The 116,015-nt window shown below is 37.2% G+C and overlaps 5 protein-coding genes across 10 annotated transcripts; 2 read left to right on the forward strand and 3 right to left on the reverse strand.

The window, feature by feature from the left end:
* Positions 1 to 12,708: 12,708 nt before the first annotated feature.
* On the forward strand, positions 12,709 to 40,581 carry nedd9 (neural precursor cell expressed, developmentally down-regulated 9). 3 transcript variants are annotated; one of them, XM_084130972.1, is made up of 7 exons: positions 12,709 to 12,848; positions 26,776 to 27,168; positions 34,183 to 34,281; positions 34,359 to 34,505; positions 36,511 to 37,602; positions 38,781 to 38,870; positions 39,624 to 40,581. In XM_084130972.1, the coding sequence occupies exons 2-7, from the start codon at positions 26,782 to 26,784 to the stop codon at positions 40,155 to 40,157; spliced, it is 2,349 nt and encodes a 782-aa protein (XP_083987098.1). In that variant the 5' UTR covers positions 12,709 to 12,848; positions 26,776 to 26,781; the 3' UTR covers positions 40,158 to 40,581. The 3 variants fall into 3 exon arrangements, with proteins under 3 accessions (XP_083987098.1, XP_083987099.1, XP_083987097.1); XM_084130973.1 differs by lacking the exon at positions 12,709 to 12,848 and adding an exon at positions 14,258 to 14,345; XM_084130971.1 differs by lacking the exon at positions 12,709 to 12,848 and adding an exon at positions 15,196 to 15,400.
* A 6,755-nt stretch (positions 40,582 to 47,336) lies between these two features.
* On the reverse strand, positions 47,337 to 52,083 carry smim13 (small integral membrane protein 13). The gene is made up of 3 exons (XM_084131324.1): positions 51,896 to 52,083; positions 51,094 to 51,178; positions 47,337 to 48,857 (listed from the first exon to the last, which is right to left on the reverse strand). The coding sequence occupies exons 2-3, from the start codon at positions 51,167 to 51,169 to the stop codon at positions 48,667 to 48,669; spliced, it is 267 nt and encodes an 88-aa protein (XP_083987450.1). The 5' UTR covers positions 51,170 to 51,178; positions 51,896 to 52,083; the 3' UTR covers positions 47,337 to 48,666.
* Positions 52,084 to 52,711: 628 nt separating this feature from the next.
* On the reverse strand, positions 52,712 to 83,402 carry LOC311093813 (uncharacterized protein). Its single transcript, XM_084131407.1, has 17 exons — positions 83,120 to 83,402; positions 82,168 to 82,259; positions 81,292 to 81,860; positions 81,037 to 81,132; positions 80,220 to 80,453; positions 79,990 to 80,128; positions 78,040 to 78,075; positions 77,342 to 77,887; positions 75,952 to 76,086; positions 75,653 to 75,844; positions 61,616 to 61,702; positions 60,922 to 61,457; positions 57,541 to 57,630; positions 55,919 to 56,152; positions 55,695 to 55,827; positions 53,577 to 53,603; positions 52,712 to 53,421 (listed from the first exon to the last, which is right to left on the reverse strand). The coding sequence occupies exons 2-17, from the start codon at positions 82,238 to 82,240 to the stop codon at positions 52,874 to 52,876; spliced, it is 3,675 nt and encodes a 1,224-aa protein (XP_083987533.1). The 5' UTR covers positions 82,241 to 82,259; positions 83,120 to 83,402; the 3' UTR covers positions 52,712 to 52,873.
* Positions 83,403 to 88,215: 4,813 nt separating this feature from the next.
* On the reverse strand, positions 88,216 to 95,656 carry zc3h12ab (zinc finger CCCH-type containing 12Ab). Its single transcript, XM_084131979.1, has 6 exons — positions 95,504 to 95,656; positions 94,150 to 94,706; positions 92,321 to 92,460; positions 90,653 to 90,887; positions 90,444 to 90,544; positions 88,216 to 90,165 (listed from the first exon to the last, which is right to left on the reverse strand). The coding sequence occupies exons 2-6, from the start codon at positions 94,668 to 94,670 to the stop codon at positions 89,255 to 89,257; spliced, it is 1,908 nt and encodes a 635-aa protein (XP_083988105.1). The 5' UTR covers positions 94,671 to 94,706; positions 95,504 to 95,656; the 3' UTR covers positions 88,216 to 89,254.
* A 6,069-nt stretch (positions 95,657 to 101,725) lies between these two features.
* LOC311093430 (U7 snRNA-associated Sm-like protein LSm10) lies at positions 101,726 to 115,518 on the forward strand. 4 transcript variants are annotated; one of them, XM_084130806.1, is made up of 12 exons: positions 101,726 to 101,968; positions 102,672 to 102,701; positions 103,071 to 103,225; positions 104,070 to 104,237; positions 104,625 to 104,705; positions 104,900 to 105,003; positions 105,183 to 105,311; positions 106,233 to 106,302; positions 106,484 to 106,635; positions 106,888 to 106,948; positions 109,230 to 109,387; positions 114,916 to 115,518. In XM_084130806.1, exons 1-11 carry the CDS (start codon positions 101,857 to 101,859, stop codon positions 109,347 to 109,349), a joined length of 1,182 nt encoding a protein of 393 aa, XP_083986932.1. In that variant the 5' UTR covers positions 101,726 to 101,856; the 3' UTR covers positions 109,350 to 109,387; positions 114,916 to 115,518. The 4 variants fall into 4 exon arrangements, with proteins under 4 accessions (XP_083986932.1, XP_083986934.1, XP_083986933.1 ...); XM_084130808.1 differs by lacking the exons at positions 101,726 to 101,968; positions 102,672 to 102,701; positions 103,071 to 103,225; ... (5 more) ...; positions 106,484 to 106,635; positions 106,888 to 106,948 and having other exon boundaries at positions 109,248 to 109,387; XM_084130807.1 differs by lacking the exons at positions 101,726 to 101,968; positions 102,672 to 102,701; positions 103,071 to 103,225; ... (6 more) ...; positions 106,888 to 106,948; positions 109,230 to 109,387 and adding an exon at positions 111,487 to 111,596.
* The last annotated feature ends 497 nt before the right edge of the window (positions 115,519 to 116,015 follow it).

A 116,015-nucleotide genomic window follows, 5' to 3' on the forward strand; every position in this document is an offset into this window, starting at 1 on the left:
ATAATGGAATTAGTTCTGCTCTGTCTTTCTAAATCTTGGTTGTGCGAGCGTTACATGGGAAACTGTTGTGATTCAAACAATCTGTCCCATGACACGTTTCAAAAGGCAGACTTGCTTTGTTTGAAGACTCCAGGTGCTGATACATCCATCTGTGAGTGACCTAATTCTGAGCCCTCAAAAGAGGCAGCAATCATAAAAGCACACATTTGAACTTGTGTGTAGGTGTATATGTATGCATCTATGGGCTTGACATTAACACCCATTTGTTGAATTTTATATATAAAATAAAGGTATCTGAAATAGTAAACAAAGTGCAATAGTGTTGTCAAAAATATCGATTTTTCAATACATACTGAAATATCTGAAACGCTTCCTTCCAATAATCATTTTCCGCAGAATCGATACAGGATACCAGCTGTTCTTTCTCTCTCTCTCATCTCTCCGACCCGCCTCCACTCACTCACTCGTTTCATTTCCTCCGGATGAATATTGTTGGTGTTGCAGGGTTTGAATTTCAGCGTGGGATTTTTCTCATTCCCCCAGAGTTTGTGCTCTCACCCAACTAAATTGAGTTCTTTTTCGCTGATTATTGCACTTAAACAGTCAATTCCACACAAAATAATGTCAAAATGACAAGTATTCAGTTGAGAAAGAAAACGCATGTGTGCAACACTATAATGGATTAGTGCGTCAGGTCTTAAAGTGACAGCAGCCATACCTGTTGCCAATATTAAATATAACATTAAAAATATCTATGTGGCAGTTTTTCCCCATGGTATCGATGTCAAAATTGTGGCTAGTTAAAATGCTAAATGGCTAGTAACTTTGGAAAAACACCAGCCACAGTGGCTGGAGAGCAAAAAAGTTTAGAGAGAGAGAAAGAGAGAGATCTGTGTGTGTATATGACTGTATACAGGTATGTATGTGACTGTAAATACTGTTTCCCTGTGGTGGAGTCCCAGGCTGAGGTGAGACTGAAGACAGCAGAGACTTATTTGACACCCCTGACCTGTTTAGATGACCTCTCAGTCTGTCTGGACTCTCTCCAGCGTTACATAACGAGAATATTTCATTCCCAGACAGCTCTATTGTGCCGTTCTTCCCTGCAAATGATGTCAAGACTACAACAGACAACACAGCCGAAAACACTATAAACAAACAGGGCTGGAATTCACGACGAGCCACAGCACTACATTACATCCAATTGAAGTTTTCCCTCGAGACCAAATATGGATGAGCGTCTGTATCTCCCCCTCGGCAGACGTGAATGAACAATGAAATGCAGTTTTATAAATCCACAGCATTCCTCAGAGGGTTTCCATCTGCTGCAGGCGAGCAAAATACAGACACAAGCCTCTATTGATGTGAGATGTAGGCTACTATTTCGGTTTGGGGGTTATAGTGGAATACACAAATGGCATAATAATATCTGCATACTGACTGGGAAACTGGGTGTCCTTGCAGGCAGGTGAAGAGGGCACTGTAGCACAGAAGCTCAAACAAGCCGCAAGCAGAGAGCATTCTGGGAGTTTGTATTTGTGTGTCTATAGTGGGTAGATGTGGCTCAGATCCCACTGCAGATTTCCAGGCGTCTGTTCTGCTTTTGTCTGAGCTGTGCTGATGGAAAACTCTTCAGCAAGAAATGATGACTGCGAAGTCACTTTGTAGAAGCAAAAAAAAAAACGTGTTTCATTTCCTTAATTTGACATTTCGCTTAATTTAGATAATTATAAAGTTAAATGAAGTAAAACAATGTCATCTGTATATTTTATTTGGCTAATTAAAAGCTAATGAAAACAACAGAAATGAATTAGATTTTATCACTGACTTCAACAAATCAATTCAGTACCAACACCATGTCCTAACCATAATGCAACAAGTTCCCCATGTCAGTTACGATGTCTGTCCTCAACGTCTATTGACTTGTGTAGCTTAAGGTCATTACTGTCAAATTATGCAACGCCTACAGTAAGTAGCCTAAGAGACTGTCAGACCAACATGTAAAAACAAGAATTCAGCTTTTGCATGTTTTTAGGGCGTATTTATCTGACATTATTACAAGATGATAAATACTTGCTACTAAGTGTCTTAAACAAAACTCGTGACTATCTTTCAAAGATTTGCTGCCACTAAAGCTGGGAAACTGGCCTTGTAAACAAGACTTCCAGATTGCATAAACCCAGTCAACTCAAATCAAATAAATTCACTTTACATTCCCTAAACCTATGCATAACCTGAATTCTGAACAAAATTTCTATTCAATGACTGTAAAAAAAAAAAAAAAAAAAAAAAAAAAAAAGGTGCTGCTTAAATTTTTTTAAGTACAATCAACTTGGATGTTTAAGTCATTTCAACTTAAATTACATTAAACTGACTTTTAAAAAAAAAAGTTGAATTGTGTATAACATAAAAAAGTTGAAAATTGCTTAACTTATTTTGATGGGTAATGTAATGTAAAAACAAATGTTGTCACAACGTATTGATCATATAATTTGTACAGTGTGTGAACGTTACCATAACGAGATGGTTGGAGAGATGGAGATACTAGTCATCAAGCAACTCAGCATCACACCCCACATTCTTAGAAAAAAAAATTCTATATTGAACCCTATTGTAACAGTGAGGCAGAGACGAAGCGGAGAGAGAATCCACATGTAAGCACTAATTTAAAAACAATATAAACACAGGTAATCCAGGGCAAACAAAGAAACTCAGGATAGGAGCATGGTACAGCAAACAACGACTGACAAACCACAAGGGCAATTCATACACAGGCAAACAAGGTAACAAGGGGGTGTGGTTGATTGTCATGGGAACACAGGAGGGTAACCAAGGGAACTAACAAGACACACCTGGAGAGACTAATCAACATGAAAAACTACAAAGAACTACAAAACATGGCACAAGATAGGAAACAACACAAAAGTCCTCACACAATACGGGAACAGGCTGAGATTGTGACACCTATTGGGTTCTTGAATCAATTTTAAAGGGGTCATCAGATGCAAATTTCACTTTTATATGGTGTTTGCATTTAAATGTGTCTTTGCAGTGTGTGGACACAACCACCATACAATGGAAAAAATCCACTCACTCCTTTTTTTATCCTCAAAAAGCTAAAACATTAACAAAAAATTAAGCCGTTTGGATTTTCTGACCAATATGTCATATTGCTGATGCTCCGCCCATGACCACTAATGGACTGTCCCGTATTAGCATATTTCCGCCCCTCAGCCATTTGTATGATGTCCACCAAGGCATCACTTTACGTGTCTTGTGTCGACCCGCCCCATGGAAGAGTGGGGTGGGGTGAGCAGTTGCTCATTATCATTTAAAGAGACATGCACCGAAACGGGTCGCTGTGAACAGAGCTGTTTTTGAGGAGGTAAAAAGAGTGTTGTTTTACACAACCATTGAGGAAATTTAACCAAAGTATGTTGCAAATTTTACATGAAGACCCTAAAGAATCATACCAACTTGTGGAAAATGGGCATCCCATGACCCCTTTAAAGAACCATTATGCCAAAAATAAGTTATATATAGATATATTATTTCATAAAACTATCATGTTTAACAGGTTATTTCATTTTTTTTTCTAGTGATAAAAGTATGCTTATGAGTTGTTTAATTCATGAAATATCATTTTAATTAAAATAAAATTAATTAATTAAAACTAAATCCATAAAATCCATAAAAGAACCCCTAAAGGGTTCAAGCGCCTGACAGAACCCTTTAAGGTTCTACTTGGAAAAAAAATACAAAGTTTCAATTTTTAACATAGCTACAAAAATTTCTCAAGCGTATAGAAACCAGAAACAAAGCAATGGCCAATTAGAACATATCGATGTTTATTATACACTTATTTGGAGTGGGATTCAACACAATGAGATTTCACTGTGGGTCGGGACTGTGCATTCAAAAAAAGAAGCCAAACAACTGGCAAAATGTTACATTATCACCGATAGGATACGCTATACACGTACATACCCAGATAGTACTGTACATACTATCTGTACTATTGTCGCTGCAGCCGTATTGTTAAAACAGACATGGAAATCAGAATATCTGGCTTTGGCACAGTGTTCTAATGTGGTGATAATGGCACAAGTGTTAATGAAAAAGAAACAGATGGGGAATTATTCCACTGCCAAACCAAAGTCATGCACACATACTATGAATATGTTTCCCTACTGGCCAGATACATTCAATAAAACAGGATTTGGATGAAAAAAGGCAGATCTGAATTCCAGAGATGATGATTTTTTCAGCTGCGGAAAGGTTTCATATAGTTCTGCTCTCCTTTTGGAAACGCTAAGACAGCTGAGTTATGTTTCAGACCGAATCTTGTCTAGGGATTTGTTTTTGTACTTATTTTTAAATGTGGATCTCTAGAAATGAATGAATGGTTGTTGGGACAGCGTCATAACTGTCGTGAGTGAGAAATAATGGATGATTTTACTGTTCCACTGTTGAATGGAGGGATGGAAGGAGAGGGTTTGTAGGGTTTTTTACAAGTCTGGAGAGCAGGTCAGGATTGATTTGTTTGCTCAGATGGTCCAAGACAATTGATCAGCAGGTGTGACAGGTCACAATTATACCTACTTCAATTCAAAACATCAGCACTTTTGAATTCTATGTTGTTAAAGGTTTTAGTTCACCCAAAATTCCAAAAAAGTCGATAGTTCGCTCAACGTTGTGTTGTTCCAAACACACATGGCTTACTAGAACGCTCCAGGCACTCTCCCTGGAGCAAGACAATGTGTCCAAAATGATTAAAATCAACCATGAAAGTATGGTCAAGTCTATATGACTCAAGTGCTGTATTCAGGGTTTTCTGAATTCACATAATTGTAAAGAACAGAATGAACATTTCAAGTGTAAGTAAAAAAAATAGCTAGTTCAGTAACTTTTGACCTTGTGAGGACTATTTTTTTTTTTTTTTTTTTTGGTCCTCATAAGGAAAACAGCTTATACGTCATACGAAAAAAAAAGAAAAAAAAAGAAAATATTAAAATAAAGTTTTCTGTAATAGGTAGGTTTAGGGTTAGGGGACAGAATATTCAGTTTGTATAAATATCATAATGTCTATGGAAAGTCCCCATAAAACATGGAAACCCAATGTGTGTCTGACCCAAGACTGAACTACTCTGAACTCTGACATGTACGAGGGTCTTTAGTTTATCTCAGCTCAATCAATAATGGTCAGCCTCTTTGATGCACAACTAAAATGTGGCTCCAAATCATAAAAAAAAAAAAAAAAACTGCAGGCCTTTTAACCTGCCAGTAAACAACCACCTAGCAACCACTAAGAAAAACTTGGCAACTGCATAGCAACACCCTGACAACCACTCATAATACCCCAGCGCGAGGACCACTTTTGAATGGTCAGTACAACATTTTCTAAATAAATCCAAAATATACATTTTTAAAAATGGAAATATATATATATATATAGAATAGGCTATAAACAATAACCATTTTTATATAAAATAAAAATACTAAATTTGATCATGCTGTTGGCTCGATTTCATGACATCAAAGCCAATCAAGGTGATGCAGTTATTTATTTTTTGCTTTGTTTGAATACCTGAAACACTTGCTTGATTGTTTATATCATCACAAATTATAAGCTATATTATCACTCAGCTATAATCTGCTAAATTAAGACATTGACATCATGATTTTCTATAAAGCTCCTTTGAAACAGCTCGCCAACACATCACTTAAACACACACTTTCCATTCAAAACTGATTCTCAAAGCTCTCACTAGCTCTTTTTGCTCATTTCTAAACATCACCTCTTTTCTTTTATGCATGTCTGCTCGGGCATTTCACAGGACATTGTGTTGCTGCTTTCGATGGGATTTTACTTTGTGTTGATGCCATTTTGAACATCCAGTACCCCAAAAAAGAGGTTATATTTTCAACCATGTACACAGCTGGTGCAAAAGAGTCAAAAGTAGGTCAGTGAACAAGCCACAGCACAACCCGCCACAGCATTGTGTGCTTGTCTTCAGGTAATCTAGCAGACTAAGGAAAGAAAGGGTATTTTCAGTGGTAAGGAACGGTTTTGTGATGGTGTAAATAGCACTAATTCAGTAAGTATTTAATTACATGGAGGGCTTGATTCAGTACCTTTAGTGTGTGTGTGTGTGTGTGTGTGTGTGTGAGCGTGCTGTAAATTCCCTGTTTTATGCAGTGTACATGCTGTTCATTCTAACACACACTCTGAAATACCCATAATGCATTGCTGTCTTTCGTCAAAAGCCCCCAAAGTACACCACAACCAGATGGCGCAAAAGCTCAATGGATCCTCTCCATGAATAACTAGACCAAAACCACACATCTCCATCCCAAGCCTGCCATCTCTGTTCTAGACATCTCCCTCAGGAATCCTCAGCTCTGTCCAGACATTCTGCTCACAGACAATTCGAATGGGAAAAACAGAAGAGACACCAAGCAGAACTGGAAATCGATGCGTTTGGTTTCTATTAAAGGGGTCCAATCCAACATATCACATTTTCCTTGATGTTTTGTGATGGATTAACTGCACTTTGAAACCATACAGACACTTTCACAACTTCCTCCCCGGTTTAGAAAATCATCTATTTAAAACAAACTGCAAAAGTGACTCATTCTAACCTTTGCAACACATTTACAATGGCACCAACTTGTTCTAGAAAGTCAACTTGCCCAATCACAGTGAAAAAAGGAGAAACCAGGATAGATCCTATTCCTAAAGACCAAAATAACTGCATGCCAATTAAGATTAATAAGTAAAAGGTTGACAAACATTGTGTGGGTGATGCCTGTTACTCTGAATAGCCATCGGATGGATGGATGGATGGATGGATGGATGGATGGATGGATGGATGGATGGATGGATGGATGGATGGATGGATGGATGGATGGATGGATGGATGGATGGATGGATGGATGGATGGATGGATGGATGGATGGATGGATGGATGGATGGATGGATGGATGGATGGATGGATGGATGGATGGATGGATGGATGGAATGACATATTTTAAGTAAATACCAGAATGCGATCTATCTGAGTTCAGGTGGAATCTGCATAGTTCAAAGGGCGAAATGTGATAAACACTTTTAAAGCATAAGAAAATACCAGAAATTATTTAATAAATGACAATGCAAAAGGTGGAAGGATGTATAGAACATTTTGAATGACATACATTGCAATTCTATGGAAATCTGCCCAGTTTTCTGCTGAGTACCATGGGCACAGATTACTTTTCTCTTTTTTTTTAACAAAGTACAGTATCTGAATGCAAAACTCTTCTAACTTGATGCATTAGTCTGACAGGGCCAGTTTTCAGGGTGCTGTACAAACATGGTGTTTTTGCACTGATTTCACTTTGGGGCAGAGGAACAAAGTGACAAGTACCAGCACGAATGAAATAGAAAGAGATCGAATTCGGCTCAGTGCTCATTGTAGAAGAGAGGTTTAGTGATGAAAGAAAGTATAAAGAGCAGAGCAAAAAAAGGCGTGTGTGTGCTGTATTCCAGACATGTAGGGTGTCTCGCACTGGAAATGGAACTGTCAACACCCCACCACGCATCATCACTCACATCACACACACACACACACACAAGCTCTCTCCCTATCCCTCTCTGTTTCACATACACAAACACGCGCACACACACACACACACACTGTTGTCCTCATTGCCACGCCATTAAACTTCCAGAAAAAAAATTGGGACAGAGAGGGGGATTTGTGGTGTTGTTTCAAAACGAATCTAATTCTCCTCTCAAATTATTGATTGTAAGAATTGTTTGACAATTGTAAGATCTTTAACACTTATGTCACGATTATTCATCAATATGCAGAAAGTTATCTCAAGGTTACCAGGAAATAGTGTTTGCAACCCATTGTACCTCCATAATGTGATGTTTTATTTTAATAAAGGATATATTCAACAAGACAAAATAGAGCGGGACATGATTCTGTCCATTGGGAATTGGTTGGATTGTGAAAAGTGGGCAGGTGGTTGTAGTGGAGCGGCTGGAACATAAGAGGGATTGGTGACATCAGCTGAAAATTCAATTTGTAATGTTGATAAAATAATTTAATTAGGATCAATTTTGATTTCATGTCAACTCCAAAGCTTTTGTCTGATATTTGAATTCTACAGCATTTGATCCAAATTCTACAGCATTTGATCCAGTTAGGTCTGAGAGAAACACAATCAATTGTTAATTGCGAAGAGGTTTAGAAATTGGGGTCAAATCAAACCAGCAGTAACAAACAACGACAGACATTCATGTGCTGCGAGATACAACAGAGATCTCTTGACACACAAATGTACAGGAAGTTGGTGATATACGCACAGGAAGAGGTTGATGACCATATTCATCCTTTTAGCATTCAACTTTATCACCCTATCAACATCACTCAGCCTTTCACGTGACAGAAAGCAAGACAAAAGCAAGGAGATTTATTTGAAGAACATGGTCCTCCATTGAAAACCAGATTCAGAAAGACCAAGTTTGTCCACCAGTAAATTATGATGATGAACAGCATGGCTTTGGCAGTCCATCTAGACCAGCATAAACCAGCCTGGACCAGTGACGAAAGGCTGGTCTAAACTAGTCTTTTCTATAGGTTAAACACGTAAACATTACATTTAGTGCTTGGGTTAGGTGACATGACATGCTCAAACAGTGTCCTGCAGTGTGACATGCAAATTATTTTTTTTTAAAAACTAATTTGGGAAAAACAAAAAAACAAATGTATGACATCATGTAATATTGGTACTGTTTACAATGCAGTTATCACACTCAACAAACTACACAAAAAGCTTAATGGTGATTAAAAATGATGAAATGGTCAGAACATTTAATAATATATTATATACTTTGCCTTATGCATTTATATACATTTTAACCTAAAATCTGTAGAGTTTTAACAGTTTGCAATATATATTTAATAAAAAAAATGGAGCTGTGTATATTAAATACTGTATAAAGAATGCATTTTCATAATCAGCAATCCAATTAAAACAACCAAAGCCTTTTCTTTCGAAAGAGAGAAGCAAATGATCCATTCATCAGTGAAATTCAAAAAAACAACGGATGTTCTACGCACTGCAGGATGTCCTACAAGTCCACATGGGACTAATCTAAAGGTACGATCTTCAAAGACGACACACTGATCTGTTGGCGGGGGTCTTACCCTGGTGTTTTTGCTGAGGTGATAACTTATGAAAAAAGCCCCTCCACCCCCAAACAGTAAAGGTTTCGTAGCTCTTTATTTTGTTCCCTTGGCCTTCACATGCCCTGGATTCAACACAATGCTCCGTAGCTACAGGGTCAGCAAAGGTCAGCGTGATTATAAAGGACCTGGAGAGACATACAGAGAGAGAATGAGAGGGGTTGTCAAGACTTTGCTGATGCCACAGGAAGCTCTACTGATTACTTGTGTTGATGGATTGGATGGGCGGTTCCTTCACAGTATCCTGAAGGACCTGGGCTGCGAACACAATGCTTTCAGGTTCAATCTCAAGTAGGAAATTTACTGAGAACCAAGTTAAATCACCATTGTGCCCTTGACCACAGCAGTTAGCCTAGATTTGCTCCTGAGAGACCGTCCCCAAATGAAAATTTAAGGGTTCAGGTGCTGCTCTTTTACTGTTTAGGACACATAATTGAGTTTTCTATTATGTTTTATTGAAGTATCAACTGTCTCAGATGTTTCTCCTAAAATCTTTAAGAAGTTCGGTGTGATTTTCACTCATTTCACAAATAATTACAAAGAAAAAGCAAGCATAACACCAAATTAATTGGGAAATTTTAAAGCAGAAAGGCTGAAATAGCATTCTCTTGTAAAACATACTACAATAATGTTTATTTTATTGACAACTTTTTAAAAAAATAGTTTTTTTTACAGTGAATTGGAATAAATGACACAATTGTTGATATACGCTACATAACATTAAAATGAATGTGGATCATATCATTTGACCTTAGTGTGACCAGAATTTGATTAGAAATGTTTAAACTCATTACTTAAAATCAAAAAGCACAGTGTAAGACATTGCTAAGATCTCTTCTGAAACTCCTGAGGAGACACATGTGATATTTCTGGGAATCTTTTTCTGAGTAAGTAAGAGACTTAAAGTGCCCCTATTATGCTTTTTAAGATATTACCTTTCATGCAGTGTGTAACTGTTTGTGAATGTAAAAGGTCTGCAAAGTTTCAAAGATCAAAGTGCAAATAAATGGAATTTTTGTCTCTCAAAAGAAAGAACCAATTCTGAACTGCCTGAAATGAGTCGTCGCTTATTCCAGTCTTACTTTCTGCGCGAACCTGTAATAAATTTGCATAATGCCAGCCTATAGTCTTAATTGGCTGCCTGTGAACAACATCTAATTTGCCCCGCCCTCAAACACTGTAGTTTGTCGGCATGTTCATGTTGTCGCATGTCGAGAAGAGGCTGTTTTCAGCGCTGCGAAAGCAAATCTTAAGGATGAGGACTCGGGCGGGAATTTTCTGTTCGTATCACTGTGTATCAAGTGCTGAGGAAGATTCGGAGCTGAAATTCAGGTAATGGGTGTTTTGTCTGCACACTGTGAGCAGTCAACCAATCAGAACAGGCTGTTCCATCTGACCAATCAGAGCAGAGTAGCTCTCGGAAAGGAGGAGTTTAGAGAGACCGAATCCTTAATCGAACCGCTTTGGACACTATGAGAAAAGAGGTGATGCTGCAATGTATATTATGATAAAATGAATTCATTTTTGACCTTTAATGCATGTAAACTTAGACCTCAAAACAAAATAAGGAACCTTTAAAATAGCATAATAGGGGCACTTTAAGCAAAAGTTGGCATTTATTTTTCACTCAATCTCATTGTTGTCTTAGAAGAGATCTCTTTTGTCATTTTTCTTCCCCAAAGTTAGTGCACTATTTGGTATTGCATGAAATACTTTCACATTTCATCCAAACGTCCTGCCTATAATACAAAGACACACACAGTACATGTCAAAGAGGGCCATGCTTCAACGCTGCTGTGCACCAGTTCACAGACAAACTCCTCATGGTAAAGGATATTTGCTACACACTTGGTGGCCTCAAGAGTCAAACAGAATGATCCCATTATGCTAAACCATATTGTGAGTTTTTATTGTGGAGCTCAGCTGTTAAACACAAAAATAGTTTGAGCATCGCCCACCATCAATGGCCCGCAACCAACGAAAACCTTCAGTACAACCACAAATCTCTTGGCCTTGGAAGCCATCGTTATGGCAACAGTTCAGAGTTAGCTGAAACTAATAACTTCAGTCTTCACTAAAACTGCAAACTAACGACTTTTAGTTATACAATCCCACTGAAAGAGCTTTCTGGCTGAGAGCAGACTGTTGATTTAGTCATGTAAATTTCTATGACAACAACCAAGGGACTGTTCCTAAAACAACTGAGGTAAAGCTCTCGACAAAACCAATACAAAGAAATATGCAACAATTTTATATTTTCTAACAAATGTGAGTGGAAAAGCTCATGTTTCTTTCTCTTTACCACCAGTTTTTAAGGTAAAGATTTTAGTAATTATTCAAATTATTTTGGTTAATGAAATTTTACGGTAAAAATCTGGCAACTAGTTGTTGTTGTTTTTTTACCATTTTTCTTTTTACAGTACATGATATTTGATTTGTTGAATTCTTTGAATAAGTGGTTTGTTCAAATCACTAACCTATTTATGAGCAACAGTTATAGTGACACTTGTCTTCCATAACTAATTAACCGGGGGGAAAAAAACTTGAAGTAATTAAATAAATTCTCTGTGGTGTTCTGCAGTCTTGGTAGTGAGAAAAATGAGGAAGTCATTTTAAAGGATGTTTGTGAAGGAAACAGGTGCACAAAAACACAATCTCGCATTGCGTGTCACAGAGATCTCCTTCTAACTGAGTCCCAGCTGCCACTAATGTATGACAAACACTTGTTTTGAGATCTATGATTGTAGATATGATTGTGGTCCTGGAACAAAGAGCGGGGCTCTGAGTCAGGAACTACTCATGAGACCTGAAGAAATGACAGAGAGGCTACTATGCTACTCTTGCTATTTATGCAGAATATAATATGCATAGTGTGCACAGTTGGCTTTGCAAATGCTCTGTATGCACTGAATATCACATTTGTCAAAATGTGCAATAAACAATCGTATATATTTCAACAATGCAACAGTTACAGAATCTACCACAAGGGGCTAGAAGGACTATGCTAACCAACCAAACGTCTTGGGAAAACCTGAATGATCTACTACTACATTTGCAAAATATGTACTGCATCTCAAAATGCAATGGAAGTAATATCATCTGCATGCAAATTTAGCTTCAAATCTTGTATTTAACTTTTTTTTTTTCACTTTTTCTATCCAATATGATAACGCAACTCAACAAATTAAACATGCAACAGGAGGTCATGTGACAAAACTGTAATGCATATCATTCCACAAAATAGGTTCTGTTTCACAACATTTCACCAAATAAATGTTGAAACTGAAGTTGAAACAAAATCTTAACTAATCTTAAATCTTATAAGACATCTGTTTCACTGTGAGACTTTGTATTTGTAGTAAAGCTTCAGTAGAGTTCAGTCTCATGTTTTGCATGATTTTCAAGCCATGCAATCTTGACTGCATGCATTGCTTTTAAGCATGTTCATGCATATGCAGCAAGCCTTAAACTGACATAAACAGGCAGTCACACCCCGGCCTACTGCTAGATCAGGCCATCCAGGGCGTTTCCTCTCACCTCTTTAACATCATCCTTCATTTCACTGTCAAGACAGCTCTCTGAAACACACTGACTGATGCTCAACTACTGGTGAGTGCATTACTAAACATTATCGTTTTCATTTTTGGATTATTTTATATACTTAGTTTCAGAGCATCTTCTTTACAGCTTGTAACAGCATATTTCATAAGGGAAAAGGGACATTTTAAATTCTGAAATGGTGCTACATGAAGCCTTTCAGTAAATCCCCTTTTAACCTATAGGCCTATTTTTGCAATCTTTCTCTGTAGTTTAAGATTTTAATGAAAGAAAAATATGTATATCTTAGTTATATACGTTATATCTTATAATGTATACTAGTGACATATCATCTGACTTATGAGCAAGCAAACAAGCGAAACTGTTCCTGATTCATGAACCAACATCGATGCACATTTCATGACAGGAAACCACAATAAATGATAAACAAGTTTGTATTCAACTCTTAATTCGTGTGGCAAATGTCATGACAAAATAAAAAGCAGTAACAAGAAAACAAAATGTTCTTGTGTGAGAATTTGGACAATCCAGTCGAAACAGAAAGGTAATCTGGAACACAGCTTGCCATGTTAGTATTTAGAATTCAAGAAGGATTGAGGAAAAAATAAACCAAAGCCTTCTTTCATCAATCCCAACCACATTTTAACCATTGCCTTGAAGCTTATGTAAGACTAGTCTCATTATTCTAGTGCCTGTGGTCATGGCGGTACAGTCACCGCTCTTGTAATGACTGCCTACATTGATGCAGAAAAAGGATGACTTAAAGGCACATTGAAGTACGTTGACGTAATTTCCACTGAAGCAGGAAAACAGGGCGGGACATATCGAACAGCTCCTCCCCTTTTTTAAATAGCCAATAGAGTTTTGTTTATGTCACAGCTCAGCCAGAGCCGTTGAGCTCGGTAAAGCCGCAGCTTCCTCCTAATCTCTAACCGTTTCTCCTCCAAATGTCCTCCATATCGCTTTAAAATAAAAATTCAAATGGGTCCGATTCGTTTTCTGGTCTGCGGTGGCTCGATCATATGATCCACTCTGCGCAATCGTATCTCTGGAACGGAGCTACGGTGGGTCACATGACACTAACATGAAACCAGACTTCATTCACCCCAATGGAAAGCATATTTGAATCGTTCTGTATCCCCTAGTTCACTATGTGCCATTCACCATGTAGAAAATAGTAAATGTGTGAACAAATGACCAATTTCAGCCGCAGCTTCAGCGTCTATTTATAATGTAGGGACAGGGCTCTTCAGATAGAGAGCATTTGATTGGACAGAAAATCTGATGATTTTTGGATCCAAAATCATTGATCCATATTGGCAGAAGTAAGAGACTGTAAGTTTTGAATGCTTATGTCTTCTAAATGTGAATTTTGTCATTGTTTTGGAGCACACTAGCTTATAACAGTAAGGCTAACATATTCATATTAAAAGCCAAAAAAACTTCCATTTTGATTTCAGGGGGACTTTAAAAGTTCGACAAATAATCCAGTTTAAACTGTTTGACATCAAGGACTAAAAAAAATCTTGATCAAAATCCCACAATAAGGTAAGCTCAAGCAACAAACTTGTATAGTTCAGTTCAAGCTATTTATCACGACTGCCATGTACAATCCAAATCAAATCAATCAGCAGGGTTCTTACAATTACGGAAAACCTGGAAATACCAGGAAATTAAAGTTTGTTTTAATAAAAGTTATATATAAGATTTCCATGGCTGAAAAAATACAATTAATATAATCTTTTTTTTTTAAGCATCTAAAATCTTTATAATTTTCTATTATAAATTGCCAATACCTTTTCTAAGTATGCTCATTTGTATTTCATCAATATTTAATTGTCTATTTCATATTTCATATGTCTATGAAATATGTCTATTCCATATTTAATATCATATCATATTTCATATTAGGATTGTTAAAAAGAGATTGCATTAAGAGCAATCTCTTTTTAACAATCCTAATCCAGCAATCACAAACGACCTGAAAAGGCATGGGAATTAATTGGTCTAATGTGAACCTTGATTCAAGACTGGGATCTGCAGAAAAATCACTTGTCATGTCATGTGGCTCAAAATTAGTAGCAGAAGTGTTGTATAACAGTTGTCGGTCAAAGTTTCCTGTCATCATTCAGTATACCTATTTTGTCCTTAATATCTAGTACAGTGAGTCATACATACTACAATCAGGGAAGTGCGTTATGTTGTTTCCTGGGAAATGTCTCCTCCTTTTATGGCGTATAGAAGTTTTCACTATCCGAATTCCGCAGAGTCTAGTCCGCTGACTGCAGTGACATCACGATTACACGAGGGGAGCGTCCCCTCAATCGCTGACCAATGAGCGTACGTTATGCAAATGACTCGCGCAGGTTCTCTGAGTAGTATGCGCGCACTCCTCCCGCGAGCGCTCAGAGTAACTACAGACCCTCGATCCCACAGCACACTTACCGTTATCAGTGTAATCCTGAGATACACAGTAAAAACGAGCAAAATGCGCTTCTAGACTAATTTAAACGATAAAAGAAGAGTTTCTTCTGACCTGAACTCGGATTTTGTTTCTTACTGGAGTTACTGTAGAGCGGAGGACGCGCAAGATGAAGTACAAAGTAAGTGACTCTCCATTCATGCGCGCTATTTCCGTAAACTATATCAGAACATCTGCTTACTATGGTAAAATATGTAGCATTTACATGTAGTCTATCTACATCACACGTAAAGGGATTCCTGTGACTTTTTAAAATGAAAGAGCAACTGTTCTTGAACTGTAGATAGATAGATAGATAGATAGATAGATAGATAGATAGATAGATAGCTAGATAGATAGATAGATAGATAGATAGATAGATAGATAGATAGATAGATAGATAGATAGATAGATAGATAGATTACACAATATACAAAGGCATGAATTGCACATTGTACAGTTTTTGGGCATGTATTATTATTATTATGTGAATGTTCATCATTCAGAGGACAATCTGAGTATATTCAGTGGAGGATGGTCTTAAAGCATCCTTCCTTTTTAGAACCAATGATATTTCACTAGTTAAATACTCCTTAACTTGACAACCCGCTGGCTCCAGCTCTGAACAGCAGTAATTTGTGTGTGTAACCAACCATGCATTTATTGGATGGCTGGTATGATCCAAAAGCAAAGTGCAAATCACATCATTTATTACAACCATGACACAAAAGCACTCTTTGAGCTCTATTGTAGCGAGGCTTGTAATAAATGATGTGATTTACACTCTGCATTTTCAACTCGAGTTACTCTGAGCCACTTGAGGATATATGGGGCCATTCATTAGCCTGGTCTCCAGCCCCTTTTCCAATTTGAGCCTCACTGTGATTGTGTAATGTGATGTCTTAAAGCAAACAGCATGCATTTTGTTCAGAGTAACAGGGTTGCTGTTATAAGTGTTCCTGGTGGAGACTGAAAATAAAACCACTCCAGGATTTTATGTGCATGTCCATGTTTGATTTGTGCTTAGATTGTCCATTACACTGCCAGGACTGTTTATTCTGAGGGTTTGTTTTATAGACTTCATTTAAAAATGATGAATAGACTCATCAATGAACTCTTTATCTAAATATCATTATTAGTTTATTCACAGTTTACAGTATTTTGATTATTATTATCTAGCAAAGGAATTGTTCATCTAGAAATTAAGTTAAAACATTTTTTTTATATCGTCCATCTTGAGTTAGTGAGTTGAACTCAAGAACTGGATCAGTACAGTGTATGAACAGCTTATCCAGAGCTATTTTGTGAATTAGATCAACTAAATAATTAAAAAATATTTGACTCCAAAGAATATTTCATTCACAAATAGTCTCTTCTCTCCTGAACATGCCATGAGAGCTAGGGTGTATGTCAAGATCTTTTGTAAATAACGACTTGGCTTTGCGTGACGAACATGTATTGTATGGCTTCAGAACACTTGGAATATATTGCAGGATTCTTATCAACCACTTTTATGATACTTTTATGGTGCTTATTTCGTAATTTTAGAGCTCGACAGCCCCAGACGACCTCATTCACTTTCAAAAGACTGGACAAGATTTTTAAACAAATTCACCTTTTGTGTAAAAGCTGTCATCCTTTCAAAAGGTTTCCCAGCTGATTTTTGGGGCACTCAGAAATATGGCTAAACTTTGGCCAAATCTGGACTTTCAATCCAAGTGCACACAGCGTGGGGGCAGCTTTTCATTCAAGAGAAACTTGGCTCTTGTGTGCAATTCCCTCCCCATTTGCATAGTCTTTGAGGCTTTCAGTCCTTTGGGAAGATTTGCTTCCTACTTTGGTAGGAGGATTGAGCAGCTCTTCCTGAATGGAATGCTTTTGTCTGCTTCACACTATCTGGGGAATGTGGAGTACTTGGCAAGTCACGGACTGTTAGCGCATATCAGACTGTTTGAATTCCTCTACAGTATAACAATGAGCATCGCTTGCAGTCTCTCTCAAATGTACTTTAAGCTCATAGATATGTTTAATGACATAATTAGGCATCAGCTCAGCTATATAGATTTCATTTGTCAGATATACTGTATATATATGGATGGTACCATTTAATAGTTTGGTGTTGGTTTATGATTTTTTTCAGTTTTTTAAAGAAGTTTCTTCTGCTCACCAAGGCAGCACTTAATTGATCAAAAATACAGTAAAAACAGTAATATTGAGAAATATTATTACAATTTAAAATAACAGTTTTCTATTTGAATATATTAAAAATGTAATTTATTCCTGTGATCAAAGCTGAATTTTCAGCATCATTACTCCAGTCTTCAGTGTCACATGATCCTTCAGAAATCATTCTAATATGATGATTTGATGCTCAAGAAACATTTATTATTATTAATCAATGTTGAAAACAGTTTGCTTTATCATTTTTTTTTTTTGAATTTGATACATTATTTTACAGATTTTTTTAATTGAAGTTCAAAAGAACAGTTTGAAATAGAAAACTTTTAACATTCAAATGTCTAATAATTATTTATATTCATTCAAAAATCTTACTGACATTAATAAAATGTTATAATGTTTTATTATAATTATTAATTTATTATAATATTTTACAATACATGTTTGTATTTGTATATATATTAGTATTTTTAATATATATTTCCCCCATGCAAACATAATGTCATAATAAAATAGAAAAGCATTAATCTTAAAGTCTTAATTCATTTATTCCTTTTGATTTTGAGATGACCTGAACTCTTCCTTTTGCGAGGTTCATCCCGTAACTTCAGAGGAAGTTGCATCAAAACAGATCCGATTTCCTTTAATCCTCTGTTGACACAGAGAGATCCTTTGTTTGGCTGGCATTTCTGAAACTTTTAAAGCATCTTTACCTCAGAGACTGGCTTACTTTGCAGAGGAACTATCTCACAGGGTTATTCTCCGGGGGTATTTGAGGGTCAGGGCCACAGGGGCGAACTGGTCATGCTCTTGTTGTTTCTGACGCAGAACAACTGATGTACATCACTCTGAGTGACACACAGGCTGTTCTCAGCTCACGGTCTGATAACTAATCGTCAAACCCAACAGAGTGGACCGACAGCTGACAGAATAACAATACTTCCTCAGTTTAGATGGGAAGTTTAGAGTTTACTTTAACCGAACAGCGAACACTCTCAAGTGGTTCCTTTAGGGTATCAAGAAAGTCCCTCACGCAGTTATGAGGTGAAGTACGGTTTTAGTTAAATATTAAGTTTTCCACCTTTGGAGCAGCGAAGGCACTAAACAGACTTCATCTTTCAGTCTTAAGGGTCACATGGTCCACATCTTGACGTCACGCATCACAAAGGTCAGTCAGAACCCAGGCCTGTTGACGTCAGTTATGTTTTCCAACAGGTGCGCAGGTGTGAAAAGATACACAAGGCGTAAATAATCCCCAAACAAGCAGACTGTATGGCCTCTTATTAGATTTCAGAGCTCTTGTAGCCGGTTTATAACAGACACAGGGATCTGGGAGCAGTTTGAGACTGTTACGCCGTAGATTTTCCTTCGGGAGCACATCGAAACGAGAGCCGACCCCTCCCACTCAAACGTCTGTACCCTGCTTTCCTGCTTTATTTTCGCTCTTATGTAACTGTGGCACAAATAGCCTGACAGGCACAAAGAACTGATTAGGTGAAGTAAATGTTCTGGGATTTTTTTCGTTTCTCTCTCCAGGCTGTAATCCAAGCCGAGGGTTTTGTTTGGAAATTTACATTGTTCTCAATCAGTCTGAGGGGAAATAATAGGGGGTTGCCCGACTGAAATGAAAAGCAATGGGAAATACAGGGCAGAGAGAGGGTAAACATGGTGATTTTGTGGTGTGTTTTGTGTTAAATTGTAGTTATCATCAAGGATTCCATAAGGAAAATCATTTGTCTGATATTAAAGACCAACTGGAAATTCTGCTCAAAATTTTCTAATGAAATTGACCCTGGCAATATCATGTATCACATCTGGCGTTTCTGAAAACATTTGCCAACCCAGACAGCAACATAGTGTCGGCACAAATCCGGCCCACATCTGGTACGTGTGGAATCCAGGTGTTCCAGATGTGGGCCGGATCTGGGTCAACACTATGTTGCTGTCTGAGAAGAAAGTCAATCAAAAGTGAGAGATCTCAATATGAACGCAAACATTTCTCATCAGATTTGACCAAATTATCTAAGCTATGCTATCCACGTTTTTCTTTAGAAACAGTGTTGAGATTGTTTTTGTAGCTGAGAACACTATGAAGAGCATTTCTGAGCAATAAAGTTTATCTTTGGCTGGGTGGGAAGTTATTAAATGTAAAAGGAACTCACTGAAAGAACATTACAATTTAAAATCAATCTCGTTCCTGAGTTTCCGTCTACTGGAGGACGTTGGAGTATGAAGACTGTGTATGTGTGTGTGTCTATATATGCATGTGTTTGGTTTGTGTGTGTGTGTGTGTAGGCCACATCGGGGTGGTATTGTGCATAAAGAACACTTCTCAGCAGGCATTCCACATTCCCCAGGGTAAGAACAAGGGCTATTCAGAGAGCAGGTCTCAACCAGCGCTCCACAGCACAGCTCTGTCCTGTTTGAAAGACACGGACAAAGAAAAGAGACGATTCTGAAGGCGCCGAGAGCCCTCCTGCATATACGAACATTGGGGGGTTGCAAAGATGCATCAAATAAGGAACTGTGAACCTTTCAGAGCCGTAACCTTTATAGATGTTTCGGGGGACACATCCCCCTCCGTACTTAGATTAGAGGTCGACCGATATGTGCGTTTCAGTATAGTTTATTCTTAAAGTGTTATGTTTGATTTGTGTTTTTATTCATGCATTCATATCTTCTGAAATTGCACAGGGATTTGTGTTTGACCTCTAAAACATGTCTTTTTTGGTCTTCTTCACCATTGTTTTCAAGTCATAAATATATTGAATATTCCCACAATGCATTTCCAGGAAAGGTTACACATTGTGGTACATTGCCCTCACCAGGAGAAAAACGAAAAGAAAGCAGAGTTTTTTTGCCCCCAAGCCATTTTAGATCGATCCATTTGAAGTATGAAGGATGGTTTGTGAGGATGGTTTACCTTTTGTGGCGATTTAGAGCGATTATCTACAGTCGAGGGTGGGATGGCGAACTGTCGGATAAGAGGAACTTTGACAGCTGCAAATGAGGGAAGCAAATAATGCCAACTTGATAATTTTGGATTGTTTATAACTCTATACTTGAGTTCATCGCTATTTAAAGATTGACCTCATTCTCAACTTCTGCTATTGACATAAATGGAAACTTTTGTAGGCATTTGTCATTCATTGTTAATTTTTTTGATTTATTTAATTTAGTCGTTTTATTTTTATTTTTAGTTCCTTTAGTCATAGGCCTAGTCGTTTACTGGCCGACATATATTAGAAATATTTTCATGTAATTAAAAAAAATTATGTTTAAAAAATAATTGATGAATAATATATTATTAATATATTTTTTTCTAAAATATTTTTGACCTTTTTATGTAGTTTTAAGATGCATCTAAAACAATTCCTGGGATAAGTATACAGGATATTATAAATATTTTGGTAAGAAACTTTGCATTTACAACATAAAAAAAATAGCTAATATATATAATATTTTTATTTGTGATATATTTTTAGCAATTTTTCTATATTGTTATATATTGATGCATCTTAAAAATACTTTTTCTCTTTTAAAACATGTTTACAATTTTCTGCTTTGCAGGCTCACTGAATAAATAACAGGTGCTGTTTTTCTTGTGGCACACAGTGGTTTCTGATGACATATGTTTTTCTCCTTCATTTAGACATGTCAGAGCGAAACACGCTTGCCCTATTGACCCAAAATCCTTTGAAAGTAATTTACAGCAAGCTCATGAACTGCTTATCTGTGCTGGACCACTGCAGACTTTCTCGAGAAGTGTGAAATTGAGATGACATTCGGGGGGTGTATTTCCCGCTCTTGAAGGGCCGCCCCTGCTGTGACATCATAAATCCATCACACATCCAAGCGCTAGCTGGTTCTGGGGGGATTATGTCTTTAACTATCTCCCACAGGATGTATGAACCCGGTTACCTCTCTGTCCATTCACACTGCCTCCTTCAGTATTTGCAGGCCCGATGGTGTCAAATATACACTGTTTTTGAACGTTACCAAACACTGTTTATGAATGCAGCATTATGCAATCTTTAGTGCCAGCAGCTATCATTTCAACCAGTGTCATTTTAGCAACATTGAGATACAATTATAGGTTTTAGGTTTAGTTATTTTCATTTTAATTTAAAATGTATTTAGTTTTAGTAATTGTTTCATTTTTAATGTCTTTATAGTTTGTTTTTTTTGTACATTAAGTCAAAATAATGTATTTGAAAACGTAGACTTATTTCAGTTAACATGCATTTCAAGTAAAAACATGTTTTTTTATGGTTTTAGTTTTAGTTAACTATAATAACCCTGATTTCAACAAGACATGTGATAGGGGCAAGGACTAGTCAACTTATATTTCTCCATCTGCTTGATGCGTATAGTTATGAAACAAGCAGTAGAGATGCCAAGCTAAAGACAAGCTTCAGGCTGGTAACAGAACGTTCTAGATACAACAGGGCATGAACTAAAAAACTCAAACAAGATGGTAAAAAAAACAAGCAGTTGAGATGTAAAATGTGCCTTTTATTGGACTAATTAGATGCACAAACGTCATTACGTCCCACCTATAACAATCTGGGCCTTGTTTTCGGTAACGATACTGAAAGGTTCGCAGTTTTTTTTTACTGTTTACCTACCGCATGCGCAGACTGACACTTGCTGTATGTTTCTGCAAATGCTCAGAAACACTGGTGTGGTTTATAGTGTTAAAAGAAAAGCCTGCTCTGGATGATTCGAGTCTTTGAGGTTGCAATGTTGGTTGGTCTCTGTTTGGAGTGTTTGTTAGGTGGTTGGTGGGCGGGGGTTTTTTGCTGGTGACTTAAGCCGTGTTGACGGCTTTAGTGTGGGCGATTTCTGATTCACAGTGCTGAGGAAACGGGAGGGATAGCTAATACTGACATCACGCCATCACTGAAATGAGACAACTCTTTACTTTGTGTCCCCTTTAGCCTTTTATCAATTGGTCAGAATGCAAAGTGGGACATGACACGACCACTGTAACGTAGTCAAAAGATGGCAGAAAATCAGCCACTCTGGTGGGAGTTTCCAGAATGTTAGTGTACAAACCACCAGATTTAAAAACAGATTTAACCCTAACACAACAGTCTACTAATCTAATGAGAGTTAGTAGACATGTAGTTGCAAATAGTGTAAACTTAAATGTTCATTAAGCACAATATAATATTTATTTTCCTTTTTTGGGATGAAATGTGTTTTTGCAAACTGAACTCACTGTTTTCACTGCAATGATATGAGGTAAATACAGTATGACAAATGAAAAATCTCTAGAGACTTTTTAATTCACAATGTGTTACGTAAACTTCTCTGGAAAGATCCACACTCTCTTTGAATCATGGTAATCTCTATGTTCATGTGTAACTTACAGTATAGTATGTCTGAGAGGATTGATCGAGCACTCTATTGTGTTTGGCTTGGGGCGTGAAATTATTGATCACGTTTTGCTACTATTATTGTTGTTGGCTGCTTGCTAAAGGCGGTTTAATTGCAAGTAAACTCACAACTGTCTTCCGCCAAACCATAATGCATTACATTAAGATGTGAAGACAGATGGACTAGCTCAAGAATTACTTAAAGTAAACACAGTTTTTTAGCCAGTCCCTTGTACGTCCTGTTCGTTCGACAGAGCCAAACTCTCTTTCACTCGGCACAACGGCCAAGTTGAGTCATCAGGTCTGTATTAGAGTCATTATGGTAATTATCTTCTATATTTACCTGAGTGAAATGAGGGTAAAAGGTGCTGGTTCACCAGTCCTACCCACACCGCCCTCCCTCCAGGGGAACATTACAGTGAGCTGGCCTTAATTCTCACTCCATTTCACTGGAGGAACACACCACTTTTTGCGAGGCAGGGGGTTTGCTTACGGGCAGAGTTTTCACTTTGTTTGCACAGTGGTTTTCTTGCACCCTGAGGGTATAGATTTCAGCAGTTTTTTGGCAGCGGTGTTGGGGGAATTTCTCACTAGTGTGCTTTTGAGTGCTCATTTACTTACATAATAAGCCTTGATGATTTTACCGAGGCAAAGCCAAAAACCACCCAATGAGTGTGTACTTAAGAAGAAAGGAGGGTATCCCGTACGATAGTAATTTTGGTTGCATAACAGTTTCAAGTTCTGTGTTGGTTAGCACGTATCCCTCAACTTATAGGGTTGCACAAACTGTCTCGCCACAAAAAAACATCTTTATTTAGGACTGAATGAGTCATGAATTTCCCAAAAGTCATTGCTCCAGGTGTGGATACGGACAGCTAAAAGTCTAAATAAATTCAACATGCACCCTATCCGATTTAAAACCAAAGCGTTCACAACACATCAGTTTTTCGAGATGTAAATGTAAAATATATATTCTTAAATTTGTATCAAAGATGTATCAATTTGCTCATCATTATATAAAATTAAATATTATTATCAGCATTATATTGGCCATTGGGTATGTATCATTAGTAGATTTGAAGGTAATTTCATAAATTGAATCACAAGTCTGAATTTATAAATTTCTTCATAATGAATCAGTTTTATTTTACTATACTATACTATAATATATATAAATATATATATATGGATATATACTTATATCTCCATAAAAGTCCAGTTTTAGTTCAAATTAAACTAAATTAAACTAAAAAAAATTAACATTTTATTTTATTTCAGTTAACATTCAGTAAACATTTAAAAGAAATGCTTCATGGTTTTAGTTTTAGTTAACTACATTAACCTTTTCCTGAACAGTAGTACTAGTCAACATTGTAAATTTGAAGTTTTGCAACTCAACCACTTGGTACCGTCTAGACAACTACAGCGAGAACCATTTGCTGGGCAAACCTGGACACATCTGGTTCTTTCTATGTGTCCTGTTGCTGGTGTTCCTACAGTCGAAACATACCAGTGTTACCCTACATCGTCTAGCTTTACAGCTCAACTTCACATCACTAGGAAATCGTTTCCCTGTTGACCGCTTCAGAACTGTTCCCAAAGGGATTATAGTCAAGACTACACGTACTGCAACAGTTTATCTCTGTTTGTTTAAGCCTGTTGCCATGCAGTGAGATTACATATTACAGATACAGTTATCATGATCATAAATGTTTTTTGTTTTTTTTATTAGATAATGCATATTTTCAGTCACGGTCATCCCTAAAGTCTAAACTGTTGAAGCTGTTTGACAGCTTGTTCAGGGTGCTCTTACAGATCAGTGTTTGTTAAAGTGCAAGAAACCCAAGTTGTAAGATGCACGTCAACTGTTTGTTAAATGTACTTCTTCAAAAAGTGTTGCACTGTACTTGTAGTATCTGTGAATTTCTTCTTTTTGAACGGAAACTTTGCACAAGAGGAAGCATGTGTTGCAGTGATATCAGTGAATGCTTTGAATGGAAGATTTCCAGGTCAGTTCTGCTGCAGACGTCAGAGGTGAGAATGGCAAGAGTAGCTTAAATAACTATTTAGCTTTATCTTCACACTTTCACATATATTTTGAGTTTTGCTTAGGCTATTGCTCATTCTGTTGCTCATGATAAGCATTTGATAAGGCTTTGATAAGTGTCTTCTTTAGAAAAGACATGTCATATTTATATATAAATAAGAGATACTAGTCATTTACGGTGTCTTCGTCTTGTCTTCTTTAGTAAAGAAGACATGCCATTACTTTAAGCAATTCAACTTCAGATTTTCTCAAGCTTTGTTTGATTCGCTCCCTAGTGTCCTATTCAATGAGTTTTGCGTTCTTTTAGCAGATATAAGCCCTAAACAGGCTGAATGCTAAGAGTGGGACACAAAACGCTCCTATAAGACAATGGTGACCCTAGAGGTCATGTTCTTAAGCTCACTGTATTAGCGCGACGTGGTTCTCTCGGCGGGGGTTGTTGTCATGCCCTAATGCGGGTGACCGAGGCCATGAATGTGAGACAATAGCCATGCGACCAGACGCCCAATCGCAGATAATGATGCTGCCCAAACAGGAAGGTTCACGTGGGAACCCGTTTACTTAGCATTGTGGGAAAGCAGATGAAGGCACACAAAGTCTTTTAAGACAGAACCCAAGGAGAAGCTGATACACACTGTTCAAAGTGAAGATCTTGTGTGTAGGACTGTTTGTGTTTGGCCCATGGGAGCGATAGTGATAGACTGATATGTTGGCCGAGATAAAGCCATATCGGACAACCACTTAATTACATCCTAAATACCGTAGAAATGAGAAAACAGCTGTTGGATCTGTGTTTTCACATTTCTAAATAAAGGCATCTTGTTACAATTTGAATGTACATGGTTTTAATTCAATTTAAATGTGGATTTGAATGTAATTGTGAACTGAATTTGAATTGAATTTGAATTAACTGAAATCGAAGCTTAAGAATCAAGTTCAAATCTACTCAATCTCTCTCCTGAATTTCCCATGATACTGTAAGATTACCATATTCATATATGGTACTTCAAAAGGATATTAAGCTATTACTATAATGCAAAACCATGCAAATTTCATGGTTATTTTTTGTAAATCTGAACTGAGCCTTAGCTATTCACTTGCAGGTTTTAGTTTTGCTTGACTGGTAATAGGTAATCAGGGTTTTTATTTTATTTTTATTTATTTTTATTTTATTGATGTGTAATATATATTTAAAACTAAAACATTTTATATAAACATATGTATATTCTTTTAATTCTCTAATTTTATTCTCTAATTTAAAATATTTGTTAATTTTAAACAGTCTTTCCATATTTGTATATTCTTACATGAACGAATGTGATATGAAATATGAAATGATATGAAATATCCTGTGGACTGGCACAATTTGAACTGAATTCTGCTAGTGCTTTTTTTTTTTTTTTTAATCTCCCTGTGGTTTGGAAATGATTGACAGAAAAATGGTTTTCCAGCATGGCCCCTCAGAGAAATATGTTTTGGCTATGTAGTCGTTGAGCGGATTTTATGATTATTTTCCTAGTCCGATGTGGGTCGACTCGGCCAGACGTTCAGATTGAGTTTGAGTTATTATTGAGGCGCTGTGGATGAAACGGCTTCTTTTAAAGGGAACTACCAGCAGGCCGCCAAACTACACGGATAGTATTACACGGATGTTTTTTAGACATCTAATTGTAATATTACAGGGAACCACTTTGTATTGCAGCCCACAAGAACCCGCTAAATATGTCCAAAAATCACTGTATGTAATCATAATACGCATAGGTCATGCCTCAATGCTTGTGATAATACTGAACAAATCATATGATACTTAGTCGGAGCTGGTTAGTGTGGTTAGGGCGAGCTTTTTTCTGGAATGCAAGTGTCTTATTGAGTTCAAACAGTATAATGAATTAGTGCCTTCATTCTTTACAGAACTTGATGGCTAAAGCGCTTTATGACAACGTTCCCGAATCCCCGGAAGAGCTGGCATTCCGGAAGGGCGATATCCTGACCGTCATCGAGCAGAACACAGGTGGTCTGGAGGGATGGTGGCTGTGTTCGCTCCACGGCCGGCAGGGCATCGCCCCCGGCAACCGCCTCAAACTGCTTATCGGACCAATGTTCGAAGGCCAGACGTCCGCATCCCCCTCCCCACCACAGGGTCATGCCCTCCAGCAGAGGCCACTCACACCTCAGGGTGTGTACCAGGTGCCGCCGTCCCACCAGAGCCCACAGGGACAGGGCATCTACCAGGTCCCTCCATCTAAAGACGTGTACCAGGTTCCACAGAGAAGCGCTCTGGCTGCGGATGGAACTCCCTGCAAGGTAAACTCAACTAGTCTTGATTCCTCGCTTTAAGATAACACTTGTGGTGAATGTGCGGCAGATGTTGACAAGATCAACGTTCATCCGCTGAGCAACACTTAGTGTTTGATTGTGTTGCATGCTTTGGCTCTTGCATTTTTTAACTCTTACAAAGATGCACTGTGGTTGTACTATGGTAAAGTAATGGAAATACCATAATATATTAAAATGAAATTAGGAGACAACTAAAGTGATTACAAAAGGATATTAAAATATGAAAATACCTTGAATATACCATTCGCTTACAGGTTTTAGTGAAGTTTGATAGGTAAAAGGTGATCCAGAATATTCAATTTTACAATTTAGATGCATTTGTGTGTGTGTGTGTGTGTGTGTGTGTGTGTGTGTGTGTGTGTGTGTGTGTGTGTGTGTGTATTAAAAATACCATCCATAATTATTAATTGCAATATGAATTAAATATTTATTATATTAAATATGTATTATTTATTAAACATTTAAAGAAAATGATACTATAAAATAATTGTAAATAATATACCAAATAAATTAAAATAATTAATTTGGAATATATATATATATATATATATATATATATATATATATATATATATATATATATATATATATATATATATATATTATTATTTGTTTTTTTTAAATAAACACTTACAATTATAATGTATTATAATAAACATTTTATTATTTTATATAAGAAATACAAGCAATCATTATACTCATTTATCCCAGCGGCATTTTTTAGTGTCTCGGTGTCCAGCCAAAAGCCGTTGTGTACAGGAGTTGTGCACACCCTGCCCTGCCCTCCACCGCAGCGTTACAGGCTTTATATTTAACAGCTTTATAATGTCCTGTCCATGCACTGGACTGCACCCGTTCTCTCTGAATAGGAAAGCCACAGCGGGGATGGAAAAATAAATAGAGGAGATCAGGCTACTGAACACACCGAGAAAGCATACACTGCAGCGAAACAAAGTGTACATCAGCGGGCGAAAAGGGATTTTTGTGTCATTAAAAACTGTCAGCTTATTTTCATGCAACCCTTGTCTTTCTGCAAACCACTTTGGTAGTTCTCAAGTTCTCTTTTAAAGACACAGCATAAGGCTGGCTGATTTTGATTTTTGCCTGCCTGATAATTATTCTGATTCAGCTTTATTTTGCCACTCAGATACAGACACTGTAGACATAGCTTATGTTCCTCAGCACTAGAGAGAACTGAAAACATCACTCAGGCAAACTCATAACACTCTGAGGTCATGTCTGTGATCGCCATTTAAAAGTAGAGGTTCTTCTGCTTTTGACATTAAGAGTTTAGAGAGCTGCTAGTCTCAGATATCAGGAGTGTTGAAGGTTAAGGTTACAGTCTGTCCACCTCAAATGATCTTGAGATGGACGATCAACACACGCAGTATGGCTGTATGGAAAGAGGGTTGTGTTGCTTTGAGGTTTGTCTTATCATTTTGTTTGCTGGCGTTCAGAATGATGGCACACCTTACCCTGTGTGTTGTTTTCCTGAGGTTGGCATAACAGTTGGCCACTCTAGTAAGAGTGAGGTAAGAGGGTGTGCTCACATCTGTAAACACAATGTTCAGTTGACGTTCCTCTGACATAAAGTGCATTACAAAGGTGTGGCACAGCGGAAAGTGCAACAAAAATAACAACCGTTTCCTTCCTGATCTCACTTCCCGTGCTGAAAAATAAAAGTGATCCCCTTTTAGATCCATCATTGAAAATGGCGATGTGGTTTTGAATCAGATTAAAGTTTAGACTTTGATCTTGATTATTGTGCATCTGTGTGAACAATTACATCCTGACGTGCACAATTTAACCAAATAGAAAGTTCAAAAACTTTTGAACTTTTGTTTAAGAGAGAAGTTTAAGAAAGAACAAATCAGTTCATATTCACCAACCATTTATTCTTCATTCACATTATGTCCGTAATTACAAGTTTCTGACTAGTAAAAACACTTCATCTTTGTTGAACTCGAACTTACTATTGTAATTGACTATGTTTAAAGAATTGGTTTGTCTGGTTAAATATAGTTTGGTCAACTCATATTTCTGTTAAAAATGCCTTTTTATTAATGTCAGTAAATATTTAGCGAGCACATGTACAGCTATATGGGTGACACTTTACAAAAAATTCCCATTAGTTAGTGCATTAACTAATATTAACTAACAATGAGCAGTACATCTGTATTTATTAAGATCTGTTTATGCTAGTTAATAAAAATCAACCGTTAGTTCAATTGTTATTTCATGCTGAGGTCCATTAAATAAAATTAACACATACTTTTGATTTTAATAATGTTAGGGATGAACAATATATCGGCCACCATATCAGTATCGGCCGATATGTGCATTTTTTGTGTAATCGTAATTGGCCTGATAAGAAAATTTGGCCGATTAAAAAAAATATTATTTCTTTTGCTGAGACACTTCAAATATGCACTGTTCACCATGATGATTTTTAATTGCTTGAAATATGATTGAAATCACTTCAAAAAAGGAAAATACAGTAAGTGCAACATGTGCAGCTTAAGTCTGTCATATCGGCTACATAAAATTATAATGAGAACATTATAATTGTGTGCTTGGGACATGGATTTTAATGGTGAGACTTTTGTTTTTGTAATCACGCTCTCAAAAATGATATAAAAATTTGGATTTAGATTTATCTGCCAATATATTGGTTATTAGCTTTCAAATATAAAGAATTATCGGTTATCGGTATCGGCCAATTTTTTTTTATATCAATGCATCCCTAGAATTAACATTTAACTAAGATTAATAAACCAATGCAGTTAACAAATGGAACCTTATTGTAAAAATGTTACCAGCAAATTAATAAAGCTAGTCAGTGACAAAAAGTTGCACATGGATCCACTGTGGCTCGCCAAACACATAGTAAAACCAGCTTAGGACTGTCATCTTGTAATTATGGCCATTCTGAAACAACATGAACACAGTGTTTCTTACAGGACTAATTCTTAATCATAAAGTACTCGAATGTTTCATCTGAACGCAGAAAGTGTCTATTTGTGCTGTAGTAGTTATGCTTGTGGATGATGTGTTTGTTGCTGGCGCGGGGCAGGATTTGGGCACATAATGACACACTGTAAGGTTTGGTTGCTGAAGTCTGGCTCTGTCCCCGCCTGACCTGAAGGGTACAGTGATCTAAGGCCGCTCACAGCTGCACTATTCATGCCAGCCAGAGCCGTCTCCAAGATTTACACAACCACACAACGTCCTTCACAGAGCCGAGCCTTATGGGTAGAGATGAGATCTCTCGTCCCATTGGTACCCAAGTCGGGTTGACACAACAAATTGTGGCTGTTTCTGAGGTAAAGCAGTTTTTGCGACTCTATACAGGCCGTTCCAGATCCGTACGAGTGAAAACTCTGAGGATGACGTGCAGCTTCGATGCTTCCAGTGTAGGCAGACTTTTTAGGATTAACTTTTCTTCATGAGTCACATCATAAATCATAATTTTCTGCCCACTCTATGGGCCGAGGCTGTCTGTTATCGCCACTAACCAGGTTTTGTTCTCATTCTTCCTAATTGTCTGAGATAGCTAAGCCAGGCGTTTTTCTGTTTGCACACCTCAGTCTCCAGGAGATATCGTAAAGATTTGTTGGTCACATGCCACCGCACCCTTCTGTGGAAATGCGTAGAAGAGTTTGCAGTGTAGTTGAGCATTAATCATGTGACTCAACGCTTGCTAGTTTATTAGCAACTAGCTTTTTCTTCCTCGTTTCTACTAAACATTATATATCTTGATTGTCTTATGTATTTTCTCTAATAAGAATTAAACGTTTGAAAAAAATTCTGAAAAAAAATGCTTGATTCTGATTGGCTGGCAATATTTTGATTATTCATCATCAGCAGGAAAAAGTCGTTCTGAAAGTGATTGCAATGATATTATTATTATTATTATAGTTGTAGTGTGGACTCCGCTACTCTTTTATATTTGGAACGAATTTTAGAATTATCTTTATCGTTATCATTATAGTTATTGTCCTTGATGTGAGCGGGCCTTAAGTGTGAAGTTGTTTAGCCTGTTCTTAGTATGGATGTGATCTGACCCAGAAAAGATGTCTGGACTCCTTTAGTGTTGGACACACGGCTGTTCTTGCCCTCCTGCAGAGATAGCAGGAAATGCTCAGTGGAGAGGTAGCTTATTTCCTCATGCCCACAAGACACAAGAGTTCATCAAAACTCATTCCCGTTTACCTCCTCGTCTTCATTTCAAGGCTAAATCTTTGTTGTTGTTTTTTTCGCCGACTTATTATTAATCAAAGACAAACCATTAAAATGGGTCACTGCATAATTGATGCATCTCATTTGAATAATCACCCCCAACCGCGTCGTCTCAATGCGCATCTATAAATCACGGGGTGTGTTTGAATGCTTCCATGTGATGTAAAATTAATTATGGCTTCTTGCGTTAGGGTAATGCTCCTAAATTAGCAGGAAGACTTTGTGCATTTCAGTTTTATGGTCGTCATGTAGGAGATCCCTGAGGGTTTGACATTTAATTGCCTTCGTTGATGAGTTGATGACTTATTAATAGGACGGAGCTTTTTCTGTCACTGGAATGGAACCGATTTAAAGGGACAGAAGAGAGAGACAGCAGATCATTCTAGATGATTCTAGAGAACTGCTTTTCTTTTCTTCCAAATGATCAACCAAGTGATTTTTCCAGCTCTGTTTACTTGTCAAACATGACTCAGAGCTAATCTGTGAAGTCATTGTTTACTCAAACAGCTTTAGTCTAAATGCTGCATACCGATAAACGAGGCTGGTGAGAAAACACTCTTACGTCATGCTGCTTTTTCAGCGCTGTTATTCTCCAAGGACAAAAAAAAGAGGCTCTCGCAGTAATTAGGTCGGTCTCAGGTTCAAATCTGATCCGGTCTTAGTCACGCACGCCCAGCCGGGGTGTAAAGGAATCCAGGGTGAGAATGTTTGCCTAGAGGTCACAGTTCGCACCTCACACTATGGCACATTTACTCATTTCCGATTAGCCACTCCAGGTGGCGGATAAATGATTTAGGTAATATTGGATAGATTTCTGTATTATTTTATCCAATTTACTCAAAATTAATAAAACATAATATAATAAATGATAAATTAGATGAAATTGTAATATTTTAAAATGTTAAAATAACACTAAAATGTATTAAATATTATACTATATATTTTGTAAAATCAACATTCTTGTATATATATATATATACATACACACAGGAGATATATATATATATATATATATATATATATATATATATATATATATATATATATATATTAGTATGAACATATTTTATTAAATATTTAATAACTGTTTTGTAAATAATATTATAAATACAAAATATAAATATAGTTTATTATATGCATATATGGAGTATAGATAGATTGATTAGACCACTGATGTGTCCCGTTCTCCATTTATTCCCAGTTCATTTTCCCAGGATTTCTGGGAAGCAGAGGTGATTTAAGACTGATGGGAACAACCCGGGAGATCTGGGTAATTGGTGAACTATGCTGAACCTGGAATTCCAGAGTGCTGATTTATGGATAGGAATGTCATTGATGTGCACCTAAACTCACAGAGTAAAAATAAGAGTGTGACGGCCTCGCTTATGAAAACCATATTGACATTCACATCTCTGGAACTCTGTGTGTCACGAGAGGGTGTGTAAACACTACCCGGCCAAAACAAAAAGTCGCTGTTTGGAGTGTGTAGCTTTTCATTTCTTAAACAACCTTAAATTCAGTGAAAGTCTTTGGGACGTGCTGGAGGAGACTTTACAGAGAGCTGGACTCTTGCATTGTCAATACAAGATCTTGACCAAGAATTGATGCACCTCTAGATGGAAATAAATGTTTTCATGTTATTTCCATTAAGAGGTGCATCGATTTTTGGTCAAGACCTTGTAAAGATCTTGAAACACAACAATCACTGCAATAATGTGTTAAGCATTTGCCTATTTAAATTCAGACATGTAGAGTTCAAAATCAGTCACTTATATGAGGTTTCAGTTGGGATAGAAGGCCGCGGTCTATGTAGGTGGTACAGCAAGGCAGCCCACTAGGTTTTGGATCAGATCTGGAGTCTCTCAGACAGGATGCAGTACATATGGTTCCCATTTTTGAGAGCTGTCAGTGACCCGTGAGTGTTCTTGTGTGGTGACAGCGGTGTGCGGTGCATTAGCGGAGCGTTTGGGACGAGGAGGGGGGCTGATTTTGGAGAACAGCGAATGGAGACCGAGTACATTCCAAGGATGCTTCTGCCTGTCTGACGCAGAAGACAGATGTAGAGCATAAAGGATGGAGAATAAACTGCAGGAATATAGAGAGAAAAGATAGATTAGAAACGTACGAGATGACAGATATTAATGTTTGGACTTTGGAGCCGAGGAGGTGAAGTTGTATAAGACAGATTGCTCAATTAGCGTCTATGTTTTGCAGTTGCATTAATCTAGTCACGTACACAATGCACCATAGTTTCACCACAGATATTTTGTATGTTGCGGCTGAAAAACAAAGCTTAAATGAGGTTTAATTATTCACTATAATAATAAAACCGTACAATATTATTGCTAAAAATATATAAAATGATTTTATTCAATATTAAAAATGATTTATTATTATTAATAATTATCAAATGATTGGTGAGTATTATATATGTAGTGTGTGTGTGTGTACTGTAAATGTTTTGTTTTTTTTGTTAATTTTTAGTAGTAAATGTTGGATTAATAGTTTTTTTTTTATTATTACTACTACTTTTCATATTTAGAGTTAAGAATAAAAAAAAAATAAAAAAAAAATGGTTGTGAAAATATTTTTTTTTTAGTGTTTAAGTTTGGGTCTGTGTAATTGTTGGTGTTTTCAGCCTGAATTTCTCATGTCAGGGGACCCTTCGCTAACTTTTCACCTAGGAATAAAACATTTTAGCTCCGACTTTAACGTCCCCTAATGGTTGTATTGTTGTTTCAGGTGGTGACCCCAGTACGAGTAGGACAAACATACGCCTATAGTCCTGCTTCAGATTCATCTCATGACCTCTACGATGTTCCTCCAATTCGTCCCCAGGGGGTGAGTGTTACTTCAATAACACACGCACCCATATAGATGTCTGCACATGTGTATTTACATTTTAAACACCCGCACAGGTGTATGATATTCCTCCGAGCAAGCAAACCGGACAGCACAGCACTCCAAGAGCCCAGGGCGTCTACGACACACCTCCGTCACATGACCTGCGACCCAAAGGAGGACTGTATGACATACCTCCATCATCATCATCATCATCGCAAGGGGTATGCCGATTCTTCAGCTCTTAATATTCATTATGTTGTCATGATAATTAGCAAATGCAAATTAGGGGTTGTTTGAACCTTTTGGTGTATAACTTATCCCACATTGTTTGTGCTACAAAAATAATTCCTCAAATCATGCATCTTATACAGAATTAGACTTAGAATTTTCACAGTGGACAGTCTTTGCTTCAAAATAATCAAACGTTTCAAAAAGATACAAGAATATTTAAATATACTCCCTTAAATGCTGCCCAGTGTTACTTTAGTATCATTGAAATACGATTATAGGTTTTATTAATATTTATTTTTATACTTTACATTTTAATTTTATTTAAAATATCTGTAATTGTTTTTTTGTTATTTGTATTAGTTATATTTTTTTTTTAATTTTTACTAATTTTAGTTTTAGTTATTTTTTTATTACATTATTAAATGAAACCAGTTTACTAGTTTAAATAAAAGTACATTTTATTTTATTTTATTTTAGCTAACGTTTATTTTATCTCGAGTATGAAAATGTTTTATGGTTTTAGTTAACTTTAATCACTCGGATGCAGCCCTTGTTCTTTGTCTTGTAACCGAATGCTATTATTTCCCAGAAATTTTACAAAGAAATAAATACTCTGATTTTTATTACTTTCCCCTGGTTAGCAAATGAAAGCCTAGCTTGCCAGCAATGTTGGAGTCAAACTCAGAGTAGTGCTCTTAACTTTGCAAGGAGGTCAGAACAGAAATAATTGTGCTGAAGCCCCTCTTATGTTTCACCGCTGCTCCTGGCGAAATGCAGCGTAGCGCCTCGAGTTTGTTTGAAATAAACTGGATGTACGTGGAAACCTGTTATTAGAGTCGTATTTAATTAGGGTTTGCGGAAACCCGGGCTCACTCTGAAAGATAGATTCTACGCTTGACAGAAATCACTTACAGGCCACTGTGTTTATTTATTGACCAATATGCTGTTGGCACGGCCCATGTACTCCCATTACGCTGTCAGGTCAATGCCGGGTTTGATCCTTTAGCTGGATGGCAGGATTTTCCATGTCCTATTCAAGAGTGAGATGGTGGAAATGCAGGACTTATTAGACTGTCAGGAATCAAACAGTTATTATTGGTTTTGGCACCATAGTGTTGGAATTTCAATACATTAAATTGAAAAATATTGATATGAGATAACAGCATTTGATACCACAGTGAAAAATTACACATTTGGAGCATAACATTTTGAACAGTATCCAAGTTACTATTGACCAGAAGAATTGATGATGATGATGATGATGATAATAATAATAATATTTCTAAGACTTTTTTTTTACAATTGTAATACAACTGACCTGTAAAATAAAATTATTTTTCTTCACTTGCAAGAGTTAAATCCTCAAGCATGAGGAAAGCTACAAGGAGAAAAATAACTGTTAATGTGTCACAATTCAATTATGAAACGAATTTCAGTTGTGAAGCGGCTCTACGGAAGACAATAGTGTCATTATTCAGCTCAATTTAGTTCAGTGTTGATTCATTTCAGGTAAATAACAGAGTCAATGTTGCAAAGTTCATTAAGTTTCTCAAATTTCTGTCTAATAACATCAGGCAAATGCACTGCCAATGAAGAATAGCCTTTGGGCTAACTTGGGTACATTTATCTGAATGTTGATTAATGTATACGGTCCCCTTTTAAATAATAAATGAAAAAAATATATATATCAATCATGAAACAACTTTAAAGGCAGCTCTACTGAAAATCCAGCTCAAATTCAATTCAGGTTTTGGTCTCATTTTCTAAATTTCAATTGTCTTTTAAACCCCAACTGAGCAAGCCAAAGGTGACAATGGCAAGAAACCAAAACTACTACTTCTGACAGTAGTGACGGTGTATCAATTGTAGAAAATGATTATTGAAACCATTTCAAATATTCAGAATCGATGTGTATCAGAAAATTTTATATTTTTGGCAGCACTAATTCTTATAAGCATATAAACTCCATGTTTAACTGAATTCTCACTCCCACAGATTTACTCCACACCACCTTGTCGGAACAACATTGCACAAGATGAAGGGAACTACGACTTTCCACAGCCTTCAAAGCACAAGCAGGAAGGTGTATACGACGTTCCCCCAACGTCTATCTCTAAAGCTTCCTCATGCTCCAACTACGACTTCCCGCCCAGCTCTGAGCCGGTGTCCCGCAAGGTCAAGAACGACAGCGTCGGCATCTACGACGTTCCCGCCAGCCAACACGCCGCAAGTGGATCTCGGGACTTGTACGATGTTCCACGTGGACTGCCTCAGAACCGACACGCTTCGTCTGAGAAGGACAGGAATAAATCCGTTTACGACATCCCACCGACAGACACTCGGTTGCTTGGTGAGGTGACCGATGGCGTAAACCGCTTGTCGTTTTCCAGCACGGGAAGCACTCGCAGCAGCATGTCAACTTCCTCTTCTTCTGCCGGGTCGCCCGCAGAGAGTCGTCTGGCGTTGGATCTAGACTCTGCGTTTCAGAAGTTGGGTCACCTCCAGCAATGCCTGGAGTCTTCTGTTTGCGCTCTGCAAACTCTTGCGTCATCGCCTCACTGGAGGACATACAGCTTCATGGAGCGCCACACCAACGAGGTCCGTGTTTTATTGGAGCGCGTCAAGGGTTCGCTCACAGAATTTCTCATATTTGGTCGCGGAGCGGCAGCAAACGCCACCGCTCTGTCCGATCAAGGACTGCACTCCAAGTTACGACGCCAGTTGCAGCGTCTGGAAGATTCCCATCAGATTCTTCAACAAACACACCAGACTTTAGAAAACAATAACTGGCCGCTTAACATCCTGGCAATTGGCACCAAGCATCAGAGCAAGAGTGACGAACTGGAACGTTTTGTAATGGTGTCACGGACTGTGCCGGATGATGCCAAGCAGCTGGCTTCAACAATAGGGGGCAGCGCAGAGCTCCTCTTCCGAAGAGCACCAATAGAGGGCATCGTTCACCCCTTTACCTGCACCCCGACAGAGGACCAGACCAAACCTTTCCCTGTATCACACGACAAAGCCAACATGAACAGCGAGAAGTGCGTTAAAAGCTGGATGGAAGATTATGACTATGTCCATCTGCAGGTGGGAATCACACTACAACACAATACTTGAAACACATACATACATACACATACATACACATACATAAATATTTTATTTATTAGCTTTTTTTTTTTTATTAACAGGGCTGTGCGCTTATTTTCTGTGTGTTAGCTCTAAAAAAATATATATTTAGCACACAAAATGATAGTAAAATTGTTTTATTTTTCAATAACAGTAGCATATTATAGCATAAGCCTATAATAATTATAACAGTAGCATATAAATATAACCATAACAGATAAAAATCATAAATCAAAGTGATAGTTTATCAAAAAAACTATCAGTGAATAGTTTTTCAGTACTAATTTCACATTTTCAGTACTAGCACGAAACTTGCTTGCATGCGATTGATTCAATTTTATTTTTCTATTTAATATTTGTAAAAAGCAAGTGCGAGCTTTGTGGTATTAGTAATGTTTGCCAAGTCAATAATCACCATTACTAAAGTTCATGTGTTTCTATTTGCGATTTTCATATAACAGGCAATGCAACGAGAAAAAAACTATATTGTAGGGTTATGCACAAAAATAAAAATTCTGTCATCATTTACACACCCTCAAGTTGTTCCAAACCTGTAGAAATTTATTTCTTCTGCTGAACACAAAAGAAGATATTTTGAAGAATGTCGGTTACCACAGCTGATGGATCCCATTGCCTTTTCTTTTCCATACTATAGATGTCAATGGGGTCCATCAACTGTCTGGTTGCTGACATTCTTCAAAATCAGCTGTGAATAAAATGAATACAAAAACTTTATAGATTTGCATGCTGCAAAAACTGTTGAAAAACAGTCCATTCGCTTCCATCTATCCTCTGTCCATCTGTTAATCCTGGATGCAGAGATTAGAAATGAGATCCTTCACATTTGAGCACATCAAAGTGAGATTAAAATATTAGCAAGTACTTAAATCTCAAGCAAAAGACTAAGAGGATATTCATCCTATGCAAGAGTTTAGATGCTGCCAGAATGGTGTTTTAAAGATGATAAAAAGAGATGGTTGCTTTTTCCAATTCAATTCATGAGACAAAAAAATAATTTGAATTAAAAGAGGATTTTAAAAGAGTTTAATACCACAGTGGCCTAGGGCTGCTCATTGCTGCATTAAGACACTAGTTTCTGTTGAGACTTGCTGACTGACCTTTTGTTATTTTTGCAGGGAAAAGATGAATTCGAACGACAACAGAAGGAACTCTTGGAGAAGGAAAACATCACCAAACAGAGCAAAGTCCAACTCGGCCAAGAACAGGTACACGACGCGTGCACATAGACGTCATCAGCTTGTGTGTCAGTCATCAGTGCACAAGGAAGTAGCTAATGATTAAGTGCCTTCAGGGTAAAGAAATACAGTACAGCATGGCAGAGACTTAGAATGGATAAGAATAGAAACACCAGAAGTACATGAATTAAGTTAAATTAATACATTACAAGAAAAAGGGTTTTTGTTGGCCAAGTCAGTTAACAGTTGCATCATGTGAGATCTTCGGGTGTCCATGTGTTCGCCATATATCATATATCATAGTTTGACTATAACAACCTCACAGGTGCAGATCTCAAAGATCTCAACTCTCTTCTAGGACAGATGGTTCCTGCTCCATGTAAACTTGAGCCCATATAAACTGGGTTTAAGATGTTTACGCATTCTTTGGTTGTTAAGTGTCCATCTCAAAATGTAGGCAAAAAAATCAGATTTGTTTGCCTTTTTTTGATTTTGAAATGAACAACCTACATGAGATATGTGTGTGTTTGTATATGTATTATATAAATTTTGCATGCCGTTACTATTTAATTTAAATATTTATAAACTGGTGTTTTAAAATTAAATGAACTATAACTACTATATTATACAAAATATTATACAACTATACTATTGTTCATTTTTAAATTTCATTTATGTTTTAGAGAGAAAAGGGTTCACCCGAAATGACATGCATTATTTTTCTTAAAATCTTTTTACGATTTAAATATTTCTAACTTTGAAATTCTTTGTCTCACTTAACAGCTGAAGCAGTTTAAACAGCTCGAACAGGAAGTGATCAAACCTGTAGAGAACGACATCACCAAGTGGATCTCCCACCAACATTCGACAGACTCCTCCTCTAATTTCTCCAATGGAGGCGGAGCTCCGGTGTGCTTGCGTGACCGCCAGCTGTTGGGCTTCTACGCGGACCAATGCGAGCAGCACTTCGTGACTCTTCTGAACGCGGTAGATGCTTTTTTCGGTTGCGTGAAGGCCGGGCAGCCTCCTCGAATCTTCGTTGCACATGGCAAGTTCGTCATTCTCTGCGCCCACAAGCTGGTGTTCATCGGTGACACTCTGTCAAGACAGGCCTCGGCAGCAGAAGTGGCAAACCGTGTCATGAACTTGAGCAACGTCCTGTGCGAGATGCTAAAGACAGTCGTGAGTGCCACAAAAATAGCGGCCCTCCACTATCCCAACACAGCCGCCGTACAGGAGATGGTAGATCGCGTGACGGACCTCTCACACTTGGCTCAACAATTTAAAGTGCAGCTCTCGCAGATGGCGGGATTGTGATGTCATCAACATCTGAACAAAGACTGTCATTTTAACATGCATATATATTTATACTCGCTCTTATGTAGATGCGTCACTGAAAGTTGTCTTTTGTAAATAGTCCTGCTCTCTTCCTCTGTGTAAATATTTGGCTCTTTATTTTGTGTAGATTTGTTTTTATATAATGACGATGATAATAATATTAACTGTATGAATAGAAATGATTGAGATTTGCATTTGTAGAGTGACCATTAACATTCCTGATCGTTTTGTGTATTTAGGCACCTTACAAATTGTCCTTAACTGCTAATTATTGTGTATTGCTGAATGCCAGAACCTACAAAACGAAAATAGTTTGTTAAATGTGCTGTATTGTATGACACACACTCTTGCTGAGAGGATGCTATGAACAAAGTAAAATGTTTCTCTGTCTTTGCTATAGAAATGGTTTCACTTGTTTTATTTTGGTATGGTGAATCTCACCAAACCTGTCAGGAATGAGCCCCAGGTCATATTTCACTATGAAATCAAAAAGAAATGATATTTAGTTGAAGCCTGCTTTAGGACCATTACGGTTTTTTTTGCACCTTTGCAAGTTTTTAATGAGAGTTAAACTTTTCCTCCCCTGTCTTTTTATTACTATAATGTGCCAGAAACTCATTTTCATTACTGTATAATGGGAAAAATACATTGTAAAATGTTATTACATCATGGCAGTATTTTATTACTTTTAATTTATGCTTATTTAAATAAAAAATATATTTTATTAGAGTAAAAAATACAGTATTTCTTGTTTTTTTATTACAAAAAAAATATCTAAATGCAGAAAAATTCTCATGCAAAATATAATTTTTCTTCCTTTTGATTTTGTGGCGAAATGTGACCCAGACATTCATTCTCGTATCACAGCATTGCTAACAAAGTAGCTAAACCGTGTTAAACGAACGTGAAATCTGGCAGACATTTTCCCAAGAGTTTTCACCCCGCCATAACTAAATGTCCCACCGATCCATAATTCGCAAAGTATTATCAGATGATCCAATTGGACAGATATAATCTGATAAAAAAGACCTTAGATGGATGTGAGCTTCCCAAACCATCTCTGTGGACCTTGGTGACTAATACTTTCCATTCCACGCTGTAATGAAATGAGCATGTATCATTGCTCATGTGGGTTAGCGGCGATGATGAGAGGCCACGCTGAGAGGATTGAGGAGTAAGTCGAGCACGGCCTGAACACACCGCCACACCATATTATCATTAACATTACCCTGCTGGAACATCCTGAGACCTGCGGTGGGAACATCACATGTCTTGCCCAATCTAATTTACTAGGATTTTTATTATGCCATCTCATCAGAAAGGCCTTGAAACAGGCCTTTTTTCCTCATCTAACAATGTTTTGTGCAGATGCTCATGATGATTTAGCTCGCGGCCTGTGGCGAGATGAAGGACATTAGCTCATGTAGCAGGTGCTCTGTGGCTCTCGGCAGCTGCGCACCAGTTTCACCAGTGGATAATGGGCAGGTTTCTGATGGATCGATGATCCCTGCACACTGCCGTCAGATGATTAAGACGTTTGTGTGCAGCAGTGTTATATTGCTTTTACATGACTTAAAGGAATATTCCAGATTGTGTACAACAGTCTGTGGACTCACTGCATGTACAGCATGCTGACGATTTACCACAAAATATGAGCTCAATTTAACCCACAATTCGCTCACTTGTAGGTTCTCTTCAATTGAATACTTTTGCAAGTGAATAAATTGCTATTATTATATGAAACACAGGTAACACTTTACAAGGTCTCATTTGTATTAGTAAATTAATTAACGAACATGAACTAACAATGAACAATTTATTTTTACAGCATTTATTAACCTTTTGTAAATGTAAGTTAGTAAAAAATGATCATGTTCACATTGCCCTAATATTAACAGATACACTTTTTGAAAATTGCTTCACTGCAAAATTGTTCATTGTTAGTTCATGTTATCTAATGTAGTTAACAAATTTGTTAACAAATAAACCCTTACTGTAAAGTTATTGAAATGCTTTTACAAATGAACAAATTGCTCAAATTGTTTGCATGTAAAAACAAACGGGAATCTGATGCACTGACACCCTAAACATTTATCGCACTATCTAGATAGCTTGCTGAATATCGGTCAAATACAGGCAATTTTTTGCTGTATGTGAAACATACAACAAGCTTCAACTGATTATTCATATACAGGTCTCAGTTGTTGGTAACAATTAATTGTCTGTTACCAACAAGCGGAGACCAGTATTGTGTTTGGACCTGTATATAAATGAATAGTCATTTGAAGCGTATTGGTAAATACAACTTGAGTGGATGTTCGTGTCCAATTTTTAACAAGGAAACTCGTATTTATGATAATTCAGATAACACGTGAAAGCAGCATTATATGGCAAGCCGTTTTAGCTTAAAATGTTCCCAGCGTTACTCGTTGTAATTGTATTTTTACTATTAAGAATTAAATTATAGAGCTTTACAAATGATTTTTTACTCGTCATTTGTCTCCATTGACTTCCATTCATTTTTAATTACAGAGCTCTACAATTGAATTCTTATAGTAACCATTACAATTAGAGCTCTACAATTCAATTATTACTAATAAAAATGCAATTGCAGAGCTTTCTAATTGAATTTTTACTAGTAAAAAAACACATAAAAGATATGTATAATTGCAGAGCTCTTATTAAATTAGGGAGCTTTGCAATTGCATTCTTACTAGTAAGAATTGAATTGATTCATTATTAATAGTAGAAATGCACTCACGACAAGTAGCTAACGCTGGGAACATTTTAAAGGGGTCATCAGATGAAAAATTCACTTTTATATGGTGTTTGCATTTAAATGTGTCTTTGCAGTGTGTGGACACAACCACCATACAATGAAAAAAATCCATTCACTCCTCTTTTTTTTATCCTCAAAAAGCCTAAACACTCTTAATAATTAAGCCGTTTGGATTTTCTGAGCAATGTCATATTGCTGATGCTCCGCCCACGACCGCTAACGGACTGTCCCGTATTAGCATATTTCCACCCCTCAGCCATTTGTATGCTGTCCACCAAGGCATCACTTTACGTGTCTTGTGTCGACCCGCCCCATGGAAGAGTGGGGTGAGGTGAGCAGTTGCTCATTATCATTTAAAGAGACATGCACCGAAACGGGTCGCTGTGAACAGAGCTGTTTTTGAGGAGGTAAAAAGGGTGGTTAAAATTCCATAATGGTTGTGTAAAACAACAAAGTATGTTACAAACTTTACATGAAGACCCTAAAGAAACATACCAACTTGTGGAAAATGGACACCCGATGACCCCTTTAAGCTAAAACTGCTTGCCACAGCATTTTGCATGAACAGAAGTTCATCCGCCTACAAAACTAGCCCCAGCCATAACTTTACACATGTGTATTGAATTCATGTTCAAGTTTAATATTTTTCCATTCAAACCATCAGGAACATCTGCTAAAATGTCCATACAAGACATTGATGGACCTTGAGTTCATTCAGAACGGAAAAGAAACTTGGATGAATGGAAAAACATCTTCAAACAACACGTAAATTATGTTGAAACGAAACTTCACATTCTTTCGTGCTTCTAGAACATTCTCCCTCCAAATAAACTGCTCTTTTGGGCACGGTAATGAATGCTAACAATCTTGCTGGGAATGAAGGAATGCCAACTCGCAAATCACTGTAAAAGCATCGGTATCCACTGACTGGCACTTACACGTAATTAACGATTCGCCACATTCAGGACTAAGTTCTCCTCGGGGAAACAAAGAAAAGAAAGCCTTTTGAGAAAAACTTTCATTAAACATGGTGAGAGAGCGGTAAATTCTTCCCATCACTCTCTCCAAAACCTTTCCTAGTGATTTATCTGGCTCTTATAATGGCATCAGTGGGAGTTCTGCGGTCTTGGATGCGTCTCGAGGTGGATCTGCACTGAATTAAAGAGCCTGAGGAGGGAGGGATGAGTTATCCAATCGCTCACACTAAATAAGTCAACCAATCAGAGTCACCACAACCGATACTCCTTCAGCTCAAATCATTTAAGTTAGTATTCAGGAAACTCACAAGGAAGTGTAGTAATACTGAATTAAGCTAGATGCTAATGATTACATGCAAAGACAACACGTACCCTACATGACAGAGGTCTGCACTGCAGTATCAAGATGCAATTATGCGAGTATGTACTTTTCCACGAGGAATATGTGAATATGCAATAAAACTTTTCCAAACTGATGTTGACATGCAACAGCAAAAAGGTGCTCTGTTGGCAAGCATGCTGTTGTGAGGGAGCCAGAACTGCAGTGATCGGTCTTTGCTGTGTAACAAACACTGACAACAGAGATTTGCAGCCCTGTCATTGCAACAAAAGCAAGAGTACGGTGGAGGAAAAAAAGAGAAGTGGAAGGCCTGACCTGTGAATGTAGTGGCGACCAGAGCAGCGCTGGCGATGTCATTTCCGTGGCTTACCACAGCCATTTCCTGTGAAGTATTCTGAGGCCTCAAAATTACAGCTTCTGTGCATGGCAAAGCCTGATACCTCTTTCATTTCGTAAAAGCTGCATATATTTCAATAGGTTTTAAAATGTGGACCAAAAGAGGGGTGGGCACCTCTCTTTAAAAATATATACAGACAGTTTCTGCATAAGAGCATTAAATCTTGCGTGTCTGGTCAGAAATTGATGGCCAAGATCTTCTGGGCTCTTTCATTTGATTTAACCAGCGTATATTTTACCATGTTTTAAAATAATGTGGATATAGAGAAGGCCGAGAACACTCGGTAAAGATAATGAATTGTCCGCTGTTGTTTAAGGCAGCTGCAGGCACTTATACATGATGACCGTCCACTGCATGTGTCTTACACCAGGGGGCGCTCGGGGGATCAGAGCGAGGATATTTTGCCACAAAAAAAAAAAAAAAAAAAAAAATTAACGTATTAATTCAAAGAATTGGCACTGACATAAAATATTATCTACCCAAGCGATATATGTAAAGTGTTTAAATAATATACCTTAGCCTTATACAGTAATCACAAATGCCTCTAATTGGTCCATCCTGATCAGCGCTAACTTAAATAAAGTAATGGTAACGTGACCCCGCCATTTATGTGGATACTATTTTATACCCCAGTAATTTACGTAAGAATTTTTAATATTAATATATAATGTTGGTGTTAAAATGCATAGTGTTAAATGTAAAAATAGGGAAAATATTATTTAGACTCAATGTACCTTGACCAATCAGGGACAACTACCGGAAATCTGAGCCACGCCCATTTCGTCATCAAGTAGTTCATGTCAAGTTTAATCCATGGTTTAATCTCTTCACGTTTACATTTATAGATACAAGTTACCAGAGTGCTTTTTTTATAACTGTTCATGTGACGTAAAATTATTACCATTATTAAATGCCATTTAGAAGTTCACTATAATTAATAGCGGTTTAATACTGCAAACCTTACAAATACTGCAAATATATGTTAATATATGCAGCAGCCAGTTAATATATGGCATTTCTTTATATTTTATTTCTAAAAGGTAAATGTCTAATCTAGAAAGAAAGCAAATGCATTTTCAGGCCCTGCTGTTGTATTTTTTATTTTTATTTTTTTTGCAATACCGCCATCTTGTGGACATTTTCAGTAGTGCAGAGAAATCACTTTATACACGTTTACATTAAATTATGCAAGTGCACAAAAGGTGACCGAAGTGCTTTGCATTTGTTAATGATTATTTTGTAAAATCTTTAACGTTATGAAATGATATTCAGATGTAGGTCCTACTATAATTAATAGGGTTTGATACTACAAATTAATAATTAAACAGTTTTTCTTTTAAAAAAAAATGCTTCTTTTAAATTATACATTTAAATTGATTTGCTTAAATAATACTTTTAGAAAAATAAATAAAATTACTATATTAAAAAAAAACTTCAAGACTTGCTGTTTTATTTTATTCGCATTTTGCTGCCACCTTGTGGACATTTTAGTAGTGCTGCAACATCACTTTATGGAAGTTTACACGTTTACATGATTCATGATTCAAGTTCACAAAGGGCGATTAGAGTGCTTTAGTTAATGAATATTCAGTCATTTTATTTTTTTTCTGTAAAAATATTATTTAAGCTTGCATTTTCCCCCGTTGTTTGAAAATAAAATTCCAGCACTTCCTGTATCATTTTATTCGTATATTACTGCCACCTTGTGGACATTTCTAGTAGTGTTGCAAAATCTTTTTTCCCCATTGCTTGAAAATAAACTTCCAACAGTTGCTGTGTTATTTTATTTGTTTTACTGCCACCTTGTGGACATTTTTAATTGTGCATTTACTGATTCACCTCCACAAAGGGCGATTAGAGTGCTTTCATTAATGACAAATCATAATTCATTACCATTATTAAAAGTAGACAAAATTAATAGTATAATTAAGGTTTAATAATCCAAATCTTCTTTTTCGAGTGGTTGAAAGCAAACTTCACACCATCAGGCAATCGCTGTATGATTTTATCATTTTTTTTAAAGTCTATGGATTTTATTCACATTTTACTGCCACCCTGTGGACATTGTTTTTGCAGTGCAGCAGAATCACTTTAGCGTAACTTTTCATGGTTACTTACTGATTAAAGTCCATAAAAGGCGATTTTGCATTTGTTACTGATAATTAAAATTACAACTATTAATTGACATTCAAAAGTAGGCCCTATTAATACTATAATTAATTGTTTAATACACCAAAACTATTTTAATATAAATAAATGCAAGTTAAAATAGGGTCATTCTATTTTTTCTCTCTAAAAGACTGATTAAAGACCAGTCAATTTAAATGTCTAATCTGGGCGCTTTTTTGAGTGTTTGAGTCATAGATGTATAAATATAGATTCCTAATTAGTAGATATTTCTAAACATATCTATGATTTGAGTGACCTTCAAATCCGCTATTATTTTATTCGCATTTTACTGCCCTCTTGTGGACATCTTCAGTAGTGCAGCAAAACTCTTCCGTCAAATTAATATGGAAACCAAAATGATTGTAAATCAAAATCAGGTGTTTTATGAGTCAGAGCTGATTATTTAAGTACAAAACAACACACGAGTGTCCGAATTATTTGTTTTAAAAGAATAATTAAAATATGCATTAAAATAAAAATAATTCACAAACAACAATTGTTTTATTTAATATATTTATTATGAAGAAAAAAAAAAAAATCTACTGTCATAAAATGAAAAAAAAAAAAAAACATGTAACAAAACATGTGACCATCTACATTGGTGATAAGAGCATTTCATTAGAAGTTGACCTGCACACAGTTTCACACACAGGCAGGGTCGGGCTGACCTGGGGTCAGTGCGGCATTTTTAGCTCTAACGCTTTTATAAAGCTGGGAATTGCAGGCATATTGAGATCCATCCACTCAAACATGACGACTTCAACCCGAGCCAGAGGCACAACAGCGGGGCGGAGCGACCGGTGGTGGCCGTCTTAAAGCACTAACGCTGGGAGCAAAGGACATTTTACAACATCATTCTAACGGGACAATTCTTTGGGTGTGCAGTCCAGTCAAAAGTTTGTTTCCTTCCTAACATTTCAACCCCAAAGAAATATAAAGAAGATTTCATTGCACGTGTTGGACAAACGTCAGAGCCAGTCGGGTGTCAGTGTGAATAGTAGTGCTGTGAGCTGACGGAAACGCTGGATGTTTGATCGTTCGTCAGCATGTTTTTTGTGAGCTTGAGTAATAACAGAATAGGTCAACGGTAACAAATACATACAGGATACGCTCTCACGCAAATATATTTACACATCCATGCAGCCGGAGCCGAGGGTAGCAGCGTGTTAGTTGAGACATGAACGTGTGGCTGAGCTGGTTCACACTAAAAACATGACTTCAGATAGACTTGTGTCCGAGTCGAGGAGGAGAACGAGTGTAACCATGATGTCTGAGCAGATGTGGAGGAGAGCACAGTGACTGATGCAGGTCTGTTACAGATGTGGAGGAGATGCGACTGATGCAGGACCATTACAGATGTGGAGGAGATGTGACTGATGCAGGACCATTACAGATGTGGAGGAGATGCGACTGATGCAGGACCATTACAGATGTGAAGGAGATGCGACTGATGCAGGACCATTACAGATGTGGAGGAGATGCGACTGATGCAGGACCATTACAGATGTGGAGGAGATACGACTGATGCAGGACCATTACAGATGTGGAGGAGGTACGACTGATGCAGGACCATTACAGATGTGGAGGAGATGCGACTGATGCAGGACCATTACAGATGTGGAGGAGATACGACTGATGCAGGACCATTACAGATGTGGAGGAGGTACGACTGATGCAGGACCATTACAGATGTGGAGGAGATGTGACTGATGCAGGACCATTACAGATGTGGAGGAGATACGACTGATGCAGGACCATTACAGATGTGGAGGAGATGCGACTGATGCAGGACCATTACAGATGTGAAGGAGATCTTGGGTCAGGATCTATGTAGTGCTGTCAGGAGGGACGACCCGTTGGCGGGCGGTCTTGGGACGGTGGCGGGGTGTCGAGGGCGAGCTGCGTTCACTCTCGGACTCGGAGGGCTCGGTTTCTGCCTGCGGGGAACCGGTGTCACCCACCAACTCCCGCAGGAACTTAAACTTGGACAGGAAGAGCTGCCACACCACATACCACCCTGAAACAAGACAAACAACACTGGACATGTGATAAACGACACGTTTGACTGTCAGGTTTACTCTGGAACTGTGAGAGAGGTGATAGGCTTTTGCATTTATATTTTCTCAAATAGGATTTGTTTTATGTTGGTTCACACTAAAGCATTTACATGATAAAGCACAGATTAGCAAAATTATATGTGGATTTAAAGCCCTTCAGATGCCTCGCGGGCAAAACTCTTTTATAAGCTTATTATTAAAAGAATATTAGACGTTTTATCAGCAGTGAATCTCAAGAAATCTTTCCTATTGTAATTAAGACCAATAAGATTTGTTTTGCATTTTCACCCATTTGTGTGTACATTTCTCATTGCCGTAATAAAAAATAAACATTTTCTTACAAATACATTTCTTAAAGGTACAATATGTAAGATTTTTGTAATAAAATCTCCAAAAATCACTTGCCCAGTGTGATATCGTTCCTGCAGTTGTGTACTTACTTACAATATCCCAAAAGTTCCCAAATATTTTTAATTCCAATTTTAAATAATGGCTCGTCTCTGGTCATTGTCGCTTGCCAATGAAAGTAATATCCGCGTTATCCGCTTGTACTGCCATAGTAACCATGGCGACAGACGTGGACAACTGCGTTATGTCTAGCGGCACGCTCGCGCTGTTGTTGTTTCACCTAAACAGACTACTTATGTTTCAGATCCCACCACCTTTGCAAATAATCTTAATTTTTATGTCCGTTTTGATACCTCTGACTGCAGGGAATTATGTACGTAAGCACCGCTATGGTGGAAACAAATTTCCTCTCGAGGACAAATAAAGGAAAATCTGAAAATCTGAAATCTGAAATCATTATGGACCATGACAAACAGACTTTGGGACAAAAGGAGAATTAAACCGAGGATCAATATCAGCGTGGCGTTTTCAAGATGCCGAGAGCTCCACGTCCGCGACTAACTTGGACTTGACAGAGACGGCGCTCTTGCAAGTTTCATTCATCTAATAAACTGACATGTGTGAGTAATAAAAACATCAATGTATTCACTCATCCATAAACATTATTAGATCCTTCGGCATGACGACAAGTTTCATAATTCCACTTATGCGTCATCAACCTACGACTTTGTTGTTGTAAGAGGTTAGCGACTCCTAGTGGCGATAAATAAAATAAAGATCATTTCTTACTGATTCTGAAGTAAAATTTTGGGGTAATAATTTAATTTTGGGGTAAAAAATTTTGATCGATACTTTACAGTAAGGTTCCATTAACATTAGTTAACATGATCTAACAATGAACAATACAACACTGCACCATTTGTTAATCTTAGTTAATGTTCATTGTAACATTTACTAATGCAAGTCTTTCCTAATGAATGCACTGTGAAACAACATAAAATATGAACTACTGCATTTTTATTAACATTCACAAGGCTATCAGTATTGTTTAAAGATTGTTAGTTCATGTTAGCTAATGCATTAACTAGTGTTAACTAATGAGACCTTGGTAGAATTTGTGACTTTATTCCAACAGATTCGGACACTTCAGGTAACACGGATAAATGGTCTTCCTCATTAATAGTAACACACAGAAGGGGCAGCAGGTTCAGTTCAGTGACCAACATAGATCTGAGTCAAGCAAACCTTTGACATGAAGACACACACACTTATGTAAGAGCAGACAGGATCCTACAGTACAGAAAACCTTTCTTACATCTAGTGTGATCTTAACACATGTGGGTCAGTCAGAGAGACCTCGACTAAAGTCAACACTCGACTCACAGCGAGCTGTAGAAATGAGACGTGTCGTAATCAAACCTGCTGACCGTCAGCAAACCTGCTCTATTTTTGCAATGCTTGACTGTACCGACCACATTCTCACTCATGGGTCATAAACCAGGACTGTGAAGTCACTGTAGAGAAAATCCTGCAACTGAAGGCGTGACTTATTCCTCTGAAGTATGACAAGGTTCATGACCATTAGATGTCATCTCAAGAATCAAGCAATCACTGCATTAGACTTCACAAAATCATGCAGTTCCTCAAATCTCCAGTTTAAGATAACCTACACTGACCCTGAAAGTATTTGGACAATCAAGTCACACTTAAAAATGTCTGAATGTTACTGCATCAAATAATAAATACCACAGCAAGTGTGTGTGTGTGTGTGTGTGTGTGTGCGTGTGTGTGTGTGTGCGTGCGTGCGTGCGTGTGTGCTTTTCTCAGGGGTTTGTTGGCTGCACTTACCGAAGAGCATGAAGAGGAGGACACATATCAGCGTGGCCACGATCACCAACACCGTCAAACCAACACTCTGCCACATCCTCCCCTCCTTTAGAAGAGAAACAGAGAAAAACTCCTTCACATCTGGACGATCTCTAGAAGCTCACCATGATCTCAACTCAACACTACAGCTGTGACGCCCTGTAGAAACACATTAACTGTGTCTCATATCATCACTCATGCCTGATATTATACTTCTGATAAAGATTTCAAATATCATATGTGATTTGCATAATCATATAGGATCATACAGTTCTGCTCAGTTTACTTGTCATTTGCAGACTTGTCATGTGTTTAGAGAAACAGTATGTTATAATCAAACAGTATGCTATATCAAAGTAACGTTACCATTTTATTACCACCTGATACTTACTTTTTAGTACTTTTTAGACAGTACTTTTTAGGTACACACATCAGATTATATTATTATACATTTTATGTTACATATCAAACCATTTAAATCATAAAAATGCCACTTAATCATGTCATATTACACAAAGCAGCAATGCTATGTTTCAGACAGTAACATTATGAAATAGTACAGCGATTTGTATTTTGAAAATATTCCACTGTAAGTTACTGAAACTGATAATGAAAAATGTAGCCATATTATTTCATATAATAGATCATATGATAAATCTCATTTTGCATGTGTGATATGAGTATAAAGTACACGCACTAACACACGCACAGGTCCGATGCTGATATGAGTCATGCAGATGAAAGTGTTTATGTTTATGATGATCAGATTTATGATCACACTTACAGTCGTTCACTCCTCACAGTCTTCACGCAGAATCCCGCGGGGACGGAGGCCGGTAGCGCGGGTCATGGAGGGTCTCAAATATTCCTCTTATCTACATCATTACGACATTTACAGAGAAAATAGAATAACGAGAAAACACCGAGCTCGAGTCAACAACAGACTCGATCTGAGATGACCCGGAAGTGCTCACGCCTGCCGTTCCGCCGCGCGGTATTGTGGGATTGTCGTTTTCACCGCGCAAGAATAATGAAATAAACTACATTTGACTGTAGGCTAGATCTTATCTCACTTCATTAAGCTATTCTGTTCTTTTATTTATAAATCATTTTCAAATATGGTACTATGAAATGTTATGACTTTTTGGAAATAAAGGCTACATTGAAGGTTTAATTCTTCTCTTAACTTTATTCTTTATTACCTTTTTATTTTTTTCAATTTTGTTTCTATATTTGTTTTTCATTCATTCCTACAACAGGTCCACTAATAATTCACTAATAATTTCTCACAAAAAAAACCTCAAACTCAAACTCAAGCTAACACAGCTCTGATTACTCTTTTACTGTTTACTGTGATAAAATATGCTGTATATAAAAAATATCTATAAATACTGAATTATGTATATAAAATATTTGTTATTAAAATTTCATCTTAATATGTTTATGAGGCCACTGTCTAATTTTAATGTACAAATCAAACCAATGACTCTGATTTATGGTTGTGAACCTAAAATATAAGAATCATTCTCAAAGATGTGTGTTTCAGGTGAGGTAATCATGTAGGGTTAATATTGGATGCAATAAAACAGAAACAACAATTACAAAAAAATGATGTCTTTATTCAGATGCTGTAATTACTTTGATGTAAAGCAGCAACAACAAATTATTCTCATCCTTTGAGTAAGAGCACATTTTTTTAAAGTTTATAAACATTAATTTGAAGCATTATTTTAGTCAAATATTTCATAATAGGGCTGTAAATTCATTTATTGTGTTTGACAGGTGTGATGATCAGTGGAGTTGAGTTTTTAACTCCAGCATTAGAGAGCGGCCAAAAAAATGGATAGAGTTTCCCAGTGAAAGACTGATCAGTGAAAGAGTAGATATGAGAGCTGGACTCCACATCATAAAAGGAGACCAGACCCTCCTCATAATCCACAAACACACCGACCCGCTGCGGCTTCACTCTCACACACAGAGAGACAGGAGGATCATCATAGGCACTATATTTATTCCCATTATTAAGAGCCACAGTCCAGCATCCATTACTGGGTCTCAGTGTGATCAATCCCTTCCTGTTAATGGATTCTCTGACCACTCCTAAAATCCATTCAGTCTTTCCCTTCACCTGCACCTCAAAATAAAATCTCCCTGAGGAGAATCCCTCCTTTCCCAGGACACAGGGACAGTTATCAAATCTCTCTGGTTTGTCTGGGAGTTTCTGTATAATGTCTCCATGTCTCACTTGTTTTCCATCATCAGACAGGATGAGATTAGGATTAGCTGTATCAGGATCCAGAGTCACATCCACTGAGAAAACAGAGAATATGAATCAAAAATTCACAATACAGATATTTAGTGATGATGTGTGTAATATGTAATCAGTGTTTAATCACACTGTCGGTCAGTGATGAAGCTGTGAGTATCTGAATGTAATCTAGTGTAGTGCAGACAGCACACTGTACCTGCATACTGCTGTATCCTCTTCAGTTCTGTAGAGACACATGACAATAAAACACCATCAGATCTTTGACATGTTTATGTGTGGATTATAGACAAGATTTAAGGTTATATTTAAATAATTGTGTACAACATCATGTTTTATCTAATCAATGTGTGTGTGTTTTTAGCTGTTGGAGCTTCAGGCCTGATATTTCACACACATCCCTCTTCTCATGAAGATCAAATCTGCCTCTTAAACACATGATGTCTATTCATTTGATTTTCTGCTTTTGTGGTTTTGGTGAAACATTTGAAATCATTCTCTGCTAAATTGATTTGCACACAACTGTTCATGGAAACCCTTAGGAAATGCATTCACCAAATATGATGGAACAATTGAAAGGACAAACAATCAGACTTAATTGAATATTAATGTTTCCCCTCTATACAGTTGTATATGTTTTCTGAAATTAGAGCTGAAAATGACTTGAAGACCTGTGAGCTGATGATAATAATGAGTTTGGGTCACAAAAATATAAAATTATTGGTATATATTGAATTTTTTATCTACATGTCTATTTCTATTTATTATATGTATATCATCATTAACTTCTTTAATGTATTATAATTAGGGATGCACCCAAATGAAAATTCTGGATGCACATGGCCGAAAACTGAAACCGAAATGTTTTATTTAATTAAAATTAATTATTCGGTTAAACTATTTTATTAATCATTTTAAGATGGTTATGTCATTAAGAAATGTATTAGTGTTTCACTTACTCAAGTAATTTACCTGATTTGTTTCCCTGTTACTTACTTCAGGCAGTTGTGTGAAATAATTAGAGCATTTGTGTATATATATTTTTAGGTTTTCTTTATTTTTTTTCCTTGTTTGTTGTGATTTGATTTAAGTAAGTATATGTATTCATATTTATTTGAATGCATTAATGAATACTGTAATTGATATAAAGTGTCTTAATGACTCGCTTGAGTATCTTGTCTCTCTCTCATTTATTGTTAAGTTTTTCACTGCTTACAGTCCCTGTAACACACATGATCACACACTTCTCTTATTTCAGCTTGAATCAGACTCATTCTTCATTACTGATTCTTTTTACTATATAAGTAAAAATAGTTATTTTTATAGTATATAGTATAAAAAAGTAGGATTTTTAATTGTATATTTTAACTGCTACTTCTTGACGTTCTACTGTAACCGTCTACTATGGGAGAACAGCTGATATGCCGTAGTCGATAATACGTGACAGATTAGATCATTAATAATGTTAATATTTTTTTATGGTATTTTAGTTGTATCTGTATACAATTTAATGGCAAAATCCCACTCTTTAATCCCAGCCCTCTCTTCCTTTTTTAAATGACTTTTTTGTATTTTGTTAAATGATCCGTTACGCTGTCCTCTGCCGGGGACACACTTAATGACTAGCTTTAAGACTAAACTGAACACACTTACAGACTGTTCCCATCGACTGCAGATTTTAAACACTGCCTGAACGTGACTCTGTGCGTTTGGGCATGATCAGTCATAAGTATCAAATTACATTCATAATTGGCCTTACAATCGTCAAGTGTGTCCCCGGCTTTAGTGATGCTTAGTGATTTTTGTGTTCTTTGGCTATGGCAGTTAACTGTTTACTTTCGGTGGCCGTTGCTCTTCCATCAGCAGCTATTGCTTAAAGTCTCTATTATTTGATTAAGCATTTATATGAGACATGATACATTTCAGTAAGTTGTACTGGTTCTTTCAACATGCCCTGATGTTCATTCATGTTTATTTTGTTCTGAAACTGAAACTAGTAAAGAGATGATCTGTTCACGTGCCGCTTCAACTGAGGCTACAGCAATGCCACGTCATTTTAAGAGCGCCAAAACAAAACGGTATTTATTGTTTGAATTCCGTAATAAAACGTAAAAAATTTGAAGGTAACCTGCTCTGTCTGTCTGTCTGTGCGTTGTCTGTGTCCTCTTTGCTCCGCAAAGTTTTTTTATTGCATGAGAATATGGATGTGTAGTGTAAAAGCGTGAGAATGGTGTCAGTTGAATGCCTGAGAGTTGTCAGCCCTGATAAAAAGATGATACATATATGTATCTGTACAGTGTATTTGATATTGCTGTACCAGTTTGTCTGAGTTTCTCCTGTAGAGAGTCCTGCAGTTTAGTCAGAGCTCTCCTCTCCAGACTCTCATCAGTCTTCACACTGATCTCAGACCAGTTCATGGTGTTTCTAGAGATGCACAGGGATGAGTAAATCTACAGCAGGAGAGAGGAGAAATCCTTCAGCATGGGGAGTGTTATGGTGTCATATACTGCATTATCATTGATCAGAGAGATGTTGACTGACCTGTAGGAGGTGGAGGTGATCTTCAGTGTGTGAGAGCTGCTCCAGCTCAGTGTTTCTCATCTTTAGCTCAGTGATCTCCTGCTCCAGCTCTTCAATGAGCTCTTCCTCCTGTTTCTCTGCTGCTTTCTGCTGCTCCTCCATCATCTCCAGCAGTTCAGTCTGACACCTCTCAATGGAGCGGATGAGATCAGTGAAGAGCTCCACACGGGCTGCTTTCTCCCTCTCTGTGTTTCTCTAGGGGCCAAAGTAATCAACAAATGATCAGTGATCTGATCATTGCTGTTGGCAATCATGTTTGTTGAATTGCCCAAGTAATATTTGAAGAATATGTTAGCATTTGATCCAAAGACGAAAATACATTTCAACTTGGTTGATGATACGTCTGCAGTCTTAAAGGGGACCTATTATGCAAAATTCACTTTTATGAGGTGTTTAAACACAGATGTGCATCCACAGTGTGTGTAAACAACCAGCCTATAATGGTAAAATCCACCAACTCCTTTTTTTTTATCTGCCCTATTAGATCCCGCCCTGAGTGAGCATCAACAGTCCGCCATTTCTGTTTCCTTGCTGTAGCAGCTGCAAATATACAATGTCTGTGCCAAAAAAAAAAACATTACAAATGTTGTTACCAACGAGTATGAGAGTCTCCATATAGCATTTGAGCCACTGAGGATACCATGGTTGAATTTCATTCACAATAGGGTTGGGCCGATAGACTGGTTGGGTCCATCGCGATGGCTGACAGACTTTTTTTTTTTTTTTACGGATTTCTTTTTTTTTTCTTTTTTTTTGCGGTACAGGGCTTCCGTAGGCTATTCTGATCATGCTATGACATTTTCTCATTGTGCAGCTGGCTCTAGAGGCAGTATTTTCTAACCAAGTCGGGGGAGTTATTCTTATGCGTTTTATAAGATATGTCACTTGCCAGGTCATGTAAGGAGTAAATTACAGAATTTATTACACTTGTCAAATGAAAATAGGAACTCCACTATGTCTCTCATTACATTTATTTTGTCCAGTTGTCGGCTTCAGCTAAGAAAAGAAACAGTTCGCCCCACACGTCCAAAATTATTAGCACACTTTAGATAACCTTCCGCAACGAGTGCAGGCTCTTTGGTGGAGCTCTGCTTTGAAAGAAATTCCATCGTGACAAATGAATGGACTACTTGCGGAGTGACATGAAGACATGAATCAGAGGCACACAAAACGTTGACAGCCGTGAGCGGTCATTATGTTTACCAATACCCGACCCGTGCCTTGTGCGTGATTTATAATATATGATCTATGGGGTATTTTGAGCTGAAACTTTACAGACACTTTCTGGGGACACCTGAGGCTTATATTTCGTCTTGTGGAAAGGGGCATAATAGGTCCCCTTTAAAAGTGTTTTTCAGTTGTAGCACCCCATGGCAACTTAGCATTTTGAGAAAAAAAGAATTTCAACTCAAAGTTTTATAGTACTGAAGTTCTGAACTAAAGCACAAATGTACTAATTATAGTGCCACCTAGTGTCCAGTGGATGTGTGTGGAGGTGCCTGACCCCTAATTAATGATGTGTCCAGTAAGAAACCATCTAACGATCACCCACAAGCCCCTGGCAACCACCCACAACCACTCACTTTTCTGACTTCTGCTGAGTGTTTGACGTCTTGAATTTTCTTGATTCTGTCCTGGATCATCTGCTGTGTGTCTTGGATCATCAATTGAGTCTATAAATAAAGAACACCACACACACACACACACACACACATTTATCATTACATAAGTTTCCTTTTTTCTATATTGTATTCTTGAATGTAAATGGCCAATCACATGTGAAACAGCGTATTTTTTTGTTCAGCACTTTGTTGTTCTGACACCCTAGATTGTGTAGATTTATAGTCTGGTCTAATAGAGAAGCCCCAAACTGTCAATAACAGCCTCTTTTCAAAGCTGCATCAATGTATCAGTTTCATAAACCATCAGCAATGAAATATGCTGTTCAAACCACACTGACTGAACTCTTTAGATAGATAATTCAAATGATGCGTTAGGGGCTGCGTTTACAGATTTATTAAACTCCTTTGGGGTCAAGCAAAACGTCACCGAACCAACTCATCGTCTTAATCATACACTCGGTTTAATTATATCATATGGAACCGATCCAACTGATATAGATATCATTGTATCGTACTGCTGTAATATGTCATGCTGCGCCACGTTATCGACCAGGCAGAACAATCCTTCCATCCACCAAAGATAATTTCTCAAATTGCTTATCTGATCTGTCTCATCTGCTGCCTGAACCCAAACAAACAGATGAACTAGAAGAACTAACTAGCACTATGAGCACCATTCTCTCCAGAACATTGGATATTGTTGCACCCATTAAATTAAAAAAGGTCAGAGAGAAAATTAAAGCACCATGGTACAACAATACTACGCATGTTCTAAAGAGAGAAACACGTAATTTAGAGCGTAAATGGAAACAAACTAATTTAGAGGTCCTTAGAATCGCGTGGAAAGATAGTATGTCACGTTATAAAAAGGCCCTAAAAGCGGCCAGGGCTGAGCACCTCCGCAAACTAATAGAAAACAACCAAAACAATCCAAGGTTTTTATTTAACACCGTGGCTAGACTAACAAATAAACAGACGTCACCTGAACAAAATATCCCGTTACAATTTAGTAGTAATGATTTCATGAACTTCTTCACTGAGAAAATAGAAAGCATCAGAACCACAATTGTAAACGTTCAATCCTCAATCGCGCCTTATAATTCAGCCTCAATTATCCCCCCGCAAGAACAATTACAGTGCTTTACAACTATAGAACAAAAATAGTTAAATAAACTTATCACTTCATCTAAAACAACAACATGTTTATTAGATCCTATACCAACTAAACTACTGAAAGAAGTGTTACCTATAGTGGAAGAGCCTCTCCTCAATATTATTAACTCATCTTTATCTTTAGGTCATGTTCCAAGAACATTTAAACTGGCAGTTATATAACCACTCATTAAGAAACCACAATTTGACCCATATAATCTAGCAAATTATAGACCCATTTCAAATCTTCCATTTATGTCTAAAATATTAGAAAAAGTTGTGTCCGCTCAACTGGGCTCTTTCTTGCAAGAAAATGACATCTATGAAAAGTTTCAGTCTGGATTCAGGCCGCACCATAGCACTGAAACTGCGCTCGTTAAAATCACAAATGATTTACTTTTAGCTTCCGACCAAGGCTGTATCTCAATACTAGTTTTACTTGATCTTAGTGCTGCGTTCGATACTATAGATCACACAATACTTTTAGATCGACTACAAAATTATACTGGTGTTCAAAGACAAGCATTAAGCTGGTTCAGATCATACTTATCTGACCGCTACCATTTTGTCTATTTAAATGGAGAAAAATCGATCATAACTTCAGTAAACTATGGAGTGCCGCAGAGTTCTGTGTTAGACCCTCTATTATTCTCAATATATATGATGCCACTTGGAAATATTATAAGGAAACATGGAATTTGTTTCCATTGTTATGCTGATGACACTCAAATATATATTTCATCACGGCCGGATGAAAACGCTAAATTATCCAAATTGACAGAGTGTGTTAAAGATATAAAAGATTGGATGACGCGTAATTTTCCTTTATTAAATCCAGACAAGACAAAGGTACTACTTATCGGTTCAAAAAACCGCCCACAAAACCTCTCACAATACAACTTTAACATAGTAGGATGTCCTGTTACTTTATCCTCTACAGTAAAAGACCTGGGTGTTATACTAGATTGCAACCTGTCTTTTGAAAATCATATTTCATATGTTACAAAAACAGCCTTTTTCCACCTTAGAAACATTGCTAAGCTACGTAATATGCTATCAGTTTCTGATGCAGAAAAGTTAGTTCATGCATTCATGACCTCGAGACTAGATTACTGTAATGCTTTATTATCTGGTTGTCCTGCATCCTCAATAAACAAGCTACAGTTAGTCCAAAATGCAGCTGCTAGAGTTCTTACTAGATCAAGAAAATATGATCATATAACACCGATTTTAACATCACTACATTGGTTACCTATAAAGTCCCGTATTAATGACAAGGTATTGCTACTGACTTATAAAGCCCTAAACGGCTTAGCTCCAGTCTATTTAACGGATCTTCTATCGCCCTATAATCCATCGCACTCTTTAAGATCACTAAATTCGAGGCTTTTGGTCATACCTAGGATATCCAGATCCACCAAAGGAGGGAGAGCATTTTCACATTTAGCTCCAAAACTCTGGAATAGCCTTCCTGATACTGTTAATTGCTCAGACTCGCTCTCCCAGTTTAAAACTAGATTATTCAGCCAGGCATTCATATAATATTTTTAATCTTACAGTTAAATCCGGTCTCTAGTTCATAAACGCCAGAGGAGAACTGGCCCCTGACTGAGCCTGGGTTCTCCCAAGGTTTTTTTTTTCTCCATTAGGTCACTTGATGGAGTTTTTCGGTTCCTTGCCACTGTTGCCTTTGGCTTGCTCAGTTGGGGATATTTAATTTAATTTAATCAATCAATAAATTCCACTAGAAACAAACCTTGTTGTATTATTTTAATTTAATACTGTGAAGCTGCTTTGATACAATCTGTATTGTGAAAAGTGCTATACAAATATACTTGACTTGACTTGACTTGACTTTAGGGATCTTGAATAAAATTTAGTCAATTGTTTCTAAGCTTCTACACAGACACTTCGTCTGGTTCTGTTGGAACAGTGTGTTACCCCTATTGGAGTCTGTTGCCATCTATCAGAGCTTGTTTTGCTGATTGAATATGCTGAATCAGAATTAGATTGTTTGAGAAGTGACGTGCTGTAATCTGGTGACTGTTGGCGTTGGTCAATGTCTGTCGGTGCAGTGTGAAATGGCCTTTATCTCAAAAGGACAAAATTTGATTGATGGAATGGGTAAGTAATGATAGTATTTTAATATATGGGTGTACTATTGTTTTATTGTTAGTATTTAATACACACCTTATCTAAAGAAACAGTGTTGTGGTTCTTGTGATCTCCGTCAGTGCAGGACAGACACACGATAGTCTGATCATCTCTACAGAACAGCTCCAGAGGTCTCTCATGTTTCTGACATATATAGTCCTCCAGATTACTCACAGGATTGATCAGTTTGTGTTTCTTTAAACCTGCCACTCTCAAATGAGGCTCCAGGTGAGTTATACAGTAAGAGCTCTGACACACCAGACACGACTTCAGGGCTTTTAGCTTTCTTTCCTCACAGACGTCACACAGAACTTCAGCTTTTTTCAGAACCTCATGTTTTTTACAGTGATCTACGAGCTCTCGGAGTGTGGTGTTAATCTTGAGATCAGGTCTGTGCTTGAATGTTTCTTTACAATATGGACAGTTGCAGGTCTGGCTGTTGTCCCAGCTCTTATTCAGACAGGTCTTGCAGAAGTTGTGTCCACATGGAGTGCTGACTGGATCAGTGAACACGTCCAGACATATAGAGCACTGAAGCTCCTTGATCAGTGGAACACTGGATGAAGACATCGCTGGAGAGAGAAATGAAGAAGATAAATCACCTGCACAAGTGTAAAGTCAAAATCTTGTTGAGAGAATGTCCAGAATGTGCAGAGCTTGAATATAAAGAGCAGGTGGCTACTTTCAAGAAGATAAAAATATAAGAGATGTGGTTTGGTCATTGACTCACATGGATGATCCATACTCCCTCTCCTGGTTTTTCGTCTTTTCTTTTTTGTTGGGGAAAATTCTGCCATTGCTCTTCCTCTCTTGATGCCTTGTTTAGGAAAAACAAAACACAATCTGAACTAGGAACTGCTTTTTATATTAATGGAAAGGTACAGCTAACATTTCCCCTCAAAAGTAAGAGATATATTTTTTTAAATCTTAAATCTCCTCAATATAAATGTGATTTTCAGCAGTGAACAGGTTTGTGTTCAGTCTGTCTGCAGCTCCTATTTCCTGTTTCTTTAGTATTTCTGTTGTGTAACAAAATGACAGAAACACTAACACACAAACTTTGCTTAACAATCAATCAAATGGCACATTTTAAATACAATTCTGATACCATTTCAGTGCAGTAAACAACTTAAAGGGATAGTTCACTTTGAAATGAAATTTTGGTATGTTTTAGCTTACCTCAAGGGCATCCAAGATGTAGGTGTCTTTGTTTCCGCAGTAGTTTCAATTTTGATATTTTTAGGTCAAACCGTTCTTGTCTGTCAGTCATATAATGCAGGTCTATGGTCACTATCTGAAAGAGCATGCACAGAGAAGTCCAAATTAAACAATTCCCCATCACATTGATGGCCTAAGACACGAAACGAGCGGTTTGTGTGAAAAAATGAACAATATTTATCTCGTTTTTACCTCTTGTAAATAACCACGGCACTTTCCGGCACTTGCACAGACTAAGCCAGAACGCGCGCACGTCACACACCAGGAAGCACGCGCGCCCTCAGATCACTTGGACGTGGTTGTGTACAAGGTAAAAATTATATAAATACTGTTCGTTTTCTCACACAAACCGCTCGTTTCGTGTCTTAGGCCATCGATGTGTACTTGCGATGGGGAATTGTTTAATTTGGACTTCTCTGTGCATGCTCTTTGAGGTGGTGACCATAGACCTGCATTATATGACTGACAGACAAGAACGGTTTGACCTAAAAATATCAAAATTGAGACTACTGCGGAAACAAAGACACCTACATCTTGGATGCCCTTGAGGTAAGCTAAAACATACCAAAATTTAATTTCAAAGTGAACTATCCCTTTAAGATGATGATACAAAGGGTAACATTTTGAGAAATGTTGCCGAGCGATTGTTGCTTGGGCACTTTACTATAAAGGTATTTTGGTGCAAATCAACTGAGTGCCTGTGACAGCTGAATTTAGTTGTAGAGAATAGCCAGCCACACATGTGTACAAGTAAATTTGAAGTCACAGAGAAAATGTTTTAAGAGTAACACACTTGTAGATTTTTTTTTCTCTCCAACAAACACAACAGTTACACCTTCTCAAATTCTTCATTGCAGGTGCACAAATATACAGTGGCCCAGTAGTGCACAACACAACAAAATTTAAAAAGCAAACATTATTTCACAACACAATGAAATTAAGCCACAACAAAACTAAATTAATCCACAACACATCGGAAATGAGCCACAACACAACGGAAAATGTACAACACAACGGAAATAAGCCACAACACAACAAAATGAATAAAGACGCAACACAATGGAAATGCTCCCGACCACTAGAGGGCTCTCAGACCATGATAAAGTTAGTTTTCCATGCCACTGTTCTACAGAGTCAGCAGTCTAAAAATATATCAACACAACGATTAGTTTTAACAGTATGTAGCTGACCAGTGTATATCGACATTTATTAATTCAAAATCACCTACATGAATTATAGCTGCATATTTATACTCTAGAATGCTTTGACACACTACTACATGATCCCCAAGTGAGCGTCTACTAATTCCTCCAAGTTGTTAAAACGTATAATTTGTATTAATTAAAATTACTTTTAACATTCAATAACAGACATGTTCAATGTTATGTGTATTTAAATGTCTGAAACATAAAATAAACATTATGTGGTTGAAAACACTGCATATTAGTTGTGATGTATGACAAGCGCTGAGCGCATCCGTCTCTGGCTCAGCGCCAGCCAACGCAAAAGCAGTTTGAATCTGGCAGTTCTGAACGTCACTGAACACTCTAAATCATACTCTCAGGGTTCTAAATCTAACCCAGGGGCACAGAAATAAGAATCCAATATATGGTGCCATAACGTAATTGTAATGTAATTTACATTTTAAATTATTTTCGTTAAAAAAATATTTGATTCTGCCGACATTCGGACTTAGCCTGGAAATCCAGACCTAAATCTAAAAGATTAATGGTCTGGCGTCGACTAATGAAAATCGCCCAGCTCGAGGGGCGGCACCAAGCATGCATTTGAATATCTCACTGCACGCAATTGGATAACACTACGACCAATCACAACAATAAATAAACCCCATATGCTTAGCTACCAGCAGGGCTAACTGGTAGATTAGACTCTTGCCGTATCTGGTCGGCAAAACAGCAAAAACGTCCTTCTTGCAAAGGAACGATTCGAGCACCGTCTTCTGTTCCTCTTTTAGAGAAAAAGCCAAGTCTAACTCGTTCATTGTAGCGGCCAAAGCCGTTTCAAACAACTGGTGTTCATCCATCTTGCAATGTTAACTTATGACTTCGACGTCACAGCGCTGTCGTCGTCTGTTTAGCTCGCCTCTGGCCCGCCTATATCAGATAACCCGATGTGATTGGTGCAGCTCAGATCGAAGGGCATATTTAATGAGCATCATTACTCGACGCCAGAGTAACTCGCTGAACAAATTCAATTTTGTGCTCTCGCGAGAACTCTGGATTACCAGGGTAATTCGGACTGCCAACCAATCAGCAAACAGCAGCTGACAGCAGCTCTCATTGCTGACAATTGAACGAGAACTTGCAGAGACACTGGACCTGGATGATACAATTGAGGCTTTCAAGGCCAGGCCACGCCATCTCGCCCTTTAAGCAGCTAACAGGCACTATGTTATGACTATGTTATTGGCGATCCTGAGTTTAATGTATAGTTATATTTTATATAGTTTTATGGTTATGTGGGGCATGGTTATATGGTTATGGTTAATAATTTTGCACAGTAATCTGACAATAAATGTGGCACACCTAGATTTTCAGATGCACACCCAGAGTCTCTTTTCTGGCTACGCTACTGATTCTGGGATTACTCGTTATGTAGGTGTTTGTGCTAGCTAGACAAATATTCAAGAAAAAAAAAGACATTTGTGAGAAAATATTCTACAACTCTCATTGGATGAATTCACATACTGATTTGCGGATGAGCACATTTTTTTTTATGCGTTTTGCACCATATTCACTACAGCAACTGTAGCAAAAATTCGAGCGTGCGAGTTTCTAAATTTGTGATTTGTAGAATAGGATTTGTGCACCCGCAATGAAGAATTTGAGGTGTAACTGTTGTGTTTGTGGGAGAGAGAAAAAATCTACAAGTTTGCAACTCTTAAAACATTTTTCTCTGTGACTTCAAATTTACTGATAGCCTACCTACACAATATCAGTGGCGGCTGCTGGTCTTTCAAAGAGGGGAAGCTTATTTTTGGCCTACAATCTAAAAATTGTCCATTTATTTATACGTAAATTCTAGGTTCCTTCTCAAGAAAATGCTCTGTGACCCTGTCGTACCAATAGGCGTCTTTTCCAGTGACTTGACCAGTGTTTTCTCAATGGCCAGCAGAGTTAAATATAATTGTATAAATGTAATTATATAATAAAGGTATAAATAATAATATAATAAAGAATAATAATACTACTAATAATAATAATATATATTTTTAATTATTTTAATAATTATTTTGTAATTATTACTAATAATAATATAAAAAAGTAATAATATAATAAAGGTATAAATGTATAATTGTGTGAAATGTATTATGAAAATTGGCTAGCAATTTCGACAAGCAAATACCAAGAAATAGGTTGCAGCAGTTTGTCTTTCTACTACCGTATACTTGAAAAATCCGCGATGGGACTGAGCTCGAATAGCTTCAGCATTAGCGACTTTTTATTGTATGAAATCGCTGTCAATCAAAACGAGATGCAGTCTTTCGACAGACCCTCCAATCATCACGCGGAAGGCCGGAGTCCAGGCCAGCCCACTCCTCATTCACCCCAGAGACGCTGAGCGTCCGTGGGCGGGACATAATCGCAGCATTTATCCAATGACCGTCTAGTTTCGAAGCACTGAAAAAAACTGTTCGAAACAGGGAAATGCACTGTGACACCCAAGCGGCAACCTCCCCGTCTCTCTCTTGAAACCAACACGGAAGTGAGTTAAACTGCAATTCGTTGACTGGCCGCTTGAGGCTGTTGTCAGAAGTGAGTCAAATCTGTATCTCCCCCATGTTAAAATGCCAAATTTTACAGCAGAAAAAAACGTGTTTAAAGCCTGGTGTCTGTATGTGGATTTGGTCTATACAGCTAATTTTGCCCTTCATAACAACTGTGAGGGGGGTGAATTATTTTATAACTCGTCCGTTTAGTTGATTAATATTTAAATTTAAGGGTGTGGCCAAGCCACTTGAGTGACAGATGGATTGCCGCTGTCAGTGCTAGCCGTTTGTCTGCTGTTACTAGCCGTCACTTCACCTCAGCAATGTTAGCTGCTGAACTTGCCATCTCTGCAGTGTTTGTGCTTTTTTTCGGGATTATTATTTCATACAATTTAATACTTGGGTAACGTTACAAAGCCCACGTCTTTGGATTCCGTCGTTATCGTTCGAGAGAACAACCAGCGCTGTATTTCAGTTGTTTTCCTCTGTGAACATGCACTAATGGTTGTCTGACAATTTCGTTGCTTTTTGGGGTTTTCAAATTTAAAACGTCAATAAATGCTCGTTCGTTCTGCTCCCATGGAACAGATGGATTATAATATGCTTATGTAAGTTACCGTCAGATGAAATCATGCAGGCGTCGGCGCTTTCTCCGTCCGTGCAATAAATGCACATGAATGAGCGTGGATTTTCTAGCGCATTTACTTGCACTTCAAAGGCAATATATCTATGGTTTAACGGTTAAACCGTAACCCATTTGAGAGACGGCCAACATCAGAATTTAAAATGGACTGAATAAGCTCTCTACGAACTTGAGCGATGCCGCGCTGACGGACCATGAAAGAGTGACTGACATGTATGCACATAAATCACTGTCATACACAAACACTCTCGAAGTAATACACAGTCTCACTTGTAGCCATGTCTTTTAACTATTATAATATTTCGAAGGGCAAAAATAGGAACGTTTAATTGGCTTTACATCATCAGCTAACTCGATCACGTCGAGCTAGGTGATTTCAGATAGCCAGGCTCCTCAGCTCCACTCGCCTGTTTGTCTATTTTCTGTTATCCGGGAGTGATCAGGCGGGAAGTCGACCGGAAGTTGAAGTCGGCCGGGTGCCGACATCTTGTAGCAGAACTTCACTTGCGTTAGCATCCCATTGACTCCCATTCATTTTGGTGTCACTTTGACAGCGAATAACTTTACATCTGAGGCGTTTAAAGACTCCATTTGTCCATTATTTATTTCTAAAGATACACGACAATGTATAAAATGCTCCATTACCTTGTAGCTTATGTTATGGACCCGTAGAAGCAGTTTTTGTAAAAGTAGGCTAACGATTGCGTCACAACCACGCGACTCTCTGTCGCACACTAGAGAGATTACCGTATAGACGGGAGGAGAAGCTCGCGGGCAATCGGGGGGACGTGGAGGCAAAATGACAATATAATTAATCAGAATACCTAGCAAAATTTTCTCCTGCTCCAAGCTTATGGACAGCTCCTACTCACACTCTCCGTCTCTGCAAGATTCGGAAGGGAATGATTCAGATTTCTCTTGGCACAGCTACTAGAAGACAGACGGGTTGCTCACGTGGTCCTTGTAACGCTTTGCTCGGTTTGAGTCTGCGCGTCAGGAAAGGAAGTGCTAAGAAATCGCTGAAAATGGGCTTCACTTGTCTCAATTGAGTTCCAATGGGGTCGCTGTGTCCATTTCTTTTACTGTCTATGGGAGTGATGCAAGGCCAAGATGGCGACGGCCGGCTCCGCCCACTTTAGGCTTCAAAAATGCTCTTCAGAAACCTACGGGTGACGTCACGGACACTACGTCCATATTTTTTTACAGTCTATGGTGACACCACGTGAATGTAAGGAAATCGAGTCCGCCGACCTGCTATATGTAACTGATTCTGAACTTTTTCTAACGCATTTTTAGTCAATAAAATGTTAACACAATAGTACATATTTGACCATTAATTATTTTGACATTATAGGGGAAGCCGAGCTTCCCTTGCAGTCTTAAAGACACGTGTGGCTCTACAACTACAAATTCCGCTGTCACATGCGCTCAGTTGATTTACACCAAAATACCTTCATACTTTCCCATTGAGAATGATCAACAAATTTAGATCTGGATAATTTAGATCGGTCGTGGGCCCTGTGTCACACCTGGTTGCCCGTTGACGGCAACATTGCCCGTTACTCAGTGTATATTCACCTTAAAGTTGGCCTAGTTCAGTATTTGATGTGCTTAAACTTGGTTCTGTTCAACTTATTGTAGTTTGACAAACCCAACTAAACCAGATCACTTCCATTAGAAACCTGTTCAGCACAATCTCTCTTATATTTCTATCTCTTACCTGTGAGGATCAGATGTGTCCACAGGACTCTTTGAACGGATCAATAAATATTCTGTAGTTTAAAAAGGTTGATCGTTTCAGGCGTCCACATTGTCGTTGATCAAGTTAGTTTCACTTTCTCTGAATCTCTCTATGAAGTACCAACAGTGATGTCAGAGAGCTCCTCCTGTAGCATTTACATTTGTCCTGTAACTGGAGGAGATGCAGTTTTATGCCCCTGTTGTTCCTCCTGATGCGGCCAGTAGGGGGAGAGGCTGAATACCATTGTTTGTTTGTTTTTTGTTGTTTTTTTTGTTTGTTTTTTATTAGAATAAAGAAACAAAAGTCAACAAATATTACATTATCAACATGAAAACATGAAACGGAACATACACCAGAGGAGAGAATAATAACAATATAAAAAAAATAATAATAATAAATAAATAAATAAATAAATAACCCAGACAAAAATTACAATAATAATAATGATAGTAAAAATACAAGAAAAGATAAGCAAATAAATGAAGGAGATACAATCAATTAGAGCATGTTAGGATAGTGCAATGAGACAAAATTAAAGGAGATTTTGAAGAGAGCACAACAAGACAATGTTTTCCTTGCTTTGTTCTTCTCTGAAACAGAAAGCGTTTGAAGGTATTGATGGAATTCGTTGAGAAAAACTTTGAATAATGGCTTATGATTGGAAAATTTACATTTATGAATATGAAATTTTGCTAGGAGAAGTAAAAGATTTATAAAGTAAAATTCTTTCTCAAAGTTTTTCTCCGTATTAATAAAACCAAATATAACATGTTTCCAAAATAAGGAAAAATGAGGGTACACAAAATCAATAATATATCTGCAAAAGTTCTTCCAAAACATTTTGGTATAGCTACAGTCCCAAAACAAGTGTACAGTAGTTTCATCTTGTGCATTACAGAAATCACATTTTATATCAATGTCAGGTTTAAACTTTTTTAGGTAACTTTTCACTGGATAGAATCTATGAATTAATTTAAATGAGACTTCTCTGACTTTATTTGCTGAATACCATTGTGTACAGAGCGGACTTGAGCATGCGGCGTCAATAGCTGAGAAAACCCGCGTAATTTAAAAATGAATACTGTTATTATGTCACGAAATGTAGTTTTTAAGAGTTTTTCAGGCGAGAATTTGTTTATTTAAATCTTAAATATGGGGTTTATTTATAAAGATGGCGCCTACATTTGAAAAATGGATTGTGAGATTCACCCTCTTATACTGTCTATGGATTCACCGGGCGCTCAGCGCTGATCAACCCTACCCAGAACAGCCTTACCTCGGTGGCAGTGGCGGTTCTAGACCACAGTAACTGGGGGGGCCAGGCAGGGGCCACTTGTGCTTTTAGGGAGCACACCTTTAACATTCATCTTAACCTATTTTCAGTATTATTTCAAGTCATTTTTCACCATGTCATGCATGACTGCAATCTCTAGAAAAAGCTAATAAGTTATATTAGCTAAGCTAATAAAACAATTTCAATTCAAATGAATGTTTCATTATGTTTAATTGTAGTGTGATATAATGATCAATAATAACACATTTTTAGCATCTAAGCACATCTAGGCACTTTTTTACACCTGGGGTGGGCGATATGGCAATAATATCATATCACAATTTTTTTTTTTTCAGGAAAATCACGATTTTATCACAATTCTTTTTTCATGTTGGTTTTACTATTTTGCATGTGACTGAGCATTACAGCCAAACTAATGCCTTATTTTAAAAGCAAAGCCTTATAGGTAACAAAATATAGGTAACAAAATATAAAATAAAAAAGAATGGCAGACATTTAGGCCAAAGTGGTCTTTGTTATTAAAAATTAAGAACAGAGATAAATATTACACATACACAACTTAATATACAAATGAAATAAACAGTGCTTTATTTTTTCAGCTATAGGTGTATTTAACAGTAGAATTGAAGAAAGTAATTAAATGAACAAATATGAAAATAAAACACAACAGACTTAAAGTTCTCAGTCAACAGCAGTGAATGATTTCCTCTGTGTGTTTTGTTGTTTTATTAACATTAAAGGGATAGTTCTCCCCCAAAAAAGTAATAATTTACACTCTTACGTTCACTGTAAAAAATTTGCTGTAGTTATGCAGCTGTTTGCCAGTAACTTACTGTAGATTTAAATTGATGTTATTTACTGGCAACAGTTTGTTCAAAGTTAAATGAACATTAAACATTAACAAGTCTTTGTCTTTACAGAATAAAATTATAAAATAACAATCTAATGCAAAGCATTCTGGGAACCAGAAATCTTCATCAACCTTTTTCTGTTTTTTTTTTCCTTCAGATTTTGGTTCCCAGAATGCTTTGCATTAGATTGTTATTTTAGTTTTATTCTGTAAAGATAAAGACTTGTTAATGTTTAATGTTCATTTAATGTTGAACAAATTGTTGCCAGTAAATAACATCAATTTAAATCTACAGTAAGTTACTGGCAAGCAGCTGCCAGTAATACTGTAATTTCTACAGTTTTTTCTAACAGTGTTGTTTTAAACCTGAATAAGTTTCTTTCTTCTGTTGAAAATAAACGTTATTTGAAAGAATGTGAGTAACCAAACAGATGATGTACCCCTGTGACTTCCATAGTATATTTTTTTCCTACTATGTATGGAAGTCAATGGGGACCAGCAACTGTTTGGTTTTGGGTGAACTATCTCTTTAAGGACAAGCGGCAGCATGTTTATTATTAGGGCTACTGTCTCTTTAAGAACTGCACGCGACACGTCTAATATACACGCATATGACAAGCAGATTTTAATGAATTTTCTCTGTTTGCTTTCACTTTAGACATAACCAACTTTGTATGGGATTAATATCCTGCCATGATTCAAAACTGAAAATAAAGTTCTGAAAGATTGAAACTAAGTGTTCGAAAACTCAAAATCTTACAAAAAAAAGTTTTGCAAGATCGAAAAATAAGTTTTGTAAGCTTGCAAAATGTAAAAAAAATAAAAAATATCTCTGCAAACATTATGTTGTTTTTGAGATTTCCTTCTTCAGAACTGCAACATTTTTTTACGATGTTGCGCAAACAATTTTTCAGTTTCAAATTTGTCAGTGTTCTCCCACTGTATTAGTTTGTTTTCCAGGTTTGAAACCTTGTAAATGGTGATCTGAAAACTGGTGTGCGAATGTGTGAAAAAAAGTTTTGAAACTCTGAAAACAGAGTTTTGCAGGCTTGCAAAGTGGTAAAAAAAATTAAATCTCTGCAAACATAATATTGTGTTTGAGTTTTCCTTCTTCAGAAGTGCAACACTCTTTTTTTACGGTGTTGTGCAATCATTTTTTCAGAGTTTCGAATTTGTCACTGTTCTCCCAGTGTATAGTTTGTTTTCCAGGTTTGAAACCTTGTAAATGGTGATCTGAAAACTGGTGTGCGAATAGGTGAAAAAAAGTTTTGAAACTCTGAAAACTGAGGTTCGAAAGGGCGCAACTTATTACATTACATTTGCACTCCTATTGCAGACTATTTTTTCAGAGCTGAGTTTACAACACCCACTTTGCGGAGATATGCCACACAGTTTCGAGCTTGCGACTCACGTGATTTGTGGCAGCGTTGTCACGCAGCTCTGCTCTGAAACTCTGAAACTCAGACTGAGCGAAAATGAAGCTTCGCAACTTCGCAACTTCGCAAAAGCCTGGAGGGAGGGCCTTCTGCTCTTGGCCAATGTTTTGCTGTCTGCTGACGTACAGTCCAATCACAAGTCGTATTTACTGGAAAGGTGGGATTGACCGCCTGCTCCGCCAATGACGAAATTCTCACTCTCGAAATTCTCATGCTCACTCGCCTCACACACAGTCTATGCTCACACAGCGAGCGACTTACTTTCCTCAGCTGGCGACTCACTTTCCTCAGCTGGCGACTCACTCTCCTCACACAGCGAGCGACTCACTTTCCTCAGCTGGCGACTCACTCTCCTCACACAGCGAGCGACTCACTTTCCTCAGCTGGCAAATCATTCTCCTCACACAGCGAGCGACTCAGTCATGTACATTGGGCTAATATTATAATAAAATCTCAAGTACTGTATTGGTGCAATAACTAACTTCAGTAAACTGTTCAATTGTTGTGTTGTAAAAGTCATTTATTCTGAACCAATAATCTTAAATTGATTCTCATTGCATTTTTTTTTAACATTTATAAAGGCAATTTCCCCCTAACTGTCATCTTTCAAGTCAAATTCTATACATTTTAAGTCACTATATTAGCCTACTTTTACCAATCAAATTGACTAGTATCAACAAAAAGAAATTGTTCCCACTGCAGAGAAAACAGAATCTGCATCAGAGGTGGCATTTATAAAAAGTTTAATATGCAAAACAAGCATAAAAAAAAAAAAAACCCTCAAATATTCAACATGAATGCATGGGGCAAAAATATAAAAATATTTAGTGTATATTATGTGTATTTTATGTTTGTTTAAGGACTGCTGCTGGCCAATAAAAAAGCCAATAAAACTTATGAATACAATTGTAGTTAAAAAACAAATAATAATCATAAAACATAATGGGGCATTCATGTTGAATATTCTTTTGAATGGTGTTATCAAATAATAATCTGTTATAATCTGATTGTAATTTATAGGCCTACAGTTAACTAATGTGATCTTTACAAAAACATAATGGTGTAACTTTGAAATGTGTTTTACCTATTTTGATACCAATGTGAATCAGCAAAAATGGAAACGTCACTTTTTCAGAATATTCTATTTTAAAGATAATTTATAAAATAAACTTTTTAAAAAGCCGTGCATCCTGTTAGCGTATCCTGTGCGCTTTCGTCATTGGCGGAGCAGGCGGTCAATCCCACCTTTCCAGTAAATACGACTTGTGATTGGACTGTACGTCAGCAGACAGCAAAGCATTGGCCAAGAGCAGAAGGCCCTCCCTCCAGGCTTTTTTTAAGTTGCGAAGTTGCGAAGCTTCATTTTCGCTCAGTCTGAGTTTCAGAGTTTCAGAGCAGAGCTGCGTGACAACGCTGCCACAAATCACGTGAGTCGCAAGCTCGCAACTGTGAGGGCATATCTCCGCAAAGTGGGTGTTGTAAACTCAGCTCTGAAAAAATAGTCTGCAATAGGAGTGCAAATGTAATGTAATGTAATAAGTTGCGCCCTTTCGAACCTCAGTTTTCAGAGTTTCAAAACTTTTTTTCACCTATTCGCACACCAGTTTTCAGATCACCATTTACAAGGTTTCAAATCTGGAAAACAAACTATACACTGGGAGAACAGTGACAAATTCGAAACTCTGAAAAAATGATTGCACAACACCGTAAAAAAAGAGTGTTGCACTTCTGAAGAAGGAAAACTCAAACACAATATTATGTTTGCAGAGATTTAATTTTTTTTTACCACTTTGCAAGCCTGCAAAACTCTGTTTTCAGAGTTTCAAAACTTTTTTTCACACATTCGCACACCAGTTTTCAGATCACCATTTACAAGGTTTCAAACCTGGAAAACAAACTAATACAGTGGGAGAACACTGACAAATTTGAAACTCTGAAAAATTGTTTGCGCAACATCGTAAAAAAATGTTGCACTTCTGAAGAAGGAAATCTCAAAAACAACAATGTTTGCAGAGATATTTTTTATTTTTTTTACATTTTGCAAGCTTACAAAACTTATTTTTCGATCTTGCAAAACTTTTTTTTGTAAGATTTTGAGTTTTCGAACACTTAGTTTCAACCTTTCAGAACTTTATTTTCAGTTTTGAATCATGGCAGGATATTAATCCCATACAGCCCTGGCTGCTTTTAGGGCCTTTTTATAGTGTGACATACTGTCTTTCCACGCGATTCTAAAGACCTCTAAATTAATTTGTTTCCATTTACGCTCTAAATTACGAGTTTCTCTCTTGATAACATGCGTAGCACTGTTGTACCATGGTGCTTTAGTTTTCTCTCTAACCTTTTTTAATCTAATTAGTGCAACAATGTCTAATGTACTAGAGAAAATGGTGCTCATAGTGCTAGTCATTTCTTCTAGTTCATCTGTTTGTTTGGGTTCACTGAGCAGCTGATATAGATCAGGTAAGCTATTTGAGAATCTATCTATAGTAGTTGGAAGGATTGTTCTGCCTGGTCGATAACGTGGCGCAACATGACAAATTTCAGCAGTACGTAGTATGCAAGTTACCATGTAATGATCAGTGACTTCATCACTTTGCGGTATAATATCTATATCGGTTGGATTGGTTCCATGTGATATAATTAAATCTAGCGTATGATTAAGCCGATGAGTGGGACCAGTGACGTTTTGCTTGACCCCAAAGGAGTTTAATAAATCTGTAAACGCAGCCCCTAACGCATCATTTGTGTTATCTACGTGTATGTTAAAATCTCCAACAATTAATGCTTTATCGACATTGACCAATAGATCTGAGAGAAAGTCTGCGAACTCTTTTAGGAAATCAGCATAGGGTCCTGGAGGTCTATATACAGTAGCCAAGGCTAGAGATAATAGGGATTTCTTTCTTACATCTAAGAGCGTAATATTTAGCACAAGTACTTCAAACAAAATAAACCTGTGACCTGTTTTCTGAGTAACGTTAAGAATATCTCTATAGATTGTTGCAACACTGCAGCCACGACCAATCAGACGGGGCTCATGCTTATAACAGTATCCTGGTGGAGTAGACTCATTAAGACTGAAATAATCATTTGGTTTAAGCCAGGTTTCAGTAAGGCAAAGTACATCGAAACTATTATCTGTGACCATTTCATTTATAATAACCACCTTAGGTGTGAGCAATCTAATGTTTAGAAGACCTAGCTTTATAAATTGTTTTTGTTCGCTAATATTGAGAATTTCTGGCTTAATCACAATTAGATTTTTTCTAGATCCTACAGTAGATTTAATTTTTGACCTCACTAAACGAGGAATAGACACAGTTTCTATATAATGTTCTACATTGGTACTTATATCAATTAAGTTGGGACAGCAAAGACTGTGATTTGGACTTTGACTTACTAGTCATATGGTGTGTAACGTCTTGGAGATGTTATCTGACAGAAGAGCCGCTCCGATTCTGCTGGGGTGAAGGCCATCAGCACGGAAGAGCCTAGGTCGCTCCCAGAACAGATTCCAATTATTTACAAAGAGCAGTCTCTGTTCATTACACCATGACATTAGCCATTCATTTAGAGCAAATAATCTACTGAACCTTTCATGTCCTAGTCGGTACGTGGGAAGCGGTCCAGACACGATGATCGTTGTTTCAGGCGATGTGCTGCGTACCGTCTCGATCAGGCTCCTGTAGTCCTTCTTCAGAACCTCCGTCTGCCGCAGCCTGATGTCGTTCGTTCCCGCATGCAGCACGACAGCTCCGATGCGCTTGTCACCATTCAGGATCCCGGGAACCTGCGCAGCTACATCGAGAACACGAACACCAGGAAAGCAGTGAGTGCGCACCTTACCTTTACCTGAGGTAGCGTGGACATGCCGGACGATGGAACTGCCGATGATCACAGCGTCGCGTTCCGTCTCGCGTAGAGGGGAGAAGCAGTTCCGGGTGGAGATCTCGAAGGCCGGGAGGGGTGGAGAGGTCCTTGCTCTGGTCCTGGCTCGCGTCTTCCACTGTGGAATCACCCAGGGTCCATGGTGTTGTGTCGGTGCTGGAGTGAATGAAACCAGAGATGATCGCGTCCTGGGTGCTCGGGTGCTGTGCAGAGAAACACACGGAGTAGACGAGGTCAGAGTAAAAAAATTACTAACCACTGACTTGTGAGCATCGGTGCATGATCAAGCGCGGATCGCCGATCTCGCAGCTCGCCTTGCCTCTCTAGTAGGTCGCAGATCTGCTTCTCCACGGACTCAAGCTCTAACTGCACAGAATGCAGCTCGAACGTGTCCTCACCTGCACTCAAAGGTAACGTTAGACACACATCCGATATATTCGCCATTATAGCAGATGTGCTATAATGGCGAATTATAGGTTTCAGTGATACGGGTGTAAATAAGACGATCGATAGGCGAGACCACGCGTGCAATGCTAGCGGGCTAAGGCTAGTAGCGGAAGTTCGGAAAGTTAGATATAAGTAGCGATATCAAAGCAATCTGATTGTTTTTTATAAAGAATAGTATCAGAGATATGTTCACACGCTTGTAAGATTTGAAAATTTTGATTTATAAATAAATGTGAAAGAAGAAAATCAAGGATTAGGAATCAATTTGACGGAGCTCCATACACAAACAAAAAAACGTTTAGTCGTGAGTTAGACATGATTAAACCTGGTTCTGTTCAACTTATTCCTGTTTGACATTAACCTACTAAACCAAATCACTTCCATTAGAAACCTGTTCAGCACAATCTCTCTTATATTTCTATCTCTTACCTGTGAGGATCAGATGTGTCCACAAGACTCTTTGAACGGATCAATAAATAATCTGTTGTTTAAAGAGGTTGATCGTTTCAGGCGTCCATATTGTTGTTTATCAAGTTAGTGTTATTTTCTCTGAATCTCTCTCCGAACTACAGTGAGATCATAGTCCAAATCTATCAGTTTTAAGAACAAAGTCTGCACATAAAATCAGACTGACATAGCACTCTGGCTTAGCTTTATGTAAAGCAGATATGTAGATCCTCAAACTATCGTAAAACTTCTAGCACCAGGAGATTTTAAAAGTTTAAGTTCCCTTTGACAGAACTGTTTTGCTTTATTTGAAATGGTTCATACAGCAATGCCAGACAAATGCATTGTTATACAAAGCATGTGTATGCTCATCAAGCTATTGTAGTAATTTGAGAAGAGATTCTATAGAGAAATTAGAGATTTATAAACACATACAAATATGCATGTTGAGTCCTTTCTATATTTTAGTCTTGCATCACACACACAGAAAGAAGCAGTAATTTCCAAAGGAGATCATTCTCAAATATATCTGTTTCAGGTGAGGTAATCATGGTTAATTTTGGACGCAATAAAACAGAAACAACAATTAAACAATTAAAAGTACAAAAAATGATGTCTTTATTCAGATGCTGTAATAACTTTAATGTAAATCTGCACCAACAAATGATTTTCATCCTTTGAGTAAGAACACATCTTTTTAAACATTAATTACATGAAGCATTATTTTAGTCAAGTATTTCATATTAGGGGTATACATTCATTTATTGTGTTTGACAGGTGTGATGATCAGTGGAGTTGAGTTTTTACCTCCATCATTAAGGCACGGGCTAAACAATGGATAGAGTTTCCCAGTGAAAGACTGATCAGTGAAAGAGTAGATATGAGAGCTGGACTCCACATCATAAAAGGAGACCAGACCCTCCTCATAATCCACAAACACACCGACCCGCTGCGGCTTCACTCTCACACACAGAGAGACAGAGGGATCATCACAGGCTTCATATTCATTCCCATTCCTCAGCCACACAATCCAGTATCCATTACTGGGAGTCAGTGGGATCAATCCCTTCCTGTTAATAAACTCACTGGCCACTCCTAAATCCCATTTAGTCTTTCCCTTCACCTGCACCTCAAAATAAAATCTCCCTGAGGAGAATCCCTCCTTTCCCAGGACATTTGCACATTTATCAAATCTCTCTGGTTTGTCTGGGAGTTTCTGTCTAATGTCTCCATGTCTCACTTGTTTTCCATCATCAGACAGGATGAGTTTTGGATGAGCTGTATCAGGATCCAGAGTCACATCCACTGAGAAAACAGAGAATATGAATCACAACTTAATACAGATATTTAGTGATGATGTTTGTAATATGTAATCAGTGTTTAATCATACTGTCGGTCAGTGATGAAGTTGTGAGTATCTGAATGTAATCTAGTGTAGTGCAGACAGCACACTGTACCTGCATACTGCTGTATCCTCTTAAGTTCTGTAGAGACTAATGACAATAAAACACCATCAGATCTTTGACATGTTTATGTGTGGAATTATAGACAAGATTTAAGGTTATATTTAAAGAATTGTGTACAACATCATGTTTTATCTGATCATTGTGTGTGTTTGTTTAGCACTGCTAAGCTGTTGGAGCTTCAGGCCTTTTATTACACATCCCTCTTCTCGTGAAGATCAAATCTGCTTCTTAAACACATGATGTCTATTAATAAGATTTTCTGCTTTTGTGGTTTTGGTGAAATATTTTAAATTATTCTCTGCTAAATTGATTTGTACACAACTGTTACCATGACAACTGCAGCATCCTCAGAAAACACAGAGGAGCGCTTGAGTAACTACTAACTCTCGTCTCTCATTTATTGTCAAGGTTAGTTAAATTCATTCCATTTTCACAATGTAATTTACAAGCTTTAATGTCAACAAATTTTTTTCAGTTGATTATCTATTTTATTAATAATTTTATGATTATGTCATAAAGAAGTCCATTAGTGTATCGAGTCATTTACGTGATACTTTCCTGAGTTTAGCCAGTTGTGTGAAAGAATTAGAGCATTTGTGTACATATTGTTAGATTTTCTTTATTTATTTACTTATTGATTGTGATTTGATTAAAGTATTTATATGTATTTATATATATTTCAGTGCATTTATGAATATTGTGATTTAAATGTCTTAAAGACTTTTTACTATATAAAACAGGGCAGCAACTTTTGAGTTCAGCTAGGAGTGAGAATTGGGGGAAGGGATTCGATTTCAATATCCATTTAATATAACGTTACCCTGGAAATCCAGAGTTATTGCGAGAGCACAAGGTGAATTTGCTCAGCGAGTTTACTCTGGGGTCGAGTAATGATGCTCATTAAATATGCTGCACCAATCACATCGGGTTATCTGATATAGGCGGGCCAGAGGCGAGCTAAACAGATGACGACAGTGCTAGTCATTAGTAAACATTGCAAGATGGCTATGCATGAACACCAGTTGTTTGAAACGGCTTTGTCCGCTACAATGAACGAGTTAGACTTGGCTTTTTATCTAAAAGAGGAACAGAAGACGGCGCTCGAATCGTTCCTTTGCAAGAAGGACGTTTTTGCTGTTTTGCCGACCGGATCCGGCAAGAGTCTAATCTACCAATTAGCTCCGCTGGTAGCTAAGCGTATGGGGCTTGTTGTGATTGGTCATAGTGTTATCCAATTGCGTGCAGTGAGATATTCAAATGCATGCTTGGTGCCGCCCCTCGAGCTGGCCGATTTTCATTAGTCGATGCCAGACCATTAATCTTTCAGTTGAAGGTCTGGATTTCCAGGGTATATTTAATATAGATATATACATGGATGTATATAGTCCAGTTTCATTTTATATACAAATAAAGTTATATATAAATAAAAATATAATTATTAATTAATATGTAATATAGTGCTTTTTTACTCCTCTCTGGAGTACATTTTCTTGCCAGCTATAGTTTATGGACATTGAATGGCTTTTCTGAGGTAAATGTTATGTGACATTATTTGATTGAGCAATGCATGAGACATGATCCATTTCAGTAAGTTGTACTGGTTCTTTCAACACCCTCTGATGTTCATTCATGTTTATTTTGTACTGTAACTAGTAATAAAGGGGAAGAGATGATCAGTTCATGTGCCGCTTGAACTAAGGCGATAGCAATACGTCACGCGTATATTTGAAAGCTAAGACTTTGTTTCATATAAAAAAGTAACCTGCTCTTTTCTTGTCTGTTCATGTCCTCTTTTTTCACTGTGTGAGAATATGGATGTGCGAGTAAATGCTTGAGAACAGTATCAATTGTGTAAGTCTCACTCTGAATGCCTGAGTTGTCAGCCCTGATAAAAAGATGATAAATATATGTATCTGTACGGTGTATTTGATATTGCTGTACCAGTTTGCGTGAGTTTCTCCTGTAGAGAGTCCTGCAGTTTAGTCAGAGCTCTCCTCAGAGTCTCCAGACTCTCATCAGTCTTCACACTGATCTCAGACCAGTTCCTGGTGTTTCTAGAGCTGCACAGGGATGAGTAAATCTACAGCAGGAGAGAGGAGAAATCCTTCAGCATGGGGAGTGTTATGGTGTCATATACTGCATTATCATTGATCAGAGAGATGTTGACTGACCTGTAGGAGGTGGAGGTGATCTTCAGTGTGTGAGAGCTGCTCCAGCTCAGTGTTTCTCATCTTTAGCTCAGTGATCTCCTGCTCCAGCTCTTCAATGAGCTCTTCCTCCTGTTTCTCTGCTGCTTTCTGCTGCTCCTCCATCATCTCCAGCAGTTCAGTCTGACACCTCTCAATGGAGCGGATGAGATCAGTGAAGAGCTCCACACGGGCTGCTTTCTCCTTCTCTGTGTTTCTCTGATCAACCAGAACAAACACATTATTAGTGGCGTTTGTTAAGACAAGAATCAATGTTACTACTTATACTTCATTGTATCATGTGCAATTACTTTAAGTGATCAAAGTAAAAAAGAATAAAAATGCAGCACATAATCATGATTGTGATATATCGCTTTTATACAGCAATTCACTAAACACAAATTGAATATTCGGTAACTTAGACACAATATTGACAGTTTTGTCTATTTTTGCTTTGCCAGTTTTGTAACTTACAAACAAAACTGCAGCAGAAACAATTGTTGAACATCTGAGCAACACATACAGGACTGTATCCATGTTTTTTTTCGCTCTTTTGTTTAAACAAGGATTAAACCAAATCAATTAAGATGATTCTCTCAAAAAGATTTTCTATCAAAGATTCTCTCATTTGTCACCACCTACTGGTGAAACGATGTAACTTGTAGAAAGAGTCACTGTAAAACACAGACTGACAGACAGTCCGGAACAAACACAGACAAGTGAAGATACAAACACAGTGAAAAGTCCCCTGAACTTACTGATGTAAATATTTAAGAAAACTGAATTACATAATTTAACTCACTTTTCTGACTTCTGCTGAGTGTTTGACGTCTTGAATCTTCTTGATTCTGTCCTGGATCATCTGCTGTGTGTCTTTCTGTGTCTTCATCAGTTGAGTCTATAGACAGAGAACAACACAGACACAGTTATAATAACAGAGATTTACTGTCTTCTGAGGAAATATGCACCATTGTTTTCATAATAAGCTTTTATTTCACATGATTAAATAATATGTTTTCTCTTGATTTGAACCCTTAAAGTAGCTAGTAACTTTTACCTTCTTCTCTTCACTCTCCTCTTCTAAAGAAACAGTGTAGTGGTTCTTGTGATCTCCGTCAGTGCAGGACAGACACACGATGGTCTCACACACATATATCTGATCATGTCTACAGAACAGCTCCAGAGGTCTGCCATGTTTCTGGCACATATAGTCCTCCAGATTACTCACAGGATTGATCAGTTTGTGTTTCTTTAAACCTGACACTCTCAAATGAGGCTCCAGGTGAGTTTCACAGTAAGAGCTCTGACACACCAGACACGACTTCAGGGCTTTCAGCTTTCTTTCCTCACAGACGTCACACAGAACTTCAGGTTTTTTCTCAGGACTTTTCTTTTTATAGTGATCTACGAGCTCTCGGAGTGTGGTGTTAATCTTGAGATCAGGTCTGTGCTTGAATGTTTCTTTACAATATGGACAGTTGCAGGTCTGGCTGTTGACCCAGCACTTATTCAGACAGGTCTTGCAGAAGTTGTGTCCACATGGAGTGGTGACTGGATCAGTGAACACGTCCAGACATATAGAGCACTGAAGCTCCTCAGTCAGTGGACCGCTAGAGGAAGACATCACTGGAGAGAGAAATGATGAAGATAAATCACCTGCACAACTCAAATATATTAGAGATCATGTACAGTCAGCTGGTCATTACTGCTAAATGAACGCAGCAAAGCTGATCAGAACCCTAATGTGAAGCTCATTACACGAACACTTACTGTACCAAATAAATAAATACATGGAGCAATATTGATTTTAATAATGATAATGATTTTGCTGTACACTCCTGAACTGTATATTAAATATTATATGAGAAGAGTGAAAGTTATTCATGCACTGATTCATTCTTCTTGTTTTTTTATTTTTTATTTATTGACTTACATGGAGGTGTAGCCTCAATACTCCGTCTCCTGTTTTTTTTTGCTTTTGTTGATGTTGATGAAGATTCTGCCATCCTTCCCCCTTCTTCAAACCTTGTCAAGAAAAAAAAACGTATTTCACAGTAAATTATGACCAATGATTTGCTCCTTGAAATATTGAGTGTTCATTTGGTCAGTGATGTTTAAATTAAATTTGCATAGTCAGATTGTGGATTACTTATTTGTGTAATTTAAAAATAGATCATTTTACGGAGCAGTATTTTCGGCTGCAGTGAGTAACAGATTTGTGTTCGGTCTGTCTGACTGCAGGTCATTTACTTCCAGTTTCTTTAAGGCCAGATTCAAAGTTCAGCACGAGATCTACTTACGATTAGCAAATTACAGAATAGCCCACAGAAACAGCTGGACTATTTCCATAATGACCAACACAATCATTTAAATAGGCTACTATCCTCCCATAAATTTTGCATCTGAAAGGGAAACTTTTTCACTGCGTGTCTTTAGTAGCCTAAATCCTGACAATATTTTGTAACGCCAAAAGAGGGTTTGCATGGGCGCAAGCTGTTAGTAAATCTGTTTTAGTCTTATGGAAATGATCTGTTCTTTAGTATGGTCGTCGTCAGTAGCCAAGAATCACATGCAGAATTTCCCACTTGTATCTGCGCTTTTATGGGATTGCGCTCTCAAACTAGAACTCCCAATCTTCTTGGCCCTTTAAACAGTGACAAATTGACAGAAACACCAACCTTTGCGTTACAACCAGTCAAATGACATAAATACAATTCTGAAAGGTCTACCATTTCAGTGCAGTAAACAACTAAAGTAGTTAAGTATTTGATATGATTAAACCTGGTTCTGTTCAACTTATTCCAGTTTGACATAAACCTACTAAACCAGATCACTTCCATTAGAAACCTGTTCAGCACAATCTCTCTTATATTTCTATCTCTTACCTGTGAGGATCAGATGTGTCCACAAGACTCTTTGAACGGATCAATAAATATTCTGTTGTTTAAAGAGGTTGATCGTCCATATTGTCGTTGATCAAGTTAGTGTTGTTTTCTCTGAATCTCTAAATAAGGTCATAGTCCAATGTATCTGCAGTTTCCAGAACAAAGGTTGCACATAAAATCATCTGCTAGAGAGATAGACTGAAATACTCTGGCTAATTGTTTTACAACAGATATGTGGATTGTGAAACTTAGGACCTGTTCAAAGTATGGTTCATGTGGCAATGCCAGAGAAATGCATTATTATACAAATCATTTGTATACTCGTCTGAGTATCTGCAAGCTATTGTAGAAAATATAGCCTATATTAAAAATTAATATATTAAAAATATGACCTTTTGAGTCCTTTCTATATTTTAGTCTTGCATCACACAGAAAGAAGCAGTCATCTCCAAAAGTCTCCAGTAGAGGCCGCCATTCTCTCACAATGACTGCTGTGATCAGCGTTATTGTTATGTGTGTGTGTATTAATACTGTTATTCTCCATTGTGCCTGCAGGTGGCGCTGCCACTTGTAATTGTTAGTTGTTGAGTAAGTAGAGAATGTTGGCTGTTATTTTAACATGGTTTACACCCAAGTGTTTTCTACATGTTGATATTGAGAGACACAACAGTTATGTCAGATGTGCTGCGTGGTGTGGACTGTGCTGGACTGGTGATTGTCTGGGTTTCTTGTTTTTATTTTTTTAATACATAATTTTATATGTTTTATTTTTAATAACAAGTAGTTATTTGTAGTTTAGTACACACATAGTTTGGCAAATAATAATTATTCTAATTTGCTTTATGAATATCCAGTAAATTGGCAAATGGTTATTCCACTTTTTATAGTCTTGATAATAGATAAAAAAAACAATTAAAAAAAAACATTTGCATATCCACCTATGATGTCCACACTATTGATTTTCTGCATCATCCTGTGGCTTGAAACATTCTGAACGCTGGATTTGTCAATATTATATATAGGCCTACGTTTTTGTTCCCTGTAAGATTTCACTTATAGGACGTTTTTATTCTGTAGTTTATTCTTAGATTTTTTTTATATTTTGAATATTTTATGCTTTAAAGTAGTGTACACTATAGGATTTGTTCATTCAGGTCAATCCTTCATAGCCGCTAATGTTTAGCTAATGAATCACAAATCTGAGCTTTTGACATATTCTTTCACATCTCTGTGCCTGAGAATGGCTGAATGACTTTGTATTGTATATATGGCAGTGTCTACTAGTTTATTTGTTCTATTTGATAGCAAGGTTTAATGACAGTCATACAAGATAAAATCAAGATGGCAGAAAAATGCCAGCATTGTTTTCTTCAGAGATGTGATTCATTCATCAGTTTGTTTGGTGAGCTTACTTGCATCCATATGCGGAAAATAAAGTCATGACTCATGAGTCGATTTGAGTCACATCAGTCCATCCTGAAGGCCAGTGAGAGCACAGGGTAGATACACATGTAATGATTGTGATGACGTGCAGATAGTGAGTATGTCCTGGTTTGATACTGATAACTGAAGATGCAGGCAGTATTTCCAGCTGTGTGACAGTGAACTGTGCATGAGTGTTTACCGAGATTTTACAGAAGAAGAAAAAAACGTTCGATTTTTTTAGACAATTGCAAAATTCCAACGACAGAGATAAGAGATGAGAATCCATGTTTAAAAAATTCTCTACACCACAGCATTTCTGATTACTGAAAATTACTGTGATTAGGATCAATATTATCTGCAGGGGAAACTTCGGTACATCCCCTTCATAGTGAGCTCAGGAAGATAAGCATGCTGTGCTAGAACAATAACGTCTAAGACTGTAAATGTAGGTGTTGTTACTGGCTCTTAGACCAAAAGACTGATGTTTACTGTTTGATATTTGACCATTTTACATGAGTTTTCACTTGCAGGATATGTAGAGTCACAAAAACTGAGTAAATGAAAGCAATTAATATGCATTTACATACAAAACTTAATTTGCAAAACAGTAGTTTAGACTAGCTAAAGTGTGGGACATTTTTAAGGTAGCAGACAGTTCAGTTCAATACCACTGTGGCATTTTTTTTATCATATTTGAGAGTTCTGTCTGTCAGCACATGAGCCTAATAGTAAATGAAAAAAATTGAAGATGGATTTCATAGTTTTGGGGAAGTCCAATGACCATGTGCACTAGAGACATGGTCTCTCTCATGACGTCTCTGTCTGAACCACTGAAACTCTAGAAAAATGATGGATCATTACTCCAGTGCATGACGGCTGTCTCTCCTGAAAGAAGCACATCACATGATAATCATAATAAAGTATTCTAAATGAAGTCTGGAAAATGACTCGCATATGCTGTTTTCCCTCTCATAAAAGCTAGTTCCTCTGAAATCCTCTTTCACCTCCCCCAAAAGGCCACATCCTCTGATAAAATGTATCTATTAAGGACATCTACAGCTCTTCTCGTATGTGCTCTTTTCTGACGCCTATGCTGCTGTGTGGTGTGGTTTGTATTTTTCCAATTAAAATAAAAAATGATTATTCAATAAACCCCATTAAAAAGGCATCCTTCTTTAGCCTAACATGTTTGTTTTTCTAATTGGCAGTTTTCCCCTTCATCTGTTATACCACTTATATACAACCTTTACAGTGTTATTTTATATACTTTACGTTATATTTCTATATTAGTGCAAGGTCTAACACGTTTGCAAAAAAGTAATAACAAAGATATTTTTAAAGACTATTTTTGTCCTTTTATTTCATGTCACAGGTTTTATCAGGATTTCAGCTTTCAGAAGTCAAAGTTCAGAGGAATAAGAAGCTTTTCAATGTGCATGAAGGTGATTTTCTCATATTGAAGATAGTTATTCATTTATCATTAAATATTTTTCACTTATTTAATGTTACAACATTTAATCTTTGTCTGAAAGATTTGTACCAAAAATTTGACAATAGAATAATATTTGTTTTAGTCTGATCAGTGAGGCTTGACACCATCTTTCATGAGAATGTTTCTGGATTACAACCATCTCTTGATTCGTGAAATGTAGTAAAATAAACAAGTCAAGTTGTCCTTTATGATTAAGGAATAGTCAGTAATATTACTGATGTTAAGAAATTCTACCAGCTTTTCTGTGAAAAGGAACATTTCCTCTTTAAATATAAACTCTCATGCATGCAAGTGAAAAGTTTTGGCAAACTCAAGAACATTAGATCTTGTTGTCAAATATGAAGTTCTTTCATGAAACTCTAGATGGCGCAGGCTGATAGGTCCTTAAAGGTGTTCTAAGCGATGTCGCGCGTTTTTTAGGCCAAATTTTTTTTGTCACATACAGCAAACATCTCCTCACTATCCGCTAGCTGCCTGTCCCCTGAACACACTGGAAAAAAAAACACACGGTCTCTGTAGACAGCCCAGGCTCCACAAATGGTTCCAGCCAATAACCGACAAGAAGGATTTGGGGTGTGGTTTGGGGGGTTAGTGCGCGGATGAGGAGGAGGGAGGGTCTAGCTAGCCTTCGTTTTGTTTGACAATACCAGAGAATGTCTAATAAGGCGAGAAGTTTCACTCTCAGTAAACTTCCGGCTTATGAACTGGTTGCAGTTCCACTCTGATTCCATATGAGGGCGCTCACAGGACGAGTGCAGAATGAATGGAGGTCTATGGCGCTATATCTCCATCAAAATCTACTTTTCTCAGGATATAATTTTTTTGTCTAGTAATTTGAATGTTGTATTCGAAAGGAGATGCAAAGAAATTACACATTACTGGGTGTTAGATTTTTTAGAGTCACTTATTTGCTTTAAAAAGTATTTTAAAATGTCAATGACGTCATACACATCGTACGACCAGAGATACTGCTTTATGGCAATACTTCAGTCACTTTGGTGCTTTCGCACTCTGCACTTTCTTTTCTCTCGAGGCATCGACAACACAGCTGACACAGGTAAATACACGTGCTAGAAGAGGTTTTTTTTTTTTTTTTCTGGTCACGCTTTGGATGCCACAATGCCATCAAGCGGCATCTCTGGTCGTAATCAGTCCTTCACTGACCAATCAGCGTTCATTAGCAGAATGCTAGCGTGTTATGGGCAACAACAACTCAACTTGTAAGAAATCGAAAGGACTTAAGTACTCGTTCATTCAACTTTCGACCTATAACCCATGTTGAACTTGCAAAACCTACAATCAAATCTGAGATTTCTGAACGGCAATCGGGTGAAAGAGACACATTTAGCCGCCTAGCCCCATAGACTCCCATTCATTTTGCACTCATGGGTGATCGCCCCCAGTGGAACTCTGGTGGAACTACAACCAAAATTCGGTACATAGGACTTAATAGGGAGTGGGCAGGCTCTCCGTAGACGGGCTCTGATAATACTTTAAACGTCAACAAAGTAACGCCCAACAACTCAACCTGCTTGCAATCACAGCTATAGGGCACAGCTGATTGGTTCCTGCTGTATCAGTAGCCAATGAGCTCAACCTTCAAATACTTGGTCAGCATTTGCAGCGAGCTTCCAGAAATCCTCCATTTTCCCCAGCTCCACCTGTATAGATCTGCTATGGGTAATTCATGTATGCTATATTGTACAGCAGCAGCATGTCATACTAGCTCACAGCAGTGTGTTGTGTGTGTATTGGCAGTAGAACGTCCTGTACATCAGAAGCAGCAGCGTAGCAGATCGATTCCACCAAGACCAAACATATCAACATTGTAATATCCATTACTATGCTAAACACTCCAAGAGTCATCATGACAGAAACAACATTATTCTCTACTAGGAATCTAGTAAATTACTAAGCTATTATCATTGAGGTAAAATGGTTAGCATGTGGTTTCTTTGCTTAGGTGGTGTGAAACTATGTCCTGTCTGTGTTATATAATATATAGCATTTAGATATAGGTGGTTTCTTAGAAGGGAACAGTGATTTATGTGAATGCATCCCACAGATGAAGCCATCGCCTGCAGCGCAAATGCTTCTAAAGGTCAGGTCTGATGTTAGCTGGTTATAAATTATGTTTGTTCACACAATCACACAGAGGAACAACACGCAAGACATTCACTTGAACAGACAAGACTTTTAATAAAAGTCAAAGACTGATATGTGTACATAAATATGGCACTTATCATAATATGAGATACAGCATAAAAAGCAAAGACATACTTAAATGAGCAACGAGCACATTAAGATCTGATATGCCACTAAATGAAACAATGGCAAAAAATTGCCTACTCAATATTGCAGACTCCCTTTTTAAAATCTAAACAGCTTCAATACAAACAAACAGAGGCACCAAAAGTTCCATGAGAGTCTTATTTGTGCACGTTTCATGCTTTTGGCATTTACCTTGAGAACTTACACTGCTGATGATTGCATGCTTTAGGACATTTTATAAGTTAGCACTTATTAAAATGGGAAAATACACCAAAGGGTGCGTACTCTTCTACCTTTCTGGTAGTTCTGCTTAACAAGCGTCAGTTACGGCACATGGTGCCAACACGTTCAACCTACACGGTACTGCAGTCCATGCAGAACCACAAATAATAACACTTCAAACTCAAAAAAATGTTTAACAAAAAAACTCATGCCATCATTAAATAAGATCTAATCTTTCGTGAAAATAATGACAAGGCTGATACTGAGAACCATAGCAAAAGGGTAATAACCCTTTAAATACAACTAATAGTGTATTCACCATAGTCATATGTCAAATGACAATATTAAAAATACAACAGAAATAAATCTCGGCTTGAATTGAGTCCATATCATGACAAAGATTAAATATCTATTAAAGTATCATTGTACTTTTAAGCTGTGCAGACATTAAAATGAAATTTTCATTTCAAAACATCAGGAACGGCATGACAATTTTTGATAGTCAATTAATTTTCTGTCTTTGCTGAAAGCGAAACACTGCATGACTTGACAAAAACAAGTGAGAAAATGGTGATTGTGAAAGTGGTGATGATTTCACTGTGGGTGGAGCTACACTGCATTACATGACAGACTGGGACGAAATCACTTGTTGTGGTTGAGGTTGAGATCTTGGTGTAGCACACTCAGTGCCTGAATCTTTGTCTTATCTAGTCTTTCAACAAAAATCATAAAGCCCCATCCTGAGACTGAAGGGTCAAAATCTCTGCTGCCAGTCTTTGTGGGTCCAGGAGAAATGGGAACATGTCCATGGCCCTGTCCACCAAACGTGCATTGAAAATTGCGAGTAATTTCTTCCTCACCTGCTCCCGTTCGGACCACTGAGGACTGTGATTGGAAGGGGACCAGTGTCCATGTCCTCTCTCTGGCTGCATGGCATTATGGGATGCCGGAGGATAGCCACTGTAATGGTCGGACCAGTAGCCCTGGTGTGGAGGAGGCCCTCTGCTGTGTGGAAATGAATACTGGGACATGTTGGCAGGAGGGTAAATTGGACCTCCGCCGTAGGAGTGATAGCGGGGTTGTCCGTAACCCGGGTTTGGTGAGCTCCTGTGGTGCTGACCGGCTCCACCAGCGCTCAGGGTTTGGTAGGAACAGCAACTGCAGGGTTGGCTATTGGCCGGAACGTAGTGATGCCGCCCATTGCTGGATGGTTTGGACTTCCTTTGGTCGCAGTAGCGATCACAATGGGGAGCTTCATGAGAATGACATTCGTAAGAACCCAAGCCAGAATCCATACACTCTTGAGTTCCGTTGGGAAAAGAATCCAGGCTTGTTGGCGAATGCCGACGTTCTTTTTTCGAAGGAAACTTCCTTTGCGTTAGCTGGGGGGCTCCTTTAATGACAAGGACATTTTCACTGGCGTAACTCTTCTTGAGAGATCCGCACACGTCGAGGGACAGTTTCTGTTCCATAACTTCATCCAGGGACGGACTCTGACTGGAAAGCGGCTGAGGTTTGTGCGGTGTGGATGAATTTTTGGCTTTCTCCCGGAGCTCGTCGGCCAGGGCACGCTGGGATTGCTTGGTTCGCTCCGGATGATGGAACTTACACTTGATTCCGTAAGTACACTTCTTTCCTGCATTGAAAATGGGAGTTTAATTCTTGTTCACAAATAATCAAATCAAATAAATGCAGCCTTGGTGAGCATAACTTCAAATACATCTGAATGACTTTTGAACAGCAGTGTATATTGTTTATCAATTTCTTGGATCTGGATTATCCCTTTCTATCTCCGCCATAGCAAATACAAATGCCACACCCTGATAATTACACCAACATGTCACCACAAGGCCACGTGAACACACTAGTGATTGTACAGTGTCAATCATTCAAGTCAGAAAAAAAAAGTCTCACCATAAGGACAGGGCTGTTTCTTAGGTATACGTGGAGTCTTTCTCAGAAAGTTGTCAAGGGTGGGTCCATGTCTTCCCAAAGGGTCATCTGGAGGCATAAACCTACAAAAAAAAAAAAGTGGATTTACTCAAATTGGAATTAATTAGCAGCAGGGCTTTTATCAAACAGCTAGACGTATGCTGCAATGACCAAAATGCAACAGTACTTACTTGTCATTGACGAACGAGTACATCAGAAGCCTCTCCTCTATAAAACGCTTCCACTCAGGACGTTCTCCTTGCAGATCTCGGTAAGTGTCATTGGATACAATGATGCCGTCGGATTCATACGCCAGCTTCACGATAAAACGGTCATCATAGCAAACCACCCGTTTTCCGGCCACCCTTCTGGATGGTGTGAACACCAAGAGCTTCCTCCGTTCTAATTCCCGCAGAATGTGCTGATCTGAAGAAAAATGTTCATGAAATTTGATATGAGTGTTGACGCGTTTTGCAATTGTGTCACAATTAGGGCCGTCATTTTGATGCTTTAACTTAGTACAATTATAAAAAGAATTGACCAGTAATAAAATTAACATATTTAGTCATGCACCCTGACCTGTAAATACATTTTGTAATAAGAAATTGGAGCATTTTAAACTTGTAGTAACATCTAAATCATGTTTGCACTTTCTAAAATCAAATGTCTTAAAAAAAATTTTTTTACTTAAAAATCCAGCTCTTATGGTGCAAAATGCTGAAGAAAAAAACTGTAAGACATATATGCATTGGCTAGATGCATATGTCTCATGCATATATATATATACAGAGCAGGTATTTGAAAAATTTTATTAAAAAACTTGATTGTAAAATGAATTTCTGTGAAATGTAAGCCAGTGATAGGTTTACAGTATGTGCATGATATGGAAATAAAATAAACAATATACTGACTTCTAAAATCACTTTTTGCAATATAAACGTAATGTTTTTTGTCAGTCAAAATAATGTCCTCAGCAAATATCAATATTTGATCGACATGAGATTAGCAGCATATCATGTAGTTTGACATATTGCTATTTACATATGAGGTTAACACCATATCATTAAATTCGTTTGACATAATGTTCTTGATTTACAGCCAATTTTGATACGCACTGTCTGTTCTGTTAAAAATAAACAAGTCTTGTTGGTATTCAATTATACTTTTGGACCAGCTAGATCAAACACCCCAAGGGAGAAAGATTCTTGGAATCTTAAAATTGCTTGTGATTTCCATTGGGCACGTGCCCATTTACACAACGACAGTTTATTTCAAAGGAAGCAGGAATTCAAACATATTTATGCCATGTTTGCATAGTGAAATGGCAACAGTTGAGACAAATCAACACGGTTATATTACTACATGGTATTATTACTACAACCACAAAGTTGCATTATTTCCCTCTAGCTAGGTCAAACTTCTTGAGGGATTGGCAAACATGCAGATCAAACAGGCTGGTAGAAAAGCAGCAGTCGCGTTATTACACTGCTCTTCTGCGGCCTTCTTTGTTTTACGAGGAAGTAATGAAAGTTTTAAAAACCCAAGGTACTTGCCAATATATCCGATGACATACTTCATTCAGTCAGCTACACAACTGAAATTATTTTAGGGTTTTCCCATACTTCCAGTTCTATTATTTGACACCTGAGTTTGAGGTTTAAAACCAGAAATAAAAAAACATGCTCCATGTAAACTTTAGTTGAAAAATCAATCATACATAATTTGCTATCTATTGGCATCATCTGTTGCCTCTTTGTTTGGCCATTTGGTTGCTATGAGGAAACAGACACTGCTGATGGGAATGTCCTTTTGGACAGCAGGAATTGTTCCTGACACTAGGTGCATTCCCTTTGCCTCACCTGTAATGGGTACATCAGGTCGCGGCTGCTCTTTTCTCCAGGAAGGCACAAACACTGTGATGTCAACGTGACCCCGCTCCAGGAAAAAGTTCACTGCCAGCTGGATTCCCAGACAGGAGAAAACTTCCTTGTTCCCGTGGCTAAGAAACAGTTTTTAGAAATTAGGTTTGAATTTGCATAATAAAACTGTATTGCATGTTGTACAGACATTAATTCATTTGGCAGTCACTTTCATCCAGAGCTACTTACAAGCAAGGAATATCAAAAGCATTTTATCATATTAAACTTTTCAAATTTAAAGTTATTTTAGAGCAAATCAACTACATAAGCGACAGACATTATGAGATCTGCTGAGGAAAGCAGTAAGATATCAGTTTCGTTACCAGTTGAGCTAAGGGGAATGTTAAAGTTCGTTCAAATTAATGTTGTTATACTTCCTTCTAGACAGTGGTAGACAATAGGGCGGTGATGTACAATCCATATAAATCACAAAACAAAAGCAACTACAAAAGTGGTGCAAGTGTTATTTGTTTACAATAGATACAATTAGTACATTTTAATTTAAATCCGAACTGTAAATCAACAGACGTGGGTGTGTGAAAAGTGGAAACTGTCTGTTTCAACGGGGTAATTAAAAGTGTCTGATTTATAGGAACAAAAATAGCACAAAGACAATCAGACAACATGTTGCAATGCTGTTGGGCCTGTTCGTTTTCACAGTGTACTTTTCACAGACATTCTCCTTCAGGATAGAAAGAAGGAAGGGAGGAGACTGGAAACGCCACTGATTTGCATATAAGATTATTTGCATACTGGAGTGATGACAGCTACAGGAGCCTGCAGGGGCAAATCTGGACTCTACTTGCAACTGCAGGTGAAATTACAAAGGGAAGGGAGGATTTTAAAAGTTCTTAAAACACGCAGAGGGTGTAAATGCTTTAACAGATCACAAGAAAACTGTGAATTCGCATTGGAAACATATGATCTAACTTCTCCAAATAACTTCCTAATTTTCTGGTCTGACATTTGGAATGAATTACTCATTACGACAAATCCCACGCAAAGAATTTGTTGAGAAAAACACTATGATTTGGAGTGTCCAAATACCATTCAGTCTGTCCAAAAAGGATTATCTGTTTTCCGTTACATGATTCCCAAAAACATATACGTGCTCAAATAAGCGTTCAGTCATGACTCATTAAGTTGCCCTTCACATGAGCACAAATACACCTCTGTATTCACAAAAACAGAAGGAAATGGACTTGATTTGCACATTTTTAGGAATGCGTGTGAGGAAACACTGGGTTTTATTAAACTGCGACAATTACTGCATGATTGTAAAAAACAATACTACAGTACAAAGGATAAAAATGTCTCAATATCGTTCCCTTAATTTGTAAACACTATTCATCTATTTTACAGTAAACAATAATGATGTAATGAACATTCCTTGATTTTTCTATCGTAATAATTATTTTGCAAAGCCAACTATAATTAAGACAAAAAGTGTGGCACTATTAAAACGTTAGCGCAACAGGGCAACTTTTTGCTAAACCATTTTTGATATTCCGTTTGGTTATAAATGGCAAAAAAATTGCACACTTCAAAATATTTCAAAAAAAGTAAAGCGAAAGCAGCCTTAAATAGAACAATATGTACTAGTTCTATGAAAACTGTTATCTAGTGATTTTTTTTACCTGTTAAACATTTGATACAAAGGAAAAGGTCATCAAAACTAATATTGCCTTTAAATTTGCTGTAAATAGTAATAGCAAAGGGATGGAAGATGTAGTGTCATTAAAAGCATGTCATGTGTACAGTAAACTCACCTCATGGCTACATTAGACCCATCAATGACTATAGGTCTGAGTGCGTCCTCATCCTCTACCAGCGGTTCCGGAGCACTTGACACTGCCGGAGCACTTTGATTTTGGGTCTTACTGGAACCATCCCCACGTGGAACCAGCACCGGGGAGGCTGTAGACTCCTCTCTCTCTTCAGATTCCCCAGCAGCCTGTATCAGCTCCCCCAGAACCCTGTTGGTGTCTGCGCTGAGGCCGAGTTTCAGGAAAGCGGCGCGCACCTGCGTTTGGGAAAACCCCAGCTTGAGGAACAGGTCGAGCTGGGTCTGAAAGTCAGACCCCAGTTCTGAGGATTCATCTGGAGTCTGGCTGGGCTGAGCCGGGTCCATTCTAATGTCACGGAAAACGGGAGGGCTGTACAGAGACGTAGGCGCTGTTACCCATGCGTTGGTGGCGTTTGCGTCAAATTTGTGTGATCCTATGCTGGATGACCAAATGGAATCCAAATACAATTGTAACGTGGGGATGGTGCCGATTTCAGCACTCATCTCTTCATCTGGGAAAAACGTCCTCGTCAGTCACTCCTGTTTACAGAAAGCGCAATGTTAGAGATAAGATAAATTAAGCATTTATGGTTAATTTATTTATAACTTCAGATGACAACATTTCTAATAATCTGAAACTAAGGTATCATCCACAGATCACATGGCAATACTATGTGACAATCAGACTGATATTTCAAACATTTATGAATTTATGAATCTAATGAGGAATCTTAAACTAATTAAAAATGACTAGAATAGCTACAATTCTGATATGGTTAAAATAAAGACAAACATTTCATTCCAAAAAATACATCTTTTTTAAATAAATATGAGTTAGTTCTATAAATGATTAGTGAATATTTATCTTAAAACTTATAAAATGTAGAAATATTTATAAATAGGTATTAAATCAATAACATCTAGAAGCAAACAAGCTATAAAAATCAATGTATCTAAACTGTTACTGCACCTTTTGAACAGGAAATGTCATCTTCAGACGTGAAACGTTAGGTTTCAAAGCCATTTAGGTTTCTAAACTCATCTAGTCTTGTATATTTTCACTACAACACCGACATCACATTATTTCATAGTTTTAATTCTCTTTATTTGCGGCGCGTTCCCGCATTCCAACACACGGACGCGCTCTATCCCCCTTCATCACTTTGTTTACAAAAGTTTTAAAGTTTATTTCTGCATACTACTTGACAAAATAAGTAGCCATTAAACAGTTCGCTATCAGAAATGTCAATGACAACTAGTAGGAACGTCAATTTACCGAATCTATCGTTTAGTGTACTTACATGTACAGATACATAAGTTAAAACAGTCATACGAACCTTTACTTTATCTGTTCTCTGTGTTTTGAGCTGCTGTCTTGAGGTAATTAAGTTAATACGTTCATAAGTTTCGCTCCTGGTGAACCCAAAGCAGTAAAATGCTGAAGAGAGTTTCGACACACCTTTATGTTAGAAAACGCAAAACCAGGAAGTAAGTCACGCACGTGTTGACGTCACGGAGGCCTTTGGATTTTACCAGACAGTTCTCTTTTTCCTCCATTAAGAATAATAGTGTTTACTGGTATATTTTTTTATCCAGTCCATATTAAATTTATAAATATTACCCTTGAAATTATATCTTATAAACAGATTTATTTGTGATATTGATATATTTTGTACATTTTGTGGTTTATATGCAGGAACATTCTTTCATTTATTTTTAGAGTTGTCCTCATATTCGGCTTGTTTTTGGTTAGATTTCTGTTCATTTATTAAGGGCCCTATCATGCCCAGATGTCAACTGTGTTTTGGAAAAGTTTTATTCATATTTTCTTTTCCCACTCATGACAAATCTTATCATAAGGAATATCTTTTAATTAACATGTTACTTCTAATAGCTAAATGTTGTATATAATGGTGAAATAAGCCTTTGTTTTTAAAGGCAGAAGTTATTTAAACACAATATTAACTTTGAAAAATAAGCTGTAAAATGTGTTAATATTTGTAAAAAAAAAAAAAGAAGAAAAAAAAGAAAAAAGTTATATGTGCTCCTTATGAATTTAATTTCATAGAGATACATATGACAAATCTAAACCATGTTTTACACATTTTATGTCAATTGTAAAAATAGGCTATTCATTTTTAAAATGAAACCTCCCGTTAGAATCAAGTTTCACATGTCACATGATAACTGATGTCATGAGAACTTTAAGTTCCACTTTTTATTTCCACAAAACCTCAGAACCCATAAACCAATACAATGATCTGAAGAAACTATAGCCTAAAAACATCAATAACTATCTTCATTTAAACTCAATAGTCTTAATAATAATTAAGAAGATAACAGTATAGGCCTAGTCTGTGATGTTATTATTGTAATTTATTTTTTTATTTTTTTTAGTATGATTCTTTAAATTAACCTTTTAAAGGGATACTCCACTTTTTTTGGAAATAGGCTCATTTTACAACTCCCCCAGAGTTAAATAGTTGAGTTTTACCGTTTTCGAATCCATTCAGCCGAACTCCGGGTCTGGCGGTACCACTTTTAGCATAGCTTAGCATAGATCATTGAATCGGACAGGACCATTAGCATCTCTCTAAAAAAAAATGACCAAAGAGTTTCGATATTTTTCCTATTTAAAACTTGACTCTTCTGTAGTTACATCGTGTACTAAGACTGACGGAAAATGAAAAGTTGCGATTTTCTAGGCTGATATGGCTAGGGACTATACTCTCATTCCTGTGTAATAATCAAGAAACTTTGCTGCCATACCATGAGTCCAGCAGGCGTAATGATATGACACATGAAAATAGGTCTAATAGGTTAGACAAACCGTTGGAAGTTACCGTTGGAAGTTACCGAGCTGGGGACTATTTTCAGGCGCTGCGTCATATCATTACGCCTGCTGGACTCATGGTACGGCAGCAAAGTTTCTTGTATAGTGTATAGTAATTATTGAATGAAATATTCTTGAATGAGAGTATAGCCATATCAGAAAATCGCAACTTTACATCTTCCGTCGGTCTTAGTACACGATGTAACTACAGAAGAGTCAAGTTTTAAATAGGAAAAATATCTAAACTCTTTGGTCATTTTTTAGAGAGAGATGCTAATAGTCCTGTCCGATTCAATGATCTATGCTAAGCTATGCTAAAAGTGGTACCGCCAGACCCGGAGTTCGGCTGAATGGATTCGAAAACGGTAAAACTCTGGGGGAGTTGTAAAATGAACCTATATCCAAAAAAAGTGGAGTATCCCTTTAAGCAAATGGTTTGTGAATTTGTGAATTTGAATTCCCCTAGAATATATATATATATATATATATATATATATATACACACACACACACATGACAGTGAGAAGTGAGTGTGTAATTCCTGGTGCTTTTGTAAATTCTCGTTATTACTCTGTAGGTTATTATTTCCTCAAAACCAGCAAAGTACTACATATCACATTTGGTTGATGTTATCTTCAGGTCAAGGAATACAAATGTCAAGAGAATAACTATTACAGAATCATGAACATTTTTGTATGTGTTAAAAGTAATTTCCTTTGTGGTTTGCAAAAGAGGGAAGGCCCTAAGTGAACACTCACTCAGACCACAGTTGCATAGATTGCAGAGGCTCCTCTCACGCCTTCAACACAAAGCAAGAATCTTTTCTTGACAAGCAAACAATGAATGACAAAATACTGTGATGTATTGTTTATTTGTGTATTTTATTTAACTGACAGGAGGTGTTGCTGCTTATGATACATATGCTGTAGTTTAAAGAGATCAAATTACATTTAAATCACATTTAAGTGGTGATTATGTTTATTAAGACTAAGATTCCCCTTATAATGTTTAAAGTAAAGGAGATGGTCGGGGTCTTGCATGAACTTTGTGGCATTTTACCTTTTTAATAATTTTTCTTCTGATTATGATAGTTGTCGCAAGATGTTCATCATGTGAATGAGATTCATCCTCTGATGGAGAATGTTTGGCATCTTCTCCTGTATGCTCTTCTCCTGTATGCTCCTCTGTATGCTCTTCTCCTGTATGCTCCTCTCCTGTATGCTCCTCTCCTGTATGCTCTTCTCCTGTATGCTCCTCTCCTGTATGCTCCTCTGTATGCTCCTCTCCTGTATGCTCCTCTGTATGCTCCTCTCCTGTATGCTCCTCTGTATGCTCTTCTCCTGTATGCTCCTCTGTATGCTCTTCTCCTGTATGCTCCTCTGTATGCTCTTCTCCTGTATGCTCCTCTGTATGCTCCTCTGTATGCTCTTCTCCTGTATGCTCCTCTGTATGCTCTTCTCCTGTATGCTCCTCTGTATGCTCTTCTCCTGTATGCTCCTCTGTATGCTCCTCTCCTGTATGCTCCTCTGTATGCTCTTCTCCTGTATGCTCCTCTGTATGCTCTTCTCCTGTATGCTCCTCTGTATGCTCTTCTCCTGTATGCTCTTCTCCTGTATGCTCCTCTGTATGCTCGTCTCCTGTATGCTCCTCTCCTGTATGCTCCTCTGTATGCTCTTCTCCTGTATGCTCCTCTGTATGCTCCTCTCCTGTATGCTCTTCTCCTGTATGCTCTTCTCCTGTATGCTCCTCTGTATGCTCCTCTCCTGTATGCTCCTCTGTATGCTCTTCTCCTGTATGCTCCTCTGTATGCTCTTCTCCTGTATGCTCCTCTGTATGCTCTTCTCCTGTATGCTCCTCTGTATGCTCTTCTCCTGTATGCTCTTCTCCTGTATGCTCCTCTCCTGTATGCTCTTCTCCTGTATGCTCCTCTCCTGTATGCTCCTCTCCTGTATGCTCCTCTCCTGTATGCTCCTCTGTATGCTCCTCTCCTGTATGCTCCTCTGTATGCTCCTCTGTATGCTCCTCTCCTGTATGCTCCTCTGTATGCTCTTCTCCTGTATGCTCTTCTCCTGTATGCTCTTCTCCTGTATGCTCCTCTGTATGCTCCTCTCCTGTATGCTCCTCTGTATGCTCCTCTCCTGTATGCTCCTCTGTATGCTCCTCTCCTGTATGCTCCTCTGTATGCTCCTCTGTATGCTCCTCTCCATGCTCCTCTGTATGCTCCTCTCCTGTATGCTCCTCTGTATGCTCCTCTGTATGCTCCTCTCCTGTATGCTCCTCTGTATGCTCCTCTGTATGCTCCTCTCCTGTATGCTCCTCTGTATGCTCCTCTGTATGCTCCTCTCCTGTATGCTCCTCTGTATGCTCCTCTCCTGTATGCTCCTCTGTATGTTCCTCTCCTGTATGCTCCTCTGTATGCTCCTCTCCTGTGGACTGAGATTCTTCTTGTTGAGAAGGATGTTCCTCGTCTGAAGAGGATACTTCTGTTTCTTTTTCTTTCCCATCATTCTCAACAGAATCAGGTAAAGCAACATCTTCATTGCTACTGTCACCTACTATATTTGACCCCTCTCCTAATTTGCCATTAAAATTGATGATTGTTTGGATGACTTTTGGACCAGGGAAGTCCATAGCAATTATACCTACACAGTGTGGTCTATTGGTGTCCCCCTTAAGATCAAGAAGATAATCATCAACTTGTTTATTCAGTGTTTTTGCAATTTCTAGCGGTTCCTCGTTTTCTCCTTTGGCCCCAGTGTATGTGAGCATCATCTCATGATCACACTTTTCTGAAGCTAACTTGATATTTTGTCTCATTTGTTTTTCTTTTGTATCCATGTCTGCATCCAATTCTGTTATATGAACAGGAAGTCCTAATTGTAATGTTGAACTCTGAATCAAGACTATCTTCCCTCTCACCTGTCCCATTGTTGGAATCTCTTTGTCTCTCCACAGAGGATATTTATCTTTACTTAAATATGCTGTGACTTGAGCAACAGCACCCTCATCTGGAGTCACTCTAAGCAACAGTGTCTCTTTCTTCTGTTTCACAAGAAATGTCAGCAGAGTTTTCAGAACATAACGAAGGGTCTCTGATTCCTGGACGCTTCCAGTCTTTTCATACTTGATGCTGTCGGAAGACACGTGCAGTTCAAAAAAGCGTATGCCTGCATCCAGTTGGTTGTGCAGTCCCCATGCTTGAAACATTGGTGTGGATGTTAAGCCTTTGTTGCTTTGGTGTGTTCCAGGGATTGATATAGCTGATAGAAGCTTGTTATCTTCTATGTTCATCATCCACTCGTGATTGACATACTTGTAACTGAGGGTTTCAGAGATGCTGACATGTTTCATACCCTCACACGTACAGATAGCCACCCTGCAGGTAAAAAATATCGATTATAATACTATGCACAATGTGTCACTTTTTCTCACTTTAGATTCAGTCTAAATGTTTTCATGTTTGTCTGCATATTACTCATCACAATGGAACTTACACTATAAACACAGAGAGGTACTGAAAGTTTCCCATATTCTTAGCTTCCTTCTGCAGGAATGTCTGCAAAAAAATAAAATAAAAAATTATATACTGATATAGATGAAAATAATGATATAGTTATATAAAGATTATAGGCTTGAACATTAGTCTCTGAATATTTCAAGAGAGCTAAAATCACTCATCACATTATTAAACATTGCTATTGTAAAACAAGTGCAATCATAAAAAGCTAGTTTCACCATTTTGACAGCAAAGATCACCTGTAAAACCCACACTTCAACAGTTCCACATGTTAAACGTGCAAGAATTTACACTGTTAAAAGTAATTTGCATTTAGCCATCATGCCATCTTAACCACATGGAATTCATATTTAGGAATGTGTTACATAATGATTTTCAAACAACAATATATATAGCCTATATATATATACTTACAAAGTCATGTGTAGAAATAAAGAATGTTTTTAGAATAGGTTTACATTGAATTCGAACCCTGGCATCAGACAGTTCGGTGATGTTTGCCGTCTCTCCTTCTCCCATGTACTTTACATCTTTAACTGATGCAGTTGTACTGCATTTGACTACATTTGCCTAAACGGTGAATGTAAAGTGAGCCCTGAAATAGTTTGCATTCATTCTCCATACACAGACGGCGTATGAAAATCATCAAAAACTTTATAACTGACAGATGAATTTAAAGAGAATGAATTAAGCATTTTCCAAGAACAGCATTTATGATATCTTTAAAATAAGGGCACAGAATTGTTCTGAGGAAAGTAGATCTTAACTTAAAGGTTACACTTTTACAGTTAGGGCAAGTTGTCACATGTTTTAAGTCTTATACATTTATATATATATATATATATATATATATATATATATATATATATATATATATATATATATATATATATATATATATATATATATAAAATACAATATTTGGTTTGGTTAAACAGATCAAATATAACAATAAAATTTAAATAAATACATCAAATAGCCTATTTGTGTTTCCTTAATGCAGTAAAAAAAAAGAAAGAAAGAAAATTATACCAGCTGTCTCTAAAATTAATTAACAGATTATTTACTGAATCAACTAATGATTCGTTAAATGAACGAATAAACAATGCAGTGGAATATGCATCCATCCACCGCGCGCGTCTGTGAGGTGTGTGTGTGAGCGCGCGCGCAAGAGCAGCGGGTCAGCGTGGCATTACGTGACGTCATAATGCCCCACTAAAAGCCCTCGTCTTTGATGGGACTGTCTCTGCGGCGTGTTTTAAACCAGAAGAAAATGAACTTGACAAACTGCAGTAACAAGTTCGTGAAAGTGAGCAGCTAATACAATAACTCATTTCAGCATGTCTCAAAGAACTCTTCCTTTGCTCATCATAAACCTCGGCGGAGAAATGATCTACATTCTGGATCAGCGCCTCCGAGCGCAGGATGAAAACGATGATAAAACTCAGAGAGGTAACAAACCAACCAACCAACCCCATAGCCCATGATAGCAGCATAACTAACGAATCCTGCTTCAGTAAACTAATGCATCAAAATGACCTTTATCTGCCTTGCACATCTTCACGTTTATTTATTTTTTATGAATGTATTATGAGAACAAAAACTAAAGTACAGACAATAAAGATGTGTGATTCTTGGTGGAAAACGGGGGAAATCGTTAAATGCAAGCAAAAAAAAAAGAAAAAAAAGAAGCAAATAATAGGGTCAAACTTTGACTATTGAAGCCACATCCACAAGTGTTCCACTGATCGCTAATCTTCCTATTCAGTCTATTCAGATGTCAGTCATTCTGCAGTGCACATTATTGGACCCATGCAATAGTAATAAATATCAATGTTTGTTTTGTACCTTTACACAATAAACCTGTGCCCTGAAGCAAAACCAGTTAAGAACACAGTTGAGAAATATTTTTTATTCTGACTAGTAAAGTTTTTATAGAAATATCAGGAATAAGCCCTGTAGGCCTATGTTAACATGGATTATCATGCAATCTCATCTGATGTCAGAGGGTAATTTGTGTAAAACAGATTAATGAACCATGTCTAATCTTAAATTACATGTCCTGTCAAAATGCAGAGTCATGGAGAACTGCATGAACTCGCTCAATTGTAACAGAATTTTGGTCTGAACGCAGTTTCATTTATTTCTTTTGCAGGTGGTTGGACAGAAGATGACAGGAAAAGAGGTACAACAAGTTTGAAGTTTGTTACAAATATTTGATATGTCGTACATGTGCCATGCAGCGTGATCATGTGTGAAAGAATCTGTTGTGGGAAAAAGCGCACATTGAGCACACCATATAATAATTTATAAAAAAATATATATTTTCAAAAATTAAGATAAAAAAATCGCCCAACCACTGATTCTAAGGTATCCAAATAAGATCCACGATATATAATCTCTATCATTCATAATCAAAACCATATAAAAAAAACGAACAAAAATGATTTTATGATGCAAATTTCAGCAGCTTCTTTTTTTTTGTGATGTTGAAGATCTCACTCTTGCCTCAGTCTTTCTCTTTTTCTCAGTTGTCATCATTCTGTTTCTGCAGTTATGAATGATATAGTGGGCACTATGTTCAATAAGGCTTTTCTAGAGGAGCTCTTGCGGCCGCAGGATCTGTATTCCCACCGAGCTCTGCGGACAGTTTTGACACGGATAGCACACACCTCCATTATGCGTCTTAACCCGGCCAGCATGGACAAGGTATGAACTCCCCCTCTCCCCACGCAGAAACAAATAAATGTCTCGACTGAACTTAAAATGTCAATTTGCCATGACTTTAAAAAATGCCATCATCAACAGGTTACTAAATGTGACAAAGTAAAAAAAGCAACTAAATTAAAGTCCACATAAACTGAAGTTGCGATAGTCTTTTCTTCTTTATTGTGACGATCACTCACCAGAAAAAGGGGGTCCAACTCGGCACTAACAAGGTGTACCTAATAAAGCGGCCAGTGAGTGTGTATCCGAGTGAAACGGCTTCTCGAACAAGAAAAAATGTAGGGTGGGACTTCATTTTGTCCATGGGGAATTGATTGGAAGTTTGGGGTTTGCTATTGGTCGATCTCATTTGAGTGACAGGTTGCCACAGGTTTTTGAGCCAGTAAAAACACATCAGAGAAGAGATGTCACTGCAAGAGGGAGGGAATTAATTTGAAAGAAATAATGGTGCACAGATAAATTATTTATGATAAACACTGCAATATTCCATTAAAAATAAGAACTGTCCATTTTGATTTTGAAAAAAACAAAAAAAACATGCAGTGTCCGACTCCACTGCTTAGATTAAAAAAGTAGACAAAATGCATTATTTTGGCTTTACTTGTGTTCCTAAACAGTGTACTTCTGAATATTACATAAAAAAAAAATAAAAAAATGTATCTATGAACCATTAACAGTTTACACTGTTATGTAACTGTAGAATGGTGTTCCAACCCAGAAACATTACTTAAATGTAGTCAGGCACATTCAATAATATTTTATATTTAAACATTTTATATTTAATACTGATTACCTGTTTAAATGTGTGTTGTTGTCTTTATTGTAGCTGTATGATTTGATGACTATGGCCTTTAAGTATCAGATCGTTCTGTGTCCACGTCCACAAGATTTACTGCTCATCACCTTCAACCACACGGACGCCATCAAGGAACTGGTTCAGGATAATCCCAGCCTCGTTAACCAGATCAACGAAGCCCAGCGGCAGCTTATTGAGGTAAATGTGCTCTGCTGTCCACCGACAACTAGTTTCTAAATGTGCTGTAAACTATGGACGCTTGTTTCTCTGCCAGGAAATAAAATAAAATGGCGACTTTTAATCTGACAATTATGACTTTTTTTCTTGCAATTGTAAGATTATAAGAAAAAAGTCATAATTGAAAGATATAGTCGCAATTACTTTTTTTATTCTGTGTTGGAAACCAGCTTCCAGAGTAAACATCTAGTTTCATTATGTAAACAAATATATGGATCTCTTTAAAATCTGTTGTTGTTGTGAAGTAATTCCATCTACAATCTATCGCACATCAAGTTGCTTTTCTGTGCCAAGATTATTGTTATTTATAGTGCGTACTTGGAAAATTAAAAAGCACCTCTTTCTAAGGTATACACACCCTTATCCGATGGTGAGTTTCAACTCATCCGACATACGCTGCTGGTTCTCTTTCAAGATATGCAAATCAGGGTGAGCTATTTACCTATGTGAAAGCTTATTGTTATAAGTGTTTGAAATGGATTGCTGCCAGATCATACAGCTGTATGCAAATCATAAAAAAGGCATGCCATTTTTTGTAAGAGCATTCAAGCGTAACTATTTTGTCATGTAGTTGTAGTCATGCATACTGATTTAATGAAATTTGTGACATTTGTCATTCACAGATCTCCATTTTCTTGAAAGAAAAAATCCAGAACCCTAACGGACATTTTGTGATGCAGACCTCAGGGCCGGTGCCACACGGATTTGAGGTTCCTGGTTTAATCAGGTAAAGCGGGTGAAGGTCAGAGGTCGCAGGCAGGCTCCTTATATTCTTTACTTTGGTTCTTCATCAGTAGCTTTTGACTGGAAAACACAGAGGTCTCATCATGGGAATATGATCACATCCTTACAGTCATACACTCGTTTTGTTCCTTCAGAATTCCAGTAAGCATTCTTGTCATGCAGGTGGTTTAATGCTAAAGGGCGCGAGGTGAGGAGATCAAGGTTCCCCAGTGGAGGAAACTACACAAGTGCTGTACGCCCGGGCTCCACTGACCTCTCTGGAGACAGGGTCACACTTCTGGGCACCAACATGTAAAAATTGTGAAAATTAATAATCAGGAATTATAAATGCTTTTTAAAATTTCAATATTAAATATTAATATTTGTAAACATATGTAAATAATAAAAATGTAAATAATAATATAATAAATATATATAATACATGTAATTACAATAAAGTATAATAAATATATTTTATTATATATTATAGACATTTAAAAAATAGTATTTATTTACAATGTTATTTAATAGATAATTGTTTATTATAATACAAAATAATTATTATATTTATTACAAAAAAACAGCAAAAATTAATATTTTTCAAATAATCAAATTTATATTAAAAAAAGTATGTTTATGTACCAAATATATGCGAGTATAATATACACAAAAAATAATAATTAATTATATATATACACTACTGTTCAAAAGTTGTTGTTTTTTTTAAAAGAAATTAATACTTTTATTCAGCAAGGATGCATTAAATTAATCCAAAGTGACCGTGAAGACATTTTACATTGTCACAAAAAAATATATATTTCAAATAAATGTTGTTCTTTTGAACTTTATATTCATCAAAGAACCCTGGGAAAAAATCACAGTCTCCACAAACAAAAAATTAAGCAGCACAACTGTCTTCAACATTGATATTAATAATGATAATAATAAATGTTTCTTAAGCAGCAAATCAGCATATTAAATGATTTCTGAAGGATCATGTGACACTGAAGACTGGAGTAATGATGCTGAAAATTCAGCTTTGCATCACAGGAATAAATGACTTTTTAAAATGTAATAATATTTCACAATATTACATGTTTACTGTATTTTTGACCAATACACATTATTTTAAGTGGGTGACACTTCAAATGACCTCTTATATTTGTGGTTTTATCATCTTAAAACATATTTTTTAATTCACGCTCATGTGAGTCTCTGATGACATCTGCACAGGTACAGCACACCCTCACCTGAAGACATGGATCCATCAAGCACCTCTAACAGCAGAGGGAAACTAAAGCAGGTGCACTCTCACTGCAGGCATCATGGGACATTCCAACAGACTGCTCATGTTGAGGGGAAAAAGCACAAAACTAAATTAGGCTTATGTTTCATACTAAAGTTATGTTAGTAATATGAAGTGTTATCTTTGCAACACAAGGCTCTCTGGATGTCATTGTATTTTTGTGTGAATGTCTGGACAGGCAGACACAACCCCCAATCCTCTGGCCACAGAGGAACTCAATCTACTCGCTAAACTGATGGGTGGAATGGAGGTGCAGAAACTCTTGAATGTGGACGCTGGTTTCAGAGTCAACCTGTGGACCTTAGATCAGGAGGAGGAGGAGGAGGGCATGTAAGCATTACTAATCCAGACATAATCCTGCCACGTCCACCTCAGAGGCATGGTTGATACTTTGTCCTTTATAAATACTGTATATATATGTGTTTGTGTGTGGATAAAAGCATTTTCAACATCTAATTTTGTATTGCAAAGAATAATAAAGGGGAACTGTTGTTTTAAAATATAGTTTTACTGAAGGACTGATTAAAAATAACAGGTTATTATTAATGTTTGTAACTCTTAACTTTTCTCAAACTTTTTCAGTGGAATTTCTGAAGGAACAGAGCACCAGTCATCTAGAGTCATTAACATACAAGTCACACAGGTAATGTGTCATGCACTTCACAAAACTGCTTAAGTCCTCGTTTTGCTTTATTTTGTTGCCCAGGGCTGGCAATGATATATGCTTCTAGTAAGTGAGACTCACGCAATTGACACTTTTCAGTCGCTCTCACGCCACACATCCATTTTCTCACGCAGAGGAAAAATCGCGAAGAAGAGGACACTGTCACCGACAGACAAGAGAGAGTAGGTTACTTTTCATATGAAACAAATATGAACCTCTCAAATTCTGTAAATTTTTTAATTCTGTCAGTTCAAACAATAAATACCGTTTTGACGCTTTTAAATGTGACGTGACAGATCGTTCAAGCGGCACGTGAACCGATCATCTCTTACTCTTACTACTACTAGTTAATAGTAATAAACACGAATGAACAATAGGTATGTTGAAAGTTACAGTACAACTTACCGAAATGTATATGCCTCATACATAATATCGATCAATCAGTGTTTTTCACCCGTGCAAAATATGGCCATAGAGAGGAGCACCAATGCTAAATTTTCTAAATGTCATAATCATTTGTTAACAAACAAGTATTCGAATTCAGTGAGCTCATTGTTTCTGTATTAAATTATTACATTGTGTAAATTAATACATTTTTAGCTAACTGTGACTTTGTATATGTAGCCTACATTTCTGAAATACTTAACTTACAAATACTTGTACTTACCTCTGATAACAGATCACTCTAAATTGTAATATGGACTCATGCACTTTCTGTAAAGCTGCTTTGAAATGAAATGTATTGTGAAAAGCGCTATACAAATAAACGTGAATTGAATTGAATTAAATATCATGTGCACTATAGTAACATATTTTTACTTATATCATTAATATATTATTACGTTGTTATTATAATAAAAAACGCATTATATTTGAGTTGTTATCTTTAACCTTAATCTATTAACGTATGTACTGTACCTAATATTTATCTAAATGAATCGATATTGAATCAAGATCGGAATCAAATCACACTGAATTGAAATCAAGCAATAATAAAAACAGTCATTGCACCATGTTGAAACATGTTGTCACTAAAATGGAACTTCTCTTTAGTTACCAAATATTTTGACAATCATAATACACTTATCCATAATTTTCCATAATTCTCACTCCAAGCTAAACTTAAAAGTTGGCAGCCCTGCTTATACTAATAAACACCAGTTTTGCTCCAGGGCAAGCTTACATTGGAGAGCTTTTTGACATTTGATTTTAATTCCAAATGGAAGTTACAAAGAAGTTGACACCAAAACAAGCAACCACACATTTGCTACTGTTAATTCAGGAAAGTTTGCAATAATGTTTTAGTAGACAATAACTTTATTCCATTCCATTCCATGTTTATTTATATAGCACATTTAAAAAACTAAGGTTTACAAAGTGCTGAACAAGGGATAACAACATAAACGCACATATAAAACACATAAAACACATAAATCAACATGAAATCACACAGTTCTCATGCTGGGGTAAAAGCCTGGGAATACAAGTGAGTTTTAAGACGAGATTTAAAAGATTCGAGGGTTGGGGCCAATTTGACCTGTGGAGGAAGCTCATTCCACAGTTTAGAGGCTGCCGCTGAGAAAGCGCGGTCACCCCAGGTTTTTAACCTGGTTTTTGGAGCGACCAGCCGAAGTTGATCAATAGACATAAGTGACTGTGAGGGGTATAAACTTGTACGAGGTCTGAGATGTAGCGAGGAGCCAAACCATTTAGTGATTTAAAAACAAACAATAAGATCTTAAAGTGTATTCTAAAATGCAGCGAGGCCAGGATTGGTGTTATGTGTTCATGCTTGCGAGTTCAGGTTAACAGGCGTGCGGCCGAGTTTTGTACTAACTGTAAGCGTGAAAGAGAGGTTTGGTTTACGCCAGTGTAAAGTGCATTACAGTAGTCTAAACGAGTTGAAATAAAAGCATGAATCACATGCTCAAAGTGCTTAAGAGATAAGACAGGTTTAATTTTAGATAAAAGCCTCAAGTGATAGAAACTGGTTTTATCAAGTTTAAAACCATTGTCTATTTTGACACCAAATTATAAGTACATGCCAACATTTTATATTCACCTCATTCAAATTCCACGCTGGGTTTGTTGTAATCTTGAGCCACATCAATACTACTGTAAAGAGACCACATTTTTTGTTCGTTTTTTTGTTTTTACATTAGTGACACATCTATATGATTATTTTATTATTACTGAACTTCAGTAAATGGCACAATAGAAATTACTTACTTATTCCTGAGCTTTTACCTTTGTATTCCAGGATCGGCTGGCCAGTACTGAACTGGCACGCATAGCAGGAGAATTTGATGAAGAGGGAAGCCAGACAGAGGGACCCGGGAACAAGGGGGACGACTTGCTGGCCATGATGGATGAGCTCTGAAGGGCAGTCGCTGAAGGCCATGAGTCAGGAAGCATGAGGTAGGTCTGATAGGTCACAAAAATAAATGGGAGATTTGAAAATGCCTGGAATAGATACATTCAGAAACATAATTAAGAACAATCTGGAAGCAAAACTGTACTGTGTTGATGATTTTATTTATGCTTAAATAAAATAAAATACATATTGCAATGTGTTTTCAACTTTTTGCAAATGGTTTTAACTATAGGCTACATTAAGGGCAAATTCTTTGAAAAATGTCTCCTGAAACTGGCAGATCTGACAAAATCTCTTCTGGGGACGTCTTCAACGGGGAAATTACTCGTCTAAAATGTCAGTTCAGTTGATTGATGTTCACTTTCTGTTGGACCTCTAATTTACGCCCACAATAATCAATTCATCTGTCAACTGTTTTTTTTTTTACAGCAAAACGAAAGTCAATCATTTTTAAGTTCGCTGGAACAAAACATGTTTCATTCTGATGACTAAAAAAACTATGGTTTCCTGCTGTTATTTATTCAAATCTCATTGTAACCTGTTTTTCTGGCACTGCCACTGCTGTTTCATTAGTGTTTACAATATGTTCATCACAAAATCTATAAAGACATGATTAAAATAACAGAAAAAACTCAGAGAAAAACCATAGCTTTTGGGTAAACAAAAGGACACAATAAAACCACACATGCATAAATTTAGACAACTGTCAAGGATGTAAAAAATGTGATTTAATTGTTGAACTGTGTTCAGATTTTAGTTCGGGGCAATTTGTCACAATTTTAAATGTTGTGTTTTAAGTAATTAGCTACTTGTCATAATTGCTGTAGTCAAATGTAGCGAACACAGCAATTAATACATGTTAAATACAAGTATGTTGTGGGTGCTTTTTAACTTTAGACAGTATTTAAAATTTTAAAAACAAAGCTATTCTCAGCAGATGTCCATTGTGACAACATGCTCCGCCACATCAGTCAGTGTGTTAAATGAATTGTATTTTTTTCTTGAACAACAGAGAAATCAACCGATTTAACTTGAAAAATTATAGTCCAGTCATTTTATGAAAAAAGGAAAAAGCCCCGAAGAATCCCATTAGGGGAAAGTTTCGAAAAAGACCCAAATATACCCCATTCATACGCCTATTCATTCTTTTTCTAGACAAACGGTGCATAATCTAATTATGTATGTGCTAATTTGCATAAATACCACAGCAGATCTAAACATTGGGTCTAGCCAGGTGAAAATGTCTTGTTGAATCTTGTTGACACATAACAGTAAAATACTTGATGTTAAGGTCTGAATGGAACCCATTTAGGCTACCCATGAGCATTAATACATAGAGGCAGGAAGAAGTACTTTAGAAACCTTTGTGTTTAGCCTTTATTAATTTTTAAGAGATGGAGTTTGGGGCTGGGTCCGTGGGACTGATTCTGGGGGACGAGTCTGAGGGAAGAACAGGAGACAATGGTCAGGAGAATGCAGAAGACAAAAGGTTGGTAAAATAAAAAGTGAATCCCCAGAAACAGTCCCACCAAACCCCATCTCTGCAATAGTAATTAATAAAGGCTGGTTTCTAAAGTACTTCTTCCTGCCTCTGTATTAATGCTCATGGGTAGCCGTAATGGGTTCCATTTTATTATGTGTCAACAAGACATTTTCACTTGGCTAAACCCAATGTTTAGATCTGTTGTGGTATTTATGCAAATTAGCACATATATAATTAGATTATGCACGTTTGTCCATGTTAACAAACAATTTAAAAAAACTTGTTATACATTTTTTGTTTGTCTTGATGTAAATAATCAACTCATAATTTTCATGGTGATATCTAAAGTTTAAAATGTTTACCCTATTCATGTGAGTAAAAGAATGAATAGGTGTATGAATGGGGTATATTTGGGTTTTTTCGAAACTTTCCCCTGATGGGATTCTTCGGGGCTTTTTTTCCCTTACTCAGGACATATTGAGGATACAAAATCAGTTGAGTTTGCTTCTGTTGCAATTTGTTCAAGGTTGACCCCCATTTTGGCTTAAAATGACTGGACTACAAGACTCTAAACCGAGATAAATATTCACTGAAAAAAGTATACCACGTCACCTATGATGTTTATCCAAGCAACTCGCTAGAGGGAGCGCGCGAACGATTTCAACCGGTACGTCTTGATGACGTCACTCTCCTCTGCGACGAAGCGCGGAGCTCGAAACCCTTTAGGATGTAAACATGATGGTTTGAGCATGTTAGACAACATAAGTAAGGTAATCAAACGGATATTTTTACTTCAAGAGACATTTATGAGTGACCCTGGATTATGTGAGAGTTAAAGGATCATGGTAGATATTTCCTCTCTGATCGCATGCTAACGTTATATCTTTAGTTAAATACAGTTGCAGGAAAGTTTAATATTTGTTGACGTCTTTTCATGATTAGTATAGTAGTACACTAGTTAGTATCGTTTTCAATTTCACTACAACCTATTCGTTAAATGGTACTTCATTAGATACTCATAGTATCTGGGTGAATGACGGATAAAACTGGCAAAATTCTAATTTTAGGACTTTCTATACTTATTAGAGTGTTGTGTATGTAATGCAATGATATGTACATATGTCAAGAATGTAATTAACCATTTTTTTGGTGAATCAGATCTTTTTCCCCATGAAAATGTCATCCCTAATGTCAAATTTCTACCATTGTTACCATTGATATCCATAATTGGAGCTCAACAAACAATTAGTGCTCGGAAAACTAATGTTACATATGAATCACAATTAATATAATCAATTTGGGATTTCATATAGACATGGGCTCATTTTTGGCTGCTGATAACTCAAAATTCAGAAGCAAATTTAAAATAAAGCTGGAAAATGTATAAAAATGTTTTCCAATAAATTAAATAAGACTTGTTTTATCACTAAATCAACAAAAAACTGAATTGTGTAATCTAACACACAAATATGGGTTAAATTAATTGCCTGTGTCATTGTTAGCCGGATTGACATAGGCTACTGTTAGACAGAAGGACATTCTGCAATATTTTTCAGGATTACCATAAAAACCATCCTCCGTATTTTTTTTTTTCATTTTTCTTTCCAACACTCAAACTTGAAACAAAGTAAGAGACACTGACAAGTTTTTAATGATTTAAAAATCTGTAAAATTACAGTAAATCTGTAAAATTATAATGCTTCATGAACAATGGCCAAGGGTATAGTCAAACACATTAGGCTATACAGCTAAAACATTTAGACTTATTGCAAATGACTCAAGTCAAGTCACCTTAATTTATACAGCGCTTTTAACAATATAGATAGTTTCAAAGCAGCTTTACAGTTATAATAGGAAATTAAAGTAACAGAGATTGTTTTGGCTTTACAGCAGCTCTAGAATAAAGTTATTGTCCAGCTAAAGTTAGTTTTGATTGATTGATTCACTTCCGTTGCAACGATCATTAGTTATTAACTTAGGGGCCGCTAACACAACACCGTTAACCCTTAAGTTCTCTCTGCGCAAACTCTAAAAACGCGAACCTGTGAGAACGCTGACGGCGTGCACATGTATGCTTATTAGCCTACGTGTTTAGTTTATAGGAATGTTTATAGGAGTGTGAACCTATTTCGATTAATATTTAGGCTAAGTTTGCTTATTACTGATACATTATCATTCCACTGAGTCATCACTATAATACCTTGCTCTCTTTTTTCCAAGATACTCAGCCCTAGCTTCTGCATCTGCGTTTATCCTGGCTCTGAACCGTCTCTGCCTCTCTTTATAAGACAGAGGCATCTGGAAGAACAGAATTAACCTTAAAACACCAGAAGCTATACTAAAGCTTTAATAAAATGTTGATAAATATGATACATTATTCATGATTTGACCATTAACATTACAAAATTAAATTCAATGATAATGACCCATGTGACTCATTGAATCATATGACATCAAGATGAATGACAGCAAAAATATGGCAAAAAACATACAATTATGTAAATAATGTTAATGTTAATAATATAACTATAATAACTATGCCTAAAAGTTTACAAATGTTAATTAAAAACTAGATTGTTATGCATATGTCATGCTGGATAACGGATGACATGTCCTGGTTAACAGAGGTTTTTGTGTTATCCAAGAATGACAAAAAAAAAAATTTCCTTTATAATCAGGGACTAACTTAACCACCTATAGAAAACTACAACTTAGCTATCATCACTTAAAGTAATTTTTTAAGGTCAAATAGATAGTTTTTAAAATATTAAAACATTAGAAATGTTTTATTAGTGTTATCCAAAAGGACACATGATATTGCTACAAAGCGCACCAGTGGCCGAAAAGGTCAAAATATTAACATTTTAAGAGACGCTTCCTGACCTTTGCACATATTCTGGTGCTCCTTCAGGGTCTTCTTTTTGATACAATATTATGTAACATTATGACATACCAAAATGCATTATGGTCCAAAATGGTCATTGATGTCTGTTATCCAGGAATGACATTTGAGAAATCACAATTTGGAGACAAAAGTCTTTCTGTCATAAAAATGTAAATAAGCTTAGTATTATCAATACAATTATGCCAAAGTAGATTTGAAATACTTTTTACATTTTTGTTGTATTTTTGTAGTCAGATTTTAAGCCGGGACAGTTACCCAGAATGACATTTTGGGACTTTTGAGCTCAATAGTTCCTTAAAGATTAATTATTTATAATGAATTCTCACATGAGTAATTAAAAAGAGGAGGAAGTTGAGTCACTTAATGAAGTGCATTTAAAAATGTATACATTTTTAATATTATGAATATGGACACCAGAATTGACATGTCATTGATCTAATGAATAGTGACTAACGTTAGTGTAACTGTCATTAGTACTGTGTCTTTGCAACTAGTCACTGTTCCAATACTACTTCCAAACCATTGCATTGTTGCTAGAATCAGACCGCAATTGCCATTGGCAAATGGGGATCTTATAGTTGCTAGTGAAATTGAAAAGATACTAATCACTACTGAGGAAAAAAAAGATCAACCGTTGTAGCATATAAATACATAGGCCTACTAGTTAAAGTAATAAATGTTAAAACTGGTGGTAAAACGTATAGTGATATATTGTAACTGATATATCTGGAAGAAGTGAGACCCATATTGGAAATGTGTAACCTCAAAATGAAAATTCAACAAGATTTTGTGTATACAAACAACACTTTGTTTGATATTTTATTAATGCAATGCAAATACATTCATTTTCATTTCATTGTGGCTAAAAAAATCAGAGAAAATGTAATTTATTTAATTTATTTAAATGTCTACAGTAATTGACTATTACTTTTTCATTCTGCATTTCACCTTGCTTGACAACAAGCCTGTAATTAAAAACATTAAAATAGAAATGTTAAGTGTGTGGCTGGAGGTGTAATAATACATGCCGTTTCACAGTTAATTGGCAGATAATCACCAGTATTTATCTGCTTATACTTGTTATGAACAGTAAAAAAAAGAAATAAAATACAAAGAAAGTTTTTAAATTGCTCACACTGCTAGACAAATGGCATCGTCTGACTGTTAATGATTTCTCTGTGCAGAGGTGAACATGGAAGTGAGCCATTCGATTCGTGAGCGCACCATCGCCGAGAACAGCCTGGTGATTCTCCTGCAGGGTCTGCATGGTCAGGTGACCACCGTTGACCTGCGAGACGAGAGCACGGCCAGGGGACGCGTTATTAACGTGGACGCTTTCATGAACATCCGGCTGGAGAAGGTTCTGTACAGGGACAGACGTGGACGTATGTCCAGCATGGACGACCTGTTTGTCACTGGCCGAAACGTGCGCTATGTCCACATCCCAGACCACATGAACATCAGAGAGACAATAGAGTCCCAGCTGGCCAAAATACACCGCGTGCGAAACTTTGGAGCAGGTGGTGGACGGAAAGAATACTCGAAGAAAAAATAGTTTATGTGTGAGATTAATGTTTGTCTTGCAAATTTATGGTTTTTGGAATGCGCACTGTTATTTGTAATGCAGTCATGAAGCAAAAAGTTTTGTGTACATTGTTGCTAGTAAGTAACTGAAAAAGTTCTCTGTATGCGTTCTCAAGGAACAGTGTGGGAAAAGTGATTTCTGTTTACTTTGTACTGCTCTAGTGGTTTGAAAATTCAATAAACGGATGAATGTGATGAAATAACCATTGATTGATGAGTTCTTTAACTTGACGTTGTGTTTGATTAGCCAACGCCTCTGATTACTGTGTTCTTATTCTTAATGCTGATGTCAATATAAGTACAAGTACACTTATAATTAAGTTTTACTTATTCTTAAAGGAGAAGTTCACTTTTAAAATGAAAATTCTGTCATCATATAATCACCCTCATGTTGTTTCAAACCTGTATGAATTTCTTTCTTCTGCTGAACAGAAAGGAAGATATTTAGAAGATTATCAGTAACCAGACAGTTTTTGGGTCCCATTGACTTCCATAGTATATTTTTTTCCTACTATGGAAGTCAATGGGACCCAAAAACTGTCTGGTTACTGATAATCTTCTAAATATCTTCTTTTCTGTTCAGCAGAAGAAAGAAATTCATACAGGTTTGAAACAACATGAGGGTGAGTATATGATGACAGAATTTTCATTTTAAAAGTGAACTTCTCCTTTAATGCTGATGTTATTATCTCTTTACAAG

This window comes from Abramis brama, assembly GCF_963993115.1.
Source record: "Abramis brama genome assembly, chromosome: 12".
Lineage (NCBI taxonomy): Eukaryota > Metazoa > Chordata > Actinopteri > Cypriniformes > Leuciscidae > Abramis > Abramis brama.

Excerpts from the sequence above, each read along its gene's own strand:
- nedd9 (XM_084130971.1), top strand. Across the intron at positions 27,169-34,182 it reads CGGATGGAACTCCCTGCAAG|GTGGTGACCCCAGTACGAGT; the intron begins GTAAACTCAACT and ends TTGTTGTTTCAG. Across the intron at positions 38,871-39,623 it reads TCCAACTCGGCCAAGAACAG|CTGAAGCAGTTTAAACAGCT; the intron begins GTACACGACGCG and ends CTCACTTAACAG.
- smim13 (XM_084131324.1), bottom strand. The coding sequence starts at position 51,169 with ATGTGGCAGAGTGTTGGTTTGACGGTGTTGGTGATCGTGGCCACGCTG. Across the intron at positions 48,858-51,093 it reads CCTCCTCTTCATGCTCTTCG|GGTGGTATGTGGTGTGGCAG; the intron begins GTAAGTGCAGCC and ends GTCTTGTTTCAG.
- LOC311093813 (XM_084131407.1), bottom strand. The coding sequence starts at position 82,240 with ATGGCAGAATCTTCATCAACATCAACAAAAGCAAAAAAAAACAGGAGA. Across the intron at positions 81,861-82,167 it reads TATTGAGGCTACACCTCCAT|TGATGTCTTCCTCTAGCGGT; the intron begins GTAAGTCAATAA and ends TTCTCTCTCCAG. Across the intron at positions 75,845-75,951 it reads TCATGCACCGATGCTCACAA|CACCGACACAACACCATGGA; the intron begins GTCAGTGGTTAG and ends CATTCACTCCAG.
- zc3h12ab (XM_084131979.1), bottom strand. The coding sequence starts at position 94,670 with ATGAGTGCTGAAATCGGCACCATCCCCACGTTACAATTGTATTTGGAT. Across the intron at positions 92,461-94,149 it reads GGGTCTAATGTAGCCATGAG|CCACGGGAACAAGGAAGTTT; the intron begins GTGAGTTTACTG and ends ACTGTTTCTTAG. Across the intron at positions 90,545-90,652 it reads TACTCGTTCGTCAATGACAA|GTTTATGCCTCCAGATGACC; the intron begins GTAAGTACTGTT and ends TTTTTTTTGTAG.
- LOC311093430 (XM_084130806.1), top strand. The coding sequence starts at position 101,857 with ATGTCTCAAAGAACTCTTCCTTTGCTCATCATAAACCTCGGCGGAGAA. Across the intron at positions 105,004-105,182 it reads GAGGTTCCTGGTTTAATCAG|GTGGTTTAATGCTAAAGGGC; the intron begins GTAAAGCGGGTG and ends CTTGTCATGCAG. Across the intron at positions 106,303-106,483 it reads GCAGAGGGAAACTAAAGCAG|GCAGACACAACCCCCAATCC; the intron begins GTGCACTCTCAC and ends ATGTCTGGACAG.